We start from the raw sequence: 142,364 nt of genomic DNA, 5'->3' as shown, positions 1-142,364 counted from the left end.
ACCAACTCCTGGAGCTTACTCAAACTCATGTCCATCGAGTCAGTGATGCCATCCAGCCATCTCATCCTCTGTCGTCCCCTTCTCCTCCTGCCCCCAATCCCCCTCAGCATCAGGGGCTTTTCTCGTGAGTCAGTAGTACTAATAGTTAAGGGTACTGAACACCTATTGGGCATGAGGCCTTGTTGTTGTTCAGTCACTCAGTCATGTCCGACTCTTTGCCACCCCATGGACTGCAGGATGCCAGGCTTCCCTGTCCTTCACTATTTCTTAGAGTTTGCTCAAACTCACATCCATTGAGTCGGTGATGCCATCCAACGAGCTCATCCTCTGTCGTCCGCTTCTTCTCCTGCCCTCAATCTTTCCCAGCATCAGGGTCTTTTCCAACGCCTTTTCAATTCTGAGGCCTTGTAATCCACATCAATACAATAACTGAGGCCCACTTGAGAGCCAGAACTGGGCTAGATACTGGAGACCCCAAGAACAGAGTCCTGGGCAAAGGCATTATAATCTGATAAGGTGAAATTGGACAGTGTTGAAGGGACATCTCTGGGAGAATCAGACGTGACTCTTAGGTGAATATGGGCTTAGAGCCAGAAGGGGAAGCCTTTGAGTGGCCAGACATATGGTTTAGGAATCAGGACACCCGAACTATCTCTTGAGCTGGACTGAAATGGAACCCAATAAGCTGTATTCCTGTGAATGTTCACCTGGGGAATGGGTTACTGGGGGCCTGAGAACCCACCAGACAAAGGCCAGAGTCTTCTCCCTGGGGAGAGAAGGGGTGCAAGAGCAGAGGAAAGAGTGGCTGCCCTGCTGAGCTTTGGAGCCCAGGAGGATCTTCCCGGTCCTCCAGAGATGGAACAAAAGTGGAAGTGAAGTCAATGGGCTAGGGGTTCGGTGCCTCCTTGCTTCCTCTGCCCTGGGACCACTGTGTCAGTCTCATGGAGATTCACACTTGCCGCCTTCTCTGCCTGGCCACAGGGCTCAGGCACAGCCAGCACCTCCTGTAAGAGCCACGGAACCTGGTCGATCTCTGGGTTCTGCATTATTTCAAGGTTAGCCCACTCCATATTCTGAGTTGCTTTTATTGGCCCTCAACTCCTGCAAGAAGGGACTGGGCCTGAAATTCAGAGCCACAAAGAAATGGGGCCTGAACAGCCCCTGGGCAGCCTGGGAAGATGGTCAGGACTGAGGAATTCTCGGGTGGAGGCACCCTCAATTCTCAGCTTGGGAAGCTCCAGGCCTGGCTTGGGACTAGGAGGAGCTAGTCAGAAATATCTAAGTCTGAGGTCCCTTAAGAGACCATCAGAACAACCCCACTCATGTTACAGAAGGGGAAACAGAAGCCTGGAGAGGGGAAGTGATGTCCCCAAGGTCTAGGGCAGGTAGGTGGCCAAGAGAGTTTGGAATCCAGTCTCTAGAGTGTTTTATGCAGGAAGATGGTGAATAACTGGGCGCCTTGTGGGGCCTGATTCTTCTCTGAAGGTTTAGAGCCCTGAGTGGCCCAGAGAACGTTTTCCCAGACAGTGCCACCAAGAAATCTGGGACTACCTCATTCTGACCCTTCCAGCCCTTACCTGGCCTGTACAGACTGCTCTCTGCAGAGTATCCCAGGAGGGGGACGTCCATTCACCTGCAACCATCCCTGGTTGACTGTTCCAGTGCATCTCACATTCGCCATCAAGGTTTTCTCTACATCCACCCTGGACCCTGGTCGTTAAAACCTCATCTTTAAAAGAACAAAAATAGAGGCTTCTCTGGCGGTCCAGTGGTTAAGATCCATGCTTCCATGGCAAGGGGCACGGATGTTAGCCCTGGTCAGGGAACTAAGATTTCTCATCCCGCATGCCTCAGTCCAAAAAAAAAGACACAAAAGAACAAAAAGACAAAAAGCACTTAGAACAGTGCCTGCCACGTTGTAAGTGCTCTGTGAGGGTTTGCTATCATCGTCCTCATCTCATCCTTACTACTGCTTCTACCTTTCTGCTCACATGGAGCTGTGCTAAAATCAATGACAATCCTGAAAGAAAAAGAATATGAATAGGGAATCAGCAACAATCCTTTAAACAAACAAACAAACAAAAAAAGAATGTGAATAGTGGGTGGGAATGAACAGCCTCAGCCAAGGCTAGGAAGCTTCCTGGCCTCACTTCAGGTGATTCATTCAAGATATGAACTAGAGATCCCAAACTCAGATCTGTGGGCCTCACACATTCAGCCTGCAAATGCTCTTGTTCAGCCCTCAGAACACTATATTTTTGTTTTCGTTTTGTTTTGTTTTGGCCGTGCCACATGGCATATGGGATCTTAGTTCCCCAATTAGGGATCGAATCTGTGCCCTCTGCAATGGAAGCATGGAATCTTAACCATGGGTGAAAGTCACTCAGTCGTGTCTGACTCTTTATGACCCCACAGACTATAGAGTCGATGGGATTCTCCAGGTCAGAATAACAGAGTGGGTAGGTGTTGCCTTCTCCGGTGGATCTTCCCAACCCAGGGATTGAACCCAGGTCTCCTGCATTGCAGGTGGATTCTTTACCAGCTGAGCCACCAGGGAAGCCCAAGAATACTGGAGTGGGTAGCCTATCCCTTCTCCAGGGGATCTTCCCGACCCAGAGATCGAACCCAGGTCTCCTGCATTGCAGGCAAATTCTTTACCAACGGAGCTATCAGGGAAGCCCCTTAACCTCTAGACCACCAGGGAAATCCCAGCACCATGATATTTTCAAATCTGTTGCTAACATATAGAAAACCAGATTCCTGGGTTCTCTTGAAAAGGCAACCACCTGTTTGAGAGCTGGGTTTAGATGAGGTATCCCCCTCTCTACCTAGTGGGTGGTCTCCACCACTGCCTACCACCCGCCCCCTTCACCCATTCACCTTGACCTTCCCAACCTTGTAGGTCCTTAAGTGTATATCCCCTCCATCTAAATGGCTTCCCCTCACCCCAGTGGAGGCTTGGAAGGAGCATTTTGCCACAGACAATTTATTTTCCGCAACCGCGACCGGATGGACATGTGCCGTCTTCGCGGTTGGTGTGGATGTCACCACCAGCTGGAGGGCTTAGAGATGGGCTCCGGGGCTCTGCAGCCCGAGCGGATTGCTTCCCAGAACTTGGGCAGGCGACCTAAGGAAAAGATCCCGTTGCCGAACAGAGGGAGCTCAGGCAGCTTTATCCCCGGCCTCTGGGGCAGGATGGGAGTGAGGTTCCGGCTCTGAAACCGGCGAAAGCAGCTCGTGTTGGCGGAGTTATCCACGTACTGCACAGCGTTGACAGCCCTTCCGGACGGCACCACGGTGGTGCTGCCGCAGGGGTAGTCGAAGGCCGCCGCTCTGCTGCTGTGGTTACAGTAACTGCGTGGGGAGGCGTGGTCCAGGTGGTCCAGGTGGATGGAGTTGGCGGCGCGTTCCAGATAGTTGGCTGCAAGCCTCGGCAGGTTCAGGGACTTAGGGTAGTTGCTGTAGAAGGCATTGGTGGATCTGTCGAGGTAGCTGATGCCTTTGATGAGCTGATCCAGGAAGGTGGGGTTAGAGGGACCCAAGGGACGATCTGTACAGAGCAGGCAGTGGGGTTTGCTGCGACACATGGGCTTTCTGGCCACCTTGGGGCCCTTGGCCAGGTGGCTCGTCTCCATGCACTTGGAGTTGTAGGGCCGGCCCATGCAGATTCTCCTCAACGGCAGCCTGGGGGAACCCGGGGTGTCAGTGGGCCCTGAAGGGTTGCTGCTGGCCTCGGAGCCGCTCGGGGTCCGAGAGCACTTGAGGTTGCTTGCCCCGGTCATGCTGGGGCCGTGGGGCCAGCCTGGAGTCTGGGCCATGAAGGACACGTTGCGGTTGCCGGTGCTGGGACGGCCCGCTTGGTGTCCAGACATTGTCCCGGGCAGGCGGACGAAGCTTCGTGGTACAGAACTGCTGAAATCTCACCTAGAGGCTGGTTCCCTGGGCCTGGCGGGGAGAGAGCTGGGTCAGCTCTCCTCGGCTCAGGTGTTCCTCTCCCCATCTTCCTCCCAGGCCCAGGGATTTTTCAAACGAGAAAGCAGGCCCCATGTTCTTCAGAAAGCACAAAGGGCAAGAGATGCGGAGGAAGGCAAGACCCTGAGAACAATGGAAGTCAGAGGACCCCCTAGAAAAAGTGGGGCAGTCTGCTTTTTCCTTTCTCTGTAGCCCACATTCTGAAATTCCCATTCACCTTTTAAGCAGGGACTCCAGAAGACCACAGAGTCAAAGGACTAAGTCTCTACTGGTGAAATTCGAGGCACCAAGACACACATTCTTTGGAGTAACATCGGGTAGTTAATCACCCTCTACACCATACACCCTGCTGCTGAACAATATGTCTTAGAAGCCATGCGATATATGTGCTTTTTCTTTGCCAGTCCTTTGCTTGTTCCTTACTTGTGAGTCTTAACTACAAATCCAGAAGGCAGTTATTATTCTATTCCTATCTGACAGATGGGGGAAACTGAGGCTCAGAGGGTTGACGTGACTTGCCTCAGATCACATAGCTTGTGAGTGGTGGGGGTCAAGGTACTATCTTGAGTGTATCTGATGACCCCTAAAAGAGAATGCCGTGTTGTTGGGGCTGACTTTGTCCTCACCAGCGGTCTACTGAGGAAGAGTGCTCATCTCACCTGTTGGACAGGGGCACCGATCGGGAAAACCAGATGGGGAGGGGTGCTTGTTAACCCTGTAACTAAGTTGATCTTGACTTCACGAACCCCAAGGGGAGGGGCAAGGAGATGCTGTAAGTCTACAGTGGGACTTGTGAGACAGAAGTTTCCACAGTACAGTATTTGGTCTTCATCTTCTCTGATGAAGGGAGATGATCTCATCCACCTCACAAAAGAAGGGTTCTTGGGGTTCCTCCCGGTCTGAAAGTGGACACTTCACAGGGACTAGGGCCTGACCAGGCTCTGGCCCAGGTCACCCTGCTTCCTGTCCTGGGGCCTGCCCAGGTGGCAGGAGCCCCAGCCCCATTCCCTTTGTCTCCCAGGTCCCCAGTACCCCCTGTTTCCAGAAGGAAGGCTCTGATTTCTGTCCCCCACGACTGCCAGCTTGATGCTAATTTTCCACTTCTGCCTGGTGAGAACGGAGCAGTATTTGAACCTGTCCCACCCAGGAAACAGCTGCCCGCTCCTCTCCCAGCCCACAGCCCCTCAGCTGCCCTTGTCCTTTGGGTCTGAATCGCGTGGAATGCCCAGACTCTCGCTTCTTCCATCCCAGGTCGAGCCCCACCCCAGCTTGTCCTCCGGATGTAGGGGAGACGCCAGCGGGCTGCCCCCCATGGGCCCTCCTTTCCAGGCGGGCTGGGCCCTCTCCCCGGCTCCCTCTACCTTCAGGAGGTAGATGACTTAGCCCTCCTCTTGCTCTTCACTGGGGAATACCCTGATGCCGCCATTCCAGAGTCCTGGCCATGTCATAGAATCACAGAACCCTGGAGCGAGGAGGGCCTCCAGGGGTCAACCTGGTCAGGCTCCTGCCTTAGAGCTTGTGCTGCGTTAAGCTCTCCAGGACAGATGGGCCCTATTTTTAAAGTGAGGCTGGGGTGGACGTTTTCCAGTGTCCCCTGTTGTTTTTCTAGCGTTTAATTATGCTGAGAGTCAGGGAGTTCTTTGCCGGGCCTGATATAACTCTCGTTGGCTGTGGTCAGCATCAATTTTCTTTTCTCGTTGGGTCAGCAAACATTTGCTGAGTCTCCCTAAAGAGCTGTCCCTTTGAATGACCCAGAACATGGCAGCACTTGCTTTTCTCCCTTCTAGCCTGGTCCTCATACAGTCAGCCATTCTGGGTTGAGTCCCTACTATGCAGTGGGCTACAGCCTAAAGATTCCTTTCAGAGCTCCTGTGACCTCCCCTCCCTGGTGCATACCGGGCATCTTGTACATATCTGTTGGATGCATCAACAAGATCCCCCTTTGAGAGCTCCTGGTGCTTGGCCTCCATTGTTTCCTTCCTGCAAGTAATGAAAATACCCTCTTACTTTCTATTTTGAAAAACATTCAAAAATATTCACTTACTGAAAACTTACAAGATAATGAAGTCCCATAGACTCTTCATTCCAATCTACTAATTATTAATTTTTATCACATTTAGCACCATACACACGTGCATGTGTGGATTATTATTATTTTGAGAGTCAGTTGCAGACACTAGCAGCCTTTACTCTTGAATACTTCAGCATGTATCTCCTACAAGCTGAGAGAACAATGACATCTTCTTACGTATCCAGTTATCAAAATGTATCCAGTTATCCAGTTATCTCAAATATCCAGGATAATTAACATTGATACAGAGCTATTAGCTAATACACAGTCCACAATTTACCGATTATTTCCTCCGATGGTCTCTATGGCAGCTATGTCCCCAGTCCAGAAGCCAATAGGTGATCAGACATTGACTTTAGTTTTCAGATCTCTTTGGTTTCCTTCAGCCTGGAAGTCCCTCAGTCTTGATCTTTTATGACATGAATAGCTTTGAAGAGCGCAGGCAAATTGTTTAGGAGAATGTTCTCCCATTTGGGTTTAGCTGCAAGATCGCAAAGCACATACACAAAAGCCTCCCTGGGACAGTCCCGGCTCATAACCTCTGAGAGTGAAGGGCCTTTTGCTCTGGGGTGGGGTGGTTATAGCCACGGCAACAGGGAGCTGGGGGGAGGGCTCAGAGGGACCCCCCGGAAGGAGGAAGAGGGGTGTAGGGAAACTCAGGGCCAGAGAAGCGATGGCAACCGTTCCCTTGTGGGGCCTCAGCCAGATCTGATCCTGCCCTGGGCCGGGGGCCGGGCAGGCGGGCAGACGGCCAGTAAGTGGGCTGGGCCTCTGCGTATTTGTCCTGAAGGTACCCAGGCGCCGAGATCACTGGCCATTTCTGGCCTGGGCACTAAGAGCCTCTGGAAATAGCTCCAGGACAATTATTTCAGGAGGAATGTGCTATTCCCCCATCTTCTCAGAAAGCCAGGCTGGGTCCCATAAGATCAGGAATGTCCGCCTCTGGTCTCCCCGAACTCCAGGGGATCCTGAGGTCCCCTGGGGGCCACAGTGGTCTTCAGAGCTGGGGAGGCTGGGAGGCCAGGATGGGGTTGAGCAGACGAAAAGCGCCCTTCCCCATGCAGGGAGGGGTGGTTCTGTCCTCAGATCCTGGGCTCTCAGGGCCCAGCCTGGAGTCAGGCTTGGCGGGCGGGGGTCCAGCTGACTCTAAGCCCTGGGACACAGGAAGGGGAGGGGAGGGGAGCTGCCCACCCCATCTTCTGCCCAGACCCACCCCTGAGAAACTGACGTGGTAGAGCACTCAGAATGTGCCAACGAACCCGACATTGTCAGATCCCGGTCATCGCATCCACCCTCTCATTTACTCCTCGTAGCACCCCTGGGAGGTAGGGGTTTTGCTTTCCAGATGACGTCCTTGAGGCTCAGAGAGAGCAACAGGCTTACCCAAGCTCACCCAGCAGCCAGAATTAAGACCCAGTGTTTGGACCCCAAAGCCAACAGGTTTGAGCACTAAACAAAGAAGAGGGTGGGCCACCCATTCAGTGAGGACTCGGTAAGTGACCCTGAGAGCTGAGAGGTGTTGGGAGGGGTCCAGCCTGAAGACCCAGGCTGGAGGGACGCTTAGCCCTGTCTCTCAGTGAGCCTCCAACGTCCACCCCCCAGCCAAGGCCAGCTGCCTCTCCCTCCCTAGCACTGCGGGATGGATGCCAGGGTCTCAGAATATCCCGCCCCTCCCTGCACCGTCTCTAGACACAGTGGCCCCTACCTTTGCCCTATCTGGGCCATCTCCAACCTTGGCTCCTTAGCTGCATTGCCAAATCGACTGCAAATCATGAACTTTTCACAAGCCCCTGCCCCTCCCACTCTGTCCTCTTTCACCTGAACGCCCCTCCCCGCATCCTTACTCTCTCTCCTCTGGTCCCCCACCCCATGTTCAAAGAGTTCAAAGGCATCTCCTTTCCCTGGACTCCCCAAGAGTGGACGGAACAGCCCCCTTCTCCAGAGACCATAGAACCCTGCCCCGTTACTGCATAGGTGGCTTATTAGCCCCTCACCTGTCACCCAGAGTTCCCCCTCCGCCCCCGACCCCCAGTCGGTGGGAGGAGAATCTCCTTATTGTTTCAGGCACTTGGCAAGGAGGAGGCACCACAGACATGGAGGAGGCCATAGACACGTGGGAGTCCATCTCAGTCCAGGGGAACAGCTAGAAGCAAGAGCCAGGGCTCTATTGCCACTGTCCCACCCTGCCTGGAGGACACTTCTCCCAGCTTCTGGCAACCCTGAGCACTGTGACTCACCTGAGCCTTTATCTGGCTTGGGGCCAACACGCCCACAGGGCTGAAAATCCCTCCTGGGCCGGGCTCTGGCCCTCTCCCAGCAGCAGTCTTCCATCCACCCAAGCATGAGTCACAACCCTGCCTCATCCCCTAATGCCCTCAAAGATACCAGCCCTCTGCTCACCAGCTGCCAAAACAGCATTTCCCCAGGCCCACGTGCGGCAGGTACAAGACGGGACAGATCTGTGCTCAGGAGCGCTGGGGCAGGTGTGGCTTGGCAGGAGCCCTGACTGCAAGAACTGCCCTCTTGCCAAGCCACCTCAGGGTTTTCAAAGAGAAGCAGCCAGTGTGGGAGTGGACAGGAATCTCATCTTTGTGAGCCCTGGGAAATTCCCTCCAAGAAGGGATGGGGATGATGGTCATGTATAAGCTTATATTGTTGTTGTTCAGTTGCTAAGTTGTCTTTTTCCAAAAGTGGTGCACTCAATATGCCAGCAAATTTGGAAAACTCATCAGTGGCCACAAGGCTGGAAAAGGTCAGTTTTCATTCCAATCCCAAAGAAAGGCAATGCCAAAGAATGTTCAAACTACCGCACAATTGCACTCATCTCACATGCTAGTAAGTAATGCTCAAAATTCTCCAAGCCAGGCTTCAACAATATATGAACTGTGAACTTCCAGATGTTCAAGCTGGATTTAGAAAAGGCAGAGGAACCAGAGATCAAATTGCCAACATCTGTTGGCTCATCGAAAAAGCAAGAGAGTTCTAGAAAACACGTACTTCAGCTTTATTGACTACACCAAAGCCTTTGACTGTGTGGATCACAACAAGCTATGGAAAATTCTGAAACAGATGGGAATACCAGACCACCTGACCTGCCTCTTGAGAAACCTATATGCAGGTCAAGAAACAACAGCTAGAACTGGACATGGAACAACAGACTAGTTCCAAATAAGAAAAGGAGTATGTCAAGGCTGTATATTGTCACCCTGCTTATTTAACATATATGCAGAGTACATCATGAGAAATGCTGGGCTGGATGAAGCACAAGCCAGAATCAAGATTGCAGGGAGAAATATCAATAACCTCAGATATGCAGATAATACCACCCTATGGCAGAAAGTGAAGAAGAACTAAAGAGCCTCTTGATGAAAGTGAAAGAGGAGAGTGAAAAAGTTGGCTTAAAACTCAACATTCAGAAAACAAAAATCATGGCATCCGGTCCCATCACTTCATGGCAAATAGATGGGGAAACAGTGGAAACAGTGTCAGACTTTATTTTTGAGGGCTCCAAAATCACTGCAGATGGTGAGTGCAGTCATGAAATTAAAAGATGCTTGCTCCTTGGAAGAAAAGTTATGACCAACCTAGACAGCATATTAAAAAGCAGAAACATTACTTTGCCAACAAATGTCCATCTAGCCAAGGCTATGGTTTTTCCAGTAGTCATGTATGGATGTGAGAGTTGGACCATAAAGAAAGCTGAGTGCCGAAGAATTGATGCTTTTGAACTGTGTTGTTGGAAAAGACTCTTAAGAGTCCCTTGGACTGCAAGGAGATCCAACCAGTCCATCCTAAAGGAAATCAGTCCTAAATATTCATTGGAGGGACTGATGCTGAAGCTGAAACTCCAATACTTTGGCCACCTGATGTGAAGAGCTGACTCATTGGAAAAGACCCTGATGCTGGGAAAGATTGAAGGGCAGGAAGAGAAGGGGACGACAGAGGATGAGATGGTTGGATGGCATCACCAACTCGATGGGCATGAGTTTGGGTAAACTCCGGGAGTTGGTGATAGACAGGGAGGCCTGGTGTGCTGCAGTCCATGGGGTCACAAAGAGTCGGACACAACTGAGTGACTGAACTGAACTGAACTTTTTCCAAATTTGCTGGCATATTGAGTGCAACACTTTCACAACATCATCTTTTAGGATTTGAAACAGTTCAGCTGGAATTCCATACCTCTCCTAGCTTTGTTTGTAGTAGTGCTTCCTCAGACCCACTTGACTTCACACTCCAGGATGTCTGGCTCATGTGAGTGATCACACCATCGTGGTTATCTGGGTCATTAAGACCTTTTTTGTATAGTATTCTTGACACCTCTTCTTAATCTCCTCTGCTTCTGTTAGGTCCTTGCTGTTTCTGTCCTTTGTTGTGTTCATCTTTGCATGGTATCTCCATTTTTCCCTTGGTATTTCCCTTGGTATCTCCAGTTTTCTTGAAGAGATCTCTAGCGTTTCCCATTCTATTGTTTTCCTCTATTTATACATCCTTATATACACTTCTACTGGGAGGAGGACAGCAAGTAACTGTTTGCGCTGTGACCTTGGATAAGTATTGAACTTCTCCTAACCTCTGCCTCCTGTTCTGTAAACTAGGAGTAAGGAAGGTGCCCATTGAACATTGCTGGCTCAGCTGACTTGCAATAATCGCTCATGTTTATGAAATATCCCCATGTGGCAGGCACAGTGTGCTGTGGTGGTACATGGGAGCCAGCTCATGCTGGCTCTCAAAAGCCATTTTCGAAATATTCTAGAATCTGGTGAACTTGTTATTAAACCACTACTAGCTTGACATCAGCCATTTATACTACAGTTCAGTTTAGTTGCTCAGTCGTGTCCAACTCTTTGCCACCCCATGGACTGCATTACACCATGCCTCCCTGTCCATCACCAACTCCTGGAGCTTACTCAAACTCATGTCCATTGAGTCCATGTCCAGTGAGATCCAACCATTTCATCCTCTGTCATCCCCTTCTCCTCCCTCCCTCATTCTTTCCCAGTATCACGGTCTTTTCAAATGAGTCAGTTCTTCGAATCAGGTGGCCGAAGTACTGAAGTTTCAGCTTCAGCATCAGTCCTTCCAATGAACAGTCAGGACTGATTTCATTTAGGATGGACTGGTTGGATCTCCTCGCTGTCCAGGGGCATCTCAAGAGTCTTCTCCAACAACACAGTTCAAAAGCATCAGTTCTTCCATGCTCAGCTTTCTTTATAGTCCAATTCTCACATGCATACATGACCACTGGAAAAACCATAGCCTTGACTAGATGGACATTTGTTGGCAAAGTAATGTCTCTGCTTTTTAACATGCTGTCTAGGTTGGTCATAACTTTTCTTCCAAGGAGCAAGCATCTTTTAATTTCATGACTGCACTCACCATCTGCAGTGATTTTGGAGCCCCCAAAAATAAAGTCTGACACTGTTTCCACTGTTTCCCCATCTATTTGCCATGAAGTGATGGGACCGGATGCCATAATCTTTGCTTTCTGAGATTTGAGTTTTAAGCCAATTTTTTCATTCTCTTTCCCTTTCATCAAGAAGCTCTTTAGTTCTTCACTTTCTGCCATAAGGGTGGTGTCATAAGCATATCTGAGGTTATTGATATTTCTCCCAGCAATCTTAATTCCAGCTTGTGCTTCATCCAGTCCAGCATTCTCAAGATGTACTCTGCATATAAGTTAAATAAGCAGGGTGACAGTATACAGCCTTACGTACTCCTTTTCTTATTTGGAACCAGTCTGTTGTTCCATGCCCAGTTCTAATTGTTGCTCCTTGATCTGCATACAGATTTCTCAAGAGGCAGCTCGTGTATTCTGGGATTCCCATCTCTTTACGAATTTTCCACAGCTTGTTGTGATCCATACAGTCAAAGGCTTTGGTGTAGTCAACAAAGCAGAAGTAGATGTTTTTCTAGAACTCTCTTGCTTTTTCCAACAGAAGATGATCCAACAGATGTTGGCAATTTGATCTCTGGTTCCTCTGCCTTTTCTAAAACCAGCTTGAACATCTGGAAGTTCACAGTTCATGTACTGTTGAAGGCTGGCTTGGATAATTTTGAGCATTACTTTACTAGCATGTGAGATGAGTGCAATTGTGTGGTTGTTTGAACATTCTTTGGCATTGCTGTTCTTTGGGATTGGAATGAAAATTGACCTTTTCCAGTCCCATGGCCACTGCTGAGTTTTTCAAATTTGCTGGCATATTGAGTGCAGCACTTTCACGGCATCATCTTTCAGGATGTGAAATAGCTCAACTGGAATTCCATCACCTCCACTAGCTTTGTTTGTAGAGATGCTCCCTAAGGCCCAGTTGACTTTGCATTCCAGGATGTCTGGCTCTAGATGAGTGATCACACCACTGTAGTTATATCTGGGTCATGAAAATCTTTTTTGTGTAGTTCTTCTGTATATTCTTGCCACCTCTTCTTAATATCTTCTGCTTCTGTTAGGTCCCTACCATTTCTGTGCTTTATTGAGCCCATCTTTGCATGAAATGTTCCCTTGGTATCTCTAATTTTCTTGAAGAGATCTCTAGTCTTTCCCATTCTGTTCTTTTCTTCTATTTCTTTGCATTGATCACCTAGGAAGGCTTTCTTATCTCTCCTTGCTATTTTTTGGAACTCTGCATTCAAATGGTACATCTTTCCTTTTCTTCTTTGCTTTAGCCTCTCTTCTTTTCATAGCTATTTGTAAGCCCTCCTCAGATAGCCATTTTGCCTTTTTACATTTCTTTTCCATGGGGATGGTCTTGATCCCTATCTCCTGTACAATGTCATGAACCTCTGTCCATAGTTCATCAGGTACTCTGTCTATCAGATCTAATCCTTTGAACCTATCTGTCATTTCTAATGTATAATCGTAAGGGATTGGGTTTAGGTCATACCTGAGTGGTCCAGTGGTTTTCTCCACTTTCTTCAATTTAAGTCTGAATTTGGCAATAAGGAGTTCCTGATCTGAGCCACAGTCAGCTCCCAGTCTTCTTTTTGATGACTATATAGATCTTCTCCATCTTTGTCTGCAAAGAATATAATCAATCTGATTTCAGTATTGACCATCTGGTGATGTCCATGTGTAGAGTTATCTCTTGTGCTGTTGGAAGAGGGTGTTTGCTATGATCAGTGCATTCTCTTGGCAAAACTCTGTTAGCTTTTGCCCTGCTTCATTCTGTACTCCAAGGCCAAATTTGCCTGTTACTTCATGTATTTCTTGACTTCCTACTTTTGCATTCCAGTCCTCTATAGTGAAAAGGACATCTTTTTTGGGTGTTAGTTCTAGAAGGTCTTGTAGGTCTTCATAGAACCATTCACCTTCAACTTCTTCAGCATTACTGGTTGGGGCATAGACTTGGATTACTGTGATATTGAATGGTTTGCCTTGGAAATGAACAGAGATCATTCTGTCATTGTCGAGATTTCACCTAAGTACTGCATTTTGGACTCTTTTGTTGACTATGAGGCCTACTCCATTTCTTCTAAGGGATTCTTGCCCATGGTAGTAGGTATAATTGTCATCTGAGTTAAATTCACCCATTCCCATCCATTTGAGTTCACTGATTCCTAAAATGTCGATGTTCACTCTTGCCATCTCCTGTTTGACCACTTCCAATTTACCTTGTTTAATGGACCTAACATTTCAGGTTCCTATGCAATATTGTTCTTTACAGCATCGGACTTTACTTCCATCACCAGTCACTTTAAGAACAGGGCGTTGTTTTTGCTTTGGCTCTGTCTCTTCATTATTTCTGGAGTTATTTCTCCATTCATCTCCAGTAGCATATTGGGCATCTACTGACCTGGGGAGTTCATCTTTCAGTGTCCTATCTTTTTGCCTTTTCATACTGTTCATGGGGTTCTCAAGGCAAGAATACTGAAGTGGTTTGCCATTCCCTTCTCCAGTGGATCACGTTTTGTCAGAACTCTCCACCATGACCCATCTGTCCTGGGTGGCCCTACACAGCATGGCTCATAGTTTCACTGAGTTAGACAAGGCTGTGGTCCATGTGATCAGTTTGATTAGTTTTCTGAGATTGTGGTTTTCAGTCTGTCTGCCCTCTAAGGGAGAAGGATAAGAGGCTTATGGAAGCTTCCTAATGGGAGAGACTAATTGTGGAGGAAACTAGGTCTTGTTCTGATGGGTGGGGCCATACTCAGTAAATCTTTAATCCAATTTTCTGTTGATGGGCAGGACTGTGTTCCTTCCCTGTTGTTTGACCTGAGACCAAACTATGGTGGAGACAATGAAGATAATGGCAACCTCCTTCAAAAGGTCCCATGCAGGCACTGATGCACTCAGTGCCCCGAGCCTGCAGCACGGCACCACCAACCCACGCCTCCACCAGAGACTCCTGGATGCTCACGGGCAAGTCTGGGTCAGTCTCCTGTGGGGTCACTGCTCCTTTCTCCTGGGTCCTGGTGCACATCACATGAGGTTTTGTTTGTGCTCTCCAAGAGTCTGTTTCCCCAGTCCTGTGTAAGTTCTGGCGGCTCTATGGTGGGTTAATGGAGACCTCCTCCAAGAGGGCTTATGCCACACCCAGGCCTGCTGCACCCAGAGCCCCTGCCCCTGAGGCAGGCCACTGCTGACCCCTCCGCAGGAAACACTCAAAGGCAGGCCTGGCTCAGTCTCTGTGGGGTCTCCTGGGGTGCACAAGGTTTTGTTTGAGCCCTCTAAGCACCTCTGGTGGGTATGGGATTTGATTCTAAACTCAGTTTCACCCTTCCTACCATATTTCTGGGATTTCTCCTTTGCCCTTGGACATGGGTATCTGTTTTGGGTGCGATCCAACATTCTCTGGTTGATGATTGTTCAGCAGCGAGTTGTAATTTTGGAGTTCTCACAGATGGGCACACGTCCTTCTACTCCGCCATCTTGGCACTACCTTGTTCTTTATCCAGACTTAACCTCTGTTAAGTCTGTTTTGAACCTCTGTTTCCTTGTCCATAAAACCATAATAATGATGATCTGGATAAATTGAAATTTTCCTGGGTTCCAGCAGCTGTGTGTGAAATTTTATGCATCCACTAGACTGGGCCATGAGATGCCCAGGTATCTGGTGTGTCTATAAGGATGCATCTGGATTAGAGAAGCATGTGAATTGGTGGACTGAGTAAAGCAAACTGGCCTCCCCTTGTGTCTGGGCATCCTCTAATCTGTTGAGGGCCTGAACAGAAGAAAAAGGCAGAAAAAGGTTGAATTCACTCTCTGCCTGACCAGTTGAGCTGGGGCACCATCTTCTGCCCTCGATGCTCCTGGTCCTCAGAGCATCAGACCTGGGTTGGAATCTATACCATCAGCTGCCTGGTCCTTAGACCTTTGAACCGCCAGCTTTTCTGGAGTTCCAACTTGCAGACAGGATATTATGTGACTTCTCAGCATTTGTAACAGCATGAGACAACAGCTAATAATCAATAGTTAATAAACATGTGTGTATATATAAATAAAAAATAATACAGTATATATACATATATGTACACAACATATATTATAGCATATAGTATTATATATATTGCTATATGCATGTGAGTGTGTATGTGTATAGAAGTTTGTGCCCCCCCCAAAAAAATTTGTATATTGAAACCTCGTCCCCAGATGGGATTTAGAGGTGGGAAGTGATTAGGCTTAACTCCAAAGAATTGATGCTTTTGAACTGTGGTGTTGGAGAAGACTCTTGACAGTCTCTTGAACTACAAGGAGATCCAACAAGTCCATCCTAAAGGAAATCAGTCCTGAATATTCATTGGGAGGACTGATGTTGAAGCTGAAATTTTAATACTTTAGCCACCTGATGCTGGGAAAGATTGAAGGCAGGAGGAGAAGGGGACAACAGAGGATAAGATGGTTGGATGGCATCACCAACATGATGGACTTGAGTTTGAGTGAACTCCAGAAGTTGTCGACGGACAGGGAGGTCTGGTATGCTGCAGTCCATGGGATGGAAAGAGTCGGACACGACTGAGCTGAACTGAACTGAAGTAATTAGGCCACTAAGGGTAAAGACCTCATGAATGGGATTAGTGCCTTCATAAAGGAGACCCCAGAGCATCCTTGCCCCTTGCATTCTTTGGGAAAGCAGTGAAGAGGCAGCCATCTCTCACCCAGGGACTGAGCTTTCACTAGATACTGAGTCTAAAGGTGTCTTGATCTTAGACTTCCCGGCCTTTATAACTCTGAGAAAGAAATCTTTTTTTAAGTCAGTCTACCAGTGTATGGTATTTTTGTAATAGTAGCTCAAACACGAAGATATAGAAGACTCAGAAATATGTATATATCATTTCTTATTGATTCCGTTTCTCTGGGGAACCCTGACTACTACTCCGTACTGAGTGCTTTACATATATTCACTCATTTGCTCCCCACTACAGCCTTACAAGGGAGATGTTAATAGCATCTCCATTTTTTTTAGACAAGAACTTGAAAGGCAGAGGTGAGTGAACTCATCTAAAAAAGCGTGGCCAAGACATGAACCCGAGCAGCGTGGCTCAGGCCTGCCCCCTGCCCCCTGACCTACTGCCTCCAGGGCCATACTCACAGGTTTAGCATTTCCTGAGTGCAGCCGCTTGGCTAAGGGTTTTCCACACGCAACAGGTGGACCTGAAGCCCTCCAGTCTTCTGTGATTAGCTTTTCCTTTAATAATCAAATCAAAAGCTCAACCCTCCATTCCACATGCCATGTGAAGTCCAGAGCCTCCCTGACTATTCCCGAGGAAGCCCAGGGGGCTGTTACTGTCTCTAGTTCCTCCCCACTCTGAGTCCCTGCTTCTGGACCGATTCTCAGCACCCTCTTCCGTGACCGCCTCTTGGTTTGTCTTTGGCACACAGTGCAGCTTGCGGGATCTCAGCTCCTCTACCAGGGATCGAACCCACTCCCCCTGCAGGGGAAGAGCAGAGTCGTGACCACTGGGCTGCCAGAGAAGTCCGTGACTGTCATCTTCCGTCAGCAAAGCTGTGCCCTTCTCCCACCCCAGTGACCTCTACTGCCTCCGCATCCGTGCCCCAAGCCGCCTGTGACAGACTTGGCCTGAGGTGCTGGCTGACAGAGGGTGACAGCACCCAGCACAGGACAGAAAGGCCTGACGTGGAATAGACGGCCATCACCCCGTCCTTCACGTCTCCTGGTCTCCTTCCTCCTCAGGCCTGGGCCGCCCACTCCCACCATGATGCTCTCAGGAGGTCCTTTTCCATCTTAGCTCCTCCCCCTGCCTCGCTCTGGGGCACCCCACCCCAACCCAGGCCTCCCCCTCGGGGGCTGCTGAGGCCGAAGTCGACATTTCCGGTTCCTGGTTGACCCTTCAAAGTGGCTCCCGTGATTCTCCCCTGGGGTGGGTGGGGGATGTCACCTTCTACATGATGCTGCTTTGACTTCCCTGGTGGCTCAGGTGGTAAAGCATCTGCTTACAATGCAGGAGACCTGGGTTCGATCCCTGGGTGGGGAAGATCTTCTGGAGAAAGGACATGGCAATGCACTCGAGTACTCTTGCCGGGAAAATCCCATGGATGGAGGAGCGTGGTAGCTTACAGTCCATGGGGTCGAAAAGAGTTGGACACGACTGAGCGACTTCACCTCACTTCACTTCCTCCCGCCACCCCCACTAGGGTGTGGAGCAGCCGCTGACAGCGTTTCCCTTCCTGTAAATATGCTTTAGGTGACCAGATCCTTTCAATAACATTGTGAGGTAGATCCTTTGTCTTCCCAGAGAGGAACTTGGCCCTGAGATTCTGCTTTGTGCTTTTTTTTTTTTGGGCAAGTTTACTTCCCTTATCTGAGTCTCAGCTGCCTCCTCTGGAAACTGGGATAGGAAGAATACTTGCACCCAAGCTTGATCCCTGGCCTCTTGTAAACTCTCAGTGTTGTTGTTTAGTCGCTAAGTCGTGTCTGACTCTTTGGCGACCCCACAGACTGTAGCCCACCAGGCTCTCTGTCCACGGGATTTTCCAGGCAAGAATACTGGGGTGGGCTTCCTTTTCCTTCTTCAGGGGGTCTTCCTAACCCAAGGATCAAACCTGAGTCTCCTGCATTGACGAGTGGATTCTTTACCACAGAGCCACCAGGGAAGCCACAAATCCTGGCTGTTCAGTATTTGACAGACGAGGAAATCAGATTCTAGGCCCAGCTGTGTTCTTTCATTTTATTTAATTTTTTTTGGCTGCAGAGCTTATGGGATCTTAGTTCCCCAACCAGGGATTGAACCAAGGGCCACAGCAGTAAAAGCACCAAATCCTAACCGCCAGATTGCCAGGAAATTCCCCCAGCTATGTTCTTCATGCGCTGAACGACGTGGGCCTCAGTTTGCCTAACTGGAGAGGAGATAGTGGGACTGAATTGTCTCTGAAGCCCGTCCCAGGCCTGTCCTTCTGAATAATGGCATCCATGAGTCTTTACCATGTGCGCTTAGAGCCTTCTGGACCTCGCCCTGTGTATGTCTTCACCGCTGAGCTCGTTGAACTCCTTTCTAATTTTTTAAATTAACTTTCCTTGGAGTATTGATTTACAAGCAATGGTTGATTTACAATGTTGTGCTACTTTTCGGTGTACAGCAGAGTGAATTAGTTACGTATACACTCATATCCACTCTTTTTAAAAAATATTCTTTCCGCATATAGGCCATTACAGAATGCTGACTAGAATTCCCTGTGCTGTGTGGGAGGTCCTTACCAGTTATCTGTTACGCAGTAGTATGAATATGTCAGTCTCCCAATTGCCCCCGGACATCCCCTGAAGGCCCCAGGGACCATAAATTTGTTCTCTAAGTCTAAAACTCTATTTGGACTCCATTAACTGATAATCCCTTATGATTATACAGTGGAAGTGAGAAATAGATTTAAGGGCCTAGATCTGATAGATAGAGTGCCTGATGAACTATGGACTGAGGTTCGTGACATTGTACAGGAGACAGGGATCAAGACCATCCCCATGGAAAAGAAATGCAAACAAGCAAAATGGCTGCCTGGGGAGGCCTTACAAATAGCTGTGAAAAGAAGAGAAGCAGAAAGCAAAGGAGAAAAGGAAAGATATAAGCATCTGAATGCAGAGTTCCAAAGAATAGCAAGAAGAGATAAGAAAGCCTTCCTCAGCGATCAATGCAAAGAAATAGAGGAAAACAACAGAATGGGAAAGACTAGAGATCTCTTCAAGAAAATCAGAGATACCACGGGGACATTTCATGCAAAGATGGGTTCGATAAAGGACAGAAATGGTAGGGACCTAACAGAAGCAGAAGATATTAAGAAGAAGTGGCAAGAATACACAGAAGAACTGTACAAAAAAGATCTTCACGACCTAGATAATCACGATGGTGTGATCACTGACCTAGAGCCAGATATCCTGGAATGTGAAGTCAAGTGGGCCTTAGAAAGCATCACTACGAACAAAGCTAGTGGAGGTGATGGAATTCCAGTTGAGCTATTTCACATCCTGAAAGATGATGCTGTGAAAGTGCTGCACTCAATATGCCAGCAAATTTGGAAAACTCAGCAGTGGCCACAGGACTGGAAAACGTCAGTTTTCCTTCCAATCCCAAAGAAAGGCAATGCCAAAGAATGTTCAAACTACCGCACAATTGCACTCATCTCACATGCTAGTAAAATAATGCTCAAAATTCTCCAAGCCAGGCTTCAGCAATATGTGAACCGTGAACTTCCTGATGTTCAAGCTGATTTTAGAAAAGGCAGAGGAACCAGAGATCAAATTGCCAACATCTGCTGGATCATGGAAAAAGCAAGAGAGTTCCAGAAAAACATCTATTTCTGCTTTATTGACTATGCCAAAACCTTTGACTGTGTGGATCACAATAAACTGTGGAAAATTCTGAAAGAGATGGGAATACCAGACCACCTGACCCGCCTCTTGAGAAATCTGTATGCAGGTCAGGAAGCAACAGAACTGGACATGGAACAACAGACTGGTTCCAAATAGGAAAAGGAGTACGTCAAGGCTGTATATTGTCACCCCGCTTATTTAACTTATATGCAGAGTACATAATGAGAAACGCTGGACTGGAAGAAACACAAGCTGGAATCAAGATTGCCTAGAGAAATATCAATAACCTCAGATATGCAGATGACACCACCCTTATGGCAGAAAGTGAAGAGGAACTCAAAAGCCTCTTCATGAAAGTGAAAGTGGAGAGTGAAAGAGTTGGCTTAAAGCTCAACATTCAGAAAATGAAGATCGTGGCATCCGGTCCCATCACTTCATGACAAATAGATGGGGAAACAGTGGAAACAGTGTCAGACTTTATTTTTTTGGGCTCCAAAATCACTGCAGATGGTGATTGCAGCCATGAAATTAAAAGACGCTTACTCCTTGGAAGGAAAGTTATGAGCAACCTAGATAGCATGTTGAAAAGCAGAGACATTACTTTGCCAACAAAGGTCCGTCTAGTCAAGGCTATGGTTTTTCCTGTGGTCATGTATGGATGTGAGAGTTGGACTGTGAAGAAGGCTGAGCATGGAAGAATTGATGCTTTTGAACTGTGGTGTTGGAGAAGACTCTTGAGAGTCCCTTGGACTGCAAGGAGATCCAACCAGTCCATTCTGAAGGAGATCAGCCCTGGGATTTCTTTGGAGGGAATGATGCTAAAGCTGAAACTCCAATACTTTGGCCACCTCATGCGAAGAGTTGATTCATTGGAAAAGACTCTGATGCTGGGAGGGATTGGGGGCAGGAGGAGAAGGGGACGACAGAGGATGAGATGGCTGGATGGCATCACTGACTCGATGGACGTGAGTCTGAGTGAACTCCGGGAGTTGGTGATGGACAGGGAGGCCTGGCGTGTTGCGATTCATGGGGTCGCACAGAGTTGGACACGACTGAAGTTACTCAGCAGCAGCAGCAGCAGGTCAGAAATAGGAGAAGGCAATGGTAACACACTCCAGTACTCTTGCCTGGAAAATCCCACGGACAGAGGAGCCTGGTGGGCTGCAGTCCATGGGGTAGCTAACAGTCGGATACGACTCAGAGACTTCACTTTCACTTTTCACTTTCATGCACTGGAGAAGGAAAGGGCAACCCACTCCAGTGTTCTTGCCTGGAGAATCCCAGGGACGGGGGAGCCTGGTGGGCTGCCGTCTATGGGGTCGCACAGGGTCAGACACGACTGAAGCGACTTAGCAGCAGCAGCAGGTCAGAAATACAGGGGTAGGAAATTCCCTGGCAGTTCTGTTCTGTGGCTATGACTCTGTGCTTCCACTGCCAGAGGCCTGAGTTTGATCCCTGGTGAGAATTAAGATCCTGAAAGCTGAGCAGCCAAAAAACAAAAAAAAATTGTACTAGAGTAGCCCCAGCCACTGGTGTCTGAAGTGGGGACAGTCTTACGGAAGTAAGCTCTACCACTTATGGGAGATACCCGGGAGACAGCGCTAGAAATGAACTGTTGGGCACCCAGTGGGTGTCAGAGAATTGCAGAGTTGGTGGGTGTCAGAAAACAACTCACAGCTCCTTTTTTAAAAAAGCTCTCACTGGAAGCCCATGAAAGAAACATGTCCCAAGAGACAAGGAGAGGCTCTGATTGATTCAGGCTGGGAAGGGAGGTGCCAGAGACCACTGGGAAGATGTGACAAAGCTCGGTGGTGTGTTCCCAAGGGGAAAAGTACTAGTTTTTAAACTTTTCTGTATGCTTAAAATATTTCACAACTATCAAGTTTAAAAAAAAAAAAAGCAGGGATGGGATGCAGCAGAAAGAGGATGGAGTCCGGGGTCCTGGGGGCTGGCTTCAGTTACGTCCGCGGACCACTCTCGGATGTGAGCAAGTGAAGGCCCCGCTCCGGGCCACAAGGGCCAGTCTCCGGCAGCCCTGCCAGTGCTGGTGTTTTATTAGATGTTTTCATTTTGTTGTTGCTGTTCAGTCACCAAGTAGTGTCCGACTCTTTGCAAGCCCGTGGGCTGTAGCCCGCCAGGCTCTTCTGTCCATGGAATTTCCCAGGCAAGAATACTAGAGTGGGTTGCCATTTCCTTCCCCAAGGGATCTTCCTGGGCCAGGGATCGAACCCAGGTCTCCTGCCTTTGTCCAGACATGTGCTGAATGTCTGTTGGGTGCTTGTCTATTTTCATGTCTGACCTCCCGAGCAGACGCTGAGCCCCGGGAGGGTAGGGGCTGTCTCCTCACCCCTGTGTCCTCAGGGCCCAGCACGGCCCCCAGTACCTACTGAGTTATTTGAAGGAAGGAAGAACAGACTGAATGACCCCCAGGCCAAGTTCTAGAACACCTCCACCCCTAAAGTGTTTGGAGTCTGTAGTTGGGGCGGAGCTCACTGGGTGTCCATCCATGTGCGTGTACCCCTGGGCGCCTGCCCTGGGGTGGGAGTTGGGTGGGAGTTGAGTGTGGCCGTGGGAACAGGAGATGAGCCAGCTTGGAGGTTTGGAGGCCTCCGCTTCCTACAGCAGACCCTGCCCAAGACTGGCTCCAGCCCTAACCTCTGACCCCACTGGGAAAGCACCAGGAAGCAGGCCGGAAGGCAGGAAACTTCCCCTGGGCCTGGTCTGGGCCCAAGCTGCTACCAGGCCTGGGGCTGAGCTCTGAGTCCAGTGGGCCAGAGCCCACCTCCTAGCCCAACCTGCAGAGCTCAGCTGCTCTGATTGCTGAGCTCCGCAGCACCTCCGGTGTCCCTGGGACCACCGCCAGCCACTCGATAAACACGAAGCAGCCTATGTGTGCAGGGAAGACAGCTGGGGTCAGCAGACCTGGGTTCAGTTCCCAGCTCTGCCTCTCAGGCTGGGTGAGTGTGGGCACTTTACCTGCCTCCCTGGGCCTCAGTTTCTTCATCATATTTGTTGTGGATATCAAAGCAGAGATGGTCTGCTTTTTTCAAGGAACTCAAAAACAAGTCCAGCTCAGGACTTCCCTGGTGGTCCAGTGGCTAAGACTCTGTGCCCACTGCGGAGACCCTGGCTGGGTCTCCAGTGCCCAATGCCACATGGAGCGACCAAAAAATAAATAAGTAAAATAAGTAAAATAAAAAGCAAGTCCAGTTTACAAACACCGTTGAAGCTACCTGAAGCCCTGGTCAATCCTACTCCCTCCTTGCTCGGGGGGCGTCACCAGCCTGATCGCGTTGATCCTCACTATCAGTTTATCCTGTCCCCACACATCTGTATCCCACATATGACTGATTTGCCTGGATCCGAATGCTATATATATTACGGTATATTGGATATATTATTCTGTAATTTGCCTTCTTACTGTATGAAATGCTTTTGAGAACTAGCCATGTTGACACATGGAGACTGAGTTACTTTTCATTCTCTAGGGCTGCTTTCTACAAATATGCCATGATTTATCCACGCTCCCGTCGATATACATTTGTTTCCAATTATGTTTGGCTATTTCAAGCAACACCGAAATAGGTATTCTTTTATGTGTAAAAAATGATTTATGGGACTTCCTTGGTAGCACAGTGGATAAGAATCCTCTTACCGATGCAGGGGACACAGGTTCAACCCCTGGTCCGGGAAGACTCCACGTGCTGCACAGCACCTAGGCCATCACCACAACTACTGAGTCCATGCTCCAGAGCCTGCCTGCTGCAGCTCCCGAAGCAGGTGCGCCCAGAGCCTTTGCTCAGCAAGAGAAACCCCTGCACAGAGACGTCCATGCCGCAACACAGAGGAGCCCCCACTCACCGCAACTAGAGAAAGCCCTCACATAGCAACGAAGACCCAGCGCAGCCAAAAATAAAGAAGTAAAATTATTTTAAAAATGATTTATGCAAAGATGAATGTTCTTGAGGAGCTTACATGGACTCCAGTAGTGTTTGACTGTCATTTAAATAACACACTCTCCTGAACCCCAAATCGAGGCAAACAACTTAACCATGAAAGAGAACGTTTGAGGGTGGGACTTTCTGGAATGCAAGGGAAGTGACTGTCACCTTCTCTTCAGTGCTCCTCCCTCAGCGCCAAGCCCCATGCTAAATGCCCTACCTACCCAGATGATCAAAAAAACCTGTGAGGGAGCTACTGGTATAACCCCAGCTGAGGGAACCAAGGCACAGAGAGGTCAGGTATCTTAGTCAATGGTTAAATGAACTGGTTTGAATTCAAACCAACTCTGTGTCTGTCTGACTCCACTGCCCCGTGTAGCCCAACAGACCAGGGGTCCCAGATGCGGCAGCAAAAAGGCAAGAAGGACCGATCCCAACCACGGGCTCAGGGAGCCCTTCCCAAGGAAGGTGCCAGTCCCACCTGGCCTAGACAAATGGGGAGCACTGCAGTGGCAGAAGTGGACAGCACGCAGGAAAAGTGGCACTTCAGGCCCAGGCGCCGGGACTGGCAGAGTTAGCTCTGCCTTCGCCCCTCGCCTCTCCTGCCACACAGCTTGCTAACGTTTCTCTCGCTCTTCCCATTCTTTCCCAGTCTATCTTCTGTCCAACTTTCTCTTTCAAATTCTTCTTTCCAACTCTCCTTTTATTCTTCTCTATTTACCTTTTATTTTTCTGTCTTTTTTAAATCTTTCCCTCTTGGGTCATCTCGCTCTCATTCCCCTAATCATCCATCCATCCATCCATCCACCTATCCATTCATCTGACAGGAACTGGGTACCAGTGCCGTGTCTGGGCCTTGGAACTTGTGTGATGCTGGCCCTAGAACTGCTGATGAGCATATTTGTGTCCCTCAGTCAAACTTCCATGAGGAAACTCTGAGACCCATCCTCTCTCTCAAACAACCAGAGACAAATACATTTTTACCCAAACCAGGCAACCAACTAGGAAAAAAAAAACCTGGAGAGACAGTCGTGGCTCTTGTGCACCCCCTGCTGGTAACTGGAGAGATTAGCTCCTGGGCTAGAGAGTTCCTTCATGACTCCAGGTGGGGCTGGTTGGTCTCTCCGACTTCCCTCCACCTGCCCTGCAGCTTCTGCCAGTTCCACTTTAGGAGCTCCTCAGGGTGGGGTTCTTTTCTGACATGTTTAATTCCACAGCAATTGAAAGGCTCAAGCCAAAGACCAGAGGATGAAGCAGTGAGAGAGGTTGCTACGGATTGAATGTTTGTGTCTCCCTAAATTCTTACACTGAAGTCTAACCCCCAGTGTGATGATAGAGAAGGCAGGGTCTTTGAGAGACTAGGGCTCTCATGAAAGGTATCGATGCCCTTGTAAGATGAGACATGAGAGCTGGCTTTCTTGCTCTCTGCCCTCCACCATGAGAGGAGACTATTGTTCAATCACTAAGTTGTGTCCGATCTTTGTGAGCAGATGGCCATCAGCAAACCAGGACACGGGATCTGCCGGCAGCTCGTTCTTGGACTTCCCAGCCTCCAGAACCGTCAGATATAAATGTCTGTTGTTTAAGCCACTGCGTCTATGGCATTATGTCACAACAGCCTGAGCAGACTAAGACAAGTGCTTGTTTTAACCAGGAGAAGCGTGCGCTCCCCAGTGTATATGGAATCAAGCATGTGTGTGCCCTGCTGTGTGTCTACTCAGGGGTGCGGGCATCAGGGAGCCAAGATGCCCGTTCCAAGCACATGCTTGCACACCATGCTGCAGGCATGATGGAGACGTGCGTGTGAGTGATCCTACCCTGTACACACACACACCACGGTCCTCAGGGAATGGGCGTCGGAAGACACGCTCACAGCCTCCTCACACGGAAGTGGAACAACCCAGAGGCCTCGGCCCCCAGAGTTCCCGGTGGCTTGGACCCCAGCTGTCTGCTAACACATGCCATGCTAACTTCCTTACCTTCTCGGTCTCGCATCTCTGCTCCCCTACACAGGCTTCTTGGGATCACCTCCAGAATAAACTGCCTGCATTCAAACTCTTGTCTTGCTCCTGCAACAGTGAAGGAGGCAGCCCAGAGGAGAGAGCACCTCGCGAGGCTGGCAGAGCACGAAGATGGCAAGAGCCTGGGTCCCCAGGGGCATCACAGTGCCTCTGAGTTTACCGAATGGCAACTGGCCTGCCTCTCCATCCCCACCCCTGCCTCCTGGTTAGGTGCTGCTGCTGCTGCTAAGTCGCTTCAGTCGTGTCTGACCCTGTGCAACCCCATAGACGGCAGCCCACCAGGTTCCCCCGTCCCTGGGAAACTCCAGGCAAGAACACTGGAGTGGGTTGCCATTGCCTTCTCCAATGCATGAAAGTGAAAAGTGAAAGTGAAGTCGCTCAGTCGTGTCCGACCCTTAGCGACCCCATGGACTGCAGCCCACCAGGCTCCTCTGTCCGTGGGATTCTCCAGGCAAGAGTCCTGGAGTGGGCTGTCATCGCCTTCTCCACCTGGTTAGGTGAGAAAACCATCATCATTTCAGCCTCTTTTCATGGCGTTGTCTGTTCCTGGTGGCCGAAAACCTTCCAGGAAGATGCACTCTTCCATGAGGAGGGCAGGTTGGCAGCCAGCTGAGGACGAGCCGCCGTGGGTCCAGCACAGCGGAGTGTGTGTGTGGCTGCCTGTGTGTATACCCACGAGGGGTGCAGAGTGAGTGCCTGCTGTGTGCCAGGCCTCGTGGTGTGGCTGTGTACCCAGGACGCAGAGCTGGGCTGGCCTGGCATTTCTGTGCCCGTCCCTGTGGCCTCCCCCTGTCAGTTCCAGGCTTTGTCTCGCTTGAGCACTCACCTTTGTCCACTGTCCACCTGCTTCTCTCTGCCCTCACCCTGGCTACCCAGACAACCTCTATGGAAGCCCAGCTATCTCCCTGATGGTATTCTTGCTCAGAGATAGAGTCTAAAAACATGTTGGATCGTGTTGTTCCCTTGGGAGTTCTTTTGGGCACTCCACGTAGCTCGCAGAATCTTAATTCCCCTGACCGGGGATTGAATGCGGGCCTCTGCAGTGAGAGTGCCAAGTGCTGACCACTGGACGCAGGGGACTCCCATGTTGTTCCCCTGTTACAGACCCTTCAAAGGGCCCCACTGCTCTAGGGCACCTGCCCGTAGAGGTCTCCAGTCCCATCTCTCCTCTCCCTTCCCATTCCCTCCCACAAAGGCTCCAGACTCAGGTTGATTCCTCTCCGTATCAGGGTTGGGCCAGGGACTGGGGGACTGTCTCCTGCGGGTTTGACTTCCCAGGCACCCAGCTGGGTTCAGCCAGTGGGAGGCGCCGGTGGAGATGGGAGGTGGGGAGGAAAAGAGAACCCAGGGTCTTTCTCCACGGCACGTGCTCCACGGCTCCCACTGGACGGACCTGGGCCGGGCCCCGCTCCTGCTGAGCAAGCCCAGCTCACCTCACTCCTCCGTCCCCCATCCTGGAAGGTAGTTGTGACCACACTCCAAGCCCTGTTGTCTTCTTAGCACTCCCCTCACCCGCAGAACCAGTTCCCTTCGCTTCAGATACTTGAGATTCCTGTTTTCTGGCTTGACCCAGACTGAACTGACACCCGCAGCCATTCAACTTTCCAGCCAGAGGAGGAAACCAGTGGCCTGTGTGGGGCTGAGCCCTGGGAACAGGAGAGGATGGACCCCTACCCTGGGTGGACCTCCCCCGCGCTCCCCCTCGCAGACTTGAAGTCAAGTCCTGAGAGATGGTAGAGCTCCTGTTTATCTTAGGCAGGGTTTCCTGCTGCCGCCGTCTGAAAACATCCGTGGTACTTGGTGCCAGGAACCTGCAGCTGCCCCCCATGTCTCTTCTCCCTTTCTTCCCCGGTAAGAGGCATTTTCCCTGTGCCAGGACATTTCTCAGTCTCCCAGGCAGCCGGGGGGGGACCACAGGCTGGTTTCTGAGCATGGTCAGAGGAAACGGACACAAATTCCAGGTTGGGTGCTTAAATAAGATAATGTGTCAGCTTGCCCCTTCCTTTTTCTCCATCTGGAATGTGGTGTGGTGTGGTTTAGAGGCCATTGTAGGCTGTGTTAGTCTCCTGGGGCCACAAACTGGGTCATTTAAACACCAGAAATGTATTCTCTCAACGGTCTAGAGGCTAGAAGTCTGAAGTCAAGGGGTCAGGAAGGCAAGTTCCTTCTGAGAGTTTTTCCAGGTTGTAGAAACCTGGCTTGTAGGGGGCTGTTTTTCTTCTGTGTGGGTCTCTCTGTGTCCAAATTTCAGCTTTTTATAAAGATCCAAGTCATCTTAGATTAGGGCCCACCCAAATGACCTCATCTTAACTAACTACATCTGCAATGACCCTATGCCCAAATATGGTTACTTTCTGAGTTACCAGGGAATTCGGAGGGGGGAATACACAACAGAACCCATGCCTTGAGGATGAGGCACATTCCTAGCGATGGACTGAGAAATAGAAAGAGCAGATGACTTCCCAGAGCAACATCGCAACGCCAGCCTGGGACTCTGAAGCTGCATGTACGCATGCTCAGTTGCAAAGTCGTATCCGATTCTTTGGGACACCGTGGGCTGTAGCCCGCCAGGCCCCTCTGTCCCTGGTGTTTCCCAGGTAAGAATATTGGAGTGTGTTGCCATTTCCTCCTCCACGGGGTCCTCTTGACCCAGGGATTGAACCCACGTCTTCTGCTTTGACAGACAGGTTCTTTACCACGGAGCCACCTGGGAAGCCCAGACTTTGAGGTTAGAGGAAAATATGTTTCTGTCTTATTCATGCACCATTATTTGGGTTCTCTGTTATATTCAAACAAAAGTGTATCCCAGGTCAGGGTCTAGGAAGGGAACAGGTGTCAAGCCCAGGAGGTAACTGAGGGACATTTAATAAAAGTACAGGTGGGGCTGGAGAAACTAACAAGGAATGTTGGGGGCATTTCAAGGCGTGCGTTAGAGACCACCCCCAGGCCTGAAGGGGCAGAGGGAGAAGGCAGCTATGGAGCCCTGAGGAAGGAGCTGTGGGGAAAGGAGACGGCCCCCTGACAGGCGCCAAGGCCTTTGATGGAGGGACGTAGGCCCTGGAATAGACACCTCGATCGCTCCATCTTCCCATCCTCCAATTTCTTGCTGGCACCTTCCACTGACTGAACCAAACCCAGAGGACCAGGGAGTCCATGGATGCTTGCAGCAGGCTGGCCAGCTGGGCAGGAGGCAGCCGGGTGAGGAGCAGAGACGGTCCAGAAGAACAGCTGACACCCGGTTCTTGCTGCCGCACTCTGCCTGCTGGCTGTGGGCTCAGGAAGCTGTGTCTCCTTTGCAGGAGCATCCCTGGTGACGGATCAGTGCCTGGAATCTAGTAGGTGTTTGTTTGACAAATATTTGTGGATGTGTACATGCCAGGAGGGCAGTGGAATGAGAGTGGGGAGGGAGAAGGCTGCCTACCTCCAGCCCCTCGGTCAGCACTGTCCCCCAGAGCACTGCAGGTGGCAAGGGGTGCCGCTCCCGCCCGCCCACCGGGAAGACAGGCCCCGGCCTGCACCCCTCCCCAGTGTCGCTGTCCAGCAACCTCCCTGGGTCCCAGCTGAGACAGCTACTTCCTCCAGGCAAGAGCCATCTGCATGGCAGCCCAGCCCTGGGTCCCCTCAGCGGCTTCTTGGTGCCATCGCAGGGCCGATGGGGCCCCTGCCTCATCTCAGAGGCTTAGCCGTCCCACCCGAGAGGGACGCTGGGCAACGAGGCGTCAGAGTCCAGGATTTAAGATCACCTGTGTCTGACTCTCCATGAACACTGGCACTTTCCAGATTCCAAGAAGTCCTACAGGAGAGACCGCTGTGAACTTTGTTTAATCTCCCATTTCCCAGTCCCACTGACCCTCTGATTCTTTATTGTGTGCCCATGGGGTTCTGGGTGGGAGCTGAGCTCCCAGGAGAGAACACAGCAGGGGCTCCACTCTCATGGCCTGTTTGCCACCGGACATGGATAAGCATCCTCCGAACACTGCCCTTCAGAACGACCATTCAAGGGACCACACGCAGAGGGGCCGGCCTCCAGCGGCGCCCCTCCTGAGAGTCAGGGGAGGAAGAATCGGCAGGCATTGACGCATCTTCAGCTTCATTCATTCTTTTGTTCCCTCTTTTAACGTATTGTGCATTTCATTGAGTACACGTGCCAGGCTCCTCCTGGCACTGGGAATTCAAAGATAAATCAGAAAGTTTTGCCCTCCTGAAGTTTCCCACCTGGTGGGAAACGAAATAATGAAAACGCCCCCCCCCCAACTAAGAAGACTCCTCAGCTCCCTCGTACCCTCTCCAGACGCACCTCCGAATTCTCTGTTCGCTCTGCGCCTCCTGTTCAGAACGCAGCTTGCTCGGCTTTAGGCTGAGTCCTGCTGTGGACCTGGGTCCTGCAGCCTCCCTGCCAGCTCCCTCTTCCCAGGGGAAAAGCTCCAGCTGCTCCCAGGCTGGAAAATCCCAGAGGATTAATCAGCAGCACCCTGGCAGCGTGTCCGCTAGGCCTTGAGGCTAAGGTGACCTGACAGGGTTAGTGGTGGGGCGGTCCTGGAGGTCCATCTCCCTTGGGGCAGAGCAGAGGACCAGGGTGGCCACACACCCACCTGCAGAGCCAGCAGAGAGGCTGGGACCCACTCAAGGCCACCCGGATAAAGGCTGGGGTGGCTTATCGTGTGACCCTGTGGGGAGCAGGCAGTGATAAACTGGGGGGGCACCTGAGCTAGTCCTCGCTGTTCCCTGGGTCTTCATTTCCCATCTGTCAAGAGACGGATTAGATCATCTTTGAGGCTGTGTCTGTTTCAGACCCTCTACAGTGGGATCCGGGAAGCTCTGACCTGCCCCTCTTCCTCCCCGGCCGTGTTTTCAGTTTCTCCCCCTTTCTTCCTCTGCTCAGGGTCTGGGAAATGGCTCTGAGCTTCAAAGCTGAGCAAACAAACATGTCCAGGCCCATAGGGAACAGGGGTAAGGGAGGGCACGGCTATTTTTATCACGCTTTGAAGGATTTTCACAGCTGCTTCTATCGTTGTCCACACACTCGCCGCAGGCTCAGTCTGTTGGCGTCGCAGACGTCACTGTAGGGGGTGCTCGGAGGGGCTGCACCCTTGAAAGAAACCCTGCCTGCTGATGCCTGGCATTCCATCACAAGGGATCCGTTTAAATCAGCTAAGCGTTGCCCTCCTCCCATGCTTCCGAAATATAGCAGCCCCCAAAGAAAGGCTGTACATGATCTATGACACCAGCAGGAAGGAATCTGGCCATCCTTAGAGTGCTGGGTGTGGAGGACAGGCGAGTGTTGCTCAGTCAAGTCTGCAGAGCTCCTTTGCCTTATTCTGCAAACATGCATTGAGACCCTGCAAAATGTCAGCCCTGGGCTGGGAGGCTGTTTCCAGCAGCCAACGAGGATGTGCCAAGTCTTTTCTACAATTAGAATAATGTGAACTGAGTTCACAGATTTAGTGCCAGACTCTGTGCTTCACAGGCTTCCCTGGTGGCTCAGATGGTGAAGAATCTGCCTGCAATGCAGGAGACCCAGGCTCAATCCCTGGGTCAGGAAGATCCCCTGGAGAAGGGAATGGCTATCCACTCCAGTATTCTTGCCTGGAGAATCCCATGGACGGAGGAGCCTGGCGGGCTACAGTCCATGGGGTCAGCACAAAGAGTCAGACACGACCAAGCAACTAATGCTTTCACTTTCTGTGCTTCACACTTCACTGAAATGGTCTCAGATATCGCTCTGTCTCCAAAATACCTCCTGATCCCACCCAAATCTTTCCATCTCCGTCTCTACCACCCAACCCCCACCTCCCATACCCCAACCTCGCCCAAGCAACTGAAATAGCTCCAGCTGGTTCCCTTCACTCTCACCCCACAACCCTTCATACAGTACCCAGGAAAGAGATTTTTTGAAACTGTAAGTGAGATCCCAGGTCCTTCTCCTACTTAATCACCACTCCTGCCCCCATGGCTTTCTCCTTATGCTTGGAATTAAAGACCCAACTCCTTATCAGCCTGACCTGCAAAGAGACCTCATGGGGTCTGGCTTCACCCACCTCTTTTTCTCTCTTTCTCTCTCTAAATCTGGATTTCAGGTAACAGAATTAGGTTAATCAAATAGCATTAGTCCACTCATGGGCCACTTTTATTTATTAGACACATAGTTGTTTTAAATAAGATAGTTGCCGCTTGCAAAACCACATCTAACATAATGACACATATGATTCACAGAAGCATTATGCTAACTGAAAGATGCCCAGACACATAAGATATATATTATATGCTTCCATTTATATGTAAAGGTTCTAGAAAAGGCCAGACTAGAGAGACAGAAAGCAGATCACAGGTTGCCAGGAGGGCCAGGTGTGGAGGTGGGAGGGTAGGGGCGGGGGATAGAAAGTGACTAGGTGGGAGGAAAATTTCTTTTTGTGTGTGTGTATTTATTTTTTTGCCTAGGGCTTCTGTGGTGGCTTAGACGGTTAAGAGGCTGCCTGCAGTGCAGGAGACCTGGGTTCGATCACTGGGTCGGGAAGATCCCCTGGAGAAGGAAATGGCAACTCACTCTAGTATCCTTGCCTGGAAAATTCCATGGACAGAGGAGTCTGGTGGGCTACAGTCCATGGGGTCATAAACAGTCAGACACAACAGAGTGACTTCACTTTCTTTCTTTCTTAGTGGCAGAACACACCATCTTCGATGCGTCATGCAAGATCTTTCGTTGGGTGCGTGGGCTCTCTAGTTGGGTAATGAAAATGTTCCAGGTCATGATGGTGGCAGTGGTTACCTGCCTGTGTGTGTGCTTGTCAAAAATCAAATTTTACAATTAAAACTGGTGAATTTTATTGTATGTAAATTAATCTTCAATAAAAATCTAAAACTAAAGCAAAAACTACCACAACAAAGCTAGAAGCTCTCAAAACATCTGACCTATCCTCTTCGCCATCACCCCAGACTTGAAATGCACATAATCCCGAACCCTAGGTTCATTGCGCCTTTGCTTGCCTTTTTATGCAATTTTATTCACTTATCTATACTTTTTAAAAGGTATGTTTTTTAATTTCAGTAGTTTTTAATTCTCCAAAAAGAGTATTAAACAATATTTCATCTTCTGGGGCCTTCTTTTCCTTCTTGCTTTATACTCCTAGGGATTATCTACAGTGTGGCATGTCATGGCGATTCGTTCTTTTTTACTGCTGCTTAATATTCCATTGTATACATAGACTACACATATTCATCCTCTTGCCTTCATGGACATTTCTGTTGTTCCCAGGCTTTCGTTATTGAGGAGAGAGGACAGGGATACCGGGAACATTCTTGGGGCATGCCTCCTGGGGGGCATGTGCGTGATTTTTTTGAGAGGCCAGAGGAGTGGAATTGCTGGATCAGGTGTGAAATCAGCTTTAGGTTTGATGCTTCAGCCTCACTGACCTCCTATCCTTGGACAAGCCTCCAGACCTCTGCACTTGTCCTTCCCTCCTTGGGGAGCTTTCCTTCAGGGCTTCCCATGGCTGGCTTACTTGCCCTTTAGGACTCAAATCAAACACTATCTCTTCAGCCCAAATGTCACTCTCTCTGGCCCCCCATCTAAATGAGTCACTCCCATCCCCACCTCAGTCCCCTACATCTTATTCTTTTCATAGCATCTTCCAGCACAAACAGAAATAGCCTTTCTTTATTTTTGCTGATTTGTCATTATCTTCCTTAGTAAGCAGACTTGCTTGGAGAATTCCATGGACAGAGGAGCCTGGTGGGCTACATGTCGCAGAGTCAGACACGACTGAGCAACTAACATCTTCCAAATCCCCTAGTAGACTAAAGCAGCCCCAAAAAAGCTGGGACCATTCTTGTTCATGGCTGCATCCCTAAGAACATCCTGATATGGAGAGAGTGCTCAAAAAAAAAAATATTTTTAATTGAGGTGGAGAGTAGTATTAATCCCACATTAGAGATGAGAAAGCTGAAGAGATGAAGCTCAGAGAGGGTAAGCCATGTGCCCAAGGACGCAGAGCTTGGGAGTGGCAGAGCCAGGATTTGAACCCAGGTGTGAGCTGTCCCAGAGCCATGTTTGCTCCTGGAGGAGGCTGTCTTATTCTGACGTGAACTTTCCTTCCCCCTCCCCTGTTATCAGCTTGCCATTCCGGGCCACCTGTGCAGCCAGACTTTGGAGAGCACAATCTGGATCCCGTTGTCGGCTGTCACCGCCCCATCTGTGGTGGGTGGGGATGTGGCCTTGGACCATGGGAGACCTGGTGTTCCACCACCTGTTCCGGGAATGGGGCCCAGTAGGGCCCCCCACCCATCTTCTGCCCTATATTAAAGCCTTGGGCTATGAATCCCTTTCTTATCGTCTCAAAAGTCATGATGATCCAGCTGCTGAGTTTTCTCCTATTTGTGGCCCTTGGTAAGACTCCAGCCTGTGCTGCCCTGGGCCAGGATCCCTTGAAATCTTCCACCCACCCTGAGTCTCTCGAGCTCAGTGCCTCGCATAGGAGAGGGCTCAGCTTGTAGCTGAGGATGGCTGTGGAGATTTTCAGCTCGGTGCTGGAGCAGGAGAATCGAGGGCAAGCTGTGGGTGATGGACCAGCTCAGGAGGAGGACTGGGGGACCCAAACCCCTGGGTGGGAGTCCTTGACAGAGCCGGTGGTAAACAAAGTCTAATGGTAAAGAGTCTGGGCTCTGTGGTTAGACTGCTTAGGTTTGGAATTTCTGTTCCTCGGCTTAACCCTCCAACTCTCCTCTCACACTCCCCTTACTGCACTCCATATCCTATGATCTAGCCTTTTCCTGGTACCTCTGCCATATTACAGTACAGCTCAGGGCCACCTTCTCCAAGCAGCCTCCCTAGACTAGCAGTAATGAATGGTAACAGTTCATGTTTACTGAATGCTTACTATATGCCCGGCAGAATGCTTGGGGTTTTTTTCTTATATTATCTTCTGTAATCCTCGCAGCAGCCCCATGAGGTCTGTACTATTATCATTCCCATTTTGCAGATAGAGAAACTGACCCTCAGAGAAGTAAAGTGGCCCATCCTAGAACCAGGGGCAGAGCTGCACTTTGAATCCAGACAGCCTACTCCAAAGCCGCCCCTCTTCAGGACAATAGCTGTCGCTCCTCGAGCCCGCTTTGGGCAGCAGGCGCTGTTCTAAGTGCCTCAGGTTTACTCCTGCCCTGAAAGGAAGCCACGTGTTCATCTCCATCCCAGACTCCCAGGACTCCAGAAATCCCTGCTCTTGTCCAAATGCTCACTGTTGATACGCGGCTACCGGGGCCAGAGAGGGGAAGGAGTTGTGTGGGATATCACAGCCTGTCTGGGGCCCAGACCTCCTCTTTGCTTTGGGGGAAACTTGGGGCTGACTGACACTTCTCCTGTCCCCTCTAGCCTCAGGCTTCAGCCAGCCTTTCTCCCGCCCCTCCTCCAGAGTTGTCAACGGCGAGGACGCGGTCCCCTACAGCTGGCCCTGGCAGGTAAGAGCGATACCGGCTGCGCTGTTTCCCACCATGGGCTCTGCGCCCCGTGCTCTGATTGCAGGGCATCCAGTCTGGACCCCACTGCATGCTTCCAGTATCCACTTCAGTTTCCCAAAGGCCAGGAAACCCTTGGATAATCGCCTTCATACAGAAGTTTTGCCCATTTAACCTGTAATTCTCACTGGGCTGTTTGTAAGTTAACAGTAGACGCTGCGGAAAGAGAAATGTTTAACCCAAGGGTCAGTGCATTAATGGTGGAAGTTCAGCGCTATATTTAGGGAGGGATGTGAGGTCTTATTTCCCAGGCCAGGGACCAAAGCCTCGCTCCCTGCATTGGAAGCACAGAGTCTTAACCCCTGGACTGCCAAGGAAGGCCTGCCACCATTTTCTTTAAACTGATACACTTTTAAAAACTGAAATGCCTACATCAGCCTCATTTTAGCAATACTGGTCAAGAAATCATGGATTTGATGAGCTAATTATACATTTTTCCCCCTGATACACATTATGCTGCTGCTAAGTTGCTTGAGTCGTGTCCGACTCTGTGCGACCCCATAGATGGCAGCCCACCAGGCTCCCCCATCCCTGGGATTCTCCAGGCAAGAACATTGGAGTGGGTTGCCATTTCCGTCTCCAATGCATGAAAGTGAAGTCGCTCAGTCGTGTCCAACTCTTAGCAACCCCATGGACTGCAGCCCACCAGGCTTCTCCGTCCATGGGATTTTCCAGGCAAGAGCACTGAAGTGGGGTGCCATTGCCTTCTCCGTATTCACATTATACAACAGGGCTATAAAGTCTGAGAGCAATAAAGGGATGAAGGGCTTTTATGGAGGTCAGTGGAGGGAGGCAGAGAGGACTAGTCTCATGGCAGTAACACAGTAGCCACTTGTCACACGTGGCTATTAAAATTTATGTACTTATTTTAATTTTTATTGGAGTGTAGTTGATTTACAAAGTGGTGTTAGTTTCAGGTATACAGAGAGCGAATCAGTTATACAGAAACATGTCCACTCTTTTTTATAGACTCTTTTCCTGTATAGGCCTAAATTTAAATTCATTAAAATTAAGTCACATTTGAAATTCAGTTGCTCAATGCTGACCACATTTTATGGATTGATTGACTGTGCTGGGTCTTTCTTGCTGCACGCAGGCTTTCTCGAGTTGCAGATAGTAGGGCTACTCTTCACTGCTATGCATGGGCTTCTCATAGCAGTGGCATCTTTTGTTGCAGAGCACAAGGTCTAGGGTGCCCAGGCTTGTTGCAGCTCTTAGGTTCAGTAGCTGTGACTCAAGAGCCCCAGAGCACAGCCTTAGTAGTCGTATGGCTTTAGTTGCTCCAAGGCATGTGGAATCTTCCCGGACCAGGGATCAAACCTGTGTCCCCTGCATTGGCAGGCGGGTTCTTATTCACTGCACCACCAGGGAAGTCCACTAACCACAGTTTAAATTCTCCATAACCACACGTGGCCAGTGGCTACCACGCTGAGTCCTACCAAACATTTCCATCATCACAGAAAGTTCTGTGGGATGCCATTGGCCTGTATCAGGTGTCCTCTGGCTTGTTCTGCAAAGGCTGAGAGAGGAAACGTTTTAGCCTCTGTTAGCCCTGTGGTTTCCATTGCGGTGACTTAATTCTACCGTTGTAGCTCAAAAGCAGCCATGGAAGGTCCAGTTGTGTGTGGGATGGGCACTGCCCGTTTCCAGAGGATGTCATTCTGTGTTACTACTGCCCTCTAGAGTTGTGCAAGGCACAACCTATACAGCCATAGCTAGCAACCCCCCTTGTGGGGCTCAGACCACTCAGAAGCCCCCTCCCTTGCCACCAGGTCTCCCTGCAGTATGAAAAGGAGGGAGCGTTTTACCACACCTGCGGCGGCAGCCTCATTGCCCCTGACTGGGTCGTAACCGCGGGCCACTGCATCTCGTGAGTTTTCTCGCTTGCCCCTGTCCCTGCGTGAGACCCAGGCAGGCTGGGGCCGTGGAGGACGGTGGGAGGGGGCAGGGGAGGCCGCTCAGGCCTAGGCTGACGTCACCTCCGCCGGCAGGACCTCCCGGACCTACCAGGTGGTGCTGGGCGAGTATGACCGCTCTGTGCTGGAGGGCTCCGAGCAGGTGATCCCCATCAACGCTGGGGACCTCTTCGTGCACCCTCTCTGGAACTCCAACTGCGTGGCCTGCGGGTGAGTGATCTCTCAGGCCGGGTACCCAGGGGCTCCTCTGCGGGCCCCTCTAGGACCCGACACTGATGCAGAGAAGACTCCCAGGGGCAATGCATCTGAAGGTCAGAGCCAGGAGAGCCTCTGGGGATCACCCCCTACCCCAAACCTCTCTCCCTACAGAGGGGACAGCGGGGCCCAGGCAGGGGCAGGAACTCCCCCAAGGCCACTTGGTTCCTTGGCTTCAGAAGAGGAGTGCCTTAGGAACCCCAAATCCAAAGGTTCCTCCATTCAATGGACACTCCTCCAGAGCCTCCTGGGTTCCCAGCATTGTGGGCCAAGGGAGGAGCACTGGACTGAGAGTCAGGCTCCAGCACTAGTCGCTGTGTGGCTTGGGCAAGTCATCAACTTTCTCTGGACCCGAGTTTGACCACATGTCAAAGGTGACCACATGTCAAAGGTGACCACATGTCAAAGGTGACCTTCTGGGCTTCCTGGGCGGTCATGAAGGTCAAGAAGGCCATCAATGGGTGAGAACACAGAGTAGGCTTCCGTGCGTATGCAGAATTGTATGTCTGGGTGGCTTTGCTCAGCATTTTTCCGGGGAGAGGATCAAAGGAGGGTGCAGAACCCCTGTGAGTGCAGGAGTGAGGGACCGTGATGATCAGGACCTAGACCCATCTCTGCAGGGCTCCTGGGGTAAGTGGAGAGAAAGTCAGACCCAGATGCGATGACCTGAGTGACAAACAGGCAGATGAAAAGACAGCGCTGGTTCTCCCAGTGTGGTCCCCAGGCCAGCAGCAGCACCTGGGAACTCACTAGGAAGGCCAGTCTTCGGGGCCTCCCAAACCCACTGCATCTGAAACTCTGGAACTGGCTCCGACAACCTGTGTATTAACAAGCCCTCCTCTGATTCTGACACGGATGACGTGTGCGAACCCCTGGTATAAAAGCCAAGCACAGTTACTGAGGCCAAGGGTCATTGTGGGCTGAAGGGGCCAGGGGAGCTTCCAGAAGTTGCTCAGCAGTAAGAATGCATGGGATCCAGAGGGGAGCATCGGGGGCATCCCGGAGGTGAAATATCCTGAGCAAAGCTAGGGGCTGGAGCTTAGTCTAGCTGGAGGGCCAGGCTCCTCCCTGTGACTCTTCCCTCCTCCCCAGCAACGACATCGCCCTCGTCAAGCTCTCGCACAGTGCCCAGCTGGGAGACAAGGTCCAGCTCGCCAACCTCCCTCCCGCCGGCGACATCCTGCCCAATGAAGCCCCCTGCTACATCAGCGGCTGGGGCCGTCTCTACAGTGCGTGCTGAGTCCTTCAACTGGCCATAGGGACGGTGGGCAGGAAGACAGAATCTGGGGCGAGGGCTGAGGGCAACACCCAGAGCATCCTTGCGCTTTTCTTATATTGCTCCTCCAGCGGCCGCCTTCTCCCCTCATCCTCCCAAACACGAATGTGTGCAGCGGGACAGTTTTTAGTGTCTCCTTTGTGCCCGTTGCCGGGATGTTCTGATGGACAAAGCGGGCAGGACCACATGACCTGGTGGGAGGAGACTTTCCCTCACACTGGAGGAGCAGGCTTTCCTCGTAGCCCCCACACCATTCTGGGGCTCCCAGCTCTGACTCAGACCCCGGCCTGGGCTCGGCGCCCCCACGGCCCCTGCTCACTGCTCTCTGTCTGCACAGCTGGCGGGCCGCTCCCGGACAAGCTACAGGAGGCGCTGCTGCCCGTGGTGGACTATGAGCACTGCTCCCAGTGGGACTACTGGGGCATCACTGTGAAGAAAACCATGGTGTGCGCCGGCGGGGACACCCGCTCCGGCTGCAACGTGAGTCAGCTCTCACCCGCCCGCAGCGGTTCAGGGCTGCAGCCCCTCTGCTGGGTGTGCAGGGCCTGGGGCCCCTCTGCCATCTGCCTGGGAGCCGGAGGAGGAATCTTGCCCATTCAGCCTCCAGGCCAGGCAGGACTTGGAGGAAGTCAGCGCAGCCCAGACACACAGCCCTGGTCTGTCACACTGACTTGATCTGGAGCAAATCACTGTGCCTTCCTGGTCCTTGGGAGTCCCCTTCAGTACATCAAGGAATGGGGCTTCCCTGAGAGCTCAATTGGTAAAGAATCCATTTGCGATGCAGGAGACCCCAGTTTGATTCCTGGGTCGGGAAGATCTGCTGGAGAAGGGATAGGATACCCGTTCCAATATTCTTAGGCTTCCCTTGTAGCTCAGCTGGTAAAGAATCTGCCTGCAATGCAGGAGACTTGGGTTCGATCCCTGGGTTGGGAAGATTTCCCTGGAGAAGGGAAAGGCTGCCCACTCCAGTATTCTGGCCTGGCGAATTCCATGGACTGCATAGTCCATGGGGTTGCAAAGAGTTGGACACCACTTTCACTTCACTTCACTTCACACCAAGGAAAATAGGCATCGTGATCTCTAAAGTCACCTTCAGCTCTGGGGTCCTGAAGTCATAATTAAGCAATATTCTCATTGTACTATAAGTGAATATGAATAATACTAACTGTGGGAATAATAATCAGAACTACTATTAGCTTGCTTCTTCTCTACCAGGCATTGTGCTAAGACTGTAGGCTTATCATCTGTCACAATATCTCATAAGATGGGCATAATTGGTATCATTCCCCATCACAAAGGGCTTCCCAGGTGGTGCTAGTGGTAAAGAACCCGCCTACCAATGCAGGAGACATAAAGAGAGGCGGGTTGGATCCCTGGGTCAGGAAGATCCCCTGGAGAAGGAAATGGCAACCCACTCCAGTACTCTTGCCTGGAGAATCCCTTGGACAGAGGAGCCTGGTGGGCTACAGCCCGTAGCGTCACAAAGAGTCGGACACGACTGAAGCAACTTAGCGTGCACTCACGAACCCATCACAAAGGAGCAAAGTGAGGCCCAGAGAAGTCAGGCCATACAAGGCTTTCTCGAGCTCCCCAAAGTCAGAACCAATTCCTTGGAGCTCAGATGAGGCTCAGTCCCCTACGGCTCTCTGACTGTTCCAGGGTGACTCTGGAGGACCCCTCAACTGCCCAGCAGCAGATGGCTCCTGGCAGGTCCATGGCGTGACCAGCTTTGTTTCTGCCTTTGGCTGCAACACCATCAAGAAGCCCACGGTGTTCACGCGAGTCTCAGCCTTCATTGATTGGATTGACGAGGTGAGCGGGGCAGGGTGAGCGGAGAGGGCTCTGGGGGCTAGGTCGTCTGAGAGGTGCTGGGGGGATGGGTGAGAACAGCAGATCCTGATCCCAGGAGATCAGTAGTTGGGGGTGGGGGTTGGGGACCTTCCAGAGGGGCTTGAGGATGTTTTCTGCAGCCTCAAGGGTTTCTGGGTAGAGTTCTGAACACTGCTGAACTTCCTTATTTCAACAAGTGTTTAGGAAATGCCTCCTCTGGTCCAGGTCTTTTCTTGTCATGAGGATAGAGTGATGTGTGGCTTGTGGGAAACAGATGACTAAATGAGCCAACTGATGAAATGGGACGGACACTGTGATAGGTGAAGCTCAGGCCCCAGTTACAGTGCCAGCTTCACCTGGGAATGAGTGATCAGGGAGGATTAATATTGTTCATGACAAGAGTATTAGTCACCATCCATGGACTCTTAAACATATGCCAGGAACCGTGATGACACCTTATGTGTTTAATTTAAAACCCACATGAAGTAAGTATTATGATCACTCCCATTATACAGATGAGAAAGTTGAGGCTAGAGAGGTCAAGTCACTCTCCCAGGGTCATACAGTGACATAATGAGTGACATGGCTGGGAGTTGAACTCAGTTCCATATGGCATTAGAAGCTGTGCTCCTGACTAGAACATTCTGGCTTTACCCCCTCTTTTTTTTTCAGACCATTGCAAGCAACTAAGAACCAAGGCCAAGGTGGCAGTGCCCATCCACACTCTTGGTAAAAAATAAAAGATCTCTCAGAAAATTCCAACTTGAGTCTTTCTTTCTTCTTTGACTCACCTCTCTCTTTCCAGCCCACTTCTAGAATCTTAGATGTTATGTGTAGAAATAAGACTCAACCCTCTCATATTAGAATGAGAGAAAAATGAGGCTCAGATAGAAGGGAGTTGTTGTCAAGTGGCCAAGCATCCCCATTTGCCTGGGAGTGAGGGGATAGGAAAGGACGTTGCATGGCTAAAACCAGGTGAAGGACTTCCTTGGTGGTCCAGTGGTTAGACTTTGTGCTTCCACAGCAGGGAGCACGGGTTCAATCCCTGGTCAGGGAACTAAGATCTTGCATGCCACGAGGTGTGACAGAAAAACAAACAAAAACAAATGGAGTGAGTTCTGGGAAGCTGGACGCCTTGCATAGCCACATGCGCAATGACTGGCTTTTCAGTGCAGGCCTAAAAGCATGGTAGAGCCTGCAGAAATACCGTCCTCACCAGCCCCTTGGGAAGCTCATGATGGAGGGGGCATGGGCCGTGTATTTTCTGCTTCCACTGATGGGCTGGGGAAGGAGGACCGCGGTCATTCATTCATTCAACAAGCATTCATTCCTTCAACCCGAGGATGCCCACAGGGAGAAGACAACACGGTTCCTGCCCTGAAATGGCTCAACATTTAGAAAGAAATGAGCAGAGCATATCGGAGTCACTCAGTAAACATTTACTGGGCAACTTCTCTGTTGACAGTTCAGGGCTGAGAGAACAGAGGTGAGCAGGACAAGCTCAGGGAGAGCTCTGGCTGCAGTGGGGGGTGGACGCAAACACAGATGGACATGCGAGGCGGAAGCCGAGGTCAGGGCCCAGAGAGCCACCGCTGACGTCCAGAGGACACAAAAACAACTCAACTCTTTGACTCCTATTTCTCCTGAATACCTTGAAACACGGTTCCCAAAAAGACACACAAATATAGCTTTCAATATTAACATTGCTCCCTTGCCCCTTCACTTGAAAAATTACACTTCTAAAGATTAAAAAATAAAACAAAAAAACTACACTTCTAGTGTTTAAAATTAAAAGACACAAGATGATGAAGGTGAAGTCACTCAGTCGTGTCCGACTCTTTGCGACTCCATGGACTGTATCCTGCCAGGCTCCTCAGTCCATGGAATTTTCCAGGCAAGAACATTGGAGTGGGTTGCCATTTCCTTCTCCAGGGGATCTTCCCAACGAATAATATATAAAACACCCACATAGCTTCTCTCCACAATAAACACATTTCACGTTTTTGCTTCTTATTTTCTAAGATAATAATTGTAGTTCAGGTGGAGGCCCTTCTGTACTCTATCCAAGGGTCTTCATCTTCACGCTTGCGGGGTTGCCCACTCAGTATTACTGGTTTTCCCTTGGGGCTAGCAGTTTTGTGCAGCAGAGCCTCTCCGCTGCCCCCTGAGGGACATGTAGTAAGTGTTAGCTGCTCAGTTCAGTTCAGTTCAGTTCAGTCACTCAGTCATGTCCGACTCTTTGTGACCTCATGAATCGCAGCACACCAGGCCTCCCTGTCCATCACCAACTCCCGGAGTTCACTGAGACTCACGTCCATTGAGTCAGTGATGCCATCCAGCCATCTCATCCTCTGTCGTCCCCTTCTCCTCCTGCCCCCAATCCCTCCCAGCATCAGAGTCTTTTCCAATGAGTCAACTCTTCACATGAGGTGGCCAAAGTACTGGAGTTTCAGCTTTAGCATCATTCCTTCCAAAGAAATCCCAGGGCTGATCTCCTTCAGAATGGACTGGTTGGATCTCCTTGCAGTCCAAGGGACTCTCAAGAGTCTTCTCCAACACCACAGTTCAAAAGCATCAATTCTTCGGCGCTCAGCCTTCTTCACAGTTCAACTCTCACATCCATACATGACCACTGGAAAAACCATAGCCTTGACTAGACGGACCTTTGTTGGCCAAGTAACGTCTCTGCTTTTCAATATGCTATCTAGGTTGGTCATAACTTTCCTTCCAAGGAGTAAGCGTCTTTTAATTTCATGGCTGCAGTCACCATCTGCAGTGATTTTGGAGCCCCAAAAAATAAAGTCTGACACTGTTTCCACTGTTTCCCCATCTATTTCCCATGACGTGATGGGACCGGATGCCATGATCTTCATTTTCTGAATGTTGAGCTTTAAGCCAACTTTTTCACTCTCCTCTTTCACTTTCATCAAGAGGCTTTTTAGTTCCTCTTCACTTTCTGCCATAAGGGTGGTGTCATCTGCATATCTGACGTTATTGATATTTCTCTCGGCGATGTACTCTGCATGTAAGTTAAATATGCAGGGTGACAATATACAGCCTTGACATACTCCTTTTCCTATTTGAACCAGTCTGTTGTTCCATGTCCAGTTCTAACTGTTGTTTTCTGACCTTCGTACAGATTTCTCAACAGGTAGGTCAGGTGGTCTGGTATTCCCATCTCTTTCAGAATTTTCCACAGTTTATTGTGATCCACACAGTCAAAGGTTTTGGCATAGTCAATAAAGCAGAAATAGATGTTTTTCTGGAACTCTCTTGCTTTTTCCATGATCCAGCGGATGTTGGCAATTTGATCTCTGGTTCCTCTGCCTTTTCTAAAACCAGCTTGAACATCAGGAAGCTCACGGTTCACGTATTGCTGAAGCCTGGCTTGGAGAATTTTGAGCATTATTTTACTAGCATGTGAGATGAGTGCAATTGTGCGGTAGTTTGAACATTCTTTGGCATTGCCTTTCTTTGGGATTGGAAGGAAAACTGACGTTTTCCAGTCCTGTGGCCACTGCTGAGTTTTCCAAATTTGCTGGCATATTGAGTGCAGCACTTTCACAGCATCATCTTTCAGGATGTGAAATAGCTCAACTGGAATTCCATCACCTCCACTAGCTTTGTTCGTAGTGATGCTTTCTAAGGCCCACTTGACTTCACATTCCAGGATGTCTGGCTCTAGGTCAGTGATCACATCATCGTGATTATCTGGGTCGTGAAGATCTTTTTTGTAGAGTTCTTCTGTGTATTCTTGCCACCTCTTCTTAATATCTTCTGCTTCTGTTAGGTCCATACCATTTCTGTCCTTTATCGAGCCCATCTTTGCATGAAATGTTCCCTTGGTATCTCTGATTTTCTTGAAGAGATCTCTAGTCTTTCCCATTCTATTGTTTTCCTCTATTTCTTTGCATTGATCACTGAGGAAGGCTTTCTTATCTCTTCTTGCTATTCTTTGGAACTCTGCATTCAGAGTCATGTCCAACTCTGTGACCCCAGGCACTGTAGCCTGCCAGGCTCCTCTCTCCATGGGATTCTCCAGGCGAGAACACTGAAGTGGGGTGCCATTTCCTTCTCCAGGGGATCTTCCAGACCCAGAGATTGAACCTGGGTCTTCTGCGTTGCAGGCAGATTCTTTACCATCTGAGCCACCAGGGAAGTCCAATGCAAGAAACTTACTCTTGGGACGTCCCTGGCAGACCAGTGGGCAAGTCTCCCAGTTTCTACTGCAGGGAGCATGGGGTTCAATCCCTGGTGGGGGAACTAAGATCCTACATGCCAAGCTGTGCGGCCCCTCACAAAAAAAAAGAAAGAAAGAAAGAAAGAAGAAATATACTCTTGTTATAAGTACATATTATAAGCTGCTTGAGATTTTGGGTGGTTGTTACAGTGACATGGACCTAGCCTATCCCCTCTCCCGACTCATAAATGGAGTTTGGTGCTTATCCTTCTACTCCTCACTGTTATATTTAGATCATAAGTATAACTATCCATAAACCATATATTACTTTACTTAGTTTTAAAAAAATACATGCATGGCATCTTGCCATACTGATTTTCCATAACTTGCTTCCTTCACCAAATATTTTCACCCAGTGGTTTTGAGGTCTAATCTATGCTAGTTTATCTCTCTCCAGTTCGTTGCTGCAAGATTTGTAGAGTATGCTATTGCCCAACAGCAGCAGGTATTTATCCTTCCCCCCCCTCCTGATGGATGTTTAGAACAGGGCCAGTTTCTCCTATTTCAAACAGTGCTTCAGTGAACATCCTTGGACATATCTCCAGGCACACACGAGAGTGGTCCTAGGGCATATTCCAAGAAATGGGATGGCTAAGTGGGAGAGTGTGCTCGTTTTCAGCTTTTCAGTTCAGTTCAGTGCAGTCGCTCAGTTGCGTCTGACTCTTTGCGACCCCATGGACTGCAGCACGCCAGGCTTCCCTGTCCATCAAATTGTTCTCCAAAGTGATTGCATCAACAGTATCTGTTAACATTCTCGTTTTTCTTTTCCCATCTACTGGCTCCACATATTACAACTGCCCCACATTTTTCTCCTAAAACCACCCCTGGAATCTCAACCATTCCTCCTGAAACCCTCTCCTCCAGTCGCTATCCCCACTCCATGTCCTACAAAAGCTCAGGAACTGGTCTGGTGAGGCCAGAGTGAGGGCAAGGGAGGAACTGAGTCCTCCCTTGGACTCAAAGACCTCCGCAATCCAGGGGAGTGGGGAGGATGGGAGATATTCTAGAACAAGGATACGATTATCATCTGTATGGAGACAATGCTGGACGATATATGCAACTGTCAAATGTTCCCAGGCCACTGTAGTATGTCTTCTTCCCAGTGGGTCAGGGAAGGCCCTCAGACAATTTTCCAAAAATAGTTTTAGGACAAAAAGCAGTCAAACATGTAAAATTCCATCCTGTGGCTGGGCAATGGGCCCTCAAGGGCCCTCCACCCAGCTTCAGGAGGAGGCTGAGGGCTATGACAGCCTTCTCAGGTATGTGACCAACAGGGAGTTAGGACATCCTGCTAACTATACCTTTCAACCATACGGAACTAAATGTTTTTGTTAATTCAAAAAGAAAAAAAAAACAGCTTAAAAAATTCACTTTTTAAATCTTCAGTTCAGTTCAGTCACTCAGTCATGTCCGACTCTTTGCGACCCCATGAATTGCAGCACTCCAGGCCTCCCTGTCCATCACCAACTCCCGGAGTTCACCCAGACTCACTTCCATCGAGTCAGTGATACCATCCAGCCATCTCATCCTCTGTCGTCCCCTTCTCCTCCTGCTCCCAATCCCTCCCAGCATCAGAGTCTTTTCCAATGAGTCAACTCTTTGCATGAGGTGGCCAAAGTACTGGAGTTTCAGCTTTAGCATCATTCCTTCCAAAGAAATCCCAGGGCTGATCTTCTTCAGAATGGACTGGTTGGAAGAGTCAACAATTCCATTATCTTTTCCTTTTTCAGAATATTCATATCAGCTCAGGTTTAGAAACTTCCACTTTGGGAAAGATTTGTAAAAATCACCTACATTCCCATCTCTCTTCCACAACTGCTTCCATCATTTTGATATGCTTTCCTCCACTTTTTTTCCCCCCTCATCCACTTCTTTTTCTTCCCATTTAGAAAACCTATCAACATGTAGATTTGATGGGCATGGACTGAGCGCCTACTGGTATTCTGTGCCAGGCACGGGCAGAGGAGAATGAACCTAACTTGGGTCAGGTCCTCTCAAGCCCACAGTCTGGACAGGAAGCCAGGGTGGAGACTTGGCCTGGTGTTCTAATGGAGGCCCAGAGGGGTGCAGGGCCCGGGGAGCTGGGGTCACACTGCAGGAGGGAGCCTGGAGTGCTTGATGGCCCTCAGATCCCAGTGCTGAGGCAGCAAGGCATTCCTATCAAACATGAATCTGTCAAGTCTTCTGTTGCCAATTATCACCAGAGACGGTGTTGAGAAACCCTATTCTCTAAAAGCAGAGACGGGCAGAAACTTTGAGAACAGAGCATCCCTCTCTGGTCTGGAGGGTTGAAGCCAGACTTTTTGTGGAGAAGCAGCCGGGATTACCAACCTCAGTACAGAGCTTCAGATAAGGGGTTTCTGGACGCAATAGTCTATATCGATCTTAACTTTCTGCTGTCCAAGGAAACAAGACCAGGGATTTGCTTCTCAGTCCAAGTCAAATGTTAACCCTTCTCCACACAATGCGGTTTGCTCTGAGCCCGTCAATAGGGCTTCAGTTCATTTTCACCGAAATTCCACTCTTCTCCCTAATCCTATGATAAGCCAGTCTCTTCCTTTGTTTGGCTCCTCTGGGTGCTGTCTCCCTTGCTGCATCAGGTTAATAAACCAACCTAATTTTGTTAAATGTTCCCACTGGTCTTTATCAGATTAGCTTGATCATAAAATCTAAGCCTTCTCTGTACATTCAGTTACGCATTGATTCGTTCAGTCAATGTTTAGCCAGCCTATGTTCAGTGGACGTGCTGGAGGCATGGTGAGAGAACAGTCAAGGTCCTTGGCCTTGTGGACCCTGCTTTTAGTGGAGGAGGTAGAAAAATGAACAGGTAATAAAAACAGGGTAACAGGGCTTCCCTGGTGGTCCAGTGGTTAAGAATCCGCCTGCCAATGCAGGGGACATAGGTTTGCTCCCTGGTCTGGGAAGATTCCATAGGCATCGGGACAACTAAGCCCGAGTTCCAGAACTACTGAGCCTGCACTCTAGAGCATGAACTCCACAAGAGGAGCACTGCAGTGAGAAGCCCGCTCGCTGCAACTAAAGAGTGGCCGGAGAACAGCAGTGAAGACCTAGCACGGCTATAAATCAATAAAAAGCGATAAAACCAAAACAACAACAGCAATGAAAACAGGGCGTCAGGCCATAAAAGAACTGGATGGGTGCCTTTGGAAGGGCAGGGAATTCCAGTGGTTAGGGCTCCACCCTTCCACTGCATGGGGCATGGGTTTGATCTCTGGTTGGGGAACTAAGACCCCACATGTCGAGAGAAAAAAAAAAAAAATACATAAGAGGAAGAAGAATGGGCAGGGCAGTGAAGGCTGCTTTAGAGAGGCTACGTTGGAGCTAGAACCTGGATGAGCAGATCTCCAAAGAAAGCACTACAGGCAGAGATCAGCAAAAGAGGTGAAGATGAGCTTGTGTGAAGATGAGATTGTCAGGTGCACAGAATAACAAGGTCAGCGTGTCCTATCTTTTTATCCTTTTGTACAGTTCGGGAGGTTCCCACGGCAAGTATGCTGGCGTGATTTGCCATTCCCTCCTCCAGTGGACCACGTTTTGTCAGAACCCTCCACTATTACCCGTCCATCTTCAATGGCCCTACATGGCATGGCTCATAGCTTCACTGAGTTATGCAAGCCCCTTCGCCATGACAAGGCAGTGATCCATGAAGGGGTAACAGAAGCAGAAGAGATCAAGAAAAGAGAGCAAGAATACACAGAACAATTGAACAAAAAAGATCTTAATAACCCAGATAACCATGAGGCTATCTGAGACAGACATTATCTTATCCAGAGACAGACATTCTGGAGTGTGAAGTCAAGTGAGCCTCAGGAAGCGCTGCTGACAATAAAACTAGTGGAGGTGATGAAATTCCAGCAGGGCTATTTAAAATTCTAAGAGATGATGCTATTAAAGTGCTGCACTCAATATGTCAGCAAATTTAGAAAACCCAGCAGTGGCCACAAGACTGGAAAAGGTCAATCCTCATCCCAGTTCCCAAGAAGGTCAGTACTCAAGATTATTCAAACCACCAGACAATTGCACTCATCTCCCATGCTAGTAAGGTTATGCTCCAAATCCTTCAAGCTAGGCGTCAGCATTATGTAAACCGAGAACATCCAGATGTTCAATCTGGGTTTAGAAAAGGCAGAAGCAGAGATCAAATTGCCAACATCCACTGGATCATAAAGCAAGAGAATTCCAGAAAAACATCTACCACTCTTTCATTAACTAGGCTAATGCCTTTGACTATGTGGATCATAACAAACTGTGAAAAATTCTTAAAGAGATGGGAATACCAGACCATCTTACCTGTCTCCTGAGAAACCTCTATGCAGATCAAGAAGCAGCAGCTAGAGCCTTGTATGGAACAACTGACTTGTTCAAGATTGAGAAGGGATACAAGGCTGTTTATTGCACCATGCTTATTTAACTTATACACAGAACATATCATGCAAAATGCAGGGCTGTATGGATTACAAGCTGAAATCAAGATTGCCAGGAGAAATATCAAGAATATCAGATATGCAGATGATACCACTCTGATGGCAGAAAGTAAAGAGGAACTAAAGAGCCTCTTGATGAGGGTGAAGGAGAAGAGTGAAAAAAGCTGGCTTAAAACTCAATATTAAAAAAACTAAGATCATGGCAACTGGTCCCATCACTTCATGACAAATAGAAAGAGAAAAGGAGGAAGCGGCGACAGAGTTCCTCTTATTGGGCTCTAAAATCACTGTGGACGGTGACTGCAGCCATGAAGTCAGACGATGACTGCTTCTTGGCAGGAAAGCTATGACAGACCCAGACAGCGTGTTAAAAAGCAAATACATCATTTTGCCAACAAAGGTCCATATAGTCAAGGCTATGGTCTTTCCAATAGTCATGTATGGATGTGAGAGCTGGACCATAAAGAAGGCAGAGTGCCAAAGAATTGATGCTTTTGAATTGCAGTGCTTCAGAAGACTCTTGGACAGCAAGGAGATCAAACCAGTCAATCTTAAAGGCAATTAATCCTGAATACTCATTGGAAAGACTGATGCTGAAGTTGAAGCTTGAATAGTTTGCCCATTTGATGTGAACAGCACACTCATTTGAAACAATCCTGATGCTGGGAATGATTAAAGGCAGGAGAAGAGGGCAACAGAGGATGAGACGGTTGGATGGCATCACCGATTTAATGAGCATGAACTTGGGCAAACTTTGGGAGATGGTGAGGAACAGGGAAGCCTGGCATGCCGCAGTCTATGGGGTCATGAAGAGTTGGACACGACTTGGCGACTGAACATCAGTGTGTCAGCTGATGGGGTGAACAGGAGGCTGGGGAGAGACGAGGGAATAGGGTAAAATACAAAGTTTAAACTTTTCTCTCAATGATACAATAATTGTATGCAGAACCACAATGTACATACTTTTCTTATAAACCTATAGAATTGGAGCTGCTCTGGGACCCAAAAGGGCTGTCCCCCTTCCCCCTCGTCCCTCTTACCTGAGAAGTTTTCTGAAGTATTCTCAAAGAACATAAGAACTGAAGGGGGGAATGACAATTGGAAGTTTCTAATGCAGATGGTGATTGCAGCCATGAAATTAAAAGACGCTTACTCCTTGGAAGGAAAGTTACGACCAACCTAGACAGCATATTAAAAAGCAGAGATATTACTTTGCCAACAAAGGTCCATCTAGTCAAGGCTATGGTTTTTCCAGTGGTCATGTATGGATGTGAGAGTTGGACTGTGAAGAAGGCTGAGTGCCGAAGAATTGATGCTTTTGAACTGTGCTGTTGGAGAAGACTCTTGAGAGTCCCTTGGACTGCAAGGAGATCCAACCAGTCCATCCTAAAGGAGATCAGTCCTGGGTGTTCATTGGAAGGACTGATGCTGAAGCTGAAACTCAAAGTATTGGAGTTGACTCATTGGAAAAGACTCTGATGCTGGGAGGGACTGGGGGCAGGACGAGAAGGGGATGTCAGAGGATGAGATGGCTGGATGGCATCACCGACTTGATGGACATGAGTTTGAGTGAACTCTGGGAGTTGGTGATGGACAGGGAGGCCTGGCGTGCTGCGGTTCATGGGGTCGCCAAGAGTCGGACATGACTGAGCAACTGAACTAAACTGAACTGAACTGAATCTAGTTCAACCCCCTCATTTTACAGATGGGAAAACCAAGGCAAAGAGGAGGTACATGTGGCAACTGCACTGTAGGAGTGAGTGGGGGAAGGACCGCAGTCACTAGGGGAGGTAGGGGTAGGGCCATGGCAAGGAGCCCTGGTTCTCCAACCACCTACTTGAGTACCTAGCCATCTAGGAGTTTACGGAAGACAAAAGGCGTATCTTCCCTTCCCCAGGGACATTGGGTCTGGGGTGATAACCCAGCAGGAGGCACTGAGGCGCCCCTCTTAATTTCCTAGCTCATGCCATCTAGATAGGAGAATGCAAAGCCCAAGTTCCTTCCCTACAGGATTAAGAGCGAACTGGGAAGGCTGCCTTGGTTAGCATCTCTGCACTTCCTCTTACAGGCTGTGCTATTTAACCTCTGTGCCCAGACTCAAAAACCGCCTTAGTAAAAATCTGAAATTTCAGTTCCTACGGCATTACCGACTCAACGGACATGAGCTTGAATAAACTCCGGGAGTTGGTGACAGACAGGGAGGCCTGGCGTGCAGCAGTCCATAGGGTCGCAAAGAGTCTGACACGACTAAGCGACTGAACTGGACCACTGCAATTGTGAAGGTCTTGACGAAGAGACACACAGGACTAAGATTTAGCCTCCTACGCACAAGGGGTCTCCCCCAGGAGTGACTGCCAAAGCCCCACGGGCACATGCCGCACTCTCTGGGTGGGTCTAAGTGGGTACATGGAGACACCTAGTAGACTGCGCCCTCTGTCCATCTGGAGCGACTCCACGGGAAGCCATACCGACCACTGTCTCCCAGCAGCAGCCAGCCAGCCCTCTAATTTGGTTTCTTTGCTCTGGGTGGTGCAAAGGATCAAGGGTGTAACCTCAGGGTGGGGCGCTGACTCAGCCGCGGGCAGGCTCGAGGAGTGTCTCAATTCCTGCTGCATCCTCTTTCCATTCTGTTGGGCAAAAAACTGCTGGTCAGAAAGGCAAAGGCCTCCCCTGCACTGGAAGAGCTCCTAGGCCGGACGCACCTCTTCGCTCATTCGGGAGGACTGGGGACCGAGGGAGGCCAAGAGACCAGCAGGGGTTAAGACCATGGAGCTGCAGGGCACCGCCAAGGCCTAGAGAGACCCCGCCTCCCACCCCCACGCCTTGGAACCCTATTTCCCCTTCCGTTTCCAGCTTCCGGGCGGGGCGCGACTTCCGGTTCCGGTGGTAGGCTACAAAGCTCGGCGCCGAGCAGCTGATTTCCCTTTCCCGGAGCCGGTGGCGGGGCTTGGCGTCTCGCTTCTCTCCTTCCCCCGTTCACCCGGCCTTCCGAGGGGCACCTGCGCAGGTGAACGCCCCTCCCCGCCCCCTGCACCTCCCTCCTCCGCCGCGCACCGCTGGGTGGGAGCGGGCGGCCGGGGCGGCGGCCCTGGGAGTGGGGAGGCCTTTGCCTGTGGGGTGTGCCGGCTGGTCTGCCTGGCGTGGCCTTGGGGCCCCGCTAAATGTCCCAGAAAGGAGGACGTCCAGTTCTGGATTCCCCAGATGCGCCTTTTCCGGCCGGATCTCGGCCGTCTGAACCGCGCCCAGGTGGTGGGAGGAGTCGGACCCAGGTTCCTGCAGAGACGCCGGGGATTTTTGTACTGGGCTGGGTGGTCCCGCCACTTCCTAGCCTTGTGACCTTGGGCAAGTCCCCTTTCCCCGAGCCTCAGTTTGTTTATCTGTGAAATGGAAATGACAGTAACGGCCCTACTGGGTTCTCGGGCAGGACTCGATGACGGAAAGCTACTGATTTTACAGGACCGTGTGGCCTGTAAAATTCAACAAATGGAGCGGTGGAAGCTGCTTGGAGACAACTGGGGCGGTAGAGAATCTTATCGAGAGTTTAACCTGAGTCGCTAAGAGAATCACGTAGAGAATGTGAAACGCACAATATCAGATAGGAGATAAGAGTTCCCTAAGCTGGAGTTATTGACTGGTGAGGATACGCATTCTGTATGGCAGGTGGCCTTCTCAAACTGATTGGGTTTGGAAGCTGGGTAAATCATGGAGCTGATCACCATCTTCCAAAGCCAGCTTTGAAAACTGGCCTGTTGACAGTTGAGACTGTTCGTAGAAGTCGAGTTTGGGAATGAGAAGAATTAGTAAAAGGGTATTTTTCTAAGTGGATTAGGGGTTTTCTCTCAGAACAGTTTTGAGCTGGAGGGGAAAACCTGAAATGTTTTCTCCCTCTTGAGTTGTCATGAAAGTAGCATGCTGCTGCTAAGTCACTTCAGTATTGTCCGACTCTGCGACCCCATAGACGGCAGCCTGGGATTCTCCAGGCAAGAACACCGGAGTGGGTTTCCATTTCCTTAGATGTAGCAAAAAAGAACACAGTACAGAAAGGTATAAGAAAAATGTTTCCCACTTTTACTGTTCTGCTCCTCAGAGGTAAAAAGAATTTCTTTGATAACCTTCCCGGTACCTTTATAGATACATCAGGTCGTATAGGGCTTACGTGTATGTGTTTTTAATTTCCCCAGATGAGATTACATTATACGTATTGATCTGCAGCTGGGGGAGGGGAGCTATATTATGGAAAACTTTACACATCGGCTCTCATAGGCCTCTTTCATTTCTAGGCCTCTTTCATTTCTTCCAAGGCCGCATAGTATTCTGCTGAGTGGCTGACAGTACTTTAATCACGTCCTTGTTGATAAGGGCTTCCCTGTGGCTCAGTGGTACAGAATCGGCCTGCAATGCAGGGGACACAAGAGACACAGGTTCAGTCTCTGGGTGGGGAAAATCCCATGGAGATGGAAACGGCAACCCACGCCAGTATCTTGCCTGGGAAATCGCTTGGACAGAGTAGCCTGGTGGGCTACAGTCCATGGGGTCTTGAAAGAGGTGGACACAACTTAGCGACTAAACAACAACATCTTAACCACATTCCTGTTGATGGCTTAAGTTGTTCCCAAGATTTTGCTATCGTACAGTGTTTCATCCAACCTTTCCTTGACTATTTCCCTTTTATTCAAGGCACCCCTGAGTTTGGGGGGTATTCTGCATTTGTCCTTCTTATCACCCTGGGATAACTTATTTTGAGGCATGAGCAACACCCTGTTGATTGAACAGAAACCCAGATAATAAGGGAAGTGATATGTTCCAAAAATACCTGCTACCGGGTCTAGAATCAATTCAGAGCTCCTAGATGGACTTTCTGGTGGTCCTGTGGCTAAGACTGTACTCCCAGTGCAGGAGGCCTGGGTTCAATCCCTGGTCAGGGAACTGGGTTCTACTTGCCATAACTAAGAGTTCCCATGCTGCAACTAAAGATCCTACATGCCTCAAGTAAGACCTGGTGCAGCCAAATAAATAAAATAAATATTTTTTAAAAAGTTCTAGAAAATAAATCAGTGAACATTTAGAGATGAGGTGTTAGGAGCCAAGAACAATTTAATTCAGAGCAGCTGGTCAGTGTTAACAGTTGTCGGCTTCTATAAGTTGTTACCTAGGGAACAGATTTGAGACTGGTGTAGGGAGGATTTTAAATCTCAACACTTCTGCAGTGTTGATACAGTAGGAAAGAACTGATCCTTGGGGGAGGTGGTAATAACAAAAACAAGGTGATCTTTGTAAAGTGACTTCATAGGGATTATAATCTTTGATTGGACATCCCTGCTGTGACAAATAGTCGTTTCTATACTGTTACCTTAAGTCTTTTTTTTCCTTTTAAATTAACATAGAATGTGGTTTTCCTGTAAATAATCCCTCTTTGGACTGGGCCCTAGCCTAAATGAAGCAAAACCTTTTTTGCCCCAGCCTTTCACAGGTGTTTGATTTACCTATCAGACCCCCCAATCTCCCTTCTTCCCACTACAGCTGGTTTGCTAGTCCTGGAGCTCTCAAACATCTAACGAGTCAGAAATCCATGCTGCAAGGATTCTTACAAATTCAGTTCCTCATACTTTGAGGGAACTTAGGATCTTGATCTTAATAGAAAAGCTTTTTTCCTTTTTTTTAAATTGCCACAGACTCCACCCTGATGGTAGCTCCTAAAGTACTTTTTTAACACTTGCTATTCTTTCATCATAAAAGACCGGGGGAGATAGAAAAGACGACAGAGTATATGAAAAAACAGACTTTTCCCCCCTCTGTTTTAGCATTTCTTCATAATTTGCTTTTAAGTATAGCAAATATTCCATAAAAGTGGTTGGAGGAAGCAACCGTGATTTTAAAGACCACCCCCCCCCCCCACAAGTCATGAGCATGTATGTTTGTATTGGAGGGGGGGTGGATGGATGAAAGGTTTTTCCAGCTAGCAAGGCCAGCATTCTTGACTCTTTGTGCTTGAGAATCTACTACATCTTACATTTTGGTGAACTGTTGACAAACTTTCTCAACTGTGTCCATTGATCCAACAAGAGGAAACAAAAGCGAAATTTCTCTTAGCTTTATTAAGATTGAAAAGTTGTTGGAACCTAGGTCTCTTCTAGTTGGTGGACCAGATCCTTGAGATCAGGGAGGTTTTAACATCCTTTAAGGTTTGTTTTTGTTGAGCCTGACTTTTCTCTTTGTGCCTAGGAGTCTGAAAAATCCTTTTGCAGAGTTCTAGGATGGAAACTGAAGGGTATCCAGAGATGCAAAGAGATGGAGAAGTCCAGAATGATGAAATAAGGTCACCACCAAATGAGAGGATGGCTGAGGAGCCAGAAGGCATCCTGATAGCGCCGCCCCAGGTCCAGGTTCCGCCAGAGAGCCTGGATGAAGACTCTGAAGATGACCTGGAGACCGTGCCCCGAAGGAGTCCTCTCAACCCTGCAGCCTCCAGGCAGAGGTTCCGGGAGTTCCGCTATGAAGATGCGGCTGGGCCCAGGGATGTCCTGAGACATCTCCAGGAGCTTGCTGGACAGTGGCTGCGACCTGATATTCACACGAAGGAGCAGATTGTGGAAATGCTGGTGCAGGAGCAGTTCCAGGCCGTCCTCCCTGAGGAGCTCAGAGCTTGGGCACTGAGGTGTCAGCCTGGGGTCAGAATCACCGGCTAAAATCTCACTGCTTCTTTTTCAGCCTACATATGAGAAGTGACCAAAGGCTCTCTTTGTTGCAAATCCAACTACAGTCATGAGAAATCTGAACCTTGATTTTCTTTGAGCTTGCCTTTGCTAGCTGTAATAAGAAGCAATGAAAACCTTTTTTTTTTTTTTGCCTGAAGCAGCTCTGTTTCCTGGCACCGTGAACTCCAAAATGAGTTTCCCTGCCCTCTTGTAAGGACAATCAGTCTGCTGCTTGTTTTTGCTCTGCTGAATGCCTCCCCTTTTGCACTTTGTGACATGCTTTAATATATAGTTTTTACGTATCCAAAGAGATGATTGCTTCAACTTTAATATTCTTGATTCTGGCTGTGGTGGCTTGAATGGAAGCTTCTGTAACCCCACCAGTAACTCATTTGGGGTATCCTTGAAATATTAAAGTTTGATTCTTAATAAAAATGTCCTGTGGTGATTGCCAGTCTGGCTCTTAGTTGTCAGCATTTGAGAAAGGTGGGATAATTATCAGGAGTACATGTGAGCTGCAGATAAGAACTATGTGGCATTTGCTGAGCTGGCAAATAGGAACAGGCCTGGCCTTTGTTTTCAGAGTCAGCGTCTAAATTGGGCAAAACTGAGAAGGGGGAAAGGGGTCAGAAGAGGTAAGTAACTCAGGTGGGGCTGTTTGATTTGCTCTTTGTCCATTTCCTTATCTTCCTCAGCTCATCTTCCTGCAAGAGGATTAAACCATCTGAGGTTCTGTTCTTCCTGGAACAGAGGTCATCCTGGCTTTTTGTGTGTAGAGTCCTGTACTTTGGTTTGCAGCTGAAACAGCAGTAGCTGTGGCTGTGACAGGTAGAGAGGAAACAGCAGCTCCTTCCCCAGCATGACCCAGTCTTGAGGAACCTTTCTGCCTCTGCAGCCTGGCTTTTGGGATAGGAGTGGGGCTTGAGTTCGATTCTGCTGATGTTTGTTGAGTACTTCTGTGCCTCTGGGACTCTTCTTGATGCTAGAATCCCAGGTGGCGCAGCAGTAAAGAATCTGCCTGCCAGTGCTGGAGACACGGGTTCAGTCCCTGGCTGGGGAAGATCCCTTGGAGAATCCCATGGACCGAGGAGCCTGGCAGGCTACAGTCCATAGGGTTGCAAAGAGTCAGAAATGACTGAGCACACACAAATATAAAACCCAATTTCAGGGAATCGCCTGGTGGCACAGTGAATAGGAATCTGCCTGCCAGTGCAGTTCGATCCCTGATCGGGGAAGATCCCACATACCTGAGAGCAACTAAGCCCCTGTGCCATAACTGCTGAGCCCATGTGCTGCAACTACTGAAACCTATATGCTCTAGAGCCTGTGCTCTGCAACACGAGAAGCCACTGCAAAGAAATCTGCACAGCAGCAAAGAGCAGCCCTCACTTGCCACAGCTAGAGAAGGCCCTCACAAAGCAATGGAGACCCAGTGCAGCCATAAATTAAAAATATAAAGCCCAACTTTAAGGAAATGTATTGTTTCTAAGGAGAGGAAGAAGCCATCAAAATACATCGTTAGAAATGCTGGAGTAAAACTAGTCTTTTTTGGCATATGATTTTGAGTCAGCACTAAGAAAACACATTTTGTGGGTTTGTTTTTTTTTTTAAATAGCTGAGTCAGGGAAGTGACATTTTTGTTGAACTTCAGTAGGAGTCAGAGATCACTGGACAGAAGGGACACCTTTTGTAAAGGCCTTTACAATGGGAATGGGAGGGCGTACAGTATTTGGGAAATAACTTTCGCTGATTGGGTTAAGCTCTCTTAAGTTTAACATTGGCAATGGAATAACAGTGCTGGCGTCCTAGTATCTTCAGTACTCCATTTGCTCAAAACATTCCGAAGGTATTTCCTTTAGTCTGCAGGGATTAGGAACTCCTGGTGTTAAAGAATTTCCTGACCTGTTCCAGTTTCTCAGATGCTTTGATGGCCTAGAATTTAGGATGCAAGGACCAGAGTTACAAGTGGACTGAAATGTTTTCATCTGTGGGATTTTATAACAGCTGAGATTTCCTGAATCCGTTAGCACAGGTTTTTCAACCTTGGCAATTTGGGGCCAGGTAATTCCTTTTTGTGGGGGCTTGTCCTGTGGATTCTAGGGTATTTAACAGCATCTTTATCCTCTGCTCACTAGATTAACACAAGCTAGGTGTGACAACCAAAAATGTCTCCTTTGCCGTGGTTGAGAACCACTGACTTTCGGTAAGAGACTTCCTCCAGACATGTCCCAGATTATACTTTGGTCCACGGTCTCTTAAGCTTAACGTTGGATTGAGAAGCTGTTGGAAGACTGGTGTTACTGGGCTTTATGGTTCCTTTTTTTTTTTCCCTTCAAATTTTCTATTGGAGGATAATTGTAAAGCACTCTCCTGTGTGTGAGGTATTTCTTTGGCTTTTTTCATCTTTATCTTGAAAGTGAAAGTCGCTCAGTTGTGTCCCACTTTTTGCGACCCCGTGGACTATACAGTCCATGGAATTTTCCAGGCCACAATACTGGAGTGGGTAGCCTTTCCCTTCTCCAAGGGATCTTCCCAACCCAGGGATTGAACCCAGGTCTCTTGCATTGCAGGCGGATTCTTTACCAGCTGAACCACACAGGAAGCCCAATCTAAAATAACATGTCTTAGATTCATTTGACAAAAAGTATGAAAAAAATAAGCCTGGTCCATACTCTCACTTCCTAGGTAACTCCTGTTGACATTTTTAATGTTATAAGATACAGTTGCATCCTGTGCTGCCTGCCAGTCTCCTCTTTCTGCCTCCCCATAAGATGGTAAGCTCTGTGAAAGCAGGGTTGGCATCTGCTTTGCCCTCTACCCAGGGAGTTCCCAGCCTTCAGGATCTAATGCCTGACAATCTGAGGTGGAGTTGATGTAATAATAATAGAGATAAAGTATACAGCTAGTGTAAAAAAAAAAATAATTTGCATGTGTATAGAAAAGTCCAAGGATATAAGAGGAAAATGTAAAGGCTGTCTTCACATTAACAGTTTTGCAGATAGACAATGTATGTGCCCACATATGCATATATCACCCTGCCCTTTTTTTTTTTGACCATGCTGTGTGGCATATGGGATCTTAGTTCCCCGACCAGGGATTGAACCCATGGCTCCTGCAGTGGAGGTACAGAGTCTTAGCCACTGGACTGCCGAATCGCCAGAGAAATCCTTTTTTATTTACACAAAATACATTATGAATGTTTAATATATTTTTCTTGCCCAGTAAGCCTTAGCAGTCTTTCGGTATCAACATAAAAAGGTTTATTAAAAAAAATTTTTTTAGCAGTTGCATAGTATTCTGTATGGCTAATACCTAGCCTTACACTTTCAGTAAAAAATGCGAGGTAAGGGGTTTAGATACGGAGGTGAACCTCCAAAGCACAAGTGAGGCTTACAGAGGTAAGTTAGCCAGAACTCAAACCGAAACTGGTAAAATGCCCAGCAGTATCTCCCAGCAACCTGTTAGTACCAACACTTTCTCATGGAAATGAACTTGTAGATGCAAATCCTTACCCCAAACAAATCCAGTAAGAGGAGAAGCTCGAGTTGATCTCCATTCCGTCTGGCCCTAGTCCCATGCCCTTGCCAAGAGGTCACGCTGCCTGGTTACTAAAAAACCAAGGATTTCACGGGCCCTGTGGAGATTTGGGAAGACAGTCACTCCCCATCTCTAGTGCCACTCCTCCAGAGGTGGTTCCCGTGCTTTCTCCACCCCGTAGAGTAGTTCTCACCACTGCCAGTCACTGTCATTTCTGCAGTCGATCTAGATGCCAATTCTAAAGAACGCTGTTCATTTCTAATGTTTATCTGTTGGCTGCTCTGGGTCTTCGTTGCTGCCTGTGGCCTTGCTCTAGTTGTAGCAAGCAGGGGTTGCTCTTCGTTGAGGTGCCGACTTCTCATCGCCATGGCTTCGCTTTGCAGAGCACGGGCCCTCGGTGCACAGGCTCAGTAGTTACGGCGCACGAGCTTAGTTGCTCCAAGGGAAGGTGGAATCTTCCTGGATCGGGGATCAAACCAGCATTCCCTGCATAGGTAGGTGGATTCTTAACTGCTGGACCACCAGGGGTGTCAAAGAACGCTTTGAATTCTGCGAATGATGGGGCAAGAGGAGGGACGATGTAGAGGAGCTGGAGGGGAGCATTTTTAACATGTCTCGTGTCTGACTTGCCCTCTGTGATTATTTTGACTCCGGTTCCACAGTTTCATCTAGTCACTGAAAAGTGCTCCTGCCAGATGGCTGCTGGTGAAAAGCAGTGTCCGGACCACAAGGTAATACGAGATTCCTAGCAGCTGGCTGGAGCCATGGAAAAATGTGTCATCTGTTGGGCAGCTACACCCTGAGCAGTGAGTGGGTGCCAGGCCCTGGTTGCTGGAAAGGAGACCAACTCCAGGGGCTGGCGGGGGCAGAGTCCCCCACTCGTGGTGGTGAGAATTCAAGCGCATCTGGCCTTCCTCAGAGCACCCCGTGTGGTCAGTCTCCAAAGGCAGCTCACTACAACGCTCTTGACAATGAGTTGACTCTTTTGCTAAGCATTTTCCACCCACCACCATGCATTTATTGGCCATTTCCCTTGGCCTGAAATGTCCCACCCTCTGCCTCCCCCGTCTTTGCCAGCCCACTCCTGTTCATTGTTTATGATGCAGGTAGCCATGGTCACCTTCACGACGCCTTCTTTGATTTCTGCCTTGAGTCAGCATTTGAATCCCTCTTGTGAGCTCCTGTAACACCTTCCCTCTAGTTCTGCGTCCCTGCTCATTCAGCAAATATGCACTGTGTACCCAGTATGCCAAGGCCCGTGCCAAGGATCACATGCAGTGTCTAGTTTGTATCCCCAGCAGATCGTGAACCCCACGTAGAGGGAATCTGTTCTTGGCTCCAACACACGACCTGCACATGACGTCCTCTGGAAATAGTTTATTTTGTAGAAGACACGTGGTTGCTGCCTAATTTAAAGTGCTTCCTTCTTAGTGAACACAAATGACTGGAATTCATGGGAAACAGGGAGTGAGATTATTAATTCCTGTTTAGTTGGAGATTAAATTGTTTAATTGGAGATTATTATTGTCCCTGTTTAAAATGGAGATGATGGTGAAAATAAACCCCTGAAGAAAAGAGGAAGGTTTCACTCAGTCTTCACCGGGGTGGCTGGCTTCCCTCTCCGTTTTGCACCTGATGTTGCAGTGAGGTGAAGTTAAAACAGCCCTTGGCTGGCTGTTTGAAGGCTCCAGGGCCCCCTGGGTGCCTAGCAACAAGCTGACTGCCCAGAATAGTGATTTTGAAGCTGGGTGTGTCTTCTGGGCAGGAATCCACCACCACCACCAAAGCAGCCAGGGCCTCCCCTTCACTTCCTCTGGGCCAAAGCTCCGCCTTCACTTGGGGGCCAGAACTAAGTGTTTTGGAGCCCTGTCTTAGCACAAATGGGATGTTCCTAGCAAAGGTAACTCCCACCCTTTCAAGGTGTGTGATCTCAGACAAGTCTTGTCACCTCTCTGAGGTCCAGTTCCCACACCTGTCTTGTTTCATATTCCCAGCTAGGGTCACCCTCGCATGGCACAGAGACATTCTGTATATGCTATGTTCTATGCTAGTCTATATCGTAGCTGAATCTGCTTGGTAAAGGGAAGGTTCATCGAGTGATTCCTTCTCAGCTGTCTCTTTGATCTTTTCCTTCCTCCTGAGCCCATTTCTCAAACAGCTCCATCTCTGCATTCCTCATTTCTCTACCTAAAATCCTGTTTTTATCTACTCACTCCTCCCCATCCCTCTCCTCATTTCTTATCTTATCCCCAGGCATTAAACCTCAGCGGTGAAAAAAGCCTACATGTCTTTAAAAAAAAAAGCACAAGTGTGTTAGTTTATAGGCCAATGCTAGTGTGTCGTGACCTTTAATTTTTAAGATTTAGATATAACAGGCATCCTGTAAAACACACAGATCTTAATTGCATGACTCAATGAATTTATCCAAAGTGGGCATACTCCTCTAACCACCTTCCAGATGAAGACACAGGATTTAACCAACTCCCCCGGAAGTCTCCCTCATGCTGTGCCCTAGTTATCAACCCCCTGAAAGGTAACTGTTATGCTTTCTATCGCCCTGAAGCAGTGTTGCTGAAGCTAGTGGGCAAAGACAGCGTATACTCTTTTGTGTCTGGTTTCTCACATTCGACATCGTGTCTCTATAATTTGTCTGTCCCCCGAGCATCCTGCTTTTCTGTGTCTGTGAACCTGGACACGCCTGTTCTTTCTGCCAGGAACCTTCTGTTCTGTTGATACGCCCTATCCTGGCCTGACCAGTCTGTGCAAGTCCTCTAGACTCAGAGCAAATCTCCCTCCTTTGGGAAGTCTTCTGTGGTCAGCTCTGGATTTGAATCCCAGAGCTTCCATCTACCGGCTGTATGATTTTGGCCGTGGGTTACTGACCTTTTCACTCCTCACTTCTGTTGAAGATCATGGTTTCTAGAGTTCTTATGAATTTCAAGTGAGATAATACATATTAAATACTTAGAACAATAGCTGGAACTTAGGAAATACTTGGTAAATATTACATATAACTATTGTGAAGACTCTTCTTATGTCCGCAGATTCTTGTACGCCGCCCATCTTAACACTTACCTTGATTGTTGTTTGTTCCACTGTGTGACCTTAGTTCTTTAAGTGGGAATTGTATCTTCATTCACGGTGTTTTCTGCAACAGTCATTTATGAGTATGCCCTACATTCTAGCGCTGAGGGTACAGTGGTGAAGGAACTCTTTGCATTTACTTTTTAATGGGAAGAGATGGACTACAAGAAAAATAAAGAGGTGAGATCATTCTGGATAGTGATCAGCTCTAGGAAGGAAGTAAAACCGTGTGGTGTGAGAGTGGGTGTGAGGTGCCACTGAAGCTGCAGGGGTAGGGGGAAGGGAGGAGGTCTTGAAGAGGCGAGATTGGAACAGAGCAGGTACATGCAGAGCAGGAGCGAGAGTAGCAAGTGCAAGCTTCAGAGGGTTTCACAGGAAGCTCAGATGTGTCTGAGGAACAACGAAGACGGCAACATAGCTGGAGCCCAGTGAGTGAATGCGTGGTCCGGAGAAGGCCAGAGGATGGGCAGGAGCCAGGAGAAGCTACTGAAGTTAAGTGGGGGGATAGTGTTCACCTTTGCCGCCAAGGTACCTAGTACATAACGGACACCGACTACTTGCTGAATACTGGTAGCAATGTGCCCGTGACCAGTTAGGCCACACAAGCAATTCTTGGATCATTTTCAAGTTAAAATTTCATCTTTGTGCCGTATGCTTCTGAGCTCTTACCAAAACCGACCAGATGGGGAAGGAGATGCTCAGGTATTGATAGATTCTTCTCTTCCCTGTCCCATCTCATCCACTCTTCTTCAGTGACCCAGATTATCTCCGCCAGAGATGTGTAACAGAGATGAAGGTGGCAAGCCTGGGCCAGTTAGAGAAAAGGCAGGTAGGAAACAGGTTCCGTCAGTTTCTCTCCTTTCTGACTCCAAGAGGGGTCCAGGTCCCTGGACAAGCGTAAGGATGTGGCACAAAGTGGAGGAGAGAGGCTGAGCAGCGGGGGGACCGCATAAAGGGTGGGAGGAGGGTGGTGGCCCTTGGAGGCGCCTGCCGCTGCAGCAGCTGTGGCCCCTGAAGGTGCGGCAGTCCCAGCAATACAACGGGGCTGCTGGCAGGGCCTGGGGCCGCGACCAGCCTGAGGAAGGAAAGACCGGTCAGCGAATCAGAATGGAAGGAAAGGCCTGAGTCTCAGTGACAGGAATTTATTTATTTATTTGGCTGCACCAGGTCTTCCCTGCAGCATGCGGGCTCTAGTTGCGCCATATGGGATCTAGTGCCCCTCCCAGGGATCGAACTTTTGCCTCCTGTGTTGGAAGTGCGGAGTCTTAGCCACTGGACCACTGGGGAAATCCTTCCGTAATAGGAATTTGTACAACAACATCAACCTTCTAGTAACAACAGTGAGAGTTTGTTTTATTTAATTATTTCTAATTTTAATTTTTATGAAATAATAAATGTGAGAAAAAGCACAGAAAACAAGTATACAGTACAATGAATACTTACAAAGCAAACATCCAAGTAATCATCACCCAGGTCATGAAACAGAACATTGTCAACATCATCCCCCAAGCCCAGCACACCCCGATCCTTTCCAGATTACTATCTCAGTTAGAGGCAGCCAGTAGCTGGATTTTTGTAATAGTCACTTCCTTGATTTTCTTAATAGTTTTATAACCTATGAATCACACGGAGAGTCTTAAATTAGGACTTTCTCACGTAAATCCTAAGACTGAGGAATGCAAAGGAGAGCCTCTTTAATATAGATCCTTCTCCAGTGAATCTTGACAGGCTCTGGGGAGATGGTAGTGGATTTGAGGCTTTGGTATTTGTCAGAGAAAGTGGTGTTGAGGCTTCTCTCATTTAACCAGTGTTTGAGTGCTCACTACATTTAAAGCTCCTGAAGAGCACTCTCAGGGGCGTAAAGATGCACCCCAAACTGAGCCTGCCCCTGGGAGCTTACAGTCAGGCAGGGAAAGTGTGGATAAGCACGACAGAACAGGGTGAGGTCCAGGGAAATCCTCAGATAAGAGCTACGGGAATTTAGAAGAGGCAGGGGCCACTTTTGGTGGCAGGGACCAGAGCAAGCTTCATGGAAGAGGTGGATGACACTCATTCATGCATTATTTATCAAACATTTCTGAAGGTTGGCAGAGTGCCAGGAAATTAGGTAAAAGGAAACAAAAATGAATACGTTAAGGTCCCTGCCTGCTCATGGCCGAATGGCATTTTAGCAGATACAAATATGGCATGCTTTAAATAGAGCATAATAGGAATAATTGGCTGTGTGGAGTTGTCAGGGAAGCCTTCACAGCTGAGATCTAGGTTAGTCCTTGAAGAAAAGAACAAGAGTTTGCCAGACAAAGAAGGGAACCACTGAATCTGCCTAGTTACAGAAGTGGGAAAGGACACAAGGTCCATGTTGGCAAAAGGAGCAGTTAATAGTGGGAAGGAGAGTGGAACTTGAGAGGTAGGAGAGATGAACAGGAAGGGTGTTGTTGGTTAGTGGAATAGCATTAGCAGGGCATAGAGACCAGAAATCACGGTACCTGCATGCACAATACTAAGTAACTTGCTCTAACTGCAGCATAAGGGGGTGGAATGAAAGCTGTGATGGTTAATTTTATATGTCAACTTGACTGGGCCGTGCGGTGCTGAGATATTTGGTCAAACATTATTTTGGATGTGTCTGTGAGAGTTTCTGGATGATATTAACATTTGAGTAAAGCAGATTGCCCTCCCTGATGTGGTGGGCCTCATCCAACCAGTTGAAGGGCTGAGCAAAAAGGTTAACCCTCCCTTGAGTAAGGAAGAAGTAAGTCCTGGCTTTGGACTCAAACTGAAATGTTGACTTTTCTTGGGTCTTGAGTGGCTGGCTACTGGACTGCAATGGAAACATTGGCTCTTCTGGTTCTCAGGCCATCAGACTTGGATGGGAACTGTACCAGTTCCTGTGTCTCTAGCTTGCCAACTCACCTTACAGATCTTGGGGCGTACCAGCCTCTGTAATCGTGTGAATCAGTTCCTTATAATAAATCTCTTTAGGTAGATTTGGAAATATAGATACATATAAATATGTTAATAAATAGATGTAGATCTATCTATCCATCTATCGAATCTCCTATTGGTTCTGTTCCTCTGTAGAACTAATGCAGAAGGGAAGGGGAAATAACGTTGGAAAGGCAAGTTGGTGCCTGATTATGGGGGACAGAGAATACCTGGCTAAAGGACTTAGAATTTTATTTTGAAGACAGAGAAGAAAGCACTGGGATTTCCTGAACTGGGCAGTGTCTTAATCAGAACTGACACCTAGGAAGATGAAAGCTGTGCTGTATAAAATGAATTCAAACAGAGCTTCTTCTTGATTTCTTACATTTTTAGCTGCACCACATGGCGTGTGGGGTCTTAGTTTCTTGACCAAGGATTGATCCAGCGCCCTTTGCAGTGGAAGCGCAGAATCTTAACCACTGAACCATCAGGGAAGTCCTAAAAGAGAGACTCTTAAAGGAAACCTCTAGAAGTTGGGTATTAATTTGTGGGCATAGGATCTACAATGCAAAAAAGTTTGGGATCCCTGGATGTATGAAGGTTCAGGGACCCGAAGCCGATCTAGGCACCGCAGAACCTGAAGCACGTGGGAACTGGAAGATGATTTCTGTGGTGCTGATGAGATTTGTGAGTAGCTGGAAATTTGGAAAAGGGGGTGAGAAGGTGTTAGAGAGGGTAGAGATTTGGGAATCATCTACATAGAGGGTGGTGGCAAGTACCACAAGGGGCAGACACTGGGGTCAGGAGTGTCAGAGTGATGGTGCATCAAGAGCCTTGAAGTTGCAAGTAACAGAAACCTACTCCACCTGGCCCAGGCAGTAGAGGGAATTTATTGGCTAATGTGATTGCAAACTGAAGCAAGACTGGATCCAAGGGCTCAGTCATGCTCCTGAGACTTGGTTTCACTGTCCTGTCTCTCTGCTCTGTTCTCCCCTCTGTCTGGGTCTCCTTCTCAGGCCGTCGCTCACCTGATGGTGGGAAGAGGGCTGCCAGCAGTGCCGTGATTACATGCTGCTCTCAGAAGTGGATTCATTCAACTGGAAAGTTCTGACCAAAGGCCCGGAATCGGATCTCCTGGCTCTCGTTGGGTCACGTGCCCACTGCTGGCATGCTGTGGCCAGAGAGCCCTCTAAAATGCTCTGATAGGCCAAGCGTGGGCCACAGTGTGTAGCCCTGCAACTTGGGGAGAGACTCATCTCCTCTCAAGCCACAGGGGTTGAGAACTGGGGGAAGAGCTGCCCAGGAGAAATGGAAATGCTGTTACCAGAGGAAAAAGGAATGGACACTGGGCTGGTAATCACAGGGGAAGGAGAACTGGAAACCCACAGGCTGGCCCTCCTGCAAATGTGAAGCAGCTGCCGCCAGTGAGGCAGTGGGGAGGGGCCACCAGGAGGTGGAGGTCTGGGCTGATAGCAAGGGAAGGGCTAGACTGGGTCAAATAGTAACACTGTTGCCTTTGCTGCTCCTGCTGCTAAATCGCTTCAGTCCTGTCCCACTCTGTGTGACCCCATAGATGGCAGCCCACCAGACTCCCCTGTCCCTGGGATTCTCCAGGCAAGAACACTGGAGTGAGTTGCCATTTCCTTCTCCAATGCATGAAAGTGATAAGTGAAGTCGCTCAGTCATGTCCGACTTAGTGACCGCATGGACTGCAGCCCACCAGGCTCCTTCATCCATGGGATTCTCCAGGCAACAGTACTGGAGTGGGGTGCCATTGCCTTCTCCACTGTTGCCTTTGGGGCGATGTAAATGTTGGGGAAGGTTCTTCTGACAAAGCCCTGACAACATAACAGACAAAGTGCTAAGTGAGTTCTTGTCCTCAGGATACAGGCAGGAAAAACCGAGTGGACTGGGTGACACCCCATCAGGATTTTGCTGCTGATGGAAAGGGCAGACATTGTCTGGGGACATTGATGGGAACTGTGAGATGGGATGGAGGAAAGGTCACTGCCAACTGGTCTTGTGGAGGGAGTAAACAACCGGTTTTCCTTCCAGTTTAAGAAACTAAGCTCATGCATTTTTCCAACAGTCAAAAATTTACAGTAACCAAAAATAACCTAAATTCCAACAGTAGGCGATTGATTGGATAAATATAGAAATGCCTGAATAATGAAATGCAGCCTTTAAAAATGATGCGTGGGGACTTCCCTGGTTGTCTAGACCTCAGCCTTCCAGTGCAGGGGGTGTGGATTTGATCCCTGGTTGGGGGGTTGGTTTCCCTGGTGGCTCAGAGGGTAAAGCATCTGCCTGCAATGAGGGAGACCCGGGTTCGATCACTGGGTCAGGAAGATCCCCTGGAGAAGGAAATGGCAACCCACTCCAGTATTTTTGCCTGGAAAATCCCATGGACTGAGGAGCCTGGTAGGCTACAGACCATTCGGTCGCAAAGAGTCGGACACAACTGAGCAACTTCACTTTCACTTTGGGGAGTTAAGATCCTACATGCCTTGAGGCGGAAAAAAAAATAAAACAAAACATAAAACAAACAATATGGTAACAAACTCAATAAAGACTTTAAAAACGGTCCACATTAAAAAAAAACAACTATATTTTTTAGTATATGATGCTTTACTTGACATGGAAAGATGTTTGCAATGTAGTTTTGAGAGAGAAATGCAGAGTACAATCTGTTTTTGTATAAATGTGTATATATATATATCTATGAATATATATATTTATAGATATACATCAGATCAGATCAGATCAGTCGCTCAGTTGTGTCCGACTCTTTGCGACCCCATGAATCGCAGCACGCCAGGCCTCCCTGTCCATCACAAACTTCCAGAGTTCACTCAGACTCATGTCCATCGAGTCAATGATGCCATCCAGCCATCTCATCCTCTGTCGTCCCCTTCTCCTCTTGCCTCCAATCCCTCCCAGCATCAGAGTCTTTCCCAATGAGTCAACTCTTCGCATGAGGTGGCCAAAGTAATACACACATATATCTATGAATATCTGGAAAGGTGTACACCAAAATGTTAATAGTTGGTATCACTAGGGGTAGGACTAACAGCTAAAGCTTATCTTCTGATTTCATTTTAATAAACCTGCTAGGTAGTATGTATGTACTACCTACTAACAACATACTACCTACAACTACCTATATACTGCCTACAATTAGGTAGTATGTAGGTCAACTGGCCTCTTGGGTTTAAGTGCTAGTTCTGCCACTGCCTGGCTTGGTGACCTTGGGTAAGTCCCTTAACACATCTGAGCCTCTGTTCATGCATCAATAAGTGGGGGTCAACTTTGTGCAGTGGCAGTATCCTAGCCTAGGAAGTTTATCCCAGATGTGATTATGGCTGATTGAAAAAAAAAATAAGTGGGGGTAGTAGTTCTTAACTTCTAGGGTGGTTGTGAATTTTACATTAGCTACTATTACATGCAAACCTGTCCAGTTCAGTTCAGTCACTTAGTCGTGTCCGACTTTGCAACCCCATGAACCGCAGGACGCCAGGCCTCCTGTCCATCACCAACTCCTGGAGTTTACTCAAACTCAGGTCCATTGAGTCGGTGATGCCATCCAACCATCTCATCCTCTGTCGTCCCCTTCTCCTCCTGCCACCTATAGTAAACACTCAAAAATGTATTTTTCTCGTGTAATTAAAAAGTCCAAAAGAAATTCTTAACTATTAAATATATTGGAAACAAATGTTTTTCTTGGCCAACTAACTGGTGGTCATCAACAAAGGAGCTATTACTAAGATAAGCTATTTTCCTGGAACACTGGGAAACATCTGAACAAGACGGAAGGTTCCTACTCTCCTGAAGTTTGCACACTAGCCAGGAAGACAGATGATAAACGGATGCTGTGAGGATAGCAAGATCAGGAAGTCGGTGACATTGAAAGGCTGAGAGCCAGCAGAAGGGCTGAAGAGGAAGCAGTGAGCGCGGGTGGTGGGGAGGAAGTCTCTAAATCAAGAGATGTGGTTGGAGCGAGGGACAGAAGGGTCTAAACAGAGATGAGAAGCGACCTCAGCTCTTAAGCCAGTTCAGTTCAGTCACTCAGTCGTGTCCGACTCTTTGCAACCGCATGGACTGCAGCATGCCAGGCCTCCCTGTCCATCACCAACTCCCAGAGTTTACTCAAACTCATGTCCATTGAGTCAGTGATGCCATCCAACCTTCTCATCTTCTGTCGTCCCCTTCTCCTCCCGCCTTCAATCTATGGTCTTTTCCAGTGAGTCAGTTCTTCGCATCAGGTGGCCAAAGTATTGGAGTTTCAGCTTCAGCATCAGTCCTTCCAATGAATATTCAGAACTGATTTCAGGACTGGCATGGACTGGTTGGATCTCCTTGCAGTCCAAGGAACTCTCAAGAGTCTTCTCCAAAACCACAGTTCAAAAGCATCAATTTTTAGGCGCTCAGTTTAAGCCAAGGCGGACTGAATACAGGCCAGGGGGAGTCAGGAGGCCGTCCCACTTGTGGTGTGGTCTTGGGCAAGTCACTGCCCATTTGAGTAGCCACTGTCTTCTCTCTGCAAAATCGGGATGCTAACGCTTTGTAAGGATGCAAGGATCAAAAGACATGTTAGGGGTAGCGCTTTGCAAGCTATCGTTTGTGGCATAAATTACAAATCCAGGAAAAGAACTGCAGAAAGAAGTCCAGAGAGCAGCCACCAACTAGCGACCGCGGTGATGCGCGTGCGCGTTAGGCGGCCCGAGCCAGGGGCCTGGCGGGAGGCGGGGGAGGAGTTCAGGCCCCGCCCGGAACCGCTCGGCCTCTTTTCGCCTCCCGGCCCCTCCCATTTCCGCGGATAACCCAACCGTGCGTCGCCTGCGTGCTGACGTCAGGCGCGTGCCCCTGTCCGGCAGCCGAGGAGACCCCGCGCAGTGCTGCCAACGCCCCGGCGGAGGAGCTGAGGTGAGTGTGGGGCCCGAGGTTGCCCCGCGGGAGCGGCTCCCCCCTCACACCGTCCCCTTGCCCCCGCCTCGCCGCCCCTGGCATCTCCCCGTCTGCGGGGACCTCCCGCTCTGGGACCCCCGGGGGGCGGGCGCGGGGCACCGCGGGGGGAGGGGTGCCGGGCTCGCGCGGCGCGGGTCCGGGTTCTGTCAGGGGGCCTGAGGGGAGGGGGTCGCGGAGGGCCCGGCGGCGGCGGCGGCGGCGGGGGGCGCGGGTTCGCCCCGGAGCGCGCGGCCGGGGCGTGAGGTGCCGGGGCGAGGGCGCGGCCAGGCTGTCACCGGGCAGCGGCGGAAGGAAAGGGTCACACCCATCCCGGCCGCCCGGCTCCCCTCCCCCGCGGCCCCGCGGACGCCCACCCCTCCATTCGCCGGGGCGGGCGGCCGGGCCGGGGCGGCGAGGGCCGCAGACCCTCTTCCAGGCGCCCGCGGGCTGGCGGGGCCGGGGCTCCCCGGCTGGCCGTCCGGCCCCCAGCGCGCGCCCCGGCTTCGACTTCCTGCTTCGCCGCGGACATTTTGCGGCCGGCGGCGGGGGAGGGGAGCGGATCGCGAGCGCGGTCGGGGAAGCGGGCGGCCCGCGGGGGCTCGGCCCTGCCGCGCGCCTTCCTCGCTCTGCGGCGCGGCCGCCCGACGCCTCGTCCCGCGCCGGGAGGGTGGGCTGGGGGGCGGCTCGGTCGCCGCTTCTCCGGTCTCCTTGATTGCCGCCCTAGGTCGAGTTCCTCCCAATACCGTTTCCGTTTGGCTTCTCCCAACTCTTCTCCCTCCCCGCCTCTTCAGTTGAAGCTGCCCTTGCTGGGAGTTAACCTAAACACCTCCCGAAACTGTCGTTCTGCTTTTTGCCTGATTCCTCTCTTTAGGGGGAAATTTTTCTTTGTTCATTTGCTTCCCACCCTCCCCCCCTTTCCCTTTAAGTCCTAGAGAAATGCAGTGGGGAAGATTACGTCATTGCAATATAAGGGGTGAGAGTTTTTAACTCCTGCAAGTCAGGGGCTCGCTAAATTAAGACAGCATTTCGTAGCCTCTGTTGGGTCCACCCAGTGGCATATCCTGCCTGTTTCCCAACTACTGGTATTCAGAGATGATCTTTTGAAATCCTGGCCGTGTCATACACGTCTGAAAAGCCAGGGAGGTTTAAAATCTCAAGATGATCTTAATGCCAGGGGAATAAAACGTAAGACAACACTTTTCCTTGCCACTTGGCGTGGGCAGTAACTTTAAAGATCCCTGTGACTGTATTGGAATGAAATTAATTTATTTGTGGAAGCCTTTGTTTGTTCCAAAATAACATTCTCAGATTATTTAACTTTAATAAGTGTGTCTTATTGATTCCGAGTACGTACGTAAGTCGACTCACGTGCTCTTTTGTGGCAAGGGTGTGGTGAAAAGAGAATCAGGTCATTTTACACCTGTTCTTTGCTTGCTGGTTACTTTAGTTTTGTTAAAATGAGTTTTGGATTTTTAACCAAAAAAAAAAAAAAAAAACAACACCTCAAGTGAATAACATTTTCAGACTTGGGAGATCATAGTATTCATTCTTCAGAATCCTAGGCACATCTTGAATTGTATATCCTTCACGGGCTACAGGGCACAGTAGCACAGAAAAATATTAGCATTGTAAAGCAAATGAGACCCAATTGTGTAATGCATTGTTATAAGGATAGTTCATGTTGGAACAAGTACTTTCTCATTGTTTCTCGTTTCTATGGAGAGAACAGGTTGCTTGTTAAACACTTAAAGAAGTCGATTTAAAGCAGCTTTTGGTAGATGATTATATAGGTGTGGAGCTTGGATCTTCTGAAATACATTTGCCATAATGTATCTCTTTTTAAGAATATAAAATTAAAATAAAATTAAAAAAAATATAAAATTGAAGTACTTATCTGCCATATTTCTTGACTCTTCTGTACTTAAGAGCTTTAAATACACACGTATCAATTGTCTTCCCTTTTAAAAGTATGGCAGAATAGTTTGGATTTACAGCTTTTATGGGTCAGGAAGATCCCCTGGAGAAGGAAATGGCAACTCACTCCAATATTCTTGCCTGGAGAATCCCATGGACGGAGGAGCCTGGTGTGGGCTACAGTCCACCAGGTCGCAAAGAGTCGGACACTACTGAGCGACTTCACTTTCACTTTCACAGCTTTTATACTGAGGCAAGGAGATTGGTGATTGAGTATTAAAAATGAGCTCTTTCTCAGTAATATTTTCAAGACCCAAAAGGTATCACAACCTCTTAAAATGTTTGTATATAATAACACCTGTACTCAGCTGAACTTAATTTTGGGGGCACCCAAGGCAGGTATTACAGCCTAGGGTGGTGGTGGTTCAGTTGCTAAGTTGTGTCGGACTCTTTGTAACTCTGTGGCCAGGCTCCCCTGTCCTCCACTGTCTCCTAAGGTAGTCAGGGGCTGAAATGAAACATCAGTGAGATTCTTTTAAAGCCCACCAAACCCACATCTTGACTTTTTTGTAACGTCAAGATTTTTTTTATTCGGGTACTTTTTCCACTTTTAATTTTATGATTTATTAGAGAAGCATTTCTAGTTACTTTAAAAATGGTTCACTAATAAAACGTTTTGATTCAAGATGTGTTCCATTTGGAAAACTTCAAAGTACAGTTTACTGTGCCTGTCTGGGAGTAGTTATAGCCATTCTTGGAAATAAAAGTCAAATTGTACTTTTTATTTTAAATGCATTTATTGTTTTAGGGTCTGTTTTGAGAGGACAAGGAATGCTTAATGAGAAACACTTAAGGCCACAGAGCTTCCTCTGCTGGGGGAAGGGGGGGTTAATATTTTGTTAACTTCTGTCCCATAAAGACCTATATATTTTCTATTAAAGGTTGCATTCTAGTTTTTCAATATTTGGTAGTCTCTTCCAAGTCTATTAATTTCACCCACTAGAATGTAAGTCTGTGAAGGCAGGACTTTTGACCTAGTATGGTCACCCTGATCCCTGGCACCTAGAATAGTAGCAAACCATGATGTATCTCAAGAAATGAATGAATGTGATGTCGGAGGGTTAACATTTTCTCTTTCTGCATATTCTACAGGCGTATGTACTTTGTTTCCTGAGACGACTTTTGTGCTTGGTCAACCATATGCATATTTGGGCTCATTGAAGTGATGATTACTAATCTTTTGCTTGAACATATCCATCTGTTTACTCCTATATTTGCTGCAGGTGTACTATCTGAACAATTAATAGTTGCTTAGAAAATCTTCTCTGATGACTGGTTTTTATTCTCCTAAAAATTATTCAGACTTCAATGTGTTTCCTTCCCCAGTTTCTTTTTTGAAATAGCTTAATTATGCGACTTCTTTCCCTCAGTTTATTATTTTTTTTTTAATTTAATTTTATTTTTAAACTTTACATAATTGTATTAGTTTTGCCAAATATCAAAATGAATCCGCCACAGGTATACATGTGTTCCCCATCCTGAACCCTCCTTCCTCCTCCCTCCCCATACCATCCCTCTGGGTCGTCCCAGTGCACTAGCCCCAAGCATCCAGTATCGTGCATCGAACCTGGACTGGCAACTCGTTTCATACATGATATTTTACATGTTTCAATGCCATTCTCCCAAATCTTCCCACCTTCTCCCTCTCCCACAGAGTCCATAAGACTGTTCTATACATCAGTGTCTCTTTTGCTATCTCGTACACAGGGTTATTGTTACCATCTTTCTAAATTCCATATATATGCGTTAGTATACTGTATTGGTGTTTTTCTTTCTGGCTTACTTCACTCTGTATAATAGGCTCCAGTTTCATCCACCTCATTAGAACTGATTCGAATGTATTCTTTTTAATGGCTGAGTAATACTCCATTGTGTAGATGTACCACAGCTTTCTTATCCATTCATCTGCTGATGGACATCTAGGTTGCTTCCATGTCCTGGCTATTATAAACAGGGCTGCGATGAACATTGGGGTATACGTGTCTCTTTCCCTTCTGGTTTCCTCAGTGTGTATGCCCAGCAGTGGGATTACTGGGTCATAAGGCAGTTCTATTTCCAGTTTTTTAAGGAATCTCCACACTGTTCTCCATAGTGGCTGTACTAGTTTGCATTCCCACCAACAGTGGAAGAGGGTTCCCTTTTCTCCACACCCTCTCCAGCATTTATTATTTGTAGACTTTTGGATCGCAGCCATTCTGACTGGTCTTTCCCTCAATTTAATGGCATAAAATTGTTGGTCATGTTATGTTTTATCCCTTACGTTTCTACTTTTAGTTACTCATCCCTTCAGTCCAAAGTATTTTTGCTAAAGCAAATCAATTTTCATTACTTGTTTTGGCCTTCACTCCTGTTATAAGTCCTGGATGTCAAAACTCTTCTTTACTAGTTGCCTGTGGGACATTGGTCTCAAATTGCTCATTCCATGAAGTGAAATCCCAGTTTTGCTACTAAAATGGTGTCCTACTAAAAAAAATTAGAAACATTTTTTTGTTAAAGTATTTAGCTGTTATGCTGAAATCCAGAACAGTTTCTAACAGCAAAAATCTACATATTAAGTTACAGTGTTTACTAAACGTCAGTGGTCAGTCACCTGAAGAGAACCTCGGTTGCTCACTCTGTTCTTTAACACTTGACACTTGCATCATCTTCTGTAAGAGTGAGCCATTTTGATTTGCTATTGCTGTGTGTTTTGAGAGAGAGACTGCGAGCATAGTGATTAATAGTGTAGACTCTGGGATCAGACTGCTTGGATTCAAATCCTGGCTTTGGCATTTATTAGCTCCATGCAGCCCGAGTAACGTCTTTGTGACTGGATTAACCTTCCATAGCAAAGGACTAGCAATAGTCTCTACCTCACAGTGGTGGTGGTGGTTGGTCGCTAAGTTGTGTCCGACTCTTGCGACCCCATGGTATGCTCCTCTGTCCATATGATTTCCCAGTCAAAAATACTGGAGTGGGTTGCCATTTCCTTCTCCAGGGAATCTTCCCAATTCAGGACCCAGGAATTGAACCTGTTTCCCGGGCACTGCTGGTGGATTCTTCACTGCTGAGCCATTAGGGAAGCCCCACAGTGTTGTTAGGAGTATTCTAAATGAAGTACTTAAAGCAATTAACTGGGGCACAGCAGTGCTTTGTAGGTGTTTGCTCTTGCTATTATTACAGCCTTGCTTAATGCCCCTATTTTTGAGAAGTTATATGCATTTCTTTCAAACATCAACAGTTTAATAACAATCCCTCCCCCAGATTAATCTCATGAAACCATAAAAATTAAATGAAGTGGGAATTGGTGTCTGCTTTAAGTTTATATTCATTATCTTAAGCAGTGTCATAGAGCTAAGGGTGTAAGTTCTCAAGTGTGAAGTACATGGTCCTGTGGACTAGCAGCATAAGCCTCACCCTGGAGCTCCTTATCTCAGGCTCCATTCCAGTCCTGCTGAATCAGCATCTGCATTTTAATGCGATCTCCAAGTGATTTCATGCACATTGAAGTTTGAAGCACCCTCTGAGTTATAGTTTCCTGCCTGTTGTGTAGAATCACCTCATGTCTGTGCTCATCATCAGGAACTAATGTGTTTAGTTTCTAGAGAGTCATTTTCCACTTAGTAATAACTAATCTAAAATTCTAGTTTTAGAACTGCTTGAACTTGAGTTTGGTTACACGTCTGAACTCAGTGACTTTTTATGGAAAACTAATTGCTGTTATGAAGAGCATATGATTAGGATCATTCACATAATTGTTGGTTATGAAAACAGGTTAAATACAAAGTTGGCATTTAGCTGATCAGATGTAAAAAATGTTTTATGCTTTTTTGGTACTAAAATAAACCATATCTCCAGTCTCAGGGGAAAATGTTAATAACTAAAATCTAGTCTTACTAACTACCATCGTGAAAAAATTATTGCTATTTTTAAAGGACTTGATTAAATATTCTCTGGTTTTTCTTAATACTGATTGATGTAGAAGAGATTCACCAGTAATATCCCTGTGCAGTGTGTGCTCTGGAGCAGTGTTGCGTGACCTTTTTCAGATCAGTGGAGACATAAAAAATAAGTATGGTATCCCCCCCCCGGAGTAAAAGGATAAAACTACTCTTGGCTGGCTGGAGGTGCTGCAGCCCTAGGAGAGCTGGGAATCAATGTCTCAGGCAAACCTGAGTCCATTCTGTGTGTCCCAAGGGGCATTTTGAAGCCATCTGCTGTTAGATATTAAGCCACAGCCCTCATTTTCAGCTAAAAAGATTGTCACTTTTTGTTACTCCTTGTGTAAACAGAAGAGATTGAAGATAACAGGTCAAATGAGGAGTAGGTGAAACCAGGGGGAGAAATGAAGGTGGAATTAAAGAATATTGTAATTAGTGTTAAAGACTGTGAGATGATAAATTTTGTAGAAGAAAGCATAAGCAAGATTTCAGCTACAATCCATTTACTTTGTTGGTAGGCAATTTTAGGATATTTGTAATTTTTTTGTTTTCATTGGGTTTATTTTAAATCTGTCTAAAAGCAGATGAAGAGGAGTAGGATGTGAGAGTCAAGTTTCTTAAGAAAGATATCTTTGTTATATGTGATTTCAAGGATTTTCATCCTAATACAGCTTCATGGTAGCTTCTAGTGTTTGTAAAACAGCTGAAGGCTATTTGAGAGGAGCTCAATTTTAGAATCTTTTGAAGTGGAGTTAAACCATCTCTATTATTTATTACTTTGCCAGAAAACCATATTTTTATTGTGAGGTTTAAGAATAACAATACGACTTACTTAGATTTTAAATATAAAATTTCATTTTTCAGATAACTAGGAATGAATGGATAGTTCCTGTGAATATTGAGTGCTGGGGCTTTAAATGTGAGTGCTAGGGTTTTAAATCAGTATCTAATACTCTAATTTGTTTCAGAAAGTGTATAAATAGTATACATAGTATAAAATATAAGCTATTAAAATGTTTGAATCATTTTAGGTTGTATGATTTATTTGTTTAAAGGGCCAAAGGAAATGTTAGTTCATCCTAAGCATTTATAAATCAGTGGAGCTGGGGATAAGGGATACTTTAAATTTTTAAGAGTGGGAATTTTTCTGGTGGTCCAGTGGTTAGAACTCTGCCCTTAGAATACTGGGGGCATGGGTTCAGTCCTTGGTTAGGGAGCTAAGATCCCCCGTGGCATGCTGTGTAGCCAATAAATAAATTAAAAAAAATTTTTTTTAAGAGTAATGCCTATGTTAATTCTCTAGTGTGTTTCAGAATAGCTGGAAGAGGTTTCCATGGGGATGGGTTGGAACCTCTACTTAATATATCCCCAGTTTGGAAATTTATGATATGTAAGTTTGTTAAGGGTTCATAGAAGTTTTTTACATTTGATCACAGATTGTGAGAATCTGTTTAATTCAGTGTTTTTTAAACTTGTTTGGTGATGGCCCTATCTCCCCAACCCATGGAACACCCAGTTCCACCTTTGAGAAAGTAGACTGGGAGATAGTGGTGTTTGGTGGCTCCATTAGGTTCAGGGGCTGTTGGTGTGGCTTTGCTATGGGTAGAAAAATGGAAAAAACTTTCTTAAGTTCCTGAGGCAAGTGAAAGGTAGAGACTTTAGCAGAGGCCACAGATTATCTATTCTTGCTGTAGCCTAAACGCCGCTCAAGATCTTTGTACAGAAATTGCTAATATGCACTTCCTTAGGATGGAACTTGGCATGTTATGTATAAAACACATCTTTGGGGTATCGGTGGGGCAGTTAAGTATTCATTGGAAGGATTGATGCTGAAGCTCCAATACTTTGGCCATCTGATGTGAAGAGCTGACTCATTGGAAAAGACCTTAATGCTGGGAAAGATTGAAGCCAAAAGGAGAAGAGGGCAGCAGAGGATGAGATAGTTAGATAGCATCACCCACTCAATGGACATGAGTTTGAGCAAACTCGGGGAGATATTGGAGGACAGAGGAACCTGGTGTGTTGCAGTCCGGGGTTGCAAAGAGTTGGACACAACTTGGCAGCTTAACAGTAACAACATGGGGGTGTAGCTCCATCTCAATTTAAAAATCAGGCAAGGTATTGGAAGGGTTGCAATCCATTATTAGGGACTGGGAAAGTGATTGTCTAGTGGCTGCAAAGGAAATCTCTGAAATGGAGTCTCTGTCTCCAGTTTTCTTTGTTCTTGGATCAGTGATCCTAGTTTGAGTATTTATTATTTTCCAATATTCTGAAAAGCTTGCAGTAATTTCAAAGCCATTTTTTAAAAGCTCTGAAAGTCATGTAATTTTTAAAACTACTTTATTTGAGATCCAAAGAAGTTTTTTGTTTAAAAAATAATTGTAAACGTACACAAATTTTTTAGGAGTTTGTGGCAGTAATCTGTAAGTTCTTCGTATTTTATAATTTGACATCTTTCTTTTGCTTTTTCTTGTCATACATACTGCCCAATCCACTTCTCCCTTCTCACAAAAACAAAAACCCTGCCCAGATACCATCTTTTACGTTGATTTTTTTCCCCCCTAGTTTCATATATTACATGGAAATGAAGATGTATTCTCCTAAAAAATTGTCCTTAGTTCTAGTTCAGAGCCAGGAATAGAAAAAATCATTTTACTTACTGTTGGATAGTTGACCAAGAGAGGTGGGACTTAGGTTGGGGTCTTTTAGTTCTTTTTAAAAAATTACTATTTTTTGGTAGTGGGGTAATATTTCTTTAGGATCACAATTCATGTCTTGGATGTGATATATGTTGAAGATAACAAAAGTTTATTTTCTGTTGACATCAGATTTTTTACCTCTGCTACTTTCAGTTTGAGAAATTGGTATCATTTCTGCTTTTATAAAACATAGATCTCTCATGCTCTGTCTTTTTTAACAATACAAAGATGAGGTGATTCTTTGCAAATATTAACACACACTCTAAAAGAAACGTAAGACTTAGAAACAGCTTTTAAAATAGAACTAATCAATAGCAAAGATTTTTGTGAAAACCTAGATTCTGGAAATAATTTTTTGGCAGTTCTGTGTTTCCTTAAGTATACTATTTTAATTGATGTTAAATCTGAGTGAATTGTTCCAAAATTAGAAGCACATTTTAATTATAAAGCTACTGAGTGTAAGATTGGCTAAATGAACTATTTCACTGTGATACAGTTGGAAACATCATGTGGTATGCATTCTTTATAGGGATCTTGTTTTTTATAGAAAAGTATCCTTTTTTGCTAGTTTCCCTGCTGGTCCAGTGGTTAAGACTCTGGGCTTCCAATGCAAGGTGGGGGGATCCCTGGCCAGGGAATTAAGATCCCCCATGCCACATGCCACAAAAAGAAAAAAAGTAGAATTGTGCATTCCTAGACTACAGTTGCTCATGATGATTCGGGGTATTTATTCCCCAAAATGATACTGGGTGGCTTTTAAACACTTAGATGTTAACTACTATAGCTAGTTTGGGCTGTGGCCTTGACTTAAGCTTTAGGAATAGGATTCTTGTCTTTCAGAGGGAGTTAAAAAAAATTTTTTTTTTTCTTCCTCCCTCCCTCCTTTTCTCCAGATAGTAATAGATGAGGGTTAAGAGCTTAGAGGATCGACTAATGGGTATATTCTGAGTTCAAAGAACAAGTGTTTTTTGTTTTTGTTTTTGTTTTTTTTTTGACTCGCTTTATCTCTAACGCATAGTGTTTTATTAATTAGTGATTTCAGCAACCCTTTGTATGCTCTCTGGAAATGACAGTTCTAGGTGTTGGCGATAGAAGTGAATGCAATAGACCAAAACAGATCTCTGGCCCCATAAAATTGACACACTAGTGTGTGGGTTGGAGATAAGTGGCTAAAAATGAAGAAGGGGAGGTAGGGTACAGTGGAGTGTTTCAGGGTTTGTAGAACTTGTGGTGCAGTTTAAGATAAGGTAATCAGAGGAGTTCTCACTCCAGAATGACATTTGAGCAAAGACCTGTAGGAGATATGACTGAAGGAGTCATCCAGGCCAGAGCATTCTAAGTAGAGGGAACTACTATAGACAGTCTTAAATCAGTGACCAGTGCTGTTCCACCTAATTTTATATGAAATGTTTAAAAATAGACATTAAACAAATTAATTTTTTTCTTTATTTAAACGTTTATTTTTAATAGAAGGATAATTGCTTTAAAAGAAGTCTATTATTTAAAAGAAGTGTATTATTAATGCATCTGGAATACCATTATAGGAGCTTAGCCTAATTCTCAAAATGTGGTATGTGTATATAATTTCCATAGAAGGAATTCATAATCAGAGTAGAAGTTTGTGCTTTGATGGTGCTCTCTTTGGTTGCAAAGTGTGCTCCAAAAGGCATATTTGTTGCCAGCACATACTGGTGGTTTTTCAGTCTTTGCAACTCTTATCTTTGTCGTTGTCGTTTTTGTTTCTCTTGATCTCTTTTAGTGGATAGAACTATACTGTTACCTCTGTGCAGCCAGGCTGAAACATCTGCAGTCAAGCCAGCTGTACTGCCTTGACATAGAATTTAGTGCAAGTGTTATAACGTCTTTATTCTTTGTTGAATTATTTCTTCAAGTGCATAGCTGAGTGCTTCTGTAGAAGTTCACCCTGTTAATTTTACATCAAAATTGGTAGACTGCTTTGATTCAGAATCTTGGTAATCTTATTTAAAAAAAAAAAAAAAAAAGGCTTGTAGTTTGTAAAATAGATTGTTGAGTGTCTGAATGTAGGTACCTCTGCCTCATTAGCTGTAACAAAATTTAAATGATCATGGTTGGTTTCGTAACCATGGTGGCCTCTCACCTGATAACCTGTTCAGAGAAAGGCTCTCAGTTTGTCACTCATTTTATGGTGTGTGTTGTCTAGGTTATATAGTAACTTTTCTTTCTTTTTTTTTTTTTTGCTTCAGACTTTTTTTTGCTGTAAATGTATGCTTGTATGTGGGACTTCTGATACAGACTGGCACATGATTTCATCCTTGATGGACTTAGGACCAAATTATTGTGTTCTGATTCTGAAAAGGCTATTCTTTTGCGTGTTTTCTTACAAAAGAACATAATAGCTTGACCTTAAGATTTCTTTTCCAACTTCTCCATTTGTCTGTGTTACACATCTCTCCTGTAATTTCCCAAACTAAAAAAGTTTCCTCATAATTTACCACCTCCTTAAATAAACCCATCCTCCACCCCCAAACTGGTCAGCTGTTTCTTTACTGGCATACAGCCACTTCCCTAGTTCAGGCCCTTGGATTATTAAAATAGTTCCTTAGCTGATTTCCTGTATTTTATCTGGTTACCTTTGACAGTTCACTTTGGAGTACAGATACAAGATTGATATGCCTAAAAAAAAAAACAAAACCTGGTTCATGGATCAGAAAGAAATGGTAGCCTCTTCTTATTCCCCACCCATGTTAAATGAAAGTTCCTGTCTTTAGCTTTCAGAGTCTGTGTAACATGAACTCATCTGTGTGCATGCGTGTGTTTCTTTCACTTGATAGGCTAGTGCTTCTTGTGCCCTTTCTCCTGACATCCATTCTCATTCTTGACCACTCCCATGTTTTATTACTTTTGAAAATCTTTGAAAGTTGTAGTAGACTATTGCAATTGTATTCGTCTCTTCTGCTTACAACCAGTAAAGTATACAAGGTGATGTATGTCAAGCTCTCTAGCATAGTGTTTGACACAGAGCAGGCATTGAGGAAATGACTAAATTTGTTTTGAAGTCAGGATTTCTGCCTTACCCAATGTAGTGCTATAATAAGCACTTAAATATCTTGCTGACTTTTACAATATGTAGAGTTGTTTCTTGGAAGAACAGAAGTGTAACATGTTCTAGATTGTAACTTGTGTCCCGATGCAGTGAAGATTGAAGATCTGTTAGGCGCTTGGTTCTTGTTCATTAATTGATACACACACACACTCACTCACTCTAGCATAGCTGTTATTTTCTTCATTGTTTGCTCTGTTGGTATTCTTCATAACTATTTTTAATATGTATTGCATGTCATTCTCTGGTGTATTGTTACTTAATCATTTTTTTCTGTTGTAACGTTAAGGTATTTCATTGTTTCTTAATAAAGTATTTTTTTATTTTGGATAAATTATCTGAAGTGGAATTTTTTTAAAAACAAGAATAAAAGTATTTTAATTGTTGAAATACATTGGTACATTTTAGTGTTAAGTGGATGAAGGGGGTTATTGAGGCAAATGAGTGAATATTTATTGGCTCTTAGAATACAATACGTTAAAAAAATGCCTATGCTCATGAAGTAGATCACAGATTTTTATGGGTTTGGTTTATTGGTACTTGATATCTTGTAGACCAGGTTTGCTCATAATGTTTTCCTTATTTGTTGAGTGTCTTTTGGAGATCTTTTCATTTTAATAGATAGTTTTGTTTTTAAAATACTACATGCACATGATGAGAGCTTCAGTAGAAAAGAGAATATGATGATTGCAGACACACCTGTATCCTCTTCCCAGAAGCAGTCATTTGTCCAGCAGATGTATTTTTGTAGAGAGTCTCTGGACCTGTCAGTATATATGTATCCTCTCCATTAAAAAATTCACATGCGTCAATTGCTATATTATGCACACTCTTTGCACTTTTCTTTTCAAAAACAATAAATTTTGGAGATCTTCCACATGCACTGTATTGGTAATGTTGCTAGGCTTACTGCAACAAAGTACCATAGTCTGGGTGATTTAAACAGCAGAAGTTTATTTCCTTACAGTCCTGAAGGCTGGGAGTTTAAAATCAGGGTCTGGGCAGGGTTGGTTTCTTCCGAGGGCCTCTCTTAGTTTATAGATGGCTGACTTCTAGTGTCTGCACTTGGCCTTCCCTCTGAGTGTCCCAGTCTTGCTATAAGGACACCAAGTTAGATTAGGGCCCACCAATATGATCTCATTTTACCTTCATTATTTCTTTAAAAGCTCTGTCTCTAAATATAGTTGTATTATTTTAAAAAATTTTAATTAAAATTTTTAATTGGGGTATAATTGCTTTACAATGTTGTGTTAGTTTCTGCTGTACAACAGTGTAAATCAGCTATAAAGTAAAGTAAAAAGTCACTCAGTCGTGTCCAACTCTTTGTGACCTGTGGACTATAGCCTATCAGGCTCCCCTGTCCCTGGGATTCTCCAGGCAAGAACATTGGAGTGGGTTGCCATTTCCTTCTCCAATGCATGAAAGTGAAAAGTGAAAGTGAAATCGCTCAGTCGTGTCTGACTCTTAGCGACCCCATGGACTGCAGCCTACTAGGCTCCTCCATCGATGGGATTTTCCAGGCAAGAGTACTGGAGTGAGGTGCCATTGCCTTCTCCAGTAAATCAGCTATATGTATACATATATCCCCTCCCTCTTGAGCCTCCCTCCCAACCCCCTCCATCCCCCTCCCAGGTCATCATAGAGCACTGAGCGCACCTCCCTGTGCTCTACAGCAGCTTCCCGCCAGCTGTCTGTTTTACAAGTGATGTATGTACATGTCATTGCTACGCTCTCAATTCACCCCTGCTTCCCCTTGTGTCCAGAAGTCCGTTCTCTACATCTGTCTCTTTTCCTGCCCTACGGATAGATTCATCAGTACCATTTTTCTAGATCCCATATATATGCATTAATATACAATATTTCTTTTTCTGACTTCACTCTGTATGACAGACTCTAGGTCCATCCACATCAACAGATGACCCAATTGCGTTCCTTTTTTGCTTGAGTAATACTCCACATATGTTCAGTTCAGTTCGGTTCAGTTCAGTGTCTCAGTCGTGTCTGACGCTTTGCAACCCCATGAACTGCAGCACGCCAGGCCTCCCTGTCCATCACCAACTCCCGGAGTTTACTCAAACTCATGTCCATTGAGTCAGTGATGCCATCCAACCATCTCATCCTCTGTCGTCCCCTTCTCCTCCTGCCCTCAGTCTTTCCCAGCACCAGGGTCTTTTCAAATGAGTCAGCTCTTCGCATCAGGTGGCGAAAGTATTGGAGTTTCAGCTTCAACATCAGTCCTTCCAATGAACACCCAAGGCTGATCTCCTTTAGGATGGACTGGTTGGATATCCCTGCAGTCCAAGGGACTCTCAAAAGTCTTCTCCAACACCACAGTTCAAAAGCATCAATTCTTCGGCACTCAGTTTTCTTTATAGTCCAACTCTCACATCCATACATGACCACTGGAAAAAACATAGCCTTGACTAGTAGCCTTGACCTTTGGTGACAAAGTAATGTCAAGTCAGCCACTGTTTCCCCATCTATTTGCCATGAAGTGATGGGACCGGATGCTATGATTGTAGTTATCTGAATGTTGAGCTTTAAGCCAACTTTTTCACTCTTTCACTTTCATCAAGAGGCTCTTTAGTTCTTCACTTTCTGCCATAAGGGTGGTGTCATCTGCATATCTGAGGTTATTGATATTTCTCCCAACAATATTGATTCCAGCTTTGTGCTTCTTCCAGCCCAGCCTTTCTCATGATTTACTCTGCATATAAGTTAAATAACCAGGGTGACAATATACAGTCTTGGTGTACTCCTTTTCCTATTTGGAACCTGTCTGTTGTTCCATGTCCAGTTCTAACTGTTGCTTCCTGACCTGCATACAGGTTTTTCAAGAGGGAGGTCAGGTGGTCTGGTATTCCCATCTCTTTCAGAATTTTCCACAGTTTATTGTGATCCACACAGTCAAAGGCTTTGGCATAGTCAATAAAGCAGAAATAGATGTTTTTTCTGGAACTCGCTTGCTTTTTCGATGATCCAACATACGTATCACATCTTTTATTCATTCATTTGTCAGTGGATGTTTAGGTTGCTTCCATATCATGGCTTTTGTAAAGTGCTGCAGTGAACACTGGAGTATACATGTTGATTGTATCAATTTACATTCCCACCAACAGTGCAAGAGAGTTCCCTTGTCTCCATGTCTGGTGCAGCATTTATTGTTTGTACATTTTTTGACGATGGCCTTTCTGACGATGGCCACCAGTGTGAGGTGATGCTTCATTGTAGTTTTGATCTGTATTTTTCTAATAGTGACATTGAGCATCTTTTCTTGTGCCTCTTGGCCATCTGTATATATTCTTTGGAAAAATGTCTGTTTAGGTCTTCTGCTATTTTTGATTGGATTATTTGTTTTTTGATGTTGAGTTGTATGAGTTGCTTATATATTTTGGAGATTAATCCTTTGTCAGTTGCTTCATTTGCAGATATTTTTTCCCATTCTGAGGGTTGCCTTTCATCTTGTTGACAGTTATATTCTGGGTTACTGGTGTTTATGACTTCAGCATATCAGTTTGTGGGGTGGGCACAATTTAGTCCATAACATTCACTATAGGTCATTCTTTTTAAATAGTTGCATGATATTCCCTCATAATATAACCTGTTTTACCGTTTCCCTGTTGGTGTGCATTTTGCTCCTACAAGCAAGGCTGTGGTAAATATGTTTGTGCCTTCCTCTTTGCATATGTGGAGAACATTTTAGAAATGGAACTGCCAGATCAAAGAATGTATATATTAAATTTTGGTAGGTACTGGCCTAGATGTGGGAGCCTTGTTCCTTATTGTTATTGATATTTTTTGAAAACAAAAATTTGCTTTGTGTATTATGTCCTAATGTAAAAACCACATTTTATTTTCAAGGGTATATCATTGACTTTCACTTTACATTTTGATGGGGTATAAACACAACCCCCTATAGAAGACTGCTTAATCAGATTCTGAAATAACTGCTTATCTGGGTCATTTCGGGGCTTCCCAGGTGGTGCAAATGGTAAAGAACCTGCCTGCCAATGTAGGAGACGCAAGAGACGTGGTCGATCCCTGGGTTGGGAAGATCCCCTGGAGGAGGGCATGGCAACCCACTCCAGTATTCTTGCCTGGAGAATCCCCACGGACAGAGGAGCCAGATGGGCTACAGCCCATGGGGTCACAAAGAACTAGACACCACTGAAGCAGCTTTTGCACACTTTTGCACACAGCGCACTGGGTCACTTCACAATGATAAAAAACATTCATATTTGAGTGTTAAGTGCTGTACAGAGGAGTAACTCAGTTAATTATTACAACCTGTGATGTAAGTACTATTTCTGTTTTTAATGGAGAAACAAGGTCTTGAAAAGAGGTTAAGCTTGCCCAAAGTCACACAGGAAGGGAAATGTAAAATTCGGGCTGAAGGTGAAAGTGTTAGTCACTCAGTTGTGTCCACTCTTTGCGACCCCATGGACTGTAGCCTACCAGACTCGTTTGTCCATGGAGTTTCCAAGGTAATAATACTGAAGTGGGTTGCCATTCCCTTATCTGGGGGAATTTTCCTGACTCAGGTATGGCACTCAGGTCTCCTGCATTGCAGGCGGTTTCTTTACCAGCTGAACCACCAGGGAAGCCCCCCAGATCCCTAGTGGGCTGCTTGACTTGAAAGATTTTGTGGCTGCCTCCTCTGTATGCTTTCCTGGCTATATTAGAGTCTTGCTAAATATTTGCTGCATGATTAATTGTTACTTTGCCAACAAAGGTTTGTCTAGTCAAGGCTATGGTTTTTCCTGTGGTCATGTATGGATGGGAGAGTTGGACTGTGAAGAAGGCTGAGCACCGAAGAATTGATGCTTTTGAACTGTGGTGTTGGAGAAGACTCTTGAGAGTCCCTTGGACTGCAGGGAGATCCAACCAGTCCATTCTGTAGGAGATCAGCCCTGGGATTTCTTTGGAAGGAATGATGCTAAAGCTGAAACTCCAGTACTTTGGCCACCTCATGTGAAGAGTTGACTCATTGGAAAAGACTCTGATGCTGGGAGGGATTGGGGGCAGGAGGAGAAGGGGACGACAGAGGATGAGATGGCTGGATGGCATCACTGACTCGATGGATGTGAGTCTCAGTGAACTCTGGGAGTTGGTGATGGACAGGGAGGCCTGGTGTGCTACGATTCATGGGGTTGCAAAGAGTCAGACACGACTGAGCGACTGATCTGATCTGATCTGTCTCTTCTTTAAGAAAAGGCTGATGGCAGCCCTTTCTGTAACATTCAAAAGCTCTTGCTACAAATGTGACATTGGAATTTAAGCTACAAATGTGGCATTTAGTTTAAGATGTTCTTTGAGATCAGAGTGAGGGGATTTCAGAAAGGAAACCCTAACCTTGTCAAGTAGAAGCAAGGATTTTTCTTATATATAGTATTTAGATGGTTTCATTTCACAACAGTGGTTCTGATCTTTTTCATATGGCCATTTTGGTTTTTGCAGATTATAATTGGGGATAAAAGTAAGGTGCCAGATTAGGTGTTTACTCTCTACCAGGTGATAATCAATAGTTTTATACACATTGCTTTGTTTCTCTTTGTGGCAGTTTTATGAGTTAGATGTTATTGTATAGAAAAGATATAGAAGTGAAGTAACTTTCTGGGATTACGTGAAGTAACTTGCTGGGATTACATACATTAAAATGTTCAATTCTAGCTCATTACTGTATTAAGTGCCTTGGGAAGGAGATAAAAAAGTGTAAGCCTAGGTTTTCCTCTCAGAGAGCTTAAGCTCTTTTAGAATAAACACAAACTTATGTGAATAAAAACAACATAATTAAGTGCTCAGTTGTGTTTTACTTTTGTTCATTGAGTACCTACTGTGTCCAGTATTGATCTATGTTCTGGGAATACAGCAGAGTCCCTGCCTTCACAGAGATTTCCTTATTTTTTACCTGTCTTCCTTTACTGCAATATAACATAAACAAGATAATTATAGATTATGACTGTACTATAATGGAAATAAACAGGATAATACGATAGAAGTAAGGAGGGAGAGAGCTGGATAGTACTCTACATAGTGTATTTAGGGGAGAATTTTCTGAAGAGATGATTTGAGCTGAGATCTGAAGGATGAGAAGTCAAATGGTGTTGTGAACAGGGGAAGGACTATTTGGCAAGTATAAAGGCAGGACAGGACTTGACATGTTTGAGGAATATAGTGAGACATGTATAGCTAGAGCATGAAGAGTGAAAGGGATAGAGTATGAGATAAGAAACTTAAGAGCTAAGAAGGGCCTTGCCATGGAAGTTCAGAGACTTCGGGCAGTTTCTGATAGCTGGAATAGTTAGGGACTGTGTTTCAGATAAGGTGGGAATTTGGGATGGGAAGTTAGGATAGAAACAGGATGAGTTGTAAGGCTAGACATCCAAGATTTGGAGAGATTTTATGGATAAAAACATAGACATTGAAATAAGCACCAAACTGTATTAGATAATTTAAATAATATCAGGCAACTCTCAATTGATTAGATGGGCCGAGTAAGAAAAACTTAGGTGAGCAGTTTCAGTCCTGTTTTGCCTAGGTTGCCAGACCTCAGAGCTGTAGCAAATTTAGACTTGAGATTTGGGATCTGTGAAATGCTCTGTCTTTTGTTATCTGATCTTTTGCAGGAAACTGAGGGGAGATTTGAGTGTGTTTTAATATCTCCTTAATTAAGAGGAACAGAATGCTGCTGCTGCTAAGTTGCTTCAGTCGTGTCCGACTCTGTGCGACCGCATAGACGGCAGCCCACCAGGCTCCCCCGTCCCTGGGATCCTCTAGGCAAGAACACTGGAGTGGGTTGCCATTTCCTTCTCCAATGCATGAAAGTGAAAGTGAAGTCGCTCAGTCGAGTCCAACTCTTAGCGACCCCATGGACTGCAGCCCACCAGGCTCCTCCATCCATGGGATTTTCCAGGCAAGAGTGCTGGAGTGGGGTGCCATTATAGGAAACTGCATTTAAGGGTGTCCGTACTAGTAATATTGTGAGGGAGGCTGTGCGGGGGCGGTGCTGATTTCCTTACTGTCTGTGTGTGCCACTAGGGTTATTGTCCCAAGCAGATGTGAACTTCGTTCCAGGCATGGGGGGCATGGCTATGTATAGGACAGTGCTCAGCACTTATTAAGTGTTTGTTGAATGAGTGAATAAATCTACAAGTCTTGAATATTTTGAGGGAAAATCTTACTGTAATTTCCCTTCTTTTCTAATCAGATTCTTAGTACTTTTATACATTTTTGCATACTCTTCAATTTTTCCAAATTGTTTTGAAATATATTATACTCAAATTATATAGCTTAGTAGATACTTACTAATTGGACTAAATTTTTTTTTTTTTTTGAGTTACAAAGACAGTAAAAAATGATTACTTTGGCTAGCATCCCTTAATTTTTGGTAGTTTGAGGAAGGAAAACTCAGCAAGGTTCTAAAAATAAGGACTCCCGTTCTTACTGGATCAGACATTTCTGAATGAAGTCATTTTCAGGAACGAAGCTGACACAGCAGACTTGGAGCCCTGCTGAAAACACCCTTTACCACACAGGGTCATCATCCTTCATTGTGTGAGTGCTGCTGTCAGCGCTTTCCCCGGGCAGTTGCTTTACTTTTTTGTCGTCTCAAGGACCCAGAGAACCTTAATTTGGCACCCGCTTCTCTACTGTCTCATGTAGGTTGTAGTTTCACAATATATATCAATTTCTTTCACAACTGGCAGAGAATGGAAGAATTGAGTAATTGCTTTAATGAATGCCTAATGTTTGCCTTTCAACACTTTGCATATGTTAATGCATCTAATTGTCAGCTGGAGATATTAGAAATTTTGCAGGCATTTTGTGGGGGAGAGATACATGAAGAATTTGAGATGTTTTTGCCCAAAGATTCTTTTGTTTTATGTAACATCTGGAAAGTACATTTAGGAGAGGAGAGAAAAACCCATTATCTTTTCCAGCAATCAAAGGCTTTTGTAGTATTACCACATTCTGCCCAAGTCTGTTTCCCTGATTTCTTTGACTAATTTTGGTGCCAATTTTACATATATCTGCCAATATCAAGTTAAACATTTGAGAGGAAAAAAGCAACAACAGGGCTCTCAGACATGTACCAGGAGACTTCGTCCTTTAATTTATAGACTTAATTTTAGAGGTGAATAAGTAGAATTTGGGGGGAAAATAAGCGTACTCACAGCTATTTAGGGGCTTCCTCGGTGGTTCAGACTGTAAAGAATCTGCCTGCAATGTAGGATACCTGGGTTCAATCCCTGGGTCGGAAGATCTTCTGGAGAAGGGAATGGCAACCCACTCCAGGATTCTTGCCTGGAGAACTCCATAGACAGAGGAGCCTGGCGGACTACAATCCATAGGGTTGCACAGATTCCGACATGACTGAGTGACTAATACTTTGACTTTCACAGCTATTTAAGGATAGGAGAACAAAATAAGGTTTGGTTTTTGCAAAAATAGCAGATTTATTAGCTTTAGTTAAAGCAAAACAAATAACGTTCTTATTTTTATTTTACCACCTTTCTTGATAAAGGATTCTGGCCTTCACTCATTTCTTCCTATTAGAACAGATATCTGGAAGATGGAACATAAACAATTGAAACAACCAGTCAGCTTTTAGGGAACATGTACTGGCTTGAGTGAGGAGATCAAGGTGTAAAAAATTTTGATTATTTCAGGAGGGTTTTCTGTAAAGAAAACTTTTGGATACTGCATAAGATATGAGATGTGGTAACCTAGCCTCTACTCTGTTAATTATTCTAAAAAATCATCTAATTGCTCTGTTATTTACTTCCACAACTTAAGTGCACAACAAAATCATTCTTATAGAGCTCAGTCAATTAAGTAAACAGGGTTGGGGATTTTATTTTACTCCCCTTAAAAGCTAACATGTTAGCCTTTTATTGTATTACCGTCGCTGGCAGAAAACATGGGTCAGAGACAACGAATTTAATTAAGCCATAGCCAGCAGCAGGAGATGAGAGTGTTATGTGCCAGGTCGTTTACCCCTAAGACTTACAGATGGGCTGTGCAGTGGGTTTGTGTCATAGCTGAGGAGCACCGAGCCTGGGGAACCTACTATTCAGTAGCGTGCAGAAGGCCGCCTTGCTGTTTGTCCCCGAGGGAGACTTTACTGTACCCTTCAAGGTTGTTTGCTGCAAACATAACCCTGTGACTTGGTCTGGATAGAGTGATCAGGGCCTTGCATCCTTAGCATACCTAGAAGATGCTTCGGACCACAAGAGACCTGTGAGGACTGTCTCTCCCAACACAGGGTTGTCTGCTTTTTACTAACAAAGTTACTTTATAGAATTCTGGTTTTAATTTATTGTTCAAATTGGAATGCACACATTTATTATTGAAAACTGAAGCAAGCCATGTGATCATATTAAGCTTCTTTTGGATTTTATTAGAGCAGATAAGTTTGAGCAGTAGTTGAATCGTTTTGACCTTTTGAATGAGCACCAACGTTTTCTAAGATGATTCCTTGTTTACTTAGGACTCTGAAAACAGATTATCAAGTTCAAAAAGAACTGTATTTATGTGACTTGTTATGTATTTGCCTGAATTCTGAAGAGTTGGGAAAGACAATCAGGCTACATGAGTGTTAACTGTCTGGCACTGGGGCAAGTCCTTTGGGTTTAGGCCAGAATATCTGCAAAATGATGGGAGATTCAGTTCATTAAGGAATATTCCAATTTTGAAGGAAAATCATAGTCTTTATTTGGGTTCTTTAAAGTAATATTGGATGAATTCTTAAATTTAGTTTGAAACTAAGTGTCCCTTTTAAGGTCTTACAGCATATTGCTTGTTTTGGGGGAGAAAGGCATCTAGGGCGGAGGTGCAGTAGAGTTTCTGGGCAGAGCTGCAAAAGGCTGTATGCACCATATTCTCCAAAAGCGACTGGATGTGACAGGAGAGACAAGTGGCACCAATTTATTTATTCTGTCTAATCCTGTAACCAGAGCAGCTGTGTCATCAGATATGTAAGGAAGGCTTGTTATTCAGGATTCTTATTCTCTTAATTCTTGATGTCTTTTTCCTGTATCTTAAGTATGAAAGTGGGTTGCTTCAGGGAGAACTGTATTTCAGATGAAGAGTATTACTTTGGGTGTATTTTGTGTTAGTGTGAATGTAGTATTTTTTTCTGATATCACGTCTCTCAATTCCATTCTAACACTAACTCCCAGAATTAGTGTAGACTCCACAGCTTAAGGGCTCATCCCCACAAGACTGCCTCAGCTTCAGGCAGCAGCTGCAGATGGGGTGCTGAGGTTATCCACCCTGCTGCCTGGCTGATGGCATATTTGGGATATGGGATACAGGTCCTCTCCAGGCAGGCACTCTCCAGCGCAATGTGGTGACTGACTTGAAGCTCTCTTAAATCTTCTTGTTCAACAGTTTCCACAGATCTCAGTTTCTAGTGCCCTCCTCCCCATTCCCTATTGCTGAGGTTGACAGGTAGGGCTGAAAATTCTAACCCTCTCATTGCATGGCCTTTTTGATGAGCAGTCCCATCCCAAGGCTATCCAGGGGCCCTTCCTAGTCACTGTTAGGAAGGGGCTTATTATGAATGACAAAAGATAGTGCTATCATTTAGGGGAACTTCAAGGGTTTAGGAGTTGTGACAGGAATCCTGCACAAAGACTATTTTTACCACAGTGAATAGCAAAAATCAGACGTCGGTTTTATTCACACTGTTTACTGTTAATATTTCACATCGTTTTATAAGGGATATAATAATCTGATTGAGAATACATATTTTTTGCAAAACATGCTTATTAGCAAATGCTCTTTGCCTTATGCCTAGAATGAAAGATGGTGCATAGGAAGACAAGGCATCTGTGGCTCGGAGCTTTGTTCCCTTCCCCTGTGTGAATTCTTTTCCTCCAGGATTGCATTGTCTGGTGGAGTTTAGTTGGCATCTAGCTAATAATGGGAGAAGGCAATGGCACCCCACTCCAGTATCCTTGCCTGGAAAATCCCATGGACGGAGGAGCCTGGTAGGCTGCAGTCCATGGGGTCGCTAAGAGTCAGACATGACTAAGCGACTTCACTTTTACTTTTCACTTTCGTGCATTGGAGAAGGAAATGGCAACCCACTCCAGTGTTCTTGCCTGGAGAATCCCAGGGGTGGAGGAGCCTGGTGGGCTGCCGTCTATGGGGTCACACAGACATGACTGAAGTGACTTAGCAGCAGCAGCAGCTAATAATGATGCTAAAGAGAGAGTTCCAAAGTCTCTTTATTTTTATTTAAATATTTATTGATTTGGCTGTGCTGGGTCTTAGTTGCAGCATGTGGGATCTAGTTCCCTGACCAGGCATCAAACCCAGAATCCCTGCACTGGGAGCTCAGAGTCTTAGTCACTGGACCACCAGGGAAGTCCCCCATCGTCTCTTTAAGTCTAGATAGAGCTCAGGAATCCCAGAAAACTAAAGGGACTTTAGAGATTCTTGAAGGGTAATTTGAACTGCCAAAGCATTTAAGAACCTAAGAGAAGGGTTTTGGTGTGGCTGTCAGGAAGAGTGATAGATACTGGGAAGGAATGTAGAAGATCACCTTATTTCACAATTTTTCTTCCTTAGGATTGGCAGTCATTTTTTGTGCCTAAGGTTGCTCAACGCCAACCAATTCCAAGTTATGGTACAAATGAACTTCATTATTAAAAAGAAAATAGTATTTAGCTGTTGGTGCAAAATGACTTCTAGCCACCCTGGATAGCAGAATGGTAAATTGGTACTACATAGCCTCTTTGGTGTTACAGTGATTTGACATGGTTTAAATAGAGAGTTAGCATAAGATTTACCAACATGTCTGGCCTAGTTTGCTCCATGTTGTTGAAGCTGCCATTATGTATGTTGCAAAAACAGTCTCTCCCCTGGTCCCTTACTTCCTTCCCATCTGTGGGTCATCTGGTGACATTTTAATACATGATATTATTAATATTAATATTACATGTCAAATGCTTTGCAGAATAGTCCTAATTAAATTGGAACTTGACTCTGAGATGACCACCTTTGTAATGATAACTCTAAATTTGACTACATTTGTAGTAAAAACTTCACTCATTTAAGACTAGGTGTAAACATTTACTAAGCATTTATTAGAGGCCAGGCACTTCTACTTCTTTACATATATTATCCATTCAACTTTATGAGAGTGGTATTATTATTTTCATTTTTTAGATAAGTGAAAACAGCAGTTAAATAGCTTGCCTAAGGTAACATAAGCTAGAGTGGTAGAGCCAGTCTGACTTCTGAACCAGTGCTCTTAGCTGGGGTCGCACAGCCGGTTTCTGATAGATTGCTGAACTGTCAGGTTAGGAAGCCTAAGAAAAGGAAGATTTGTGACTATAGAGATAGAAAGGGGAAGAGCGAACTCTATCTTACAAATTCTCGCTTCCCTTCTCCCCAGTAAAGATTGAGTGGTTGTCTGCAGGGTGAAGAAATAGGAAATGAACTTAACCCCGCTTCCTTGCTCCTCCTCTAGTTTTCTCTGCCTAATGCTGGCAACTGTCATATACGTGCCACTTCATTTGTAGTGATCATGTTTGTTTTTATTAATGTCACTTTTCAGGAGAAAGTGGTATAGTGTATAGAGTTTTAGAGCACAACCTTGACAGGCTGCTTGGGCTTAAATTCCAGTTCTGCCATTTACTCAGAGAAGGCGATGTCACCCCACTCCAGTACTCTTGCCTGGAAAATCCCATGGATGGAGGAGCCTGGTGGGCTGCAGTCCATGGGGTTGCTAAGAGTCGGACACGACTGAGTGACTTCACTTTCACTTTTCACTTTCATGCATTGGAGAAGGAAATGGCAACCCACTCCAGTGTTCTTGCCTGGAGGATCCCAGGGACGGGGGCACCTGGTGGGCTGCCGTCTATGGGGTCGCACAGAGTCGGACACAACTGAAGTGACTTAGCAGCAGCAGCAGCAACAACCATTTACTGGCTCAGTCATCTTGATCTAGTTACTTCACTGAACCCTCCTTTTCTTACCTGTGAAACAGTGATGTATAGTACATACCTCAGAGTTGTTGAGAGGATGGCATGTACAGATATGTGTAATATGTTTAGAACAGTATGTGGCGCAGAGTAAGTGCTGTATAAGTGTTGGCACTGGCACTGTTATTTGAGAATACTTAGGTTGAACCAGTATTAAAGCACCTCTGAAGTATCTTGGTTCATGATCTCGCAGTATCCAACATGAGTTTTGTGTTACTAAATACCTGGTTGATACAGATAATTTACAGTGATAATTTGGATTCTATTTTTAAGAAACTCACTTCTTGGAGATTTAAATGCCTGTAGTGTTTATCTTAGTTTGCATTCTTTTGTTACTGGTAGTTTTTGTCTGATTATCATACGTGGTTGTGGTTCTCGGACTTCTCTGTATATGAGAGTTACATAGGGAGGATTGAGATCTGGTTTATAAGATTTGGGGTGAGGGTCCAGGAATCTGAATTGATAGCAAATTCATTTAGGTAATCCTGACTGTGATTGCTTGAGGTAATAGTTTTGGAATTGCTGATTTAGAGGCTGAATTCAAGTATAACAGTAAAAAGAGATTATATAAAACGTATTAACAGTGTGAACATTGATAAACAGAAACCTCATTTAAGCTGGAGTCAGGCTTCCCAGGTGGTGCTGAACTGAAGTGAAAGTCACCTCTTTGTGACCCCATGGACTCTACAGTCCATGGAATTCTCCAGGCCAGAATACTGGAGTAGGTGGCCTTTCCCTTTTCCAGGGGATCTTCCCACCCCAGGGATCAAACCCAGGTCTCCCACATTGTAGGGGGATTCTTTACCAACTGAGCTTTCAGGGAAATCCCAGGTGGCACTAGTGATAAAGAATCCACCTGCCAGTGCAGGAGATGCAAGAGACACAAGTTCGAGCCCTGAGTCAGGAAGATCCCCTGGAGTAGGAAATGGCAGTCTACTCCAATATTCTTGCCTGGACAATTCCATGGGTAGAGGAGCCTGGTGGGATACACTCCGTAGGGTCTCAGGCTACAGTCCAAGGGATCGCAAAGAGTTGAACATGACAGCACGTACTGCAAGGAGATCCAACCAGTCCATCCTAAAGGAAGTCAGTCCTGAATGTTCATTGGAAGGACTGAAGCTGAAGCTGAAACTCCAGTACTTTGGCCACCTCATGCGAAGAGTTGACTCATTGGAAAAGACTCTGATGCTGGGAGGGGTTGGGGGCAGGAGGAGAAGGGGACGACAGAGGATGAGATGGTTGGATGGCATCACCGACTCAATCAACATAAGTTTGAATAAACTCCGGGAGTTGGTGATGGACAGGGAGGCCTGGCTTGCCACAGTCCATGGGGTCGCAAAGAGTCTGACACGACTGAGTTACTGAACTGAACTGAGCACAGCAGCAGGTGAGCAGAAGGGGGAGCTCTCACTCCCTACCACTAGATTTTAATTGTCCACCTGGAAATTACTTTTGTATCTCCAGCAGGGAGAAGGTAAAATAACTGGCTGTTTTATTGTTTTAGATGAACAGTTGTCAGATTTTCATCAGTTTGCATGTGGGCAATGATGATTTGTAATCCCAGGGGATCTTCCTGACCCAGGGGTGGAACCCAGGTCTGCTGCATTGCAGGCAGATTCTTCACCATCTGAGCCAGCAGGGAAACCTGACTGGGTCTGTTACCATACCAAAATTATAGTGTTTTGTTTTAAAACTCCATTAAAAAAATTATATCTATTTATTTGACTGTGCCAAGCCTTGCCTGTGACATGTGGGATTGTGTGATCTTTCATTGTGGCATGCAGGATCTAGTTCCTCGACCAGGGATCAAACCCAGGCCCCCTGCATTTGAAGTATGGAATATTAGCCGCTGGATCACCAGGGAAGTCCCCTAAAATATATTGTTAACACCTGTTAAGTAACTTGGTTTTAAGGACTGCTCTGTAAATAGAGAAAAGTGCAGGAAATACAGAAAGAAATAATATGGAAGTCTTCAGGAGAAGAAGAAATATTTGGGTGGATTTCTTGTTGTTTTGTGTGTCATTCGCTATTAATAAATAACAGCAAATATAATCAGTTTATTTTAGCCTGTTTTTGATGTGCGTGTTTTGGGTAAAGTGTGAAAATTTTTGGTTAGGTAAGGCAGTGCCAAAGAATGCTCAAACTACCGCACAATTGCACTCATCTCACATGCTAGTAAGTTCAGTTCAGTTGCTCAGTCACGTCCGACTCTTCGAGACCCCATGAATCACAGCACGCCAGGCCTCTCTGTCCATCACAAACTCCCGGAACTCAGACTCATGTCCATCTAGTCAGTGATGCCATCCAGCCATCTCATCCCCTGTCGTCCCCTTCTCCTCCTGCCCCCAATCCCTCCCAGCATCAGAGTCTTTTCCAATGAGTCAACTCTTCGCATGAGGTGGCCAAAGTACTGGAGTTTCAGCGTCAGCATCATTCCTTCTAAAGAAATCCCAGGGCTGATCCCCTTCAGAATGGACTGGTTGGATCTCCTTGCAGTCCAAGGGACTCTCATGCTAGTAAAGTAATGCTCAGAATTCTCCAAGCCAGGCTTCAGCAATACGTGAACCGTGAACTTCCTGATGTTCAAGCTGGTTTTAGAAAAGGCAGAGGAACCAGAGATCAAATTGCCAACATCTGCTGGATCATGGAAAAAGCAAGAGAGTTCCAGAAAAACATCTATTTCTGCTTTATTGACTATGCCAAAGCCTTTGACTGTGTGGATCACAATGAACTGTGGAAAATTCTGAAAGAGATGGGAATACCAGACCACTTCACCTGCCTCTTGAGAAATCTATATGCATGTCAGGAAGCAACAGTTAGAACTGGACATGGAACAACAGACTGGTTCCAAATAGGAAAAGCAGTACGTCGAGGCTGTATATTGTCACCCTGCTTATTTAACTTATATGCAGAGTACATCATGAGAAACGCTGGACTGGAATAAGCACAAGCTGGAATCAAGATTGCCGGGAGAAATATCAATAACCTCAGATATGCAGATGACACCACCCTTATGGCAGAAAGCGAAGAGGAAGTAAAAAGCCTCTTGATGAAAGTGAAAGTGGAGAGTGAAAAAGTTGGCTTAAAGCTCCACATTCAGAAAACGAAGATCATGGCATCCGGTCCCATCACTTCATGGGAAATAGATGGGGAAACAGTGGAAACAGTGTCAGACTTTATTTTTTTGGGCTCCCAAATCACTGCAGATGGTGACTGCAGCCATGAAATTAAAAGACGCTTACTCCTTGGAAGGAAAGTTATGACCAACCTAGATAGCATATTCAAAAGCAGAGACATTACTTTGCCAACAAAGGTCTGTCTAGTCAAGGCTATGGTTTTTCCTGTGGTCATGTATGGATGTGAGAGTTGGACTGTGAAGAAGGCTGAGCGCCGAAGAATTGATGCTTTTGAACTGTGGTGTTGGAGAAGACTCTTGAGAGTCCCTTGGACTGCAAGGAGATCCAACCAGTCCATTCTGAAGGAGATCAGCCCTGGGATTTCTTTGGAAGGAATGATGCTAAAGCTGAAACTCCAGTCCTTTGGCCACCTCATGCGAAGAGTTGACTCATTGGAAAAGACTCTGATGCTGGGAGGGATTGGGGGCAGGAGGAGAAGGGGATGACAGAGGATGAGATGGCTGGGTGGCATCACTGACTCGATGGACGTGAGTCTGAGTGAACTCCAGGAGTTGGTGATGGACAGGGAGGACTGGCGTGCTGCGATTCATGGGGTCACAGAGAGTCGGACATGACTGAGCGACTGAACTGAACTGAACTGAAAGTAATGCTTAAGAGTTGTGGGGGTTACTATAGGAGCATATAGGCCTGGCATCTAATTCTGTTGACATTTTTATGTTAATAAGGTGGCATCTCTAGCTAACAAGAAATTGTAATCCCTTCAGATTTATAAGAAAAAGAATTTAATCTTAAAAATAGATATATAGGTAGTGCTGTTCTTTATTCTTTCAGAAAAACTTAAGATTTTCACTAAGATGTCATATATCCCAGTTTCATAGATGTCAACATGTTGGGGTAAAATGGCTGGTAACAAGTGTAAGGAACCTTTGGTAAAGATATGTTCTGATTTTAGAAATGCTTAAGTTTAAAAACAAGCATCTCAGAATTGATAAAATTAATAAATCTTGGTGTATTTGTAATCAATAGTGTCTTAGAATGGAGGACTATAGTGAAAGAAGCTATAGTAATTCTGTTTATAAGTTAGAATGCTTTAGAGTGATCATTTTCATTTTAAAAGTCTAGATTTTGATCTCTTTATGCCATAAATATTGAATTAGTAGCTTGACAGCTTGGTGCTGAAACAGCCACTGAGACCAGGGATCACCCTGATCTTTTTGTCCAGTTCTTCATGCCTATCTATCATGCGGGGCAGGTGATGGTGTTCTGCTGCTTATTGGTTATGCCTGAGTAACCATCTTAGATGGGGTAAAGGGACCATTCTTTGAAGCAATGGCCTTTTTTTTTGCAGTCTAGTACACATACATGTGTATTCACGCATGTGGGGGCACATACAACTGAAGGAAAAGTTGCACAAAATAACACTTGACATATTAAGTGGGATTCATTCTGAAATAGCATCTTCTCTTTCATTATAAAAAGAACTGTGCTGCTGTGTATGTTCTTTTTGATTTTTTAAGAAAAACACTTAAGTCAAAAACAACCAAGGATCAGAAACTTAAGAAAATTGACTCCTATTTGCAAAATCACTGTTTCTCTTCTTTGGTTCTCGTAACGCTGGTAGTTGAGGTGCTGATTCTGTTATTGCTCAAAATGTGTGAGTCTGTTGCTAATTGAAGTAAAACAATATATATGTAAGTACAAATAATTGAGAGAAGTATTTTTAATCTTTTTGTAGGTCATCATCATATTTGAAATATTTAAAGTGGATACAAAACTGTTTCAGCGATGCAGACAATTAAGTGCGTTGTTGTGGGTGATGGTGCCGTTGGTAAAACATGTCTCCTGATATCCTACACAACAAACAAATTTCCATCGGAGTATGTACCGACTGTAAGTATAAAGCTTCCATCTGTTAGTGAAATGTATTATAATTTGATATCCTTCTGAAAACTTTCTCTGTGTGTACTGAAATTTTTCTGTTGTCTGCCTTTGTTTCCTGTTTTTAAAGATCTTGACTTCTCATTGGTAAATTATGTACACTTTAAAATTAAACAGCTGAAAAATCAGTGGAAAGTCAGAAGGGGTGACAGAAGGGTTTGCAAGAAGTGCTGGGAGGCAAAACTCCAGTAGACAAGCTTCTAAAGAGTGGTGGTCTCAGTTTGGAGAAGTATGCACTACATCTTGGAATGAGGTGACTTTTTTTCTTGATATCTTGGCCAATGATTAATCAGTGCTTGGAGTTCTTTGGGATGATTTTGGGGGGGCCTTGTGACTTCAGGGAAAGTAGTATGTGTCTATGTATTCTCCTTAGGGAATAGAAGGAAAGCTTATGGAGCTGTTGTCCTCGCAGTAATGGCACTCTAGACTGGCTTTTAGAGGTAGAGAAGACCTGTTTTTCTTATGAGAACATCAACAGAAGCCTATGGAGGTTCTCTCGCACATAATGCTTTTTATCAGCTCCTTAGAAGAGTAGAAGGAAAATGGGGATAACAAAGATCTTGAAGTTGGAGAGAGAGAGTTATTTAGAGAAACACTCACTGTGAATGTGTTTGGGGATCCAGTTTTATCCCAGGTTGGTTGACCAATCTAGTTGTAAAATTATGTTAAAGATAGATGTCCATTCTGTGATGAGAAAGGAGCTAGTGTTGGCTTGGCCTGGAGCACCTATGTATGATTAATATGGGATTAGTATTGTTTGGAAGTGAAAAGGAAGAAAATGTACGATTACTTCAGATTAATCTTCAGAGATGAGAGTATTTTTAAGAGGGTGGTGACAGGTTAAAGGTTTGGTAATTATATTTGATTGTAATTGGCAGTCTGTAATGTCCCAGGGCAGATAGTGATTGAGGTAGGCCCAGGCTATAGGAGGAAAAACTAGGGTTTCTTGAAGGGGGAGAAATCATATTTATAAACATGAATATTTTTGAGTTGGCCCGTGTGGAGATATCTGGAAGTGAAAGAAGTTCTGAGGCTGAAAGGGACTCTTAGGGACCTTTAGAGATAGATCAGTTTTGTGGATCTTGAGTGAAGGCTATCAGAATGTTTGTGTTCCAGTTTCCATTTAAAGTTATTTTCATACAAACGTGATTTCTAAGTGTTTAAGGAGAGAGCTTGTGGGTGTTTTATGTATGTGTGTGTGTGTAGATCTCTGGAAAAGGGTTAGGTATGACTTAAAATAACCTAAATGAGAGCTTAACCATATTCTTTTTACTTCCTTGTTCTTGTTGTCAAGAACTGAGTTTCCTTTTAACTGCCACCTCTCCCAAGCCCTTTTTTCCAGTCTATTCTTTTTTTTTTTTTAAACATTTAAACAAACTCCCAACAATCCAGTCCACAAAAACATGAATCAGAGAATTGGTGATAAGCAGAGCTGATATTAAAATGTACCATCCTTCTCTTGGCTGGAAAGCCTTGCTTTTCAATTGTAAATTATTAATAATTCAGAGGAGTCCATGAATTAGTGTTGGGTCTTTTTCATTTCATTCATTTTTTCATTTTTCATTTGTTGGAACTTTCATTTAGTTACCTCCCATTTTTACAAATTACTTAGTACAACCTATATATATATTACACACCTACCTACCTACCTACCTACCTACCTACCTATATACTATCCTTAAGTATACTCAGTTCAAAGAAGGTATCTCAGGTCATGTGGTTTGTACCCAGTAACGTGAGTTTTATTCATGAAGTCCCAACAAAAGACCTGCCGGCCTTTTTGGACACTTCCCTTGAGTAGCTTGAGGGAACCTATATTTTTCTCTAACCGGGCATATTTGCAACAAGGCTGCTCTTGTCTTGAACTCTGAAAGGAAAAATATTATCATGGATCTAGGAGATTTTAATTCTATATTAAAAGGAAATGGCCTGTGAAGAATAATTTCTTAGAAATTAGATTGAAAATTTAGGTAAACTTTAAATTACTGTCTGGAAAGTCTCAAACTTGAATTGTATCATTTCATATAGCCAGGGGACGCCACTCCTGTGATACCGCTAACCCTTTTGTGGCTTTTTATCTGGGCGGTTGGGGTAGAGCAGACATACCAGAATGCATCTTCTGTCACTTTTTTTTTTTGAATAACTGTTAGGTCATGCAAGGGCTTAGTTGGCACAATTGGTCATAGAAGAATTATGAACTGAGAGAGGATTGAGTCTTGGGAAGGAAACTTTGTTTTAGCTTGAGTTGTCCTGTCCTGTTTTGACCATCCCCTTGCACACTAACAATGTCATATTTTTCTGTTTTAGGTTTTTGACAACTATGCTGTCACAGTTATGATTGGTGGGGAGCCATATACTCTTGGACTTTTTGATACTGCAGGTGAAAAATTGATGTCTTTTATAATGTTTTTGTCTGTAACTGTAACACTTGCTGGTTGTCTTTTTTTGGACATTTTGGGAAACTAGAGTATTAGCAAACCATTTCCTTTTGTTAATAGCAGGATTGAATATTATGGTGGTCAATGCTTGTCCAAGAAGCAGTCCCAGACCTGGAATGGCAAATAGGTGTCTGGAGTACCCTGACTGGATGGTGTGGAAGGAGGCCAAGTGGGATGAGAGCAGAGTCCATTAGACGGGCTCTGCTATCACTCTCATATTTGAAGACTTACTTAGTCTTTAGTATATGTGTCTGTATATTATATATATAGGTAGCTTCTATATTATCATATTATAGCTTGTTTTATATTACATTTGAAAAATTTTTTGGGGCAAACCAGTGTCTAGCTCACAATATTGATATTTGCAGTCAGCTTTTCAAATTTAAGGAATAAATTTCTTATTTATTTACAGTTTCTCAGTGTTTTTTCCTTATTTTAACAGTAACTGCACATCTAAATCTCTGACTTGTATTATTTCTGTTATCAGTTCAGTTAGGCGAAAGAAACATTCAGAAATTTGTTTTGTTATGTAGGAATTTTAGCCTCTTTGCTTTTTATGAGTTATCCTCTCACTGCCTGCCAGATGACATATTGCTCTTACAGAGTATATCATACTGCCCACTTCAGGAACTGTCTAGATTTAATTGGGAGGGTGAAATGGAGAGACAGTAGTAAACAGTTAAGTTTAGAGACTTTCTAATGGTGTGTTAGACCTTGAAAATTTTTATGAATTAAAAATTCGAAGAGTGATGGTATATTAGAGGAAACTTGGAAGATGGACAGAGTAAGATAATGACCTACATCTCATGATTGGTGAAGGATTTTTTTGTTTTTGTGTGCTTTCGGAGGCAATCTGTATACAGAGAAAAGACAATTTATGGCTATCTGAGGTTGAAAATTAATTTTAAACTTTATTTTCAAATTTCAAAACTTATTTTTTATAAACCTTTATGTCTTAATCATTTTTTAAAAATCTTTTTTGAGGTATAGTACAATAGAATTCACTTACTTTAAGTGTTCAGTTTGATTATTTTTGCTGACTATGGTTGTGGTGGTGGTGTTTTTGCTCAGTCTTGCCCGACTCTTTTGCAACCCCATGCACTGTGGCCTGCCAGGCTCCTCTGCCCATGAGATTTTTCCAGGCAAGAATACTGAAGTGGGTTGCCATTTCCTTCTCCAGAGGATTTTCCTGACCCAAGGATTGAACCTGCCCACGACTCCTGCATTGGGAGGCAGAGTTGTCACTGCTGAGCCACCTGGGAAGCCCATCTAGTTGTGTAACTGCCACAATAATGAAGATACGTCATTCTAGGGTTTCCTGTGCCCTTTACAGTCAGTCCCTTCCCTTGACCTGGCCCCTGGCAGCTGCAGATCTGCTTTCTGTCAGTGTGGTTTCTCTTTTCTAGAATTTCATATCATTGGAACCATGTGATCTGTAGCCTTTTGTGTTTTACTTCTTTCACGTAGCATAATTTTTTTGAGATTCATCTGTTATGTTTATCAATAGTTTGTTTCTTTTGTATTCAGTTTATGAATATAGCACAGTTTGTTTTATCCATTTATCCACCAATAACAAGTTGATGGTTTGGGTTCCGTTTTTAAGCTATGATGGATAATGGTGCTGTGAACATTTATATATATATGTCTTTGTATGGTCACAGCTTGGAAGTGAGTAAGCCTTTACATTTATTAATAGTTGCACAACTTACTACTTCTTTTTATTAAAACATCTATTTTAACAAATCATTCTCACAGTTGCCCAGGGTCCTTTGATTAATATTGGTTAATTTAACTTGGGTTGGTCAGACTTTAATCCTAGTCAGCCTCATTTACAATTGTTAAGTTTCATCTAGCACTTTAGATTGCATGTATAAACTTAAAATACTCAGCTTTTATTTTAAGTGATTCAGTTTGCTTGACATGACAAGTGAAACATTCCCAAGTGTTTACGTATATAACTTGAATAAACCTGATAACTTATGATTTTCTGTATTTGTTTTAATTTATCTTTTAAACAGTATTATTTACAACTTTCATAAAGTTCTTAACATTTTCAACGAAAACTCAAGATCACTTACTCTGTAACAAATTTTAAATTGGAGCCAGAAAACTAATCTATCATGTTCTTTAACATGGTGATTATTTTAAATATTATAGACACTGAGTGTTAAGTAAGAATAGGTTATTCCCAAATGTAATTGAAAATTAACAATAATAATGTTTGATTTATTTCATTTCTATATTAGATTCTGAATCTTTATACGGGTTGAAAGACATTTATTAAGGAAATTATTTTACTGTACTGGGCAAGTTGCAGAGTCTTCACCTCAACTGGTTAAGGTCACTGTAAGCCTAAGATATTTTTTGACAGGTGCTGGAGACCTGGGGTATTTGGCATCCAGATTGAGTCTCCTGTCTTTGATACACTTAAGAGGATACTCTGTATCCTTCTCCAGAGGCCTTAATCTCAGGATCCTGGTTGGAGTCACTCATTAACTCAGTGTTTTTTCTGCTAAAGCTTTCCTCCATGCCCAGATAGCCTCTGATTTCGTTTATTTGTTTGGTTACTTTTAACCTGTCGACTGTGTTATTTTGTTTTGAATTCTTTAATTCATGTATTCTTTTTTTTAGACTTTTTAGAATTGAAGTATAATTCATTTTTAATTATTAATGTTAGTCATGTTAAGTGTTGGGTGTACTACAGAGTGATTCAGTTATTTTCATATATATATGTGTGTTTCCTTTTTCAGATTCTTTTCCATTTTAAGTTATTACAAGGTATTGAATATAGTTGTTTTGAATTCTTTTTATACTATTCCTATCTTTGGCTACATCTCTTACAGCTGTTTTAAAATAATACTGTTTAAGACCAGATATAGGGCTCTTCCTCTGTCTCAGCTTTATTTCTGCTTCGGTGGTCACAACACCAAATTCTTGTTTAATGAGTTTCCAGTTATTTTGTTCTTTCTTTTTTTTTTTTTTATGCTTTTTACTCTTGTGTTTATAGTTCTATTTTAGCTTTTTTCACTTAACATATTTTATCATAGTCTGTTTTCCATATTGAATAATCCCAATTCCACCACCAATTCTTTTCTGTGTCAGAATTTAAAATGTTATTCTTTATTATAGAGATACAGGTTTTTCCTTATTACAGGAAAAACAGAATATAGATAAGCAAAAGGAGAATATGAAAAACCATCTGTATATGGAGACAATCACATCTTAGTGCATGTTCAAAGCAGAGCTCTTCCTGTACATTCATTGTATTTATACATAGGGAAAGGAGAAGGATGCTCCCCCCGCCTTTGTCTGTCCCCGCCTTTATCTCTTTGTAGAGACGTGATGGCCTCCCTCAGGGCTGTGCTTGTGTGGCACAGTCGTCTTGCTTACTCAGGAGTCTGTTGTCTGGCAGCTCACACCACAGTTTAACTTCTTCTGTTAACATAGGAGTCTGTTTGTAGTTCTATGTTTCCTATAGAAACACTTTAGTATTTGGATGCACATTGTCTTTTATCACTTTCTATCCTGATTTAACTTCAGGTTTATAGATAAGTTACTAGTACAAAGAACTCCTGACCAGATTCACCAGTTATTAACCCTTTGGGACATTCTCCAGCTCTGTGTGCATATTGCTTTTATTTCTGAGCCATTAGTAGAGTAGGTTGCATACCTCATGCCCTTTTGCTTCTAATGTTTCAGTATGCGATTCTGAAGAGCAAGGGTATTCTCTTACAGTGCACTTACCAAATTTAGGAAATTTAGCATTGTGAGTGTGTATAATATTTTAAACTTTGACCTGTTGTCAACTTTCTGATTTTGTCAGTTGTCTTAATATTGTTCCTTATAGCAATTTTTCTTCTACAAGTTCTGACCTGGGGTCACACATTGCATGCAGTTGTCACTCTCTTTGGTTAATATCTTTTAGTATAGAGTCTCAGTCTTTTATACCATTGCCATTTTTTTTTTTTTTTTAAAGAAAACTGGCCATTTATTTTATGGAATGTTTCTCAGTTTGAGTTTGTCCATTTCCTCATGAGTAGATTCAAGATATGTGTATCTGGTTAGTATACCAGGTTGGTAAGTATGTCCATCTCAGGGTATCACCATTTGGTAAAAGTAATTTTGATCACTGGATTATGGTGTTGTCCAGTTTTCCTACTATATATTTAGAATATTTCCTTTTATAATTGTCACTTTGTGAGGAGATACTTTAAAATGGTATAAACATTCTCTTGTCTTTAGCACTCCATCTATTTCTGCTTTATTGACTATGTGTATGACTATGTGTGTGGATCACAATAAACTGTGGAAAATTCTGAAAGAGATGGGAATACCAGACCACCTGACCTGCCTCTTGAGAAACCTGTATGCAGGTCAGGAAGCAACAGTTAGAACTGGACATGGAACAACAGACTGGTTCCAAATAGGAAAAGGAGTACGTCAAGGCTGTATATTGTCACCCTGCTTATTTAACTTATATGCAGAATACAAAATGAGAAACGCTGGGCTGGAATAAGCACAAGCTGGAATCAAGATTGCCGGGAGAAATATCAATAACCTCAGATATGCAGATGACACCACCCTTATGGCAGAAAGTGAAGAGGAAGTAAAAAGCCTCTTGATGAAAGTGAAAGTGGAGAGTGAAAAAGTTGGCTTAAAGCTCCACATTCAGAAAACGAAGATCATGGCATCCGGTCCCATCACTTCATGGGAAATAGATGGGGAAACAGTGGAAACAGTGTCAGACTTTATTTTTTTGGGCTCCCAAATCACTGCAGATGGTGACTGCAGCCATGAAATTAAAAGACGCGTACTCCTTGGAAGGAAAGTTATGGCCAACCTAGATAGCCTATTCAAAAGCAGAGACATTACTTTGCCAACAAAGGTCCGTCTAGTCAAGGCTGTGGTTTTTCCTGTGGTCATGTATGGATGTGAGAGTTGGACTGTGAAGAAGGCTGAGCGCCGAAGAATTGATGCTTTTGAACTGTGGTGTTGGAGAAGACTCTTGAGTTCCTTGGAGTGCAAGGAGATCCAACCAGTCCATTCTAAAGGAGATCAGCCCTGGGATTTCTTCGGAAGGAATGATGCTAAAGCTGAAACTCCAGTACTTTGGCCACCTCATGCGAAGAGTTGACTCATTGGAAAAGACTCTGATGCTGGGAGGGATTGGGGGCAGGAAGAGAAGGGGCCGACAGAGGATGAGATGGCTGGATGGCATCACTGACTCGATGGACGTGAGTCTCAGTGAACTCCGGGAGTTGGTGATGGACAGGGAGGCCTGGCGTGCTACGATTCATGGGGTCACAAAGAGTCGGACATGACTGAGTGTCTGAACTGAACTAGATTTAATAATCACTGACAATTTTTGCCTGAATCAGTTTTTCCTACAGTGTTGCAAAATGGGAATCTAAGTCCTAGATGTGCTTATTGTTACAGAGCTCTGGACATAGATAAGAAAGCAGAACAGCTATAACATGGTAGCAGCTTGTTTTGCACCACAATGACTTGTCCTGAACCACAATGACTTGTCTTGAATATCATTCTTCCAGCTAGGGAGGGAAATAATATTAGCATGTTTAATTTGGATAGTGAGTTTTTGTTGATAACTCCAAATTCAGTCCAATTCAAGCTGTCATCTTTGCCTTCACCAATTCCATATTTTCATCTTCATGTCTTCTATAGGTAGATAAGTCCCCAAAAGATGAGTAATATGTTCTCATTTTCACTTCTGCAACACACATAAAACAATTTCAGAATTTTATACCATACCGCTGTGAAAAGCAAATATGTAATAAGAGTTCAAGATTGGTTTGCAGTACCTTTTTCCTTTGGTCTAATAGCATACAAAATTCCTTGGATTTTGTCCCCTCCGCCCCCGTGTGGCTATGTTATTGGGAAGACAGTTCAGTTCATTTATGTCACATTAAATATGTTTCCCTCCATTCTCATTTATTTTATTTATCTCTCTATTTATTTATTTATTTTTTTTTATTATTCTCTCTCTGTTTATGCATTCTCAATTTTCAGAAGATAGCTTCATTTTTGAATTCTAATAATTTTAATTAGTCATTTCAGGCACTACCATAGCAATAAACAAGAGAAAGATTGGACTTTGATGCCAGATAGACCAGTTAGCTAGATAGTTGGGAAGTTAGTTAACTATGTGGAGCTTAATTACCTTGTGTGTAAAATGTTTAAAATATTTTCCTCAGAGGTGGTGTGAAGATTCAGTGATAGTTTAATGGATACATGTGTAAAAACTGAGGAGCTGTGCATTTATGGTTCATTGTTGTTTATCACTAAGTCCTGTACGACTCTCTGTGACCCTGTGGACTGCAGCTCGCCAGGCTTTCCTGTAACTTCACTGTCTCCTGGAATTTGCTCAAATTTATGCCCAAATTTGGTGGTTCAGCCATCTCGGCCTCTGTTGCCCCTTTCTCCTCCTGCCTTCAGTCTTTCCCAGCATCAGGGTCTTTTCCAATGAATCGGCTCTTCACATCAGGTGGCCAAAGTATTGGAGCTTCGGCTTCAACATTAGTACTTCCAATGAATATTCAGGGTTGTTTCCCTTTAGGATTGACTGGTTTGATCTCCTTGTTGTCCAAGGGACTTTATAGAGTCTTCTCTAGCACCACAATTCAAAAGCATAAATTCTTCTGCACTCAGCCTTCTTTATGGTTTAACTCTCACATCCCTACATGACTCACTTTACTATTAAAAAAAACCCAGCACAATGACTGGAATGTGTTTGGTGTACAGCTAATATTATTCTCTTCCTTAGCAAAAGAATAATATTCAGAACAAGCCATAGTGATGTACTTTGACCTGGTTTAGCTGTTGGTGTTCTTGATTCATGTTGTTGTACAGCAGAAGCTAACACAACATTATGAAACAGTTATATTCCAATTAAAAAAAAACTTTCATTGAGGTGTTTTCTAGTATCTGGCTGTCTTCTGTAGTTATCGATCAATTACTTTGTCAGGAATGGCAGTGGTGTCCACAGAGATATTTATAGCCACTTCGGTCTCTAGTGTTATTGTAGAATATTTCTTTGAGTCTTCAGTAAGTTCTGCATTAGCATGCAATGTTATATATAAGCTGGTAGGAATCTCAGGTTCCAGTGTCCCCATTTATTTTTGGATTTTTTTTTATCTCATGATGTAAAAGTTATGAAATTATTTAGGAATAATCTCCGTAACAGGCTTCCCAGGTGGGGCACAGTGGTAAAGAATGTAATGCAGGAGATGTGGATTTGATCCCTGGGTTGGGAAGATCCCCTAGAGGAGGAAATGGTAGCCTGCTCCAGTATTCTTGCCTGGACAATTCCATTGTCAGAGGAGCCTAGTGGGCTCCAGTCTGTAGGGTTGCAGAGAGTCAGACATGATTGAGTGACTGCACACCACACACACACACACACACACACACACACACACACACAACACACACACACACAAGCTCACAAGCTACACACACAAACACACACACACACACACACACACGCTCCACAGCATAGATGGAGCAGGGATCACTAAATGCTGTTGAATTTTGAGAAATTGTGTGTAGAAAAAATGTTTAAGTTTTAATTTGTAGTTGTATATTCTCTGAAATGTTTAATTTGTCTTTATTTGTAATGTCTTCCTGGAATTCTCTGCAAATTGTTTTTTAGCCATATTCTTATTTTTCATACCATGAGAACATTTCAGATTTTTTTATATGGACCAGAGTCCTCAGTTCAAGCTGACTTAATTCCACTTGAATTCAAATTTTGTATATGAGATTGTGAGCAAGGAACAAAACCAGCAACCCATGAGATGTACCCTTGCTTTTTGTCAAGTGTTAAAAATTAAGTGGTGAGCTGGTGTGCTGCTAAATATAATTTTAAGACTTGTAGTCAAAACCTGTCTTATACAGTAGAGGGAAGTTTTGATTATGTTGTGTACCTTAAAGGATGTTAAATGATACTGCTACCTCTATCTTGAGTGAATAATGGCTGCTTGTGACAAACTCAGAAAATAAATTTTAGCTGGATAAATTATGCTTGGATATTGAAGAGATTTGCTCATCTAAGGGATCATATTCACTCTTTTTCCTTAAATTTAGCACTTGAAGCAAATGTAGATGTAAGGTAGCCTACATTTTGTTTATTGAACAATTTTACTTTTGATTTTTTTTTTTTCTCCTTAGCAAAGGAAAAGAAAGATTTATAGCTTTGAGGGCTTGTTATTACAAGTAAATGGACAGACCAATACCTCTTTGGGTCTTGTGTTAAAAAACAATGACTGTTACTTGTTTTTTGCCTCCAGTCCATCTGAATTGAAGGTTGGTTGCATGTAAAACATTGGGCATTTATTTAGATGCTCCCGTTGGTGCTTAGGAGTCTATTTTTGATGCAGGGGCTGGATGACTAAAAATGTAGCCTTTTCTAGTCTGTGTCAGCCTTAATTTTCATGAAATATATTCCATTTGAATAGGGACTAGGGCTAATAAAAGATCTGTACTTTTTATACAGTTTGGTTAACTGTATCATCCTCTTATTTTCTAAATTTAGTTTTTGTTTTATTGTTCTTTTGGAGCTTTGGTTGTAATGCCTCAGAGCTCCAGCTAGTGTTAGAGCTCAGGCAGTTAAGATTGAGAGAATTAAAGAGTTTGGCTGATATTTTTTCCCCCCATTCTTTCCTTTTTAATCCCTTCTGTGTCTACAATTGTACATTATAGTTACACACCTTAGTGCATACCTTTGAATTGTTTTGATTCTAATCCTAGCAGATTGCTGTAGTAAGTATTTAAGTTACATAGTAGCTTGTTATAGTATTTAAGTATTAGGTTAAACACTTTAGTGCATACCTTTGACTTTCTTTGGTTCTAAACGTCAGTAATTGCTAGCGGTACTGAAAGTGATTTTATTGTTTTGTAATCTTTATTTTGACTTCTTAAACCTTATTCACTTGCTTGCTGTATTCTCCTGACAATACGTTTATTGTCTGCTTATGTATTATTTCAGTTCAGTTCAGTCTCTCAGTCATGTCCGACTTTGTGAACCCATAGACTGCAGCATGCCAGGCTTATCTTTAATTACCGTGTTTTGATAGCTACCCTAAATTCTTATATTCTTTCTCATTGGTGGCAAAAAAAAAAAAAAAAAATTTCACTGGCATAGAAAATATTTAGGGTTCCCAGGTGGCAGGACATGACTGAGCAACTGAACAACAACAACAAAATATTTAACTTTTCCTTTTTTTCCCCTAAAATATTTTTTATTGTGGTAAAATGCATATAACATAAAATTTACCATTTTAACCATTTTTAGCATCCAGTTTAGTGTCATTAAGTACTTTCCTATTCTTTTTTTGGTTTGTTTGTTTTGTGGCTGCATGATATGTGGGATCCTAGTCTCCCCTCCACTGGGATTGAACCCTTGCCCTCCACAGTGAAAGTGTGGAGACCCAACCTGGACCGCCAGGGATTCCCTTTTGTTTTTTGTTTGTGAACTGTTCTTGTTAATACATAGGATTGTTGTAGTTCAGTTTTGAAATTGGATTATTAAATCCTTCCTCTGTGACTCTTCCCTTTCCTTCACAGTTTTGGAAATGTGTATGGGTATTTTAAGATCACTTTTTATCTGGAAATAATTTCAAGCTTAAAGAACAGTTGCAGAAATAGTGCCAGGAACCCACATATATCCTTAACAAAATTTACCAGTTTTTAATGTTTTATCTGCTTTCTTCCTCTTTCAACATATTTGTACATACTTTTTTTCCCCCCTGAACTGTTTGAGAGTAAGTCATCATTATCCTCGAATTAGGGCTTTCCTGGTGACTCAGATGGTAAAGAATCGGCCTGCAATGCAGGAGACCCAGGATCAGTCCCTGGGTGGGGAAGATACCCTGGAGAAAGGAATCACTACCTCTCCAGTATTCTTGCCTGGAGAACTCCATGGACAGAAGAGCTTGGTGGGCTACAGTCCATGGGGTCTCAAAGATTTGGACACAACTGAGTGACTAACACACACAGCCTTGAATAAGTGAATTTCCTAAGGATAGAGATATTTTTGTATAATAGTAATCAACTTCAGGAAACTTATCATTGATACTGTACTGTAACATCTATATTCCAGTTTGTCAATTGATCCAAGTCCAGTTTTTTTCTGCTTTTAGTACAGGACCATGTATTGCATTTAATTGTTATGTCTCTTTAGTTTCTTGTAATTTGGATCAGTTCTTCTGCCCCCAACCCCTTTTTTGGTGTTTCATGACATTGTAATATACTACAGACCCAGGAATCCTCACCCTCCTCCCCTCATTTTGGTTTTGGTCTCTTTTCTCATGATTAGATACAAATTATGCTATTTTGGTTGGAATATTACCTTAGTGATGTCTTCCTTAGGATATAAATGTAGAGGCATATGACATTCATCTGCCACTCACTGGTGATGGTAATCTTGATCACTCAGTCAGGGTGATGTCATTTCTTCACAGTGTGGTTATGTTTTTTTCCCCTTGTGATTTATAAATAATCTTTAAGACCATATAAATATTCTCCTTTTCACCAGAGTTTCCTCCATATTAATTTAGCATCGCAGATTCTTGTCGAGTTCTTTTTTTCCTATGTGTTTTCAGCTTCAAGTAGTGGTGTCTTACACGTACCCATTAACTAAACATGTGAGCCTTATTTGGTAGTCATGAGCAGTGGATTTTGTCAGCTGGGTTTTACTGAGGTTTTTGTTTGCTTAGGTCAGCAGTCCTAGCCTTTTTGGCACCAGGGAAGATTTTTCCATGGATTGGGGGTGGGGGGTGGTCTCAGGATAATTCAGGTGCCTTACATTTATTGTGCACTTCATTTCTAATCTAATGCTGCCACTGATCTGACAGGAGGTTCTGGCTCATGGCTTGGAGGTTGGGGACCCCTGCCTTACACAGTTTCACTGTCATTGTTTCTTAGATCTGAGTAGATCTGATTTTTAATCATTTTTGGCAGCAGTTTGTTGAAAACTGTAAATTGATAACAAGGCAAATAATACATAACAAATTCATTGCTGTTCTAAAGCAGTGAAAACAGTTTTTCCATTTTTTTTCTTTATTGATGTATAGTTAACTCACAATATTATATTAGTTTTAGGTGTACAACATAGTAATTTGATATTTTTATACACATCATGCAAAGTTACTAAACTGTTACTGACAGTATTCCCTGTACTGAGCACTACATTCCTGTGACTGACTTATTTTATCACAGTTAGTTTGTACCTCTTAACTAGAATTAGCTGAGTTGAGAGTATTGCTCAAATATTCTGTTACAGAGCCATACATTTTATTAGATAAGTTATGTTCTCATTAGTAAGTGTGCTGTTAACTACATGCTTAATTTGTTAACTGCTTGTGATTTTAATGCTATTAGGCAGCAAGATTCACTTGTTGATTTCTCTGGTTTTCTTCCCCTTAGGGCAAGAGGATTATGACAGATTACGACCGCTGAGTTATCCACAAACAGATGTATTTCTAGTCTGCTTTTCAGTGGTCTCTCCATCCTCATTCGAAAATGTGAAAGAAAAGGTGAGTTAGTCAGATATTCTGTCCCTGAAAAAAAGGTTATCATAGAACTTCTGTTAACTTGTAAATAGCTCTGGAGGCTTGTAGATTAATGCAGGTGTATTTTTTTCTTTTTTTAAAATATCTTTTCTCTAGTGGGTGCCTGAGATAACTCACCACTGTCCAAAGACTCCTTTCTTGCTTGTTGGGACCCAAATTGATCTCAGAGATGACCCCTCTACTATTGAGAAGCTTGCTAAGAATAAGCAGAAGCCTATCACTCCAGAGACTGCTGAAAAACTGGCCCGTGACCTGAAGGCTGTCAAGTATGTGGAGTGCTCTGCACTCACACAGGTGAGGACTGTGCGGAGCCCCATGTCTATTAACAGTGGAATGGTTTGAGTAGCATTTAGGACGTTGGGTTGTTTCTGACAGTGGTCTGCAGCACTCAAGAAAGCTGCCCAGGAAGACTTGTTAGAGGTCTCCGTTTTTATGAAGAAAATTATTCATCTCTAAATAAAGTGCTTGTGTTGGTGAGCTCCCTGTTTTATGTATCATTTGTAGTGGTCAGGGATTGTGTTTATTTTTTTTTTTCATAATTAATGGTAAGGTCCAGATTAGCACATATTTATAAGAGTATGTGAATGATTCCCCTCTTCCCCCTGCCCCCAACTTAAAGTTTCATTTAAGTAAATCTCATCTTTTATCAGTACTGACAGCTGATGCTATAGTCTCCTGGGGTAATTCATCTGAAATTGGGAATTGGTCATAATCATTGAGACTTTCAGAGAAAGCTGCCTTGGCCATTTCTCAAGTTTGCCTTTATATATAGTGTCTCTATTCGAATACTAGATTTTGGGAGGCATTCCTTCCTTACACTGTTCACTTTTCTTTCTGAATGATTTAATTGGAACTCTCTTCATAGTTTGATGGGAAAATTCAGATTCTGAGGACAGCAAGCAGTGTTGAGAGTATTTTGGGTGAGAGTTACAACTGACTTGTGTGATTTCATCTCTACCTTCATGGTATCGCCAACCTATTCTCCCGTTTGAGAATTGTTCTGGTGGGGGGTGGAAGGAAGGATTATGGAAATAATTAGCCCAGAACTTTTTATTCTTTTTTTTGACTTTTAAAACAGTGAACAGACGTGCCTAATTAAAATAAGGCAGGACTGAAGGGTAGAGATTTCTGACAGTTATGTGAGATTCACTTCTATTTTTCACATTGCTTTTTCAGATAGGATTTTTTTTTTAATTAAAAAAACAGATTCTTGATTAAATGAAAATGGCATATATAGTTACATATTATACATGTACTAGGTATTAGTATGTAGGGTGTAGACATAATTTAATAATCTCCAATTTAGCCCTGGGCTGGATATGTAAAGACAAAATTTTTGTTGGAAGCTGGATATTTCACAGGATAGTTTCAAGGCCTAATTTTATTCTTCCAAGCCCAGTTTTTCTTGGCAGTTCATTTCTGTTGTATTGATACTGTAGATATTTAAAAGTTGAGATGATTTTATATTTTCTTACATGTATGGCTGAAATTTAAAAAAATGCTTAATTGTACAGCTGGCTGAGATTTTAAAAAATGCCTAATGCTTCTGTGTTTTGCTAGCATCCCCAGAAAAATGTGTGTGTGTACTGAAGAAGGATGTGTGTGGAACATTTGAGTCAGATAATTGTTGCATATCCCCATTCTCTGAATATGGGTTGCCTGTGGGGGAAATGGAGGCAAGTAAGCCATGTGGACCCACTTTTAGGTCACTAGAGACGCTCATTTTAGAGAACTGGATGCTTCCATATAAGATGTTCTACGTTATGAACAGATTTATTCAGGAAGTCCCTTTTCAGAGAACAGAAATTTGGAAGTCTTAGTAAATATATTTTTCTTATCAGATTTTGAAGTTTGGAGAAATCAAAAGAGAAGACAGAAAATGGGGTCCCTGGTACAGTTTGGAAGCCGAAGTTTTTAGGACTCCAGAATTTGTTGGTTCCTCTAAAACTGAACTCTTTATATAATCAGATAGTGTGATTAAAGCAAAGATTAGGTTTGTCTTGTGGGGGATTAGTTGATCTTTGTCAATAAGCAGGAACATATTTGCTTCTTATTAAGGGACGCCCTAGTTTCTTATTGTTGTCCTCTTTTTTCCCCTTATAAAATTTATTTCCCCTTCATAGCTTCCCTCCTTTCTTTTATGTTTGACAACCAGAATTTGCTCCTAGATACGTAGAAAGAATTTCAGAGGAACCTTTGACTTGTTCAGCATTTCTAGTTTGTGAAAGACACAGAAGGAAGAAAACTTTTTTTAACCTTTGTTTCTTTTCAAGTGCTTATTGTTATTTCTCATTTATTTTGTACCTAATGGAATATGTGGTGCCAGTCCTCTAAGATAGTAGGTGGGGGCGGTGAGCAAAGTGGGGCCAGCGGGAACGTCTGGGGCTCGCACATTTGGTACCGGAGCTGTGCTCTGGGGCTTTGGGGGGCATGTTTACTTGGGATCCAGCTGACCTAAAGGACATGTGAAACTTGTTTGGGTGGTAAATCTGTGGCTTCAGATTTAGGTTGAGTTTAGGTTGAGTCTGTAGACCTGGTACCAGTACTGCTGAGTCATACTGTCACGCTGGAGTTCTGGCTGAGGTGTAAGTGTGTTTCTGCATCTTACTCCTTATAGAGCTGAGAATATTCTTTGTTTTCACTCCATGCTTTATGCTCTGATACCCCACGCGGACATTAAAAGCATTGATTTGCTTGCTAAAACTCATTCTAGGACCCCATTCTTTGTTTTCCTATTGGGTGGTGGTTACTTGCTCTAACACATTACTGAATAACTGAAGTGTATGCTGTTTCTAGAGTCTTTTCTTTAAACTTCTCCCAGTTGGTACTGCTGAACAATTAACACTTTTTCTAAATGCCTGAACCTGTTGTTCTGGAAAACTTGTTTAATCTGAAATCCTGATTAATCCCATCTAGATACGTCATTGAATCTAGAAACATGTAGCATGCTTGTTAGTCTGCTATTTGTGTCCTTCAGTTATTCAGGGGATGAATTCACAGAAGCCTGAAATTGTAATAGGTTTAGTTCCAAACTGTGTGTGCCATTCTTGTCATTAGATGTACTTGGGTATTTTACAAGTACTAATCCTAATTATTTAATGCATGTATCTTGTGTTTATGTATCCATTTTATTTCTCTGGCACTGTTTTCATTAATATGTTGTAATGTTAGATTTCAAAGTGTGATTGTTCTAGAAATCAACATGGCATTGTCACAAAAATTGTTTTCTTGCTCCGTTAACCTTTTTTGAGGTAAGACGTTTGTTCAGTTTTTTACTCTGTTGATAATGGACTTAAGATCCAGCTTTTTGGCAGTTACTTTTCTAAAGGTGCATTGCTTCTGTGAATTCAACCCATTTAATCCGGACTGCTGTTGTATCTGCTAGTCTTTCTAATCCTCTAACCTGGCTGCTATTCTCTCTCCTCCCCTCTGTCTTGTAGAGAGGTCTGAAGAATGTGTTTGATGAGGCTATCCTAGCTGCCCTCGAGCCTCCGGAAACTCAACCCAAAAGGAAGTGCTGTATATTCTAAACTGTTTTCTCCTTCCCCTCTTTGCTGCTGCTTCCTGTCCCACTACTGTAGAAAGATCGTTTAAAAACAAAGGAATAAAACCATCCTGTTTGAAAGCCTCTGCGTCTTTTTACTCACTACCTTAGAGCAACCTCTGTATTAGTTTTTGATCAAGAATGCAATATCTTATAGAATATTTTTTGTGATCAGTAGTCAAGTTGGACTTGTTTAACTTTCTGCTGCTTGAGTTGCCTGATGCTGAGAGCTTTTTGGTTTGGATTACTATTGCAAAAGGGAACTTGGTCTGGCAATTAAGAATGTCCTCTTGGAGAAAATTAAGAGTTTTTAACACTTCTAGATCTTAGTTCTTGATGGAGAAAATAACACAAACATCGTTTTACGCTTGTGACCCATTGTTAATTGTAATTGCATGACAAAATTTATGGGGAAAGGGTGACCTGCTGGTAGAGTGTACTGGGGAAGGGAGGATTCTTTTCTGGTTTTCCTTTGTGCAGTGAAACTTTGTGTTGCAATTGCTGTGGCTGTCTGTGCTGTAGTGGAGAGTTTGTCAGTCTGGGTGGGAAAGATACTGATGTACCTGCTACTGCTTTATGAGATCATTTGTTACACTCTTTTAAGAATAGCATCCATTTTAACAGTTGACTGAAGGTTTGTTAATGTTGAGATGTAAAGCTGCCACCTTTATATTTTCCTGCTTCTGATTTTATTGTTGTGAGGGGAAACATACAATTGTGGTTACCTTCAAATTTTGAAATTAAAAATATACAATTGTTTGTATACATGCCTGATGAAGCTTTTTATTCCTGTTGCACTGACTGGCTCTAGTTTCTCATATGTATCAGGTACCCACGTTTCTGCTTCCTTGAACCCCCTGGCTCTTAATTGGTGGGAAAAAGGGAGTTGAGAGGGAATACCTTTGATGCAGCCACTGTCATCGCTCTCTCCATCTTTGCCTGCGCCTTCCATGTGATAAGGATGCCGCTGCCCAGTGCCCGACCTCTCGCTCCTGTTTCATATTCAGCTGTTTCATTTGAATGCAGAGCTGCTTAGTTGTTTTTATGGAAAATGTTTCAGCAGCACATTGTACAAAACTCATATTGAATGAGCAAATGACACGTGTGCTTGTTTGCTTCTTGTGACATACATTGGTCTGCAGAAAGCTTTCTCAAAGAACCACTGTCTCACTCATGAATATCTGCTCCTCTGCTCCTGAATTGCTGGATCCTTCCAGTGCCCTGCCTGGACAGAACTTGGTGAAGTGAGATAATTGTGTTGAGATTCAGGATTTTTCAGTGACTCGTTCTTGGCCAACTCTTGGGGGTTTGAATGTTTTAAATTTGATCTTCAATTTTATTATACTGAGTATCAGACTGCAAATTTTTTTCTTTCTACCCCTTTTCAGAAAGGCCTAAAGAATGTATTTGATGAAGCAATATTGGCTGCCCTGGAGCCTCCAGAACCGAAGAAGAGCCGCAGGTGTGTGCTGCTATGAACGTCTCTCCAGAGCCCTTTCTGCACAGCTGGTGTCGGCATCATACTAAAAGCAATGTTTAAATCAAACTAAAGATTAAAAATTAAAATTCGTTTTTGCAATAATGACAAATGCCCTGCACCTACCCACATGCACTTGTGTGAGACAAGGCCCATAGGTATGGCCCCCTTCCCCCTCTCAATACTAGTTAATTTTGAGTAATTGTGTATTGTCAGAAAAGTGATCAGTACTAGTTTTTGTTTTGTCGTTTCAAAAAAATTATTATTATTTTTTTTGTTTGTTTAAAAGCAAGGCATGCTTGTGATGACTCTGTAACAGACTAATTTGGGCTGTTGAAGCTGTTCCCGGGTTCCACTCCGGCGAGTAATCTGGGATATCTAGTGTTTTTTTTTTTTTCTTTCTTTTTTTTTTCGTTTGGGCGGGGGAGTGTGTGTGGGATTTGTTTATATTTAGTCTTTTTTTTTTTTTAAATCCATTAACCATTGGACAGCCCTTAGGGGAGGAGGATGGATTGATTCCATGTTCCACTTCCTAGATCTAGTTTAGAGAACATGTTCCCCACCTGGTGCTCTTAGGAAGGAGTATAGTAAACGCCTCATTTAATAATATACTCCTTTTTGAAAGTTGCCTTTTCTCTCCACCCTTGAGTAGGTCCAGTATTTGATGAAACTCATGAAAGTGGGTGGAACCTGTCTCGCCCCTCCTCTTTTCTAGGATGCACTATATATGTGACTGTGACTCTCAAGGAAATTTGTTTGCCATTTGCTGATTTTTTTTTTTGAAGTTAATTTCTAACTTCTTTCACTGATAAATGAAGAAAAGTATTGCACCTTTTGAAATACACCAAATGGATTGAGTACATAATTAAAAAACTTTTTTTTTCCCCCTGTCAGTCATTGTCTTAATATGCTTAGGATAGACATGCAGCTTAATAGTGTATGATATGGTGTTCCTAGAACACAGCTGAAGACCTGGTATATAGAGGAAATCCAAGGGGTGGTGCTAGAAGACAGATGCCTGTGGGATGATTCACATCCTCTTCCAAGTCTGAGGATGGAGACCTGCTTCATTAAGAAGCTGGGGGTGGGGTGGGGGTGGGGAGAACCTTTAACAACATGGGGACCAGTCAGGGGAATCCCCTTATTTCTGTTTTGCATACAAGGAACCCTAGAGCAGCCAGGTGAGGCTCTCTAGTTCAGTAAAAATCCTAGGGAGAGTCTTAGGAAGACTCTTCATAAGTGTTAATAAGGATTTTATCAGCTTATTTTCGTTGCAGTTTTCAAGTTTTAAAAATGTTAGGTTATCTTCCCCACCTTCCCCAAATCCTAATTCTTGTAGATTTCATTAGTGTTGAACCAATGCTTTCTCATGTCTCAATTCTTTGTATATGCATTCTTTTCAGATGTATTAAACAAACAAAAAAACCCTTCACAAGTCAGCCTGGGGGTTGTTATTTTCCCTCCGCCTCTTAATCTTTAGACATTTAGGAGTGGGAACTTGACTCTCATTGACATCAATTTCTAACAGATTCAGGATAAAAATTTAGAACATAAAGATTTAATGTACTTGTTCTTTGGAATTCAGGTTGAGATATTTTTTCCTCTCCTCATATTCAGGTTTCTGCCTTCTCCCCTAAGTTTGACAGGTAGCCTACAAACTCCTTTTCTTTAATATCGAGTGGGTTCCATAGAGAAGTGCTCTGGCAGCTCAGTGCCCGTGTTGTTGAAATGACAGCGTACCTCCAATCCATGGATTAGTGGGAAAGCAGCCATTTTTTCTCCCAAGTTTTCTGTATCAGTGGTTTTCATACTTTGCTGCTTTATAGAGTGCGGCTTGAGCAGGGGATTATTTAGAAGCTTTCCAGGTACTTCCATTATGCAGCCAAGTTTGAGAACCACTGCTCCAAAGGTGTTAACCACAAACTGCTTCTATCAAATTACAGATTCTGTGCCTTGTATCTGAATATAGGGCACATTTTCTGTAGGTGCCAAGAATGATTCATTTATTTTTAAGAGCATTATACTGATCTGTATGAGAATCTTAGACACTAAGGGCTGTTAATTCAGTTAATAAGGCTGATGCAGTGTGTAGCCTCATTTTCATAGTTTTCTATGTGGAGTCATGTTTGACTTGATTCTGTTCTGTGCTAGAACTTAGCTGGGCTGGTTGGGAAGATGTTAGGAGGAAGCAAATCTAGGCTTTACTGTTTTAACCAATGTGTCTTACTTCTTCCGTGTTGGCCGTACCTGGGAGAGACACATGGATCATGTTATGAGACTCTGGGGAGCAGGAACTCCGTATCCCTTGTTCTTGGTATAGTGGCATATGGGTCCATCCTGATTCTCACTGGATCCCTGGTCTAGAGCACATAAGAGATAGCTCTGAAAATAGTCATTGGATGAGTACATGGTTTCAAGAATGAATAAATGAAATAGAGCAGGTTACGTGGTGGTATTGTTGTATTTTTCACACATCAGAAGAACAGTGGTGCTTAAAGCTAACATTGTTTTCTAGTTAGGCATTTTCAATTTGATTTCCAATATCAGAAGCAAATGGATGAAACTGACATTGTTTTCTGTTTAAATATTGTTTTTCTATTTGACTTAACAAACTTGTCTGTTATCTTTGGCTTAGTGATACTGCCCAGCGTGTGTGATAATAGAGATTGGAAAAGGGCTATTTTAAAAAGTCCTTAGCAGACTTAGTTTATGGCAAAATTTACAACATTTAGCCTAATACAACACCCAATAAATACATCACTGTATTTCTAAAATACTGATGTTTTACTGAATGTCTTAGAAATAGGTTCTGTAGTTTGTTAAAGTTGGCATCCTTTGAGCTGGATTTTCTCTTTGGCTGCACCACATGGCTTGCAGGATCTTAGTTCCTGACCCGGGATCAAACCCAGGCCGCCAGCGGTAAAAGCACCTAGTTTTGACCACTGGACTCCCAGGGAATTCCCTTTGAGTTGGATTTTATGCCAGTAGAAGGACTATATTAATATATTTTAAGGGAATAGAACGTTGATCGTGGAATCAAAGGAATGATTACAATATTTCCTTTATTCTAAAATGTTATATTTCCTTTTTCTGAGGCAGGGCTTATTTTCGTAGTATTGAATATAATCAGAATACCTCTTAAAGTTTTGTGTTATACATTTAGTGTAGTGGTGCTTTTTTCTGAAAAGCTGTCGTTAGATCATTGGTGTCTTCTAATTATCTTCACAATATCTTCATAGAATGGATAAGATACTACTTTTTCTTCATTGTTAGATTTGGACTATTCTCTTGTTTTCCTCCTCCCATTTTGATGTTGTTAGTGGTTATTGGAGGGTGCTGAATGCTAAGGAACTGGTGTACAGGGACCCTGCTTCTTGAGGTTAGTCTTCTCTGGGTACAGCTAACATACATTGAAAATTTGGAAGGTTTTTCACCAAGAAGTAGCAACTCTGTTATTTTTCAGGAAAGGCTGAGCTCTTCATGGTTAGGATATCTGAATAATATGTGAGCGGAGTATCTTTGAATCACATTCCTGATTTAGCTCTCAGTGTTTTCTGTAAGACTTACCCAGTTTGCCCTAACGTCAGAGCATGGTGATTTAACTTAAAAAGCTCAACAGAAGACCACACCTTAATATTTTCTTCTTTCCATGGCTGTTACAATATTTTGTTTATATATTACTTTTTTTTTTCTAAAGAGCCCCTCCTCCTTTTAAAAAAAATTTTATTAACTATTCCTACAATAATGGTACATTACAAACCACTCTAACTCTCAGCTGGCTTTATCCAACAGCATTTATTTTTCTAGATTGTGGGTCAGTTGGATTTTGCCTCCAAGCTTCAGATTGGGCTCAGGTTGGCTTCATGTTTCTTGTTCTGGAGCCTTCCAGAGAAGACATTAGGTGGTGAGCCAGAGTGGGTGCAGGAGCAAGCACATTGAAAATCCCTCACATTCCATTGTCCAGAGGGTTCCACATAGCCAGGCCCAAAAGCCTGCCACTCAGATGTTCATTTCCCTCAGATTTAGTAATTAAAAAGAACGGTTTTCTTTCTTTCCTTCTTAATAAGGCTCTTGAGGATATTAGCAGAGAATAAAACAGATGTGAGTTCCTGACTTCTGCTTGGAATTTTCTTTCCTTTACATAAAGTTTTGATACCTGCCTTTTTTTTGAATAACCATTTGAGAGAGTAAAACTTTTCTCTGCACGTGTATGCCCATGACATACATTCATTCGTCAGAGCTCTTGTTCTGTACTAGGCTCTGGAGCCATTGGAGAATGACAGCCCTAACTCCGTGTGCGGGCAGCTTCACTCTCCTGGCCCCTTTGTATATAAAATGAGTCTGTACTTAACTATCATTGAGGTTTCAAGTGCAAGTCTACATAGGTGTGGGGTAGGACCTGGGAATCAATCTAGTTTCTAGATATTCCCAAGGAAAGTTATGACCAACCTAGATAGCATATTGAAAAGCAGAGACATTACTTTGCCAACAAAGGTCCATCTAGTCAAGGCTATGGTGTTTCCAGTGGTCATGTATGGATGTGAGAGTTGGACTGTGAAGAAAGCTAAGTGCCGAAGAATTGATGCTTTTGAACTGTGGTGTTGGAGAAGACTCTTGAGAGTCCCTTGGACTGCAAGGAGATCCAACCAGTCCATTCTGAAGGAGATCAGCCCTGGGATTTCTTTGGAAGGAATGATGCTAAAGCTGAAACTCCAGTACTTTGGCCACCTCATGCAAAGAGTTGACTCATTGGAAAAGATTCTGATGCTGGGAGGGATTGGGGGCAGGAGGAAAAGGGGACGACGGAGGATGAGATGGCCGAATGGCATCACCGACTCAATGGATGTGAGTCTGAGTGAACTCTGGGAGATGGTGATGGACAGGGAGACCTGACGTGCTGCGATTCATGGGGTCGCAAAGAGTCGGACACGACTGAGCGACTGAACTGAACTGAACTGAAGATAGACCTTGGATTCGTTATGTTTGGGGACCAGTGTGTGCCTCAGTGGTTCTTAACTCTGACTGTGTGGATGGCACCTTTGGAGCTTATTTAAAAAAAGGAAAATAATGCCTGCAGCAATTTTAGGCAATCCCTGGAAATAGGGTCTGGGTATCACAATTTTTTTCAAATTATTTTTTGTAGGAACATCATGGCTTTAAAGGTCATTTGCTATTTTAATATGCCCCAGGTTTCGGAACTGTGGCACTAGATTGTCTCTTTAAGGTTTCATTTATATCTGACCTGAGTTTTAGAGTAATTTTGGACTACAGTCTTTAAAGCTTTTTTCTCCTTTGAGGAAGAGGCTCTCCATACTTGTGCTCCCAAGCTAGCATTCAGTTCTTCGTAAGCCTTAGTTTTACAAAGTGCGTAGTCATGGTCTTACTGGTGGACTGACACTGAGATAGTTTAGGCCGTTGTCTCAGCGGTTAGGTTACTTAGGCAGCAGTTTGAGAAGGGGGCAGGTATTTGAGGTGTAGAGTTCAGCTAAGGTTTTCTAAATTAAAGCTAGAATGTAGAGGAAGGCTGTATTTCCCTGATAACTTCAAGATAAGTGTACTGTACAGATTTCATTGAAGATGGAGGTCTTTTACTCTTCCAGGAATATTCTGATTCATCTGCAGAGAGTACACTGGTCCAGATTCAAAAATATAAGGTAGTGCTATGATTATAAATTGAAGTTATTCCAGTAGAGTACATTGGACTTGTAGGAGGTGAAATCTCGTGTTAACTCATGGTCACTTGTTTCCTCTGCTGCAACTCCACCCCACCCCCACCCAACCCCACCCCCACACCGATCCTAGTTATTTGTCAGACCTTTGGGCAGTGTCACTTGGCTTTTATTTCCTGTTTTGTCAGTGAGTATAGTTGCAAGTGGGTTGATTTTTTTTTTTTTTTTTTTTTGAGTGGTTAAATAGGTAATGGTTTCCTTCGTATTAGCCTTATTCTGATACATTAATATTTGGTTGTATGGGGTCTTAGTTTCTTGGTTTGTGGTTTAGGTGTAAGTTGATGCAAAGCCCATGTGACCAGTCCTCTCAGAGGCAGCAACTGGAGCAGAGTACCTGGGTGGGTTTACAGATAATCATTGCTTTTGAGCCATAAAGTCTGAACTGAAAATTCTTTCTTAACTACCTGGTAATGGGCCATTGGCTATTTGGGGTATAGCCTCATGTAAGTGGGAAAACTTGTGCCAGTATCCAGCTATCTCTTTCTTTTAAACAATTTGTTGAGCTATTTTAAACTCTGTTCTGTAGCCCATGGATTTCTTGGATTGTTGAGATTAACTCCATCTAGTGGTGAATTTAAGTTAAAACTGATAGTGACTCCAGGTGGACTCTCCCTAACAGCATCCCTGTATGTGGGTGTTTTTTTTTCCCCTGGCTCCTGGGCGTGTGGGATCTTCGTTTCCCAACGAGGGATCATACCCATATCCCCTGCAGTGGAAGTGTGGGGCCCTCACCACTGGTTTTGATGTTGTTTAGTTGCTAAGTCATGTCCAATTCTTTGCGGCCCCATGAACTGTAACCCTCCCAGGCTCCTCTGGACTGCCAGGGACCGCCAGTGTAGGGTCTTGATGGCAGAAGGTGGGGAGAAGGTGGTGAGGTAGAAAGGAATAGTGACTGAGCCAGTTCCCTGGTGGACGAGGGAAATTTCTGAATTATCTAGGAGAAGTTAGGAGTCAGAATTTGTACCAGTCAGAATGTAAAAATCTGAGGTGGTGTGTGCTGGTGGGATATAGTTGCCCTGAATTATAAGACTGTACTAGCTGCGTGATTTTGTCAGTGAATGTCTGTTGGCTCCATTTGCTTCATCTGTAAATAGGAATAATGGTAAATTCTACATCTCAGGTGGTGAGTGTGAGAATTAAATTATGTCATATATGTGACTGTGTTCTGTAAACACATAAGTGTAATGCAAATATTAACAGCTACCAGATTTGCTTTGCACTGGGGAGAATTTAGGTTTATGTGAGGGAGTACTTACTAACACCATTGTGACATTGCTCCTGGGTGTATATTGCAGAGTTTGTGTTTGAGTATAGGAGTACAGATTCACTGTTTATAGAGCTAAGGCGGTAGAGCTCCAGGTAGTTTAGAGCTTTCTTTAAGAAGAATCTAAGTGCTCGCTTCGGCAGCACATACACTAAATTGGAACGATACAGAGAAGATTAGCATGGCCCCTGCGCAAGGATGACATGCAAATTCGTGACACGTTCCATATTTTTTGATTTGGGAGAATGGCATTGAAACATGTATAATATCATATATGAAACAAATTGCCAAAAAAAAAAAAAAAAAAAGAAGAATCTAAGATTCAAGCTTCTCAATTTAATAGAAATACTTCATGGTCATAGGGCGTGTATCCCAGAAGCTGGATATGCTTCGTCTCTGAAGTTGCTTTCCTTCTCAGACACTCGGGAGGCAGGAACACGTAAAAAAAACCCCTCTGAAGATGAGGTCAGCCGTGCAGCTTTCCTCCGTGCCCCAGAATTACCAGGACTCTTGTCCCAGGTTGGCCAAATCCCTGAAGCTAAGCGTGACGATTTTGCTGGTCCAAGCCGTTTTGTGAATATCAAGGGATAAGAAAATGGCAACCCACTCCAGTGGTCTTGCCTGGAGAATCCCAGGGACAGGGGAGCCTGGTGGGCTGCCGTCTATGGGGTCGCACAGAGTCAGACACGACTGAAGCGACTTAGCAGCAGCAGCAAGAATTATTCAGAAACATAATTAAGAACTCACATCTCCCCCATGCTTTTGTTTTGTGTAATGTCAGTTTTACATGTTCATTTAGTACTAAGAAGCCCTCTGTTAGTGGGATGGATGTGGACGGTTCTAATAAGAATGAAAGTCAGGGAGGGGAACTGAACACGCCAAGAAGAAGAGAAATCACATTGAGCTGTGTGGGTGTGTTGTTGGGGAGAGGAAAGGTAGGAGGTAAAAGTAAATCAGGAAAGGCTTCTTGAAAAAGGTGAAAGATGGGTCTGATTTGGACATGCAGAGATACACAAGGCTGGAGGGGTCAGGTGGATGAGTGTGGATTTCTGGGAGGAAGGAAAGGAGACAGAGAGGCACCTGGCATGTTGGAGTAGACAGGAGCCCAGGTTAGGGATGGGTGTAGTGTGAAGAGAGGTAGCTCTTAGGGGCCCCCACAAACATCTGAGTGTTAGAGAGGGAGCACTAATTACTCCAGGAGGGCTCTAGTTACTGAGGTTCATAAAAGAAATGGAACATACTCTTTGGTAAAAGAATAGCGATGTTTACTGACTACAAATAGCGATGTTTACTACTACTGTGTGCTTGCACTGTGTTGAACCCACAGTATTATCATATTTAATGCTCAGAACAGCCCTGTGAGATTTATGTTGCAAGTAACTGCTTTATGGGGCTTCCCAGGTGGCTCAGTGGTAAAGAATCTGCCTGCCAAGCAGGAGACACAGGGCATGTAAGTTCAATCCCTGGGTCAGGAAGAGCCTTGGAGTAAGAAATGTCAACCCACTCTAGTATTCTTGCCTGGAAGACTTAATGGACAGAAGAACCTGATGGACTACAGTCTATGGCTGAGCACACATGCAACTTTGTTTTACAGATAAGGACTCTGAGACTTCATAATTAACATCTCCAACCAGAATTAGAACTCAGGTCTATCTGATTCTGGAACCTGTGTGCTTAACCACACATATATTGTGAAAATAAAATGTATATGACCAATTACAAAGCTGAAGAACTGTAGTTCAAGCATCGTGTAATGCAGAGGGCAAGCATGGCAGTGTAAAAGGCTTTATCTGTAATGGCAGGTTATTGGGTAGGACCTTCTGGGAAAGGTGACTTTAGGAACAGTTCTGGCTTGAGAGAATGATTCCCTTTTCCTTTGCATAGATTTAGAGGATCTTGAGGTGCCTTTGATTTTGTATAGTCTGCCTGTAGTCCCTGCTCAACTGTAGAGATGTGTTTTTTTTTTTTTTTTTTCATCATAGCAGCCCTGTGGGTTGGCAGAGCAGGGTCTGTTGATGAGAAAGCTGGACCTTAGAGAGTAACCAAGGCCAGGGAGGTGATGGGAGTACCATGAGACCTGGTGCCGTGCCGTGCTAAGTCACTTCGGTTGTGTTCGACTTTGCAACCATATAGACTATAACCCACCAGGCTCCTCTGTCCATGGCATTCTCCAGGCAAGAATACTGGAGTGGGTTGCCTAGCCCTCCTTCAGGGGACCTTCCTGACCCAGGAGTCAAACCCATATCTCTTACATCTCCCGCGTTGACAGGCAGGGTGTTAACCATTAGTGCCACATGGGAAGCCCATGCAACTCACAGAATGACCTTTAGAATCACACCATTGTTTTCCATATATCTAGCATGGGCCTGATCAGGAGAAAGGAACTCTATTACTAGATAACAAAATTCTCATTAGCTTGACCCAAATAAAGGAAAAGCGTTTGGAATTCTGGGGCTGCATCTCTCCAGAGGTCAGGGTTCCTCACTCTGTCCTGAGTTTACGTAGTGAGCCTAGACTTGGTCTGTGCTTGTATTAGTGCTTTTACTTGGTCTTTAATGGGACCCCCTAAGGGAGGGAAGATAGATGACATCACTTGCCAGATGGCAGGACTGAAGTTACACAGCTTTGGCTCTGTCAGTGACTTGACCTTTGGCCTTAGACAAGTACCATAAGCCTTCTGAGCTTTGCATGCTCCTCTGTGAAATAAAAGTATTCTGTTACCTTAAAGATGTGAGGGTTAAATAAAATGCTATAATGTGAAGCACTTAGCATGGTCCTGGGCAAGTAGTAGATACTCAGGAGTAAATGGGATAAATTGAAGCTCTCATCACCATTGGCTCACTTTGAACCAGGGCCAGGGAACCCTCTTGGCTTCTGGGTCTCGGGCTGCTGTGAAAGAGGGGGCTTCAGCCCCACTGCCAGGAATAGGAAATCCTTGCAGGGAGCTCGGGCGTATTGTCCCCCCACCTCACACCTAACCTGCTCTGGGGCAGGGCTGGCTGGCTGTCCTCGGTGCCAGGCCCACAGTGGACCCTTAGTGCAGCTTCCTGGACCTCCTTTGTAAAAGCTCTATAAGATCTGCACTGGTCTAATGGGGGAGGGATGTTTGGCTTGATTCTGAATCTCTTACTCATTTAAGAACTGCCACCTCTTCTCTACGGCTTTAGTATTTCACAGCTGTATTGGTGTCAGGGAGTTCAGTGGATCCCTTGGCAGCTTGTGAGGTGGGCAGGCACCTGCGAACTCACTTGCTTCATGTGAGAATGACTTCACTCTGGGACGCCATTGATAGTTCTCTTGTCTGCTCCTGTAAAATTCCTCTGTCTTAAACACCAATTTCTTTTAAGACCAATCTTTCCTTAACCTGTAAGATTCTTGAACCCTGATAAATGTAATGTTTTGCTTCTAGCTTGCATTATGGTGTTTGATCTTACCTCTTCGTTTCTCCCGTGGTAGGTGATATCTCTACTGGAAAAAGCTCTGGATTGCTATTTGGAAGTGCAGGTTCTAGTTGGGGCATCAGAATTCCCTTGGACAAGTTGCTGTACCTTTTTTGAGCCTCAGTTTCTCCATGTGTAGATAAAATGGTGTTCAGCTCCTTTTTGGTTTGTATCTTTTTAGCAGTAGGCCTCTTTTATTCCAAGTAAAATCTTGCATAGAGCCGTGTTACAGAGACCGAAAATGTATCATGGGGAACAGAGCTGCTGTGACTTAAGCAAGTAATTTTAAAGAGAAACAGTATGGAATAAAAAGAAAAATACATATACTTTGGAGTAGAGGGAACCTAATTATGAGTTCGACTGTGTCAGTAACTAGCAGTGTTAGAGCAAACTAAGACTTCAGTTTTTCAATATTTACACATTTGTAAGTTGAGCCAATAATACCTGCTGAGTTTTTAGCAGAATTGTCATAAAGATCAAGAATAATGTATCTTCATCCCCCAGTGAATGTTCTGTCAGACAGAAGGACAAAGATTGGTCTGTTACAGAATTACTCTCATAGAAGAGCATCCGATTTTATATTATTTGTGGGTTCAAATGGTAAGTCACCCAGTGTGATTTATTCTTGAGCTTAGGCATTTGTTCACTTCAGGAAACACTTGTTTATATATTGTTCATTTTGCAGGAGGCCATTATAGAGACTCTAGAGCCAGCCTGCCTGGGTTTGAAGCTTGCCTGTACTGTTTACCTGCTGTATAATCTTGGGCAAGTTATTTGATATTTTCTTGTGGGGATAATAATGCCTACCTCCTCAGGAGTTTTGTTTTTGTTTTTTAAACTAGGGTGACAAATTCCTGTCCGGTCCTGTGGAAAGAGAAAAGTCAGAGCACAGGTTGGAGGGAGAGTCTGGTGTGTAGCACCTGTGATAACAGCTTGAAATTGAGCAGGCGGCTCGTCTGTCCCCAGCAGCATGTTTCTGCATTCTGGTTGTAGACATCTTTTCTGCCTCATTCAAACGTGCTGTGTGTTTGTTCAGTTGTTTTTTAAATAAATGTTAACAGGCACAGGTTTGGGCGAGGGTCTCGTATACCTAGAAGAAATAGGAAATTATCTTTAGTCCCTCATTTTACATACGGAGCAGGGGAGGGTATAAGCTTCACTAACAAGCCACAGCATATGTGGTGGCAGAACCAACTTGGATCCTATACATCGTTCAGGACTTTGTCCCTGTTACACAACAAAGGACTCACTTTTTAGAAAGACCAGATAAACCGTTCTTATTAATGAAAAGTAACAAAACATAGTATTTAATAAATTACAGGGAAACAGGAAGTCTGAGGGTATGGGGTTTTCCCCCAGAGGTTGTGGGCCATGAGATTCTCTTAAGTGCTTAAAAGACTGAAAGTGAGGTGGAACTGTCATACAGGACTCAAGTGGTCAGAGTTTTTGAGCCAGGGCTCACAGGGGAGGGGGTTTCTGATGTGCAGTGTGCGTGGCTGATGGAATGGTATTCTCAAATGATACACATGCTACTCCCTTACCAGAAGTGGGAACTTACTCATCTGACTGGAAATTTAGGCTCAGAGTAGCCAAGTCAGTTGCCCAAGATTCTGCAGCTTCAAAATAATGAAACCATGTTTCAGCTCCAGAGCTGTCTGATTCCAAAAGCCAATGTGTTTCCTACAAGACATGCTTGTCCCCTTCAAGTGAGAATGAACATTCTCAGGAGGGTTGAGCTCCAGTTGGAGCCACACCTTTGGAGGACCTCTGTAAAAAGAGAAAGTTCAGAGTCCGAGGCAGGCTGCATTGCCCTGTTTTTCCCCCCTAGAGTGAGTGGGTGTGTAGATGTCCACTGTGTGGGTGTTCCTCAAGGTAGGAAGAGAGTGCATCTACCATTTGGAGGCAGAGGCTGCTCCAGAGGGTGGAGCAAAGTTCTTCAGGTGGCTTTTGATGGGACTGGTCTTAATACCAGGTTGCATCTCTTCAGGTCAGGTGATCAGTGCTGGGCTGATAGTGATAGATGACCCTGTCCCCTAAATGACAACTGGAAGGGTCTTTAGAGATTATTTAGACCAACCCTCTCATTGTGTGTATGTGTGTGTGTGTAAATGCGACAATTGAGAGAGAATTCACATACTATACAGTTTATTTAAGGTGTACAAATTCGGTGGGTTTTTTTTCCACCTTATTTTGAGATAGAATTAACATATGGCCCTGTATAAATTTAGGTGTGCAGTGTATTGCCTTGACTTACATGCAACATGAAATGATCGCAATAAGTTCGGTGAACATCATCTCATACAGATAGAAAACATTTTCTCCTTTGTGATGGGAACTCAGGATGTACTCTCCTAACTTTCATATATAACGTACGGTGTTGTTAGTTTTGTCATGCTGTACATTACATCCCTAGTACTTATAACTGAAAATTTCAATGATTTTTATATATTTGTTCAGTTGTGCTACTGTGACCTTTTTATTTGGTTGTTCTACACGGCATGTGGGATCTTAGTTCCCTTATCAGGAATCAAACCCACATCCCCTTCAGTGGAAGAGTGGAGTCTTAACTGGACTACCAGGGAGGTCCCGAGGATGTTTTCTTTGCCTCAGAAAGAAACCCTGAACTCTTGCTATCGCCGCCTGAGCCCTCCTGCCCCCAGTGCCTCCATTTCTAAGCAACCACTGATATTACTTCTCTTCCTATAGATTTGCCTATTCTGGACATTTCATATAAATGGAATTGTACAGTTCTGTGTGCTCTTATTTGGTTTCATCAGTTTAATGTAATGTTTCCAAGGTTCACCCGTATTTTAGCATATATCAGAAATTCATTCCCTTTTATGGCTAATATTCTGCTGTATGGACATTTTGTATAATTCATCCATGACTTGATGGACTCTTGTTTCCACCTTTTGGCTATTATATATAATGATTTTGTGTTTGTGTAGATGTTTTGTGTGGCCTCTCAATTTTCAGGCAGAGAAATTGAGTAGGGTGATTTGCTCAATTCCCAGTGCTTTGCCCAATGTGTTCTGTGGCTGGAGGAGGCTGCTGTACCATCCACTTGACTAGGATGGTAATTAATTGTGAGGAAAAGGTCTGTCTAGTCAAGGCTATGGTTTTTCCAGTGGTCATGCATGGATGTGAGAGTTGGACTGTGAGAGTTGGCTGAGTGCCGAAGAATTGATGCTTTTGAACTGTGGTGTTGGAGAAGACTCTTGAGAGTCCCTTGGACTGCAAGGAGATCCAACCAGTCCATCCTAAAGGAAATCAGTCCTGAATATTCATTGGAATGACTGATGCTGAAGCTGAAACTCCAATACTTCGGCCACCTCATGCAAAGAGTTGACTCATTGGAAAAGACCCTGATACTGGGAGGGATTGGGGGCAGGAGGAGAAGGGGACGACGGAGGATGAGATGGCTGGATGGCATCACTGACTTGATGGACATGAGTTTGAGTGAACTCCGGGAGTTAGTGATGGACAGGGAGGCCCGGCGTGCTGCGATTCATGGGGTTGCAAAGAGTGGGACACGACTGAGCGACTGAACTGAACTGGAGCATATAGGGATTTATGGAAGAATTGAGATTATTTTTAGTTTTAGGGCCTTCTGTTCCTCCCTTCAGGTGGACTATAAAGTGGCATGATACTTTCCACTGACCCTTAACGAAATGACTTGACTTCTGTAAGCCTGCGTGTTCCTGTTTGAAAAGCAGAATCAATTCCCACCTTGCCATGTTAAGAACAGCAGTATAGATTAAGTATCAGCATAATTCCTGGGTGTCTTAAGTGGTACCATTATTTAGGAAGATACTGGAGGGGCTAAGGAAAATGGCCACAAGGGGGACCTGTAGTGCTCCAGAGCAGCCACTAGATGGCAGAGAAACAGCAAGAAAAGTTGGGTTGGTGACGCAGCTGAGACTTCACAAGGTGTCTTGAGTGGAAAGAGTACAAAGTCTCGAGCTGCTGAGAACAGAGCCCACTGCCCACAGTGTCTTGCCACCCGTACCTGCAGCCTGTGCTTCAATTCTAAGACCCCGTACTGCCCTCCAGAGCCAGTGATTTTGCTTCTCATATCTCAAAATAACTGAGTATCTTTCAGTTAACCTTCACCCAAGCATCAGTCTTCTCCACCCACCCACTCCTTTTTTTTCTTTCTTAAAATTGGATCATGAACCAAGCCTTCATGTAGGCTCTGTCTTTGGGGACCTTGCAGACGTGTGTAGATGGATATGTTCTGTGTAGACATGCTCTGTCTGTACCTACAGCAGCATCAGATTTGGTCTGCCAGAGAGGAGTGAAACATCTGTGTGGGGCACGGGAGCTGGAGGGAACTGGTTTATTTCAGGCCTTTGGGGCTTGGCAGGAATATGTGTAAGCAGAGAACTCCTTAAGGCTGTGTACTGAGACTATTAGATGAGATGACCTCCACATCCTCTTCGGGTTCTGAGCCTAGATGGCCGGAATGGGTGGGTAATGGGAGTTTTCAACTTTTCCCTGGGGCATTCAGAAAGATTTCCTACTGCTTGTTTTCTCCTAGTGACCTTTTCCTCCCAAGGAAGGAAGTTTATATCTAGCGGAGTTGAGGCTCTTCATTTTGGCAACGCTCACAAGTAGAAGATGGAAAAATCAAGGAGTTAGTGGCAGGTTAGTGGGATCCTGGGGCTGGAAGTAGTCTTGAAAGGTTATATTCATAACCTTGCATACGGGCTTATGAATGTCTGAATTAGAGGGAAGCTGAACTAGTCCTGGGGCCCCTACAGCCAGAGTGAGAGGGTCTTGGGCAGGCCTGAGGCTTAACCAGATCCTGGCCATTTCTCATCAGGCCTGGCCCTTCAGTTCACTGGAAGCCAGTTGGCTCTCAGTGTCCAATCTTATGTCTCTGTCACCTTTTCTTAACCTGTGTGTGAGCCTCTCCTTGTATCCAGCATGGTGTCAAGCACATAGTGAGTTCAGATATTTGAACAGAAGAAAGTCAGGAAGAGGAAGAGGGAGCCAGGAATGCAAAAGAAACCAACAGGGGAAGAAGCATGTATGGGGTCATAATATCATCTATTTGTAAAGCTGTTGATAAAACACTTTCATGTTCATCTTCAGAAAAGCCTGTAAGGCAAGCAGACCAGGTATTTACAAAATGAGAAAACTGGCATAGGGTTGGGCTTCTGTGAGATTGACAGACTGAGTCAGAGTCTTCTGGCTCTGAGTCCGGTACGCCCTCTCCTCAAGGCCCCACGTCCGCATAGACGATACCCCCTTTCCACTCAGTGGCTCCTGCGGTCAGGAAGGCTAGGGCCGGTGTTCCAGTGATGTACACAGTGGGTGGGGCTCATCCTCAGCACCTCTCACGTCCCTTTTCCCTCGTGAAGCCGCCTTCCCCTGGGATAGGTGGTGGTTGTCACTTGGTCAGATTGAGGTAGAAATGACTCAGGGGAAACCAGGCTGGCAACTGCTGTTTTGGCTTCCAGATTCAGCAGTCTGGGTTTTGCTTCCTTCATGAGTTTTTTCCCTTCAGATGTTAAAGGGTAAACAACCTTGCTTTGAGATTGGGAAACTGGACGATAGGAAAGAAGGAGCATTAAAAGGGTTGCATGGTGGTTTTAAAATTAACATGGAGGCTGTAGGCGTTGGAGTAAAACACATCTAAGTTTCAAACCATCTGCTATTGAATACCTGTGACTTTGGACAAGCCCATTAGGCCACTCTCAGCTTCAGTTTCCTCTTAAAATTGACCAACGCCCTTGTTAGAGGGCTGGGGAGGATCGGAAATGGGGTACGGGGAACAGCCTGTGTGCTTCCCCAGGACAGATCCTGGGTTGTCTTCTGCTCTGGGAAGCTGGGAGCAGGAATCCCAGGCCTGGTTCTTGGGAAGCTCACCCCAGGGGTATAGAATCTGTTCCATTTGTCCTTTCCCAGGAGAAGGGGGAGGATGTCTTTAAACTTCTTGCTGGCTGCTGGGCCCTGGGACAAAGGGGAGACAAGCCCCAGGGCTGAGACAATCATGTCTTTATTATCTCAGATGTCTCAGGGCTGTCCCTCGCCTGGAGATATATGGCCAGGAAGGCTAGCTGCATGGCCTCGGCGCGATTCCAGGTTCTCGGAATGTCTGGCTGTTTTATAGCAAACAAGATCACGCACAACAGCCCAGCATCCAGGCGTCTCCGCCCCAGCACGTTCTTTCTGCCAGCTTGTAAAACAGTGGGACCTACAGCAGTGTGACACAGGCCCCATGCCTCTTGGGGTCCCATCAGCCTGGTACAGGGCAGCAGTCCTGGGCAATGGTGAACCCATCTAAGGCTCTGGGCACAGGGCCAGCAGTGCAGGCCTGGCCGTACCCAGGGACAGTCTTTCAGGCCAGGCCCCGCCTGGCTCAGTCCTCACTTGTAAGCTCTGGGCTGCCCTGATTCTAGCCCGCTTCTCTCCCTTTTGACCCCTGGGGAGCAGCTGTAGGGAGCCACTGAGAAGGCTTGTTTACAGATGCATTTGGCACAGGCTGGGGAGACCAGCAGTGATGAGTCCTTGAGTTCCAGCTTCCAGCTGCTCCCAGGTGTTGGGGAGCCTTGCACTCTGGGCCCTGAAGAAAGAGTCCTCACTGTTGTGTTTGGCTGAGGCTTCGGGAACTTGGAGATGAGGAGACCAGGAGACAGTGGGTCAGATGGCTGTCAGGGCATCATTTATAACAAAGCCACGTGGGCTGGCCCTTTGGGAGGCCTTGTGCAAGAACCAGGGCTTGGGGGGCCAGGCCGGGGCTTTTTTCGGGGGCCCTGAAAGGGGAATGGGCTCCTGCAGTCCCGGGTACTGGTGGATGGAGATGCTTTAATCTACTCTCATAACTCCTTTGTGCTGGGGAAGGAACCGAGAGGAACAGCCATAAATCTGTAGCTTTTCAGAGCTTCCAAGGGTTCGAACCCACTGCTCTGCTGCCCTTTATCAGCCCAGCAGCCCACTGTGCAGCCGTCTAGGGCTTGGCAGATGTCTGCGTTGCATTTTCTTCTGGAATGCATGCCTCGGGTCACTTGACATTTATTCAGTGCTTTCTGAAACCCTCCTGCCCCTTGCCACATAAAATAGAAGATCTAGATCTCGGCCTGAATCAGGAGCTCACAGTCCGAGGGGGAGAATGTGAGCATTAGAAGCAACAGCGTGTGTGACACAGTGGATCTGCAAAAGGGGCACCCACCCATTCTCTACTGCAGCGTGTCCCCTGCCAGCTGAAGTCTGGGGTGTGCACCCTGACGCACCCCGCCCAGCGAGTCTCCGCCTGGGGAGCATTCTCTGCCGTTAGCAGCAGTCGTGATGGCTCCTGGCTGAGCACACGCTGTGTTGTGTGTCGGGCAACATACTAAGTGCCTACGTGCTTTACCTTCACAGCGGCTCAGTAGATCCCTGAGGAAGCAGGTGAAACGACTTACGCCAGGGACACAGCTGGGACATGGTGGAGCTGGGATTTATTTGACTCCAGAGCTTTTGACCATTAGACTTCCCTGGAGAGGAAGTATTAGAATAGCTAGGGGACAAGTGGTGTATGTAATGTGAAGTGCTTATTTAAGTCACAAGATTTATTTTGAAATGTCAGATAGAACTAACAAAGCAAGGGTGTTTTGTCGCTCAAAGCAGGGGGCATAGGTTAAAGGTTGGGAACCCCTTTCTTGCTAATGATCTGAGCCCTCTCCTGGGTAAACTGGACAGAGCTCTTACCCTTGAGGGCAAGTTGGAGGGGAGTCACCTGCCTTTCCCCTCGCCATGCTGGGCTCCTGCTATCAGGTGAAGCCTGTCAGGCTTGCAGACAGGTGCCTGAGCAGCCTGGAGCCCAGGAATCATGTTCTGTACTGAGCTTCCCATGGTGCTGAGAGGAGAGGGCTGAGTTTGTGTGTGTGTGTGTGTGTGTGTGTGTGTGTGTGTGTGTGTGTGTGTGGCGGGGTGGTGGGGGGTGGCTTTGGTACCTGGCCAGATGGGAGGGGGACAACAAGCATCCCAGGTCACAGTGAAGGGAATGTGGCAGAGAGCTCAGTCACTGGACCCCCACCTCCATCACGGTCCAGTTCAGTAGGCTCTGAGACAGCACAGATGGGGAAGCTGAGATTCTGGGGCTAGCATCTCTGAGGCCGCCCAGCTAGCGAGAGGGCTCGAAGACGGTCAGTCCCAGGCCCGTGCGGCTTCAGCTCAGGCCCTGTCCACCACGCGGTGCCTGTTCTCACGAAGCATGATTCTAAAGTCACCCTTCCTTACCCCCTTCTGATTCGAATGAGTGCTCTGCCCCCCGCCTCCTGGACTGAAGCAGCCTCAGTTCATCGCAGCAGCCCTGCTTCCTCCTGGTCACTTCTCTGGACCCCGTCCAGTTCTGTGATGAATCAGAGGTGCAGCAGCGCACCCTGTCCTGGCTGCGATAGCCATCAGCTATTCCTGAAACTTCCCAGGTGGCTCCAGCCGCAGTCCCAAGAAGGAAGGGGAGGAGGCCCGGGCTGCAGGAGGTTCTGAAAGGTGGGAGGAGGAGGGATGGGGAGACACCCAGAGGATTCTTGTGTCGTCCGGACCTGATGGCACCGGGAACCCACAGTGCCATCCCCTGCACCCCAGCAAACGCCCTCCCTCATTCTTGAAGAAACAGCCAGGGTGCTGGCCGAGGAAGACCCTCAGCGTCCTTTGCTGCTCTTCCCAGTCCACAAAGTGCTTCCCCACTCGCTGCTTCCCGAGAGCCACGGTGGTGGGGGCAGGGGGCGGGAGGCTGTACAGGAAAGAGGCTTTGGAGTTAGCCGTGAGTTAGTCCTGCTCTCTGCTACAGGTGAGACGGAGAGATGACTAACTTGCTTCAGATGCCACAGGCAGCCAGCAGTGGAGCTGGAATGAGAGCTCCATGTCCTGGGGTCTAGAAGGAGGCTTCATGGGACCAGAAGGGAGAAGTGGCATCCATAGGACTCTGGTTCAGTGCCGGTTAAAGTCCTGTTTAGGAATCTGCTTGTTTCTGTGTACTTGTAATCTGTTTGTTTTCCTTCCGTTTCCTAGTAAAAGATCTTCCTGAAAAATACCTCCCTTTTTGGCTGAACTGAAGGGAAAAAGAACTCATCTATACCTTGGTCCAGCCTAGAAGCTCTAGAGCCAGGTGTTGGAGCAACCCAGAGAGTTTAGCGCTGTTTGTGGTGGGCAGGATGCTGACAGGCTTTCTGGCAGGCTTGGAGCCAGGCCTAAAGTCTTCTGCCATGCTAGCCAGGGCAGGGGGTAGTGGGCCAGGCTGCTGTTTCCAGCTGTGGCTTTGTCAGCCCTAGCGGAGTGACACCATTCTGTCCTCAGAGTGACACCTTCCTCATTCTCTGACCCAGAGAAAGCTGTCTACAGAGCAAAGTGTAGCTTCCCGGCAGAGGGGCAGAGTTGAGCTGAGCCCAGCTAGAGATGGATAGTGCTGTTTTGTGGGGAGGGGTCGGCCCAAGACTGAGGCTCTTTGGCACAGAAAGCACCAAAGGTGGGCCTAGGCCAGCAATGGGGGTGAGGAAAGATGAAGAGGCTTGCGGGTAGAACTGGAGGGGGGCCCGGTGACACAGTATATCCTGCCCGGGAGCCTGGAGGTCTGGGCTCTGGCTGTGGGCACGTCGTCCCTTCTGTGGGCCTCGGTGTCCTTGTTTATAAAGTGGGGATAAATCCTGCACTTGCCTCCCAGCTGGTTTATCCGACAGGAGGTATTCTGTTGCATTATTCGCGTGTGACCGTGACACACGGTAGCGCTGGTAGGCTGTGTTAGTGGGGGCCTGACTGCAGCCAGGCAGTGTTCAGTCAGTGGCGATGTTGTGGGGTATTGGTGATACGCAGAGTGTCCCAAGGGGCCTGGCCAGGCCATGTCACTTCCCCAAGCTCCGAGAAGGCTGTGCTTTCCTGATGCTACAAAGTCCCTGGGTACCTGGGGGATGCAGAACCAAACTGAGGATAGAGGGGTTAGCTCAGAAAGGAGACGCTCCCAGGCAGCAGGCTGGTGAAGGTGGAACTGGGCTGGAAAGAAGCCAGGCTGCAGGAGTAGGGCCTTGTCTCCGGGCTCACCCAGTGGCTGCTGGCTTGAAACAGGACCAGTCTGTGTCAAAGCTCGTTCTGGATCCCTCCTGCCTCTCTTGGTGCCATCTCCCCATCTATCAATCTCTGGGCCTCAGGTGGCTTCTTCTGGGTCCCCATTTGCCTTTTCAGTTGTGGGGTTTTGCTGTGGCCTTGCCAGGCTAGGGGAGTGGCTGACAGGGCTGGAGACCGGCCTGCTCCAAGGTCACGTCAGTCGGTTCTCTCACGAGACCGGGAGTCCCCTGAGGGGAGGGTCCAGGTGTGAATTGTCTCTGGGCTCCCACGTCCAGCGCGGAGCCTGTAATCCCCACGTCCCGACAAGAGGGCCCAGCCCCTGCTGGCCTCGGTTGTTGGGCTGGCAGAGTTGGCCCTTCTCCCTCACAGGTGGCATGGGTGGGAGTGGGGGTGGGCACTGAATCAGAGTATATGGCTCCTTGTGTCCAGCTTCCTCTTCCTGGCTGGCCCAAGGCTTGGGAACAGTGGCTGCCTTTCTGGGGCAGCTGGGGCACCTGGCCAGAGTATGCTCTGTCAGGCACTGTCAGCTCTTCAGCAAGCCCCGGTCCTCCTCTTAACCTAGAGAAGGCCCCGGGTTATTGGTGTTGTTCTTGGCGGACCACCGGGCCCCTCAGCAAACAGGGAGGCGAGTGTGCACCCGGCCTGGGCCTGTTTGTGTTGGCCTCGCCAGGCGGGGGATTAGCTCAGCTGGGCTGCTAATTGCCTCCGAAGTGCCGGCCGGGATGCTGACAAGGGCTGGGCCTCCAGGCCCCTCCTCCCCAGCAGGCACAATGCCAGGCCTGGGGGCCTGGCCCAGAAGGGCCCCCTTCTCTCCCCTGTCAGCGCCTGCTTGGCCTGGACCCTTGAGAGGCGGGCAGGGGGTCAGCAGGGCTGGCGGCTCAGGAAGGGATGTGGGGAGATGCCTATGAAGTCATTGCCTGGGCCAGGCCAGGCCACCCTGCCCCCCCTCCCCCACATCCCATAGACCTTCTTGAGTCAGACGCCTTCTCCTGAAGCTCAGCATTTTCTCGTCTTACTAGGAAGCTGCTGGAGTCCTCTGCCCAGATGCCTTCTGGTCCCTCAGCACCTTCCTCTCTCCTGGTGTCTTCTGTTACTGTGTCTGCCCTCCTACCTTCTGCCTTTTCCTCACTCAGCCTTTCTCAGCTCCTCTCAGTTGCTCAGAACTGTATACTTCATTCTCCTCTTCCTTTTCCTGTGTTCTCTGGCTCTTAAACCCTGCCTCTGGTCTCCCCAAGGCTTCCTTGGGCCACTGGCCGTCAAGAAAGAGCCGAGAAGGAAGTCTGCTTTAATCACAAGCTTTCCAGAACCCTTCAGGCCTGAGTCTGAGGACATCGTCAAGGATGGATCTGGACATGGCCTCTGTGAGCTGACCGGGCCTAGGAGTCCTGGAAACCTTTCATCCTCAGAGGCGGAGCTGCTGGGCCCCACTGCCTAAGCTTCCTGCAGCTCCGACATGCTCCCCTCCACTCCTGACCGCCCTCCTTCACCGTCCTCCCTGTTCTAGTCCCGCTTCTCATCCTCATTGGGACCTCGATCTAGCCTCTCCTCCTGGGGCTCAGGGGCAGCTTTACCACTGCTTGACTGCTCCAGGCTGTCTCGATCCCGCTTTCCTGCCTGGGGATCTCTGCCCTGAGCCGGCCGCTGGCTTCTGAGCTCTGAGGGGCGGAGCCGAAGCAGGACCAGGACCCTGGGACACCTGCCTTCAGTGCCTGGCCTGATCCACAGTCTGCGCTCCTCCTCAGCCCATCCTCTGTCTGACCCTGTCAGTCTCAGAGCTACCTTAACTGCCCATGGCATTCCTGAAAAGGGAATAATATTTATAGTAGTCACTGCCATTTGTTGAACTTTACATGGTTTATTCGACATCCCCAAGAAATAGATTCTATCATTATTTTGTCCTATATGATGAATGAAGCTGGGGCGGGGGAACAGCCCCATATCACAAACAAAGAAAATGAGTTCCAGAGAGGGGCAATGCGTTGCTCAAGGCTCCATGTAGTGAAAAAGTGGCAGTGCTGGGATTCCAACCCAGGTCACTTGGATGGCAAAGCCTGGGTCCTTTTCCCGCTTCTAGAGAGTGCTTGGGCAAGGACATCTCCACTGCTTTGCTCCACCATCTTGGAGCCTCTGTCACCAAGGATTTGACCCTGATGTGAGCATGTGTCCTGTTCTGGACCCAGTCCCTTCCCCCAGTCCACCAATTTGTGTGTAGCCCTGCTATCCTGAAAGCACTTTGCTTTGGCCCTTTTATACCCCACTAAATTTTTGGAAAGCCAAGCACATAGTGGCCTCACTGTTTTCCAGGCTGGTGTGAATTCGCTGCACAAATCCACACCAGGGTGGGGATGGGGGTGGAGGACCATGGCCCCCTTGGTAAGGATGAGGACTTCATCCACTGGACGTGGGTTCTTGAGAGGCCGCCTGGGGCCTCGCCCACAGCTGTGACAGAGTTCTGTGGGGTTTTCCGTCCAGACTCCTCATCCTGACTGGGCTCCAATCTTGGAATTTACTTTTAGCCACAGGCCTTGAATACTTGTGTCCTTAGGCGGGAACTAACTTCTTTTCCATTTGTCCCCCACCTCCTCAATCCCCACCACTTCACCAAACCCTCCTCTGACCCTCGTATCTGTCCCTCCTTTTCACATCAGTGCCCAAGAAGGGTTCTGAGACCTTGGATCAGGC

General features: G+C 45.4%; 4 protein-coding genes, 1 long non-coding RNA gene and 1 other non-coding gene across 8 annotated transcripts; 4 read left to right on the top strand and 2 right to left on the bottom strand.

Moving 5' to 3' along the window:
• Window positions 1-2,976: 2,976 nt before the first annotated feature.
• Window positions 2,977-5,401, bottom strand: LOC102405309. The gene is made up of 2 exons (XM_006041531.4): window positions 5,334-5,401; window positions 2,977-3,945 (listed from the first exon to the last, which is right to left on the bottom strand). Exon 2 carries the CDS (start codon window positions 3,870-3,872, stop codon window positions 3,045-3,047), a length of 828 nt encoding a protein of 275 aa, XP_006041593.2. The 5' UTR covers window positions 3,873-3,945; window positions 5,334-5,401; the 3' UTR covers window positions 2,977-3,044.
• A 28,586-nt stretch (window positions 5,402-33,987) lies between these two features.
• Window positions 33,988-41,305, top strand: LOC102404335 (proproteinase E). Its single transcript, XM_006041530.4, has 8 exons — window positions 33,988-34,142; window positions 35,124-35,209; window positions 37,039-37,136; window positions 37,258-37,392; window positions 38,530-38,666; window positions 39,051-39,193; window positions 40,373-40,525; window positions 41,216-41,305. The coding sequence occupies exons 1-8, from the start codon at window positions 34,070-34,072 to the stop codon at window positions 41,231-41,233; spliced, it is 843 nt and encodes a 280-aa protein (XP_006041592.1). The 5' UTR covers window positions 33,988-34,069; the 3' UTR covers window positions 41,234-41,305.
• An 8,426-nt stretch (window positions 41,306-49,731) lies between these two features.
• On the bottom strand, window positions 49,732-52,012 carry LOC123332240. Its single transcript, XR_006549054.2, has 3 exons — window positions 51,781-52,012; window positions 50,269-50,407; window positions 49,732-50,099 (listed from the first exon to the last, which is right to left on the bottom strand). It is a non-coding gene; the product is annotated as an uncharacterized LOC123332240 (long non-coding RNA).
• A 64-nt stretch (window positions 52,013-52,076) lies between these two features.
• Window positions 52,077-56,358, top strand: LOC102404010 (SCAN domain-containing protein 1). Its single transcript, XM_025278764.2, has 2 exons — window positions 52,077-52,235; window positions 55,451-56,358. The coding sequence occupies exon 2, from the start codon at window positions 55,483-55,485 to the stop codon at window positions 55,912-55,914; it is 432 nt and encodes a 143-aa protein (XP_025134549.1). The 5' UTR covers window positions 52,077-52,235; window positions 55,451-55,482; the 3' UTR covers window positions 55,915-56,358.
• A 13,906-nt stretch (window positions 56,359-70,264) lies between these two features.
• CDC42 (cell division cycle 42) lies at window positions 70,265-120,641 on the top strand. 3 transcript variants are annotated; one of them, XM_006041529.3, is made up of 6 exons: window positions 70,265-70,392; window positions 99,956-100,110; window positions 102,466-102,538; window positions 114,036-114,145; window positions 114,278-114,475; window positions 117,622-118,488. In XM_006041529.3, exons 2-6 carry the CDS (start codon window positions 100,006-100,008, stop codon window positions 117,709-117,711), a joined length of 576 nt encoding a protein of 191 aa, XP_006041591.1. In that variant the 5' UTR covers window positions 70,265-70,392; window positions 99,956-100,005; the 3' UTR covers window positions 117,712-118,488. The 3 variants fall into 3 exon arrangements, with proteins under 3 accessions (XP_006041591.1, XP_006041590.1, NP_001277859.1); XM_006041528.3 differs by lacking the exon at window positions 117,622-118,488 and adding an exon at window positions 119,114-120,641 and having other exon boundaries at window positions 70,267-70,392; NM_001290930.1 differs by lacking the exons at window positions 70,265-70,392; window positions 117,622-118,488 and adding an exon at window positions 119,114-119,203 and having other exon boundaries at window positions 100,006-100,110.
• A 5,681-nt stretch (window positions 120,642-126,322) lies between these two features.
• Window positions 126,323-126,428, top strand: LOC112583159. Its single transcript, XR_003107502.1, has one exon. It is a non-coding gene; the product is annotated as a U6 spliceosomal RNA (small nuclear RNA).
• Window positions 126,429-142,364: the final 15,936 nt, after the last annotated feature.

Source organism: Bubalus bubalis, chromosome 2, assembly GCF_019923935.1.
Source record: "Bubalus bubalis isolate 160015118507 breed Murrah chromosome 2, NDDB_SH_1, whole genome shotgun sequence".
In the NCBI taxonomy this organism is placed as follows: Eukaryota; Metazoa; Chordata; class Mammalia; order Artiodactyla; family Bovidae; genus Bubalus; species Bubalus bubalis.
Note: the sequence above shows the minus strand (reverse complement) of the source record. Positions and strands in the feature narration are given on the sequence as shown.

Bases quoted from the DNA above. Each gene is read 5' to 3' on its own strand.
- LOC102405309 (XM_006041531.4), bottom strand. From the start codon at position 3,872: ATGTCTGGACACCAAGCGGGCCGTCCCAGCACCGGCAACCGCAACGTG.
- LOC102404335 (XM_006041530.4), top strand. From the start codon at position 34,070: ATGAATCCCTTTCTTATCGTCTCAAAAGTCATGATGATCCAGCTGCTG. The intron at 34,143-35,123 runs GTAAGACTCCAG...TGTCCCCTCTAG, and splicing joins TCTCCTATTTGTGGCCCTTG to CCTCAGGCTTCAGCCAGCCT. The intron at 38,667-39,050 runs GTGCGTGCTGAG...CTGTCTGCACAG, and splicing joins CGGCTGGGGCCGTCTCTACA to CTGGCGGGCCGCTCCCGGAC.
- LOC102404010 (XM_025278764.2), top strand. From the start codon at position 55,483: ATGGAAACTGAAGGGTATCCAGAGATGCAAAGAGATGGAGAAGTCCAG.
- CDC42 (XM_006041528.3), top strand. From the start codon at position 100,006: ATGCAGACAATTAAGTGCGTTGTTGTGGGTGATGGTGCCGTTGGTAAA. The intron at 100,111-102,465 runs GTAAGTATAAAG...TTTCTGTTTTAG, and splicing joins CATCGGAGTATGTACCGACT to GTTTTTGACAACTATGCTGT. The intron at 114,476-119,113 runs GTGAGGACTGTG...ACCCCTTTTCAG, and splicing joins AGTGCTCTGCACTCACACAG to AAAGGCCTAAAGAATGTATT.